This window comes from Sylvia atricapilla, chromosome 9 (assembly GCF_009819655.1).
Source record: "Sylvia atricapilla isolate bSylAtr1 chromosome 9, bSylAtr1.pri, whole genome shotgun sequence".
In the NCBI taxonomy this organism is placed as follows: domain Eukaryota; kingdom Metazoa; phylum Chordata; class Aves; order Passeriformes; family Sylviidae; genus Sylvia; species Sylvia atricapilla.
In genome coordinates, this window is record NC_089148.1 from 25,271,701 (window position 1) to 25,400,204 (window position 128,504).

General features: G+C 46.4%; 3 protein-coding genes across 3 annotated transcripts; all 3 read right to left on the bottom strand.

Moving 5' to 3' along the window:
• Positions 1-33,170: 33,170 nt before the first annotated feature.
• On the bottom strand, positions 33,171-58,688 carry LEPR (leptin receptor). The gene is made up of 18 exons (XM_066325571.1): positions 58,649-58,688; positions 56,334-56,627; positions 54,960-55,077; positions 50,012-50,217; positions 47,372-47,517; positions 46,273-46,417; positions 43,811-44,107; positions 43,293-43,407; positions 40,888-41,087; positions 39,289-39,440; positions 38,894-39,053; positions 38,735-38,817; positions 38,059-38,275; positions 37,201-37,383; positions 36,603-36,698; positions 36,111-36,213; positions 35,401-35,476; positions 33,171-34,420 (listed from the first exon to the last, which is right to left on the bottom strand). Exons 1-18 carry the CDS (start codon positions 58,686-58,688, stop codon positions 33,659-33,661), a joined length of 3,393 nt encoding a protein of 1,130 aa, XP_066181668.1. The 3' UTR covers positions 33,171-33,658.
• A 17,513-nt stretch (positions 58,689-76,201) lies between these two features.
• On the bottom strand, positions 76,202-81,549 carry LEPROT (leptin receptor overlapping transcript). Its single transcript, XM_066325344.1, has 4 exons — positions 81,497-81,549; positions 81,220-81,295; positions 80,202-80,388; positions 76,202-78,919 (listed from the first exon to the last, which is right to left on the bottom strand). The coding sequence occupies exons 1-4, from the start codon at positions 81,510-81,512 to the stop codon at positions 78,803-78,805; spliced, it is 396 nt and encodes a 131-aa protein (XP_066181441.1). The 5' UTR covers positions 81,513-81,549; the 3' UTR covers positions 76,202-78,802.
• Positions 81,550-82,874: 1,325 nt separating this feature from the next.
• Positions 82,875-118,846, bottom strand: DNAJC6 (DnaJ heat shock protein family (Hsp40) member C6). The gene is made up of 19 exons (XM_066325345.1): positions 118,649-118,846; positions 107,564-107,714; positions 106,472-106,521; positions 105,345-105,493; positions 100,884-101,006; positions 98,452-98,585; positions 96,972-97,166; positions 95,768-95,885; positions 95,045-95,124; positions 94,680-94,873; positions 94,505-94,585; positions 93,448-93,903; positions 91,821-91,973; positions 90,983-91,051; positions 89,768-89,902; positions 87,693-87,941; positions 87,022-87,167; positions 85,861-86,037; positions 82,875-84,844 (listed from the first exon to the last, which is right to left on the bottom strand). The coding sequence occupies exons 1-19, from the start codon at positions 118,827-118,829 to the stop codon at positions 84,743-84,745; spliced, it is 2,943 nt and encodes a 980-aa protein (XP_066181442.1). The 5' UTR covers positions 118,830-118,846; the 3' UTR covers positions 82,875-84,742.
• Positions 118,847-128,504: the final 9,658 nt, after the last annotated feature.

Consider the following 128,504-nt stretch of genomic DNA (forward strand, 5'->3'; position numbering starts at 1 on the left):
ATGAGGATAACACACAATTCTCCAGGCAGAACTATCCCAGGAGATGAGAACTCCACAAATCCAGAACTAAATACTGCAACAAAATTATTTCCTCCATGAAATTATCCAGGCACAACTATCCCACAAGTCCAGCACTCAATTCTGCAAACAAAGGATTTCCTCCATGAGGATAAACCACACTCGATTCTCCAGCCAGAATTATCCCAAGAGAATAGAATTCCACAAGTCCAGGACTCAATTCTACAAGCAAATTATTTCCTCCACGAGGATAAAGCCCAATTCTCCAGCCAGAACTACCCCAGGAGAATCCCACAACTCCAGAACTCAATTCTGCAAACAAATTATCTCCACCTTAAGGTCAAACCACACTCGATTCTTCAGCCAGAATTATCCCAAGAGAAGAGAATTCCACAGCTCCAGGACTAAATTCTACAAGGAAACTATTTCCTCCACGAGGATAAAGCCCAATTCTCCAGCCAGAACTACCCCAGGAGAATTCCACAACTCCAGAATTAAATTCTGCAAGCAAATTATTTCCTCCACGAGGGTAAAACACAATTCTCCAGCCAGAACTACCCCAGGGTCATTGAGTCCACGGAGCTGTGCAAAACTTGGGATAAGAGTGGGAAACAACGTTTATTTATTTATTGGAGAGTGTTCCAGGATACTCAAACTATTAATTTCAGCTTTTTCCTGCACATTCCGAGTGATTTCTCATTTTTTTGGGAGCCTGTTGTGGTTTTACACTTGTTAAATTTTATTTATTAACTGAGAGATAGGACTTTGGGAGAAAAAGGTAAAATAGGTACAACTTCAAAGTAAAAAATAGATAGATTTTATTAATATATATTAAAGAAAAAGAGAAAAAAAAAATGAGACATTCTGAGACACCTTTTTCACTTTCCCCCTTCTTTCTAACTGTTTGTTTTTTTATTTACTACAGAGAGAAAACGATGATTTTCAGCCAGTTATTATGATTTAAACAGGATTTTACATTCTCTTGGGAGAGGAGCCTTTTTAGGGTTATGGAGAACATGTTACAAGAAAAAGGTTTGGTGGCTTTCAAGGCCACAGATCTAGAACTTTTCTCTTTTTCTTCAATATATATTAATAAAATCTACCTGTTTTTACTTTGAAGTTGTACCTGTTTTACCTTTTTCTCCCAAAGTCCTACCTCCCAGTTAATAAATAAAATTGAACAAACGTAAAACCACAGCAGAGCCCGAGGACAAACCAGCCAATGGAGGCTTCAGGCAATCATTCCAAACAGAGACATTTCCCCAGGGAATGGGAGCTGCAGTTTAATTATTAGGGAACGATGAGGATTATTAGGGAATGATGAGGATTATTAGGGAATTATGAGGATTATTAGGCTAATAGTGAAATAAAAAAAAAAATGCATCATCACAGTAGGTGTTGAGCTGTTGAGACACTGAGATTGACACATTGAAAAGGTGGGATCCAGAGGAAATATTCCATAAATCCCAGCAATATTCCCTGCTCCCTGCCCACACTACACTGCAAAAAAAACTTGGATAAAACTCCTCCAAACTTTTCCCAGGGGTTGTTACTAATTTTTTAATGTGCTGCTCTAACTTTCTGCTCCTTATCAAAAACTCCTCCGCGATTATCCACCCGCAATCAAAGCCAAAGCAGTTTATAGTTACCAAAGAAGATAAAATCAACCTTTTATTTTTTTTTAGCTCGTTTTCACAAGGTGAAAAAAAGGAAAAGAAAAATGAGGAAAAATGGACTTTCAGCAGGAACTCACCTCATCTGCAGTCACTGTCATGACACTTCTGCTTTTCTTCATTATTGAGATTCAAGTAGAGCCCAGGATAAAAAACTTCTGGGAAACAGAGTTCCTTCAGAGGGGTAACCTGAAAGGAAGAAAAAAAATTATATATATTTTATTATATTATTATATATAATATATTTTTATTTATGAACACAGATAAATTATGTAATTATATAATTATATTTAAATATATAATAATTAGGTATATAAATATATAAATTACATGTAATTGCATACTGCTTATATATAAAAATTCCATGTAGATGTGTGAATATGCATGCATTATTAACATATAATTATAGATAATAAATTATATAATTAGGCATATAAATATAAAATGAATTATCTATAATTAGATGTAAATTCTATGTTTCTATATTATAACATATCAAAATTATTATGTTATATATTAATAATGTAACGAATATTCATTGCAAAAATATATTAATGATATATATTAATATTATATATATTATAAAATAGATATATTATACCATATATTAATAATATATTAATAATAGACTGCATTAATAATATTAACACTATATAATATATTATTATTATCTATTAAATAATTATATGCTAATTAAGATTATTATATAAATGATATTGATGGTCATCAAGGCCAGGAAAAGACTTTTAGGACCACGAATTTCAACCTCCATATTCTCCACTAAACCTCAATCCACACATTCTTTGGGGAAAAAAAAAAACAAAAAATGAGAGTTTAAGAATATTTCCCAAATTTTGCTGAACTCCAGCAGGAAATGGGATGTAGAGGGATGGACAGGAAGATAATTCCTGTGCAAATCTCACCCTTCCCACACCACAAGTTCATAAATATTGATTAACTTGGCCCAGTTAATTTAAGCAGAACACGGATAATGATCAAATCCAGCTTTTGCTCTGTGGGAATTGCAGTTCTGAGGCCTGAAGAAAATCCAACAGTCCCTTTAGCCATGATGAAATTCCCATTAAAATCTGACTCGTTCTTTCCTGTGCCTTCCCAGGAAAACCTCACCCCTGGGATGAACATTTAAAGGGGAGAATAAACCACAGGGAACCATTCCCAAGAGGTTTCCTGGGAATTTTATCCTTCAGGAACATTTTCTCATTGATGCCGATTTTTATTACATGCAGAAAGTTGCTCTCCAGCATCCAAAGAATCAAATTCTCCAAAATTCTCCAAAATTCTCCAAAATTCTCCAAAGAAAGTCTCTGTATCCCAAAGGATTGGTTGGATCTGGGATCAGGGAATGCTGAACAGCAGCAAAGCTTTGCATTTGTTAATAAATTGTGAAGAAAAACCAGTTCTGCAGTCGGATCTGATCCATTTTCCTGGCATTTATCTCACATGGAATATCAATTTTCTTTTTTCCACCAAGCTTCTACCTGAAGGTTTTTGTGTTCCATGACCTTGTGTTTGAAAACTGGTGGGAAAACACTGCAGCAATTCCAGAGGGATCCATCTAGGGTATGAATTAAAGGGTTCCCAACCAGCAGCTGCCAGGGAGGATGAAATCCCATGGATAAAATCCCACGGATTCCCTGCTTTTCCTACACTGGGTATAAGAAATTGCTGCACAGCTCGTGCAGTGGGGAATCCCCTACTGACAGAAATTCCTCAAACTCATCCTCATGTCCAAGTTTGGGAAGGTTTGGAATGTGAGAGCCCCATTCCATCCCGTGTTTTCCCACACCTTTGGGGTTCTCCAGGGGCAGGATGGAAGCTCCAGGGGGATGTGAGGAGCAGATTGATCCCACCACCCCTAAAGATCTCCCACAAAACACAGCCAAGGCTGGCTCAGAATCCCATTTGCCCATTCCCTGGATGAAGAGCAGTTTTGGGAAGCAGAGCTGTTTATCCTTTCAGCCTCCAAATCCAGTTCCTCCCACTTTTCACGGAGGCAGGCCACAAATACAGAGTGAAAAACCAAAATAAATCCCAGTGAAATTCCAAAATTCCGACACCAGCACATCCTGCAGGCCCACACCTGCTTCTTCCTCCCCTCCAGCACATTCCTGGAGCAGGATTTTTCCTCTCAACAAAATGCTGATCCTGAAAATGCTCGAGATAACCGCCAGGCACCTGAATTGTGAATTATTGGAGAAGCTTTTCTAAGGGATGAAGGAGGTTGTCTGATCCCAAAGGGAATTGCATCATTTATGAGCTGCAATTCAAACTGGATTCTCTTTAAAATCCATGAGAACTTCACAGGGAGAGGCACCAACTCAGACAGGGTGACAGCCACCAAAAAAAAAGTGACAATCTCAGGTCTGGCTCTCCCAGGAGGAACAGATGGGCTCCTGCTGCACATAAAACCATGGAATGCTTTGGGTTGGAAGGGAGATTTAAACTCATCCCAGCCCTGCCACGGCAGGGACACCTCCCACTGTCCCAGGGTGATCCAACCTGCCCTGGGACAATTCCAGGGATCCAGGGGCAAGGAGGGAAAGGCTGGAACACTTCCAGAGTCACTCCAACACCTCCCTGGACAACTTATTCCAATGCCTCACCGCCCTTCCAGGGAAAATTCGGTTTTCAATATCCACCCTGACCCTCCTGTGGGGCCGTTCCCTCTCCTCCTGTCCCTGTTCCCTGGGATAAGACCCCAAATCCCCCCGGCTGTCCCCTCCTGGTGAAAGGTCCCCCCTGAGCTTCTTTTGTCCAGGCTCAGCCCCTTTCCAGCTCCCTCAGCTGCTCCAACCCTCCTTGGACACATCCCTAAGAATTTCCCCCTTTTTTATTATTTATTTGCTGAGGAAAACAGGGAATTTTTTTTTGTTTTGTTCTTTCCTGTGACCTTTTCCCGTTCCTTGTGAGCAGCGACAGCTCAAGTGCTCTGCTCTGGCAGCTCTGAGAATTTCCCTCCTCCTCAGAAAACCCAAGCTGTTCTCACTGCCAGCAAAAGCTGAGAAGATTTCACAGCGTTCTGCAAAATACAAGCAAAAGCATCTATGAGCACCAAGGGCTGGAACTTGGGGAAGGAAGCTCAGAAAAGAGGAATTTCATGGAATCATGGAATGGTTTGGGTTGGAAGGACCCTTAATGACGCTGTTTCACACCACAACGACACAAATTCTGAGATTCAGAAGGCTGAAGACTCTTTTATATTTGGGATTTGTCTTCCTTTTATATTATTTCACACAGAACAATTTGATTGGTGACACAAAGACAAACCTCTTCACTCACACTGGTCAGAGCAGAAGGACATCAAGAAGAAAAGGAAATGAATAACAAAGTTACAGTTACAAAACCACTTTTCTTGTCTACAGAAAATTCTTTGGGAAAAGAATTTCAGAAAACCAAAAACCATCTCAGGCACTGAACCAGGGCTACACCTTAAAGCTCATCCAGCTCTAACTCCTGCCATGGGATAACTTTTTCTCTCCCAGGAGGCTTCAAGTTCCATCCAGCCTGCCCTTGGAGACTTCCAGGGATCCAGGAGCAGCCACGGCTTCTCTGGGAATTCCATCCCAGCTTCTCCCCACCCTCACAGGGAGGAATTCCTTCCCAATATCCCATTCACCCCAACCCTCTGGAAGCCATTCCCCCTCTCCTGTCCCTCCATCCCTTGTCCAAAGTCTGTCTCCATCTTTCCTGCAGCTCCTTCAGGCCCTACAAGGCCACAGCGAGGTCATCCCAAAGCTTCTCCTCTCCAGGGGAACATTCCCAGCTCTCCCAGCCTTTCCTCCCATCCCTTGGATCATCCTGGAGATGGAGGATAAAATCCCATGGACGCACAAGGTGAATCTGATTTTCCTACCCAGTGGTTAAAAGCAGCTGCCTGGCTCAATCCATGGGAAATCCACTATTCCCTAAATTCCTAAAGCACATCTTCATTCCTAAATTCATCTTCCAATTCCTAAACCACATCTTCATTCCTAAATTCATCTTCAAATTCCTAAACCACACCTTCATTCTTAATGCATCTTCAAACTCCTAAACCACACCTTCATTCCTAAATTCATCTTCAGACTCCTAAAGCACATCTTCATTCCTAAATGCATCTTCCAATTCCCAAACCCCATCTGCATGTGCAGCTTTGGGATTTCCAGCCCCTGGGCTCCTTCCAAGAGCTCCACATCCCTCCTCTGCTGGGTTCCATGAGCTGGATTTGCCCTTGGAGCTGTCACAGCCTTTATTTCCTACCACTGCTGTTCTTATCTGAAATAGCTTTGTTAATTGTGACCGCCAGTATCAACCAGCTGGAGAAGGGATTTTCCCACTTTGGCCTCTCCCAAGGCTCTGGAGAAGGAATTTTCCCAGTCTGGGCTCTCCCAAGGTTTTAGAGCAGGAATTTTCCCAGTCTGAGCTCTCCCAAGGCTCTGGAGAAGGAATTTTCCCAGTCTGGGCTCTCCCAAGGTTTTAGAGCAGGAATTTTCCCAGTCTGGGCTCTCCCAAGGTTTTAGAGCAGGAATTTTCCCAGTCTGGGTTCTCCCAAGGTTTTAGAGCAGGAATTTTCCCCCTCTGGGCTCTCCCAAGGCTCTGGAGAAGGAATTTTCCCAGTCTGGGCTCTCCCAAGGTTTTAGAGCAGGAATTTTCCCCCTCTGGGCTCTCCCAAGGCTGCCCTGAGCTTTGTCCTAATTGCCAAGTTGAGTTTAAAACCCGAATTTGCTGGTTTAAGCCATCAGGCATCGGGATAAACTCAAAATTTATCTCCAAGGATAAATCCAACCGATTTTCCTACCAGTAAAAAACCAAAATATTCAAGGCAGGATGATCTTTGTAGTTGCTGGAGAAATTCCAACCAAGTTGAAACAAAACCCCCTCCCTTTAAAAAATTAATTATTATTAAAATTGTGCTTCAACTTTAATTAGGATTTCCTTCCCAGGATATCAGCCAGGTTTAAAAGGATTGCAAGGACTCTTCATCCTCCGGGGTCAATCCAAGCATTGAAGCTGGGAATTCCTCAGTCAGTTTGTCCCAGAAATTCCAGGAATTCTTGGATTTCCAGCAGAGGACATGACCAGGTTGTTCTTTCTCTTCATTTCTTTCAGCTATAATTTTAAAAAAAACCCTAAAATTCCGTATTTTGCTGTCCTTAGGCCTGAAGTGCTCTGTGGAATTCTCAGGAAACACAAAATTCAAATTTTGCCAATTTTTTATGGGGAGAAATTTTCACAAATTTTCACGGATTTCTTCCCCTGGAATTTTTCACCGGCACTGTTTTTATAGGAAATTTCCAGACAAACATTCACAGCTTGAGCAGAAAAAAGAAAAAAAAAATTCCATTTTCCTGATTATGTCAGGGATTTTTAATCTCGTCTCTGTCGAAAAAGCTCATCCCCTATTGTGCAAAAATGAAGCGAAATTAAAAATCAGCTCTGACAGCTCCAAAGGATTCAGCTCAAGTGTTCCCCACATCAGGATTTCCAAGGTAATTACAGGGGAAAATGAGACTATTAAAAGATGCAATTTCTCTCCTTCTTGTTCCTTGAGCAAATTATTGGTTGAGCCTCCCACTCCTCAGAGCAGCTGAGCAGCTCTCAGAAATCAGAATTATTATTATTATTATTATCATTATCATCATCATCATAATGATCATTATAATAATTATTTTTATCATTATTGTTTGCTATTATTTATTATCTTATTACTTTTTTATTTTTATTTTTATTTTTTCATTTTCATTTTTATCTTTATTTCTTCGATTTTTAGTTTAAAAAACCATTTCAAAATCCACCAAACCCCAGAAAATTCAGCCATGCAAATTTTCCCCCTATTGATTTTTTTAAGCTGATTTTTTTTTTTTTTTTTTAAATTAGACTTCGATGTTCCCCTCTGTGTTTTTATTGGGAAAGAAGCATCATCCTGCTGGATTTTCCAGAAAATGGGAATGCTGGGATTATTATGGGATAAACACTGGAGAAATGGGATTATTATGGGAGAAATCAGCCCTTGGCTCCTGTCCCTCATTTATTTCTTCCCTTCCTAAACTCTCCCACAGGTTGAGTTTTAGAACATTTCCTCCAAAAGAAAAGCTTGGGAAATCCTCAGATCTCCTTCCCCAAGAGTTTTTTCTGGGAAGAGCCAAAAAGGAAATTTTATTCCCTTTTTTTTTCCTGTTTAATTTTATTTTAGAGCCAAGCAGCAAAGGCACACAGTGACCCCAAGAACATCAGAGGCTCCAGAGAGACCACCCTCGTTCTCCAGAAGTCCTGGAAAACGGAGATATTCCAAACCTTGTCTCTTTTTCCTCTTGGAAAACCCACTGAGAATAAATAGTGGGGAAAGATGAAATCCAAAATTAGAGCGGCAATTTCAGGTTTTGGATTTTAAATCCACTTTTATTTTTTAGGTTTTTGTGGGGGTTTTCGGTGTTGTTTTTTTGTTTCATTTTTGGGGTTTTTTGGGGTTTTTTTTGGTTTTTTTGGGTTTTTTTTTTTTTTTTTTTTTTTTTTTTTTTTTTTGTGGTGGTGGTTTGGTTTGGTTTTTTAGGTGTTTTTTTTTCGAGGTGTTTTGTTTTGTTTTGTTTTGTTTTTTGGAGGTTTTCCAAGCTCAACCCTCCCTTGGGGACACCACAAAAACATCAGAATTCCATCACAGAATTCCAGGCAGAAACTTCCAAATCCTTGAACCCAAAATTCCACCTTTACAGAGCCAAAAATTGCCCCATAATCCCATTTTTAGGCCGTTAAATACACTTTTTGGAGGTTTTCCAAGCTCAAAACCCCTTGGGAACACCACAAGAACACCAGAATTCCATGAAGAACTTCCAGGCTGAATCTCTGAACCCCTCAAGCCCAAAATTCCACCTCTACAGAGCCAACAATTGCCCTAAAATCCACTTCTTTAGGCTTTCCAACCCCCCCATGGGGACACCACAAAAACATCAGAATTCCATTCACAGAATTCCAGGCGGAAAATTCAAGGTCCTTAAACTCAAAATTCCATTTTTGCAGAGCCAACAATTGCCCCAAGCCCACTTTTTCAGGCTTTTAAATCCACTTTTTTTTAGGAGAACCTTGGAGAACCAAGGTGAAGATGAGATCTGGAAGGAAGGGGCTTGGAGTGAGTTGGAAAAAAAATGAGTTTTAAGGTCTCCTAATAGAAATAATTCCAGGATTTACTCACAGAAAACGGGAGGTGACCAAGCCAAGAATGGGGAAAGGGATCTCCAGGATGGAGCATCCCGGGTTTCTGTCCAGGAGAATCCTCCTTTTCTCACATCCCACATCCCCAAACACAACCATGGACACCTCCAGGTCAATTATCCTGCTTTTCTGACCACGGCAACACATCAAAAACCCAAATGAAAAGGGGAAATTTGAGGATATTTTTCCCCAAGATAAATTGCTGCTGCTGTTTCAATCCTGTCCTCTGTGTTCTCTCCTTCCCAGGAGAAGGATTCTGGAGCACAGAAACTGCATTTTCCTCAATATCCATCCAAAACTGCAAAAGCAAAGCACAGGGAATATTAAACAAGACATGACAGAATCGTGGTCAACTCCAAATCTGATTTATCTCGGGTTTGTTTTCTTTTTTTTTTCCCATGTTAGCAATTTCCAGACTGAAATTTCTGTCTGCCCATCCAATAAATAAAAGGAAATTAAGATTAAAGAAAAAAAAAAAGCTTTTGGCATTCTGGAAATGCTCCCGTGTTTTCCACCAGCCACTTCCATATTTTATTTCAGGATATTTGAAGTGGCATCTTGGACAGCACTAATTTATAACAGGAGATTAAAGGGGGGGTGGAAAACCTGATTTAAAGGGACATTTCAGCTTTTCTTATTCCAGGATTTTCCCTCTGAGCCAAAGCAGATGTTCCTGTTCCCTTAGACTGTGGCTGTTTTCTTTCCTTCTGGATCTGATATTTTTGCTTCTTGGGCAAATATTTGCATTATTTTCAATGCCAGGCTGAATAATGAGCTTTTTTTTTTTTTTTTTTTTTTTTAATGAAAAAGTGATTTAGCTCATTCTGTGATTTTCTCCCGAATGAAGTGCTCTGAAGTGAGGTGAAAGTGGCAATTCCAGCATTTTCTCCCAACTTCTCTTGGTAATTTCTTCCCCAGTTATCAAAAACTCCTTTAATTACGTGGAGTGATCCTTGCACTGCCTCTTGCTGAACATTTTGGGGAAGTTTTTATCCAATTCCATCACTTCAAAGGCTGCAGTTAATGAGGAGAGCCCTGTTCAGTAACCCCTGCTCCCAAAATCCCAGCACTTCCCAGAAAGTCTCATTTCCCAGGGATCAGCTCCGTGTCAGGATCCTCGTGGGTGACACCATCAAACAAATTCTTTCCTCTTCTGGTCAAATTATTGCATGCTGAGGTGGAAGAGGGAATGGAAAAAGTGGAAAATCTGAAATTTTGGGATGTAGGAGAGCACCAGGGTGTTATGAGAGGAATTCCAACCTGGATCCATCCAGCCTCACCAGGAAAATCCTAATTCTGGGGAATGACAGCGACTGCAAATGGAAAAAGCTGCCAGAAGATGGAATTCCAAGAGATTTTGGGAAGGAATTCCTGGCTGGGAGGGTCTGGAATAGAATTCCCAGGGACATTGTGGCTGCCCCTGGATCCTTGGCAGTGTCCAAGGCCAGCTTGGAGCAGTTTGGGATAGTGAAGATTTGAGGATTTTAATTTCCTTTCCAACCCAAACCAGGCTGGAATTCTGGGATTTTGGAGGCTGAGGCCTTGAGGCATAAAGGGATCATTTCAGGATATTTTTCCACCCAAACTTGAGGCTACTTGGAAAGAACAACATCCCCACAACACCCAAATATTTTAATTTTGGGCAACCAGCGCTGCAAATATAAAAACACAACACAAAAATTCCCCAAGTCACGGGAACGACCCAACTCCTCCAGGGGTTTTCCCGTTTTATTCTTAGGATGTGTTTTCCTTGGACAAAAAAAAAAAAAATGCAGATTAAGAGGATGCACAACTCCCAAAAGCTGAAATCCCCACCCAGCCCCCTGAACTCCCACCAGGAGAGGAGTTCTGGGATTTTGCTGGAAAGCCAAAGGGCATTCTTGTATTCCTGGGGGAAAATCCAGCAGGATTTAATGATTTAAATTTTATTTAAATTTAATTTAAATCCAGTGGATGATTTGGGGAGAGTTTCCCCAACTTTTCCAGGATCATGAGCCGTGCAGAGAGACAAGAGGGATGGGATGAGCTGGTTTCCCTGCTCAGGGGTGGGAAGATCCTTGTCCATGCCTGTTCCAGAGGTTCCTGGGGATGGGCAGAGTGGTGAGCAGGGAAAGGGAAGCTCCAGTTCTCCCCCCGTGGGCTCCCAGATCCCTTCCCCCGGAGCTGAGTCACTCACATCATAAATTCCAACCTCACTTCCCAGTTACTATAACAACTTCATGGATTTCTGCTGGTTATTAATTACACTCAGCCCTAATCTGCTGCTCCAGGATCAGGCACTCCAGGAGAGCTTCCCTCCTCCCTTCTCCTTCTCACTTTTTCCTTTTCCCTCCTCCCTTTTCCCTTCTCCCTTCTCTCTTTTCCCTTCTCCCTTTTCTCTCCTTTTTCCTTTCTCTCTTCCCCCTTTTCCCTCTCCTTTCTCTTTTCTCTTCTCCCTTTTCCCTTCTCCTTTTCCCTCCTCCCTTCTCTCTTTTCCCTTCTCCCTTTTCCCTCCATTTTCCCTTCTCCCTTTTCTCTTCTACCTTCTCTCTTCTCTCTTTTCCCTTCTCCTTTTTCTCTCCTTTTTCCTTTCTCTCTTCTCCCTTTTCCCTCTCCTTTCTCTTTTCTCTTCTCCCTTTTCCCTTCTCTCTTTTCCCTTCTCCCTTTTCCCTCCATTTTCCCTTCTCCCTTTTCTCTTCTACCTTCTCTCTTCTCTCTTTTCCCTTCCCCCTTTTCTCTCCTTTTTCCTTTCTCTCTTCTCCCTTTTCCTTCTCCTTTCTCTTTTCTATTTTCCTTCTCCCTTTTCCTTCTCCCTTCTCCTTTTTCCCACCTCCCTTTTCCCTTCTCCCTTTCTCCCTTCTCCTTTTCCCTTCTCCCTTTTCCCTTCTCCCTTTCCCCTTTTCCCTGCTCCTTTCCAAAGGTTTCTCATTCCCAGCTCGCTCCCTCATTTGGGTGCTCCCCTCATGACCCTTCCAGGGAGATAAGGAAATGCTGATACTCCTCCCTTTGAAAACTCAGAATAGAAGGAAATGGGTTTTTCTTTCCCCCTCAAAACAAACAAGATGCCCAAAATAAAACTGTAGACTCTGTGCCCTCAGCTGTTTTTCTGCAGCAAACGTGGAGCAGGGAACAGCTTGGAATATAATCCACCCCAGCACGGAGGGAATGAGCCCTCTGGAAGCAGAGCTGGGAGGCAGAGCAAGGGAGCAGCTGGAATCTGATTTATTGGGGCTGAATGGCACATCCTCGGGGGCTGAACGGGAATCCTCTGCTGCTGGAAAAAGCAGGAAAAGGCAACAAACCCAGGCCAATCCCGAGCTGCTGGAGTGAGCACAGTGAGCCCCTTTTATCTTCCTTTGGATCAGCTTTGGAGCTGAAGGGACACCTCTACCCATGAGAACAGAGGGAATCCTTTCCTTTCCTTTCCTTTCCTTTCCTTTCCTTTCCTTTCCTTTCCTTTCCTTTCCTTTCCTTTCCTTTCCTTTCCTTTCCTTTCCTTTCCTTTCCTTTCCTTTCCTTTCCTTTCCTTTCCTTTCCTTTCCTTTCCTTTCCTTTCCTTTCCTTTCCTTTCCTTTCCTTTCCTTTTTCCTTTTCCTTTTCCTTTCCTTTCCTTTCCTTTCCTTTCCTTTCCTTTCCTTTCCTTTCCTTTCCTTTCCTTTCCTTTCCTTTCCTTTCCTTTCCTTTCCTTTCCTTTCCTTTCCTTTTCCTTCCCTTCCCTTCCCTTCCCTTCCCTTCCCTTCCCTTCCCTTCCCTTCCCTTCCCTTCCCTTCCCTTCCCTTCCCTTCCCTTCCCTTCCCTTCCCTTCCCTTCCCTTCCCTTCCCTTCCCTTCCCTTCCCTTCCCTTCCCTTCCCTTCCCTTCCCTTCCCTTCCCTTCCCTTCCCTTCCCTTCCCTTCCCTTCCCTTCCCTTCCCTTCCCTTCCCTTCCCTTCCCTTCCCTTCCCTTCCCTTCCCTTCCCCCTTTTCCCTTCTCCTTTCTCCTTCCCTTTTCCTTTCCTCTCCTCTGGAAAATGGAAAAGTTTCCTCAGCCTGGGACACCTCCCACCTGTCCCAGGCTGCTCCAAGCCCTGTCCAACCCGGCCTTGGGTATTTCCAGGGATTCAGGGGCAGCCTGAAGATTTTCTGGAAAACCTCAGCTTTACCCCCAGTGAGGAATATTTTTCCCCCCTCACCACATACATCCCTCCCACCTGAATTCCCTGGGCTTGGGAACAGCCTGTGCCTCCTCACAAATGACTGCAGGACTCTGATGGAAGTTTTGGCAGATTCCCAGCAAATTTACAAATGAAAATTCCAACATCACTTGATCCATTTATTTTTAGGAACGTGTCTCCTGCTCGCTGAAAGCAAAAGAATTAAAAAAAGTCCCACTCCAAATATCAGCCCAAAAATATGGAAACCTCTGGGTGCAAGGGAGAACCTGAACTTCCTGCAGCTGGAATGGCTCAGGAATGAATAATTCCTGGTTTTTTCCCCACTGAATTCCCCAGTCTTAGGGGTGGAATGCAGAACTGAACTCCTCTGTGGAGCCATCCAAACACAGGATCATTTTAACATGGAGAACACTCCTTTCCTCCTCCTCTGCAGGAAAAGGGAAGCCAAGCCCACAGAATTCCAACTGGGGAGAAAAAAAAAAAAAACCTCTCCAGATATTTTATGCTTTAAAAAAAAAAAAAGAAACAGCATGGAAATGATGATTTGATTCTATTTCCAACGTGAAAACCCGCGCTGCTTTAGTCACCGAGTCACAGATAAACACAGGGGGAACATTTCTGTGCTGCCTCCAATTTTTTTTTTTCCATCTCAAATGACAAATTTCCATGAATTTCATCCCTCTGATTAAAGGGCAGTTGTTACACACCTCCAAATACCCTTTAAAAACCCATCAGTGCAACCACAACTCCAAAAAACAGTATAAAATTAATGGAAGTGTGGCTGTGAACTCCAAACCAAAGCAGCTGCAGGATTCCCAGCACCAATCCAGGCTTGCTCCCAAGGGCACAATATCAATAATAAAAACCAAAATAGCTTTGGTTGCCTGCAAAGTTGAAGAAAATCTGATTTATCCCACCAAAAATGTAGGAACTGCTGCACTGGGAAGCAAATGGCCAGCACCAAATTGGTGTTGGATCCATGAGACAGCAGAGGATGGAGCAAAAAAAGGGAATAATTCAACAACTCTGAGGAGTAAAATGGGAAAAGGAATAGCCAAGAATGTTCCAACTTGATCATGCATTGAACTATGGGAAGGGAAAAGGGAATTTGGGGGGATTGGTTTCCATTCCATGAAAGGATTTAGGGAGATTTCTCCTGCTTGTTCCTGTTTTATAACCAAACAACCCCCAAAATTCTGCCTCAATTTCTCCAGCAAAATCCACACCAGGAACACCTCAGGTTGTGGGAAAAAAAAAATTCCAATATTTCATCCAGGAAAACTCACCAAAGCTTCTTAGAAGTCAGGAAGAGTCTGCTCAGAACTAAATCATTATTTTTTAATCATAAAGCTTCTCTGGTTTTCCATAAGTCTAAATAAATCCCTTCTCCTGTGCTTAGGCAATTCTCCCTGAATTTTCCTACACACTCCTGACTCGAGGAATTAACTACAATTATTTTACACGTCTTGCACTAAATATTTTTATGCTGAGAGTGGGTGATCAAAAAACAAGGAAAGAGAGAAAAAAAATGGATTTTTCTACTTCCTTTCAGTGCCTGTGATTGGATTTTTTTCCCCTTTTTTAAAAAGTTACTGGATTTCTGGGAATATGGCTCCAGGAGGAAATGAGGAATGAGGTGAAATAAATGTTTATTTTTATAGTTCTTCTGCCTGGCTTCATTTGAACACTGCCTTGTTCCTGCTTTTCTGGGAAAAAGGAATGGAAAACCTTCCATTTTTAATGGAATTGATTCATCAGTGACCCACAAGCAGCTGGGGGAAAAAAAAATAAAACCCACAATGTTCCCATGGCTCCTGCAGGAATAAGGAAAAAAGGAAAATCAGGGGCCCAAAACTGGAAATAACAGATCAAAGAATGGATGTAGAGACAGAGATTTCAGAGATTCATTAGGAAAGTGCAGGAAAAGGGGCCTGAAATAGGAATTTTGGGATGAATCCCAGAAAGGAAATGCAGAATTGAGAACTGAATGCAGAAGAGAGAAAGAAGAGAAAGAAAAAGCCACACAAAAACAACTGAGAAACGTTCCCTTCTCCCAGCCTGGGAAGAACCTGCGGGAAAAGGAATCCCAACAATTATTTGGGATGAATAACAACAGTCCTGGCAGGAGGAGACACTTCTCCTGGAGTTTGCCATGAGGAGCCTCCTTTGGAATTGTCTCAGACAAGAGCCTGCCATGGAATCCTTGGGATCAGCAGGATGGAACATCGGATCTGGAAGGCACTGCTGGAGAGAAGAGGCCTCTCTCCAGGGATCACCAGGGAAAAGATCCCTGCTCTCCTCTGAGGTGCCAAAAAATCCACACAGAGCTTCCATCGGGAGGAGCAGCACCTCTGGAAGGAGCAGTGCTGGGATTCCAAGCTCTCCAAGAATTTCCCACATCCTCTTCCGCCTTTCCTGCCTATCCCTCGTCACTGAGATCATGGAGAAGAGGGATGACAACCCAGAAAAAACTCCCTGCTCTCCTCTAAGTATCCCAAAAAATCCACACAAGAGTTTCCAGCGGGAAGAGCAGCACATCTGGAATATCCAAGCTCTCCAAGAATATCCCACATCCTGCTCTGCCTTTCCTGCCTGTCCCTCATCACTGAGATCACGGAGAGGCCTCTCTCCAAGGATCCTCTGGGACAAACTTCCAGCTTTTCCTGGGATCCCAAAAGATTCACACAGAGTTCTCCACCAGCAAGAGCAGCACTTTTGGAAGGAGCAGTGCTGGGAATCCAGACTCCCCAAAGAACATCCCCATCCTGCTCTGCTCCTGCCCAAGCTGGTGTTCCTGGGAGCTCAGCCATTCCCAGATGGAGCATGGACAATCCTGTGCTGCTCCAGTGACACTTGTCCAATGTTAAATAGGATGGTTTTTCCTTCTGGGCAGGAGTGGGTTTAGCCCCAGCACCACAGGCCCTGGGACATTCCTGATCAGTATTCCTGAGCACGCTGGGCATCCCAAAAATCTGTTTTTCCTTGAGCAGAATCCATCAAACACAGCAGCCTGGCCCTGAAGGTTTCCAAATGTCTCACGCTGATTTTCTCCTCAAGAGCTCTTGTGCTGCTGGATCATTTTCTGCTTCTCATTTGAGCTTCCAGAAACGGTGACTCCTGAGGATTCATCCTTTTGGATTCCTCTCTTCCCCCAGTTCCTGCTCCCACTATTTATAAGCTCCCTTGGAAGTGTCCCTGTTGCAAGGAGCTCCTCTCCAGATTTATCTCCCAAGAGCTCTGTGGGATTTTCTGTGCTGTTTATTCCAGTGGGATCCTGTCTGTGGCTTCCTCGAGCAATTGCTGAATTACAAAAGCGTGAATGGGACAAAAAAATCAATGGCAAGAATTTATTTTTCCATCTGAGCACAGCCCTAATCCTTCCCCAAAGCTCAGGAGGGATTTATCCCTCGGTGCCCATCCTGCAGGCAGCAAATATTCAACCCAGATCCATGGGACTGACTCAGGAGCTGAGCTTTGTTCAGCAACAACAAGGTTAGAAAAGGTTCTCTTCCATCAAGGGAAATCTCTCCCATTTTTTTTTTCTTTACATTTCAGATTTTAGGCATCAAAGCTGATTCCTGCACATCAGTGAGAAAACTCCAACAAGTCTCAGGTTCCTCCCAGGCTCCAGGCAGTGCCTTTATTGGCCTCAGCTCCCAGAAGAAACACAATTCCTTGGATGTGCCAGAGGCACCTGAGCTCACAGAGGAGCCCGGGCACAAACAAAACCGAAAATCTGCTGCTTCTTTACTCAAGCTCAGCTCCTTGTTTGCAGGTTCAGAAGCACTCAAATAAAAGCACAGCACCCAAAAGAACCCCGAGGAGCAAATCCTCTGGCAGCTCCTGTGTCAAAACCACCCAGGGATTGCTGTCCCTACAGCAGGTGGAGATTCCCTCTGGGTTTGGGAGAGCTCAGGTGAATTCTCTGGTTTATAAACCCCTCAGAGAACAGTTCATTTGTTGTTCCCTCTCTGCTGTGCTCCCCTGCCTCTCTGGAGTCTCCAAGGCTGGATTGTTTCCTTGGATTTATTTCAGCTGACCTCTCTTTCCCCTCTTCTCTCTTCCTACACCTTGGCTTGTAGCTCTCTGCCTGTTGTTCCACGAGCTCTGCCTTCAACAGTGAAAAACAAAAATAAAAATCATCCTTTCATTGCCAACAACCCCTGTCCTGATCCCTGCAGGCCGGGAAGGTTTGGCTGAGGAGAGAGCAGCACCTGGAGAAGGAGTTCGTGTGTTCCTTGTGCTGCCCAACACCTCCTGCACGCCAGGCAAAGCCCCTGCCAGGCCCAGCAGCTGCTCCCACCAAATCTGCTGCCAAAATCAGGTCAAACGTGAGGTATTATCCCACAGCAAATTAATTGGAGAGCAAAGGAGGCTGAGTTAACTCTTTGACAGCTCAGTGGGACGTTCTCAAGAGCTGCCTGCAAAGGAATATTCCAAATATTCCTCAAGAAAGGTCATGGCAGTGTGAATAGAGGCCGGCTCCTCCGCAGAACACAAAAATTCTCGGGGTTTTTTTCCTCCTGTCCCAGGACACTCCAAGAAATGAAAACATCAGTGCCCTCAACTGCTCCCACCTGGAGGATCCGGGGGCTTCTGCTGCTTTCCTGTCACCAGCAATTAATGCAACTGATCCACTGAAAGGTTGGGATTTCCTCACTCCTCCTGCAGCCCCACAGGACAATGGGAATGCCGCGACATTCCCTGGAAATGCCGAGGGGAAAATCCAGCCAGAGCAGCTTTTAATGGAAAAGTGGGCTTTCAAAAACCAAAGGGATTTTGCCCACTTGGCTCCAGCCTCCACAGTTTAAAGACCATAATTCAGCCAGTGAACACCACAATTTTTCTGGTGTTCAGCCCTCAGGGTACCAAGTTTTATAATTTTACCCCAAAATATGCAATTTTTTTTCCTCTAATTCTGGTCTATAAAATATCTCACTCTATGCACTATCTTTGCTCCATGCTGTCCCAATTCCCAATCTGTATTTTCGGCACCACCAAGATTGTCCTTAACTCCTCTCAGGCCCTGGATCTGCCTTGGTTCCACTTCATTCCCATCAGTAAAAATATCCACAACCGTCTTTGCTTGACTTCCAGAGAGGAGAGAAATCCAGGACAGAAAATGGATGGAGGAAAGGAAAAAAAAAACAAACCCACAATCCCCACACAAACCCCCACATGGACAGATAGAAAAGGGAGAAACAAAGACCAAAAAACAAAAAAAAAAAAGGAAGTGGGAATTTTCTGAGTTTTCCTCCCCTGAGTTATTGATGAACAAAGCATATCCTTAAGTGGCCAAACACGAGGAAAAGCCAAACCCAGGGTGCACAAAATGACATTTTTTTAAGCACCTGAATAAGCAGGGATTTAATCCAGCCTCATCCTCTAATCTGTTTTCTCATCACTGCCAGCAGTGCCAGATGCTGCAGCAGGAAGCGCAGGAATTCCACGGGAGGCAGACGTGGAACAATCTGCTCTCCCAGGAACTTCCCTCTTATCCCTCAGGCTGCTTTAAAACACAAAGGACCAACCATTTCACCTTTACTGTCCTCTAAAAATTCTCTTTTTGTCCTTTTGCAAAGTTTCTCAGGACTTCTGGGATGGCCAGGAATTATTTTGCCAAGTCTTGTGGCGAACGAGCCCCGGGGTCTAATTAGACACCTGATGAAAAATCCAGTTAAAAATTCAATTCAAAGGCTTGGGTTTTTCAATTTTCCCCCACAACCAGGAGAAAAGTTCTTCATTTACTGTCTCTGTACCATTCATCAAACTCTTTCTAAGATTCTACCCTGAGTAACGGGTATATCCTGGAATTATGTGGGATCTGAAGGGCTCAGAGATGACTGGAACACTCAGAGATGGAAGAGGAAGCACAGCCTGGCTTTTCCCTGCTTTAGCAGCAACAGGATGGTATCAATTTGTTCTTTTTTTTTTTTTTTTGGTAAAAGCAAGCTTGAAGCTGAGAGCTGTTTTCATAATTAAAGGAACTCAGCTGAAATCACCTACCCCAGCTCAAGCATCCCCTCTGCATCGCCTGAAACCAAAACACTGCAGCAGCAAAGGGCCCAAAGTGAAGCTGACAAATTATTTTCATTCCCTAAACTGAAGGAAAATGGAAAGAAAAAAAAAAAAAAAAAAAAAAAAAAAAAAAAAAAAAAAAACACAACCCCAGAGCATGAGAAATAACATCAGGTTAAAATCCTTTTCCTTCAAAGCAATATTTCAGACAAATATCCGCTCATCTGCTTGCAACAGGCATCAGGGTTAAGGGAGGTTTTTTCACCTCATTATTTGTCCCACATCTTTCCAATTTTTATTTTTTTCCTATCTGCCAAGGCTGTATTTATCCCACTGCCACAATTATCCAATTTTATCTGCTGAAGGAAGCACATAAAGATTGAAAACTGGGAAGCCAGGCACTTAATCTAAAGGAATAAAGGTGTTTCCCAGCACTGTTTTTGTCACTGTTTTTCCCAGATGTTTAAAATTTCCCACATTTCACCAGGGACAGCTCCACGTGCATCATTCCAAGGAAAAAGATGTTTGGGTGAAACAAACCATTCCAATTAAAACCTGCCATTTTTAGGCAGGATTTTCCAGCTCTGTCCCTGGCTATCCATTTCAAAGATGGAAATTCCAGGGATTTGACTGGAATGACTTTTTAAAGGAGCCTTGTGTTCCCAGAGACGATTACTCAGCTAATCTGGGCTAAGCTTCCTGATGGATAAATCAGGATTTGAATGCTGAATAAGGAGAGGTTTCCATGTGACGTGGGAAGAGCTGGGAAGTAAATACAGAAGTGGTGGAGAAAAAAACTGAACGTGTTTTTGGGAAAAACAGCCCAAAAAGGCTCGACATTGTCCCTTACTTCACCTTCACATGAAAGCATTGCACTAAAAATTCTTTCCTGGAATCTAAAATGTCCAAAGAGGAGAATATAGTAGGATCCAGCTGTACCTGGAGCACCTGAGCAGGCACAAGGAAACATTAAAATAGATGAGATGACAAGAGAAACAGAGAACCCCTATGAATAATCTGCCAAGAAAGGCACTTGTTGTGCTAACAAGCTTTTATTCCAGATGATTTATAGATCACAGATTTGTTCATAACCTTTTTAACCATCAGCTCCCTCTCTGCAGCTGATAATGAGACACACTACAAACGAGCATCTCTCTCACAGTGGCCTAAAAAAGTTCCCCTGTTCCACTGGATTTACGACCTGCAAATGCAATTTATTCAGCTCATTCACTGCTGCTTCCCATGGACACCAGGATTCCAGAGGGGGGGGGGGGGAAATTAAAAAAAAAAGGCGTTTTATGGATTCTGCTGGAAAGAGTCTCACACAGGAGAGATCTCTCAGGAATTCTCTCTTTAGTGGAGGATCTCTTGGGATGTCTTCTGTGGCAACAAAACAACCCCGTGCCCTCGTGGCTCCACGGCAGCCTCAGGGATCACAGCAGAATTGACTTATAACTCACTAACCCCCAAAAAAGCTCCTGTTTGTGGAGCCACACCAAGGGAACGGCTCCGGGCTCCTCTCCGAGCTCGTAACTCCCAGCGGGCTCGGACCCGGGGAAAGGAGGCTCGGGAAGAGAGAAGGGACCAAAGCACATGGCAGGGAAACGATGCAGAGGAAATGTCTCCGGCAGGGCTCATCCCGCGGGCTGCAGATCCCTGCCGAGGGTCTCGGGATGGGCTCGGGCTGTCCGGGAAGGGGGATCCGACAAGGGCAGCCCCATCCCAGGGCGCTGGGAAGCGGAAAATGCCGGGAATTGCGGAACGCCGGGCAGCCTCAGCGCGGCCAGCGGCCAGCGGAGCGATCCCGACACAAATCGGAGGCGGAAAGAACACAGGGAGAAACAGACGGGGAATAAACATGTACATAGAATATCCAGAAGGTGCAGACAGCGCAGAAATAAAGTAATTAAAAAAACAATTAAAGCGCATATCCGCTCTCTGGCAAACCGCAACCCTTGTTTGTTGGGTTCGGTTTTGTTGGTTTGTTTTTTGGGTTGGTTTTTTTTTCCCCTTTGAAGGCCATGTGATTCCCCACGACAAAACTTAACTGTGGCCACGCAAACAGCCCACGAGTGACTCGGTCCTCGGGCTCCACGGGCGCCGGGCACGGAGAAGGCAGCGGGACCCTGGCAGGTGCCCTCAGAGCCCCGCAGCCCCTCAGCCCCTCAGCCCCTCAGCCCCGCAGAGCCCCTCAGAGCCCCTCAGAGCCCCTCAGAGCCCCTCAGCCCCTCAGAGCCCCTCAGAGCCCCTCAGAGCCCCTCAGAGCCCCTCAGAGCCCCTCAGAGACCGCAGAGCCCCGCAGAGCCCTTAGAGCCCCTCAGAGCCCCTCAGAGCCCCGCAGAGCCCCGCACAGCCCCGCAGAGCCCTCAGAGCCCCGCAGAGCCCTCAGAGCCCCGCAGAGCCCTCAGAGCCCCGCAGAGCCCTCAGAGCCCCGCAGAGCCCGGCGCCGCCTCAGCCCCGGCCCCGGGCGGCGGCCGCGGCCCCTCAGCCGGGCAGCGCTCACCTTCGGCCCGGCGGCTCCGGGGACCACCGCAGCTTCTCCTCCGCTGCTCCTCCGCTGCTCCTCCGCTGTTCCTCCGCTTCTCCTCCGCTGTTCCTCCGCTTCCCCTCCGCTGCTCCCCCGCTGCTCCTGGGGCTCCCGCAGCCCTCAGCGCTCCATGGCCCCGGCGCCGGCGGCGGAGCGGCGGCCGCGCTTCCCCTCAGCGCTGCGGAGCGAGCGGGGCCGGCGCCGCGGGGAGCGCCTGGGGCTGGGCTCGGCTGCTCGCCCGCCTTCCCTCGGCTCCGCGCTCCTCCGCTCGCCTTCCTTCCCTCTCCTCGCCTGCCTCTGCCTCGCCGCCCCTTCCTTCGGCTCTCCCTCGCCGCCGGCTCCTCTCCTTCCCCCCGCTCCGGGCTCGGCTCCGTCCTCCGCCTTCCCTCCGCTCTCCCCTCAGCGTTCCGCCCGTCCCGCCCCGCTCCTCCGGCCCTCCCCCGCCGCAGCCCGGCCCCGGGTGCCCCCGGCCGGCTCCCAGCCGAGCCCGCTCCGGCCGCGGCTGTGCGGCGCGTCCCGCCCGAGGCCCGCCCGCACGGGCCGCAGTGACACCGCCGGCCCCACGGCGGGGCTGGCATGAGGGCAGCGCCCGGGGCCTCCCAGCACAAACCGCGCCGGCATGCCGCGCAACCCAACACAAATTCAGCGAGGTCGCTGCGAGGGGCAGGGCAGCAGCCGGCGGGGGTTTGGGAGCTGTCCCTAGGGAATGTCTCCTGGAGCAGAGGACGCTCCGCAGCCAGGTGCCAGAGGTACAAAGCACCGGGCAGGGCCGGGCCGGGCCGGGATGGCATTTTGGGGAGGAATTCTCCCGTGTGGGAGGTGAGGCCCTGGCAAACCAGAGCTGCTTGCCCCACAGATCCCATGTCCCATGTCCCGAGTCATGTCCCATGTCATGTCCCATTTCATGTCCCATGTCCCATGTCATGTCCCATGTCACATGTCCCATTTCATGGCCCATGTCCTGTGTCCCATGTCATGTCCCATGTCACATGTCCCATTTCATGGCCCATGTCCTGTGTCCCATTTCGTGTCCCATGTCATGTCCCATGTCCCATTTCATGTCCCATGTCCCATGTCCCATGTCCCATTTCATGTCCCATGTCCCATATCCCATGTCATGTCCCATGTCCCATTTCATGTCCCATGTCCCATGTCCCATGTCCCATTTCATGTCCCATGTCCCATGTCCCATGTCATGTCCCATTTTGTGTCCCATTTCATGTCCCATGTCCCATGTCCCATGTCATGTCCCATGTCCCATGTCACACCTGTCACACCACCCCGAACACCCAGCAGCCAGACAAACACCATTCTCTTAATGTGGCTTGTCACTTGTGTTTCATCCCAAACATGAGACCTTTGGCTGTTTGATGTCCTCATCAAAGGCCGGGTTTCTGGAGTAATAACATGAAGACTTGACTCATGTGGTGAAAGAGGAATTTGCTGGTCTTCGGGGCCGAAGAGCAGCATTTAAAAGGCTTAAAGAACCCACCCCAAATCCCAAAACCTCAGAGTCCAGCAGGGAAAAATAAAATCTATTCATTATCAGAGCTTCTGAAAGAAGAGTTAAACTGGTTATTTGGGGATGACACACAGCCCCTTGATTTTTTCCAGGGATTGATGACTGCAGCCTCTGAAGAGTGAACAGAAGGCTGCTGTGTTGGGATTCTTGCTCAAGTCCCATCCCGTGGCCCAAGATCCCACAGAGCCACAGGCCAGACCACAGCAGATCTTGATAAACCGCTCCTTATGCAATAAAAGAACAATATTGAATGGAAGTTTTGTGCCACGTAATTGTACAGAGGAGAAAAGATTGTCTGTCCAGCGCAGTAAAATTAAGAGTTAATAATTAATGGAGAGGTTTCTATGGCATACACGAGTTTCTTTTAAAATATAAAAATCATTATCAATCGAATTTCAACGTGCCAAGACCTTTTACAAAATTTGGGCTGCAGTGAGGAGAACCAAGGTGAATTTTCGTCCCTCTCTGCTGCCTTGGACAGAGATCACGTGTGAGGAATCTGATCCAGACTTTGGTGTGCAAAGGTGTTAAACTTGTTAAACTCTGTGAAACACCACAGAGAAATCCCTTCTGCAATCCTTCCCTGGATTCTAGGTGTAAACCCTGTGGTTTAGGCTCAGCCAATCTTAGGAATATTTAGGAGCTGTCTCTTCTGAACAGCACAAACGAGGCAGGATACAGAATTCCCAAATGGCTGAGAGAAACTCTGCCCTTCCAGACCACAAGGCCAGGGAAATTCAAATCCTCCTCCTGGTCATTCCCAGCCTTCAGGCAGCACATCCAAGCTTTTCAACTCCCTGGCAACAGGAGAGCTCAGCAGTGCTGATTCAGAGTCATGGATGCAATTCCAGAGGCTGGGAACAGCAGCAGGGCCTCACCCTGCTGGGAAGGACGGGGCTGTTGCTGTTTGCAGCTGGCAGCAGCAGCTCCCAGGGTCCCTCCTCTCTTCCCTGACATCCCTCTGGATGGGAGGGAGTGCTGAGAGCGGGAGGGTGAAATGAAGGAACTCCTCAGAGCTCCCGCTGCCATCGGATCACAGGCTCGAGTTACTCTTATCTCCCTCTGTGAGCCTGCCAAGCCGGCTCCAAGAAGTCTTTCCTGGCACTGAGATATTCCAGAGGCCCTGAGCACTCCTGATCCACACCAAAGGGAACCCTGAGAGCTGCAGCATTCCCTGCCCTGCTGCAGTCACCAAATGCCCCTCACAGGCACCAATTTTTCACCGTCAGGGAGCTCTGACTATCCCTCAGGTCTTCGTATCCATAAATCCAGCTGAGATCCTGCCAGCCTTGGGAAAAGGTCACTTCCCTTTGTCCTTCCCTCAGGTGGCTCTGAGCTCTCCAGCACGCAGCAGTCACACCCAGGAGCTCCGAGATCATGTCTGAGGTCATCCCTAAGGTCCTGTGATTCTGTGAAATCCTGGAGGGGTTTGGTTATCCAGCTCCTCTTCCTGGCTGAATCTCCCCAATTCCTGGGGCAGTCCTCAGGGAAGCTGCCCCCTCCCAAAAACAAGCTGCATTTTTCTGACAGCGCCAAAGAGGTGAAGGAATTCTCTGGGCAGTCAGGAACTGGACAGCTCCTCAGCAAGCGGCAGGGAGGCACCTCCTCTCTCTTCCCGAATTTTAACCTGGGATCCCGCTGCCTTCCACACAGGAATTCCCAGGATGATGCACAACGAGGCTGAGGCTGCTCGCTGAAGGGGAACATCCCTTTCTTCGTGTTCCTCCACTGGTAAGATCCCAAAAGCAGGCAGGGGATGAACATTTGTGGGTGAATCTTCCTGTTGTAGAGTTCTGGAGTGCCAGGACACAGGGAATGGCTTCCAGGGTCAGGGCTGGATGGGAGATTGGGAATTAGGAATTCCTGGCTGGGAGGGTGGGGAGAGCCTGGAATAGAATTCCCAGAGCAGCTGTGGCTGCCCCTGGATCCCTGGAAGTCTCCAAGGTCAGGTTGGACATTGGGGCTTGGAGCAGCCTGGGACAGTGGGAGGTGTCCCTGCCCATGGCAGAGTTTGGAATGAAATGGGTTTATGGTCCCTCCCAACCCAAACCATTCCATGATTTTTTGAAGGTCCAACACCATAGAGATGATGCACAGGGATCACTTCGGGCAGTAGCTCAGGATTTTTGAGATGCATTGTTCACACAGAGCTCCCATGGGTCCAGGTGATGCTTTTCCTCATTTCCCTGTGACTTGTGACCATTTCTGTCCCATTGTGGTGCGAGATTCCCACACTCCCAACCCTCCAGCCAAAAAGCTGCCTGGTGAGAGGAAGGATATTCCTGATATTCCTGAGCCCTTCCCTAGAGCTGGGCAGTGGAGGGATGGTCCAGCTTTGTTTCTGGAAAGTAAAACTATCTCAGGATCCAACCTGAGAATGTGGATCCTGTGAAAATTTGTTTTCTCTGCTAGGAAAAAAACCCACCAAAAATCAAAACTAAAGCAGTGTTTGTGGGAGAGAGGCTGGGGGAAAAGTCCAACTTCCTAAAATAAAACTGTTGCACTCATTTCATTTTTTTTTTTTCTCCTGAGGAGACTGAGAGGGAATAAAAAAAAATAAAATAAAACAAGCTGGCAGATGTCTGTGGCTGTGCTGAGTGCACTCAGATCCTTGGGTGATAAATGTGGCAGGAGAGCTGGAACAGAGCAGGATAAATGGATTCCGTGAGGTCCTGTCAGAGGATACATCTCCCATTAAAACAGGAAGGGAGCAGCAGGAAATGCTGGAATGAGAATGGTTGATCTAAACAGAAGGGGCTCCTGGTTCCTGTGGCCTCCAGCACGCCCAGGGCAACCTCAGAACCTCTCCACTGAGAACATTTTGGGGTATTTCACACCATTTTCTGGGTTTACTCTGAATTTGGTGCCCTCCCTCACCCCCAGGGTAGCCTCAGAACCTCCACTGAGAACATTTTGGGGTATTTCACACAATTTTCTGGGTTTACTCTGAATTTGGTGCCCTCTCCTCTCCAAAGTCCCTCTTTTCAGGGAGGATCAGGAGATTTCTTGGCACTGCCCACACCAAGCAAAGCCAGCCAAATCCTCTCCACAGGATTTTTTTTCCCTCTCTGTACCCTCAACTCAATAACCCCAAATGTCTTTGTCATCTTCCCTCCTCTTCCATAAAAATCTTGGTGGCAGGAAAAGGGATTCAGGTGAGAACTGAGGGGGGCAGTGGATTGTTGGGAGATCAGCAGGACATGATGGGAACAGGGAAACGAGAAAAATACCTCGGATACTGTAAGAGATCCGTGAATTAATTCATTAATTGGGCAGAATTAATGAATCTTTGTGCTCCCTTCTCTGTCCTTCCAGCTGAAGGAGCTGAAGAAGCTCATGGATATCAAATAAACAGGAATTAAATGGGATATAACAGATGCTGGGATCAGGAAATGGAATTTTCTCTCTCCATTTCATACCAGGAGTAGAACTGTTGGTTTTGATACCGAGAGGGAGAAGGGAAGAGATGCAGGGCAGACATTCCATCCTTCCTCTGCTTCCTGGGGCTTTATTAGGGATTGATTCGGAGCAGCAGCTGTGCAGTGAAGGATGTGCTTCCCACCCCTCCAAAAATCCCTCTGGGAGGCGTTGATGAGGCTTTTCACTCTCAGGAGCTGCCGTGGATGTCCAAATCCTGCATGGGAATGGATAAACCACCAATCCAGGCAGCTGCCTTCCCTAAAAAACACCAAGCAGCTTTCCTAGGAAAAGGGCAGGAGCTCATGGAGCCCCTGAAGGTTTTTATTCCTTTGGAAATGCTGGGCAGTTTTTAAAGGCAGACAATTCCCTGGAGCAATGCCAGGGCTGGAGTGGAACCCCTGGAATTTCTCATCCATAAAGCAGCAGGAAGGTGCAGGAGATGGGGAAGAGGGAAGGATTTGTCATAATCCCATGGATTTATGGAGGGCAATTCCATGGATGATTTCTCCCTCTAAAAAAGAGGAAATCTGGAAATAAACCTGGAAACTCAAATATTGGGGTCAAAGACAACAGCAAGGAGCATTGCAGCCCTTCCTGGGATGTGAGGCTGAGGTCTCACGTTCCCAATTCTCCCTGTAGCCTGGGCTTCAGGAGGGAGGATGGGCTTGAATCCTTGGCCATGGGCATCATCCCTGACAGAGCTGGGAAGTGCTGGATTCTCTGGAGAAAAAACCCATGGAACAGAGCAGAAAAAAATACCAGCAGGAAGGTGGATTAGAATTATTCTGTGCCTGCTTTGCAAAAGCTGGATGTTCCCACTGCCTCATCTTTCCTGGCAGCCCCAAAGGTGCCACCAAGGGATCAGGTGTTGGCTTTAGCAGGAGGGAGAGGGAAAAGGGGAATTTTCCAGGCAAGGAATTGAGAAAGGAAGAAGCTCCTGTCACTTTTCTCTTGTGCTGCAGCTTCCCTGGATCAACACAAGCTCCTCACTCCTCTTCCTCCCCCTCAGCAGCAGGCTGGCAGACACGGAGCTGACTCATCCCACCGAGTTCTTTGGGAGCATCCCAACCCCTGGGAGGGTCCAGGAGGAGCTGTGGGTCAGGCCTGAGAGGTGCTGAGAGGGAATATTCTCCTCTCTGAACCCACAGCTTGTCCCCAGCCCGATTTATCCAGCTGGAGGAGGATTTGTGTCTGGAAGTTGATGAATCCTGGGAATAAATAGCCACACGCAAGATTATTCATCCTGCAAAACAGCCAAGGCTGGAAGGTCCTTGGATTCGATGAAGGAAGCAGCTAAAATTTTGTCTAAATAAACACAGCTCATGAACAGATACAAGAAGTCCTGATTTTAAGCTCGAATTCCTCATGGAAAAACATCCTGGAATGGTTTGGGTTGGGAGGGATTGTCTCAGGGAATCCTCAGGGATTCTCCAGTCCCCTCTCCAAGGGCAGGGACACCTTCCACTATCCCAGCCTGCTCCAACCTGGCCTTGGACACTTCCAGGGACAGGAAATCTGTGCCAGGGCCTGCCCACCCTCACAGGGAGCATCTGGGAAGTGCCCAGGGAAGGGATTTTCCTCTCTGTAAAGAGCTCAGTTAATTAACAGCAGCTCCCTAAAACCACACCAAAGCAGTAGCCATAAAGATTTTAGCCTCTAATCCCGGGATTGGTTTTTTTTGGAGTGGGAAAAAGGATCTCGAATTGGCAGGAAAGGTTCCACTGCCTTTTTGCCTAAAAAAAAAAAAAAAAAAAAAAAAAAAAAAAAAAAAAAAAAAAAAAGAGCAGAGCGGATTTTTTAAACCAACAAGAAACCTTTCTGTGTTTTAACCTGGCAACCCTGGCTTGTGTTTCTGGGTGCTGTCACCACTGAAAGGGTCTGGGCAGGTGACACAAAGCAGGGAAATAATCTTCAGATCTCCCAAATTTCCATCTGTGCAGTTTTAAGCTCCCTCTTTCAGCCAGAGAGGCCACAGAGCTCCGAGGGGTTCAGAGCAATCTCTCCCAGCTCCAGACATGGAATTGGATTGGAATCCTCACAGGGATGAGGGCAGGGCTCCTACTTTAACATCTATTTTCACATCCAGCTGAAGGAAAAAACAGAGAAAAAGGCTCCCACAGTTATAAAATCAGAGATCCTGGAATCATTAACCTTGGAAAAGTCTTCTGAGACCATCAGCTCCAATTGTTTCCCAGCACTGCCCAGGCCAGCACTGCCCCGTGTCCCCCAGTGCCACATCCACAGGGATTTGCAATCCCTCCAGGGACGGGGACTCAGCTCTGTGCCAGGGCTGGAAAACCTTTTTCATGAAGAAATTTTCCATAAGATTCGAGCTGAACCTTCCCTGGGGTAACTTGAAGCCCTTTTCTCCTCCTCTCCCTGTTCCCTGGAGCAGATCCCAAATCCCCCCGGCTGTCCCCTCCTGGCAGGGAGTTGTGCGGAGCCACAAGGTCCCTCCTGAGCTCCTTTTCTCCTTCTGAGCCCCTTTCCAGCTCCCTCAGCCTCTCCTGGGGCTCCAGACCCTTCCCCAGCTCCCTCAGCCTCTCCTGGGGCTCCAGACCCTTCCCAACTGCATCTGCTGCTCCAGATCCTTCCCAGCTCCAAGACAAGCTGCAACCTAAACCAGTCTTTTTACTCTCAGAGCACATTCAAAATGCTGTCGAGTGAAAACAAAAAGAAACCCCAAATCCTTCACCTGAGCTGGAGGTGCTGGAGGAATCTCTCTGGACCCATCCCTGCTCCAGGCAGAAGCTGTTTCCAGGGTGTGTGGGATGGTTCAGGGGGCACAAACAGGGAGCAGGGCTGAGCCCAGCACTCTCCCTGCTGGTCCCTGTGCTGAGGAGGGACGTGGTCCTACCCCAGATGGAGCTTTCCTGATGAGCCAGGTAGAGTTTTCCTGATGATCCAACTGGAGTTCTCCAGGCCACCAGGCTGGAGTTCTCCTGATGATCCAGATGGAGATTTCCTGATGATCCAGCTGGAGTTTTCATGCCCATCCTGCTGAAGTTCTCCTGGTGATCCAGCTGGAGTTTTCCCGGTGATCCAGATGGAGTTCTGACCACCCAGCTGGAGTTCTCCTGGCTGCCCAGCTGGAGCAGAGGGATTCCAAGCTGTTCCTGCCAACAGCAGCCAGTCTCCGACGAGCTTCTGACATTAGGCAGGCACAAGATTAAACAATTCTTTCCCTGCCAGATCTTTAATCATCGTTGGAAGCTCGAGATGAGGCTCTGAGTGCTCCTCTGCAGCTTGAGCTGGGTCTCTTGCCCACCCGGGCTGGATTTGGGAGATCTGACAGGGAGCTGCTCCTTGGCTTTCTCATCCCATCCATTCAGGGAATTCTAAAATCCCACTCACAGAATTCGCAGAATTCTAAAATCCCACAATGGTTTGGATTTGGGTGGGGATTAAAGCCCATCTCATCCCACCCCAGCCTCGGGACACCTTCCACCAGCCCAGGTTTGCTCCTCCTTTGCCAAGTGCTGGATCCGTGTGGAAATTGCCTTGCTGGGAGAGCAGCACCGGCTGGGTGTGTGTTTGTCACCTGTCCCTAACTCTCCTCTCGATCTGAAGGTATAAACGGCTGCTTTCGAACGAATTTTCAAGGATGGGAAACGAGCTTCATTTCCATCCCAAAAGGGCCCATCCAGAACGATGGGGAAAGGGGAGAAAGGGGATCTGTGTGTGAAAAAGGTGATCAAAAGGCCAGAGGAGAGCCTTTAATTAGCTGTGACCTTTATCTCCCACAGCCCCCAGAACTGTCCTTTCCTCCACCCGGTGTTTCTCCATCCATCCCCTCGTCATTCCAGGAGCCGTCAGGGTTTGTAGTTTCCTGGAGAGAGTTCTCAGTGCCCGGCCCTGTTCTGCTGCTGCCAGCTCCTGCCAGGGCGTCATTAATTAACGAGAGGTCCCCACAGACAATTCCCATTTTGGTGTTTTTTGTTTTGTTTGGGATCATTAGCGAGCACAATGGCACCTGCCAAACCCGCCCTCTTTTCCCAGTGTGGCTTCCCAGTTTGGCTCTTCCTGAAAGGAATTTTTGGGGGTTTGGGGGTCATTTTGGTGTTGCTGGGGCTGTGTGCCAGCACTGCAGTGTCCTTGTCGACAGCAGGTGCTGAAATCCCGGTGTTTTATCAGGAAAAACCTGGATGCACACCCCCAAACAGATTTAATTCAAACATTGAATTAAAGGTTTAAATTAAATTTTGAAGTTGCTTTTCCAGCAGAGCAAAGATTGGAGGAATGGGATCCTTCCTGTTGCAGAAATTCCCACAAGAAACTTGCATTTTAATTCCCTTTTCTCCAACAGGGAACACAAAATCTGGAATATCCATGACAAAATCATGGCCTGGGTAAGGATTTGAGGGATGTATTTGATCCCTTCTGTGCTATTAAATCAGGGAATCATGGAATGGCCTGGACTGGAAGGAACCTTAAAGGTGATGGAGTTCCAAATCCCTGGCATGGGAAATCCTTGCTGCTTCAAACATCAATCCCAGATTAAAATTTTAAAACAAGGGGAATTTAACTGTAGCCGCAAGCGACATGGAAAAGGGAAAATGACACATTTGATTCATTTTCTTACATAAAAGAGCTGCACTCCTGAATGCTCCTCAAAATGAATCTGCAGGATCTTAATTTGTACCTTAGAAGCTGCACACGGCTCCTGCAGTTGCTTGTTTCAAACTGAAAAGTTTTCACCTTTCCTGGTGAGTGCGAGGCCACGGCCAAAAACATCCCATTTCTCTGCAAAGTGCCCAGCTTCCCTGGGAATTGGCTGGGGATTGTTTGTGGCACGGGAACGGTTCTGGAGATGCAGCAACATTTTCCCTGTGAAGGAAACAGAAAATGTGCTGGGTCACTCCTGCGGCTGCCCTTGGGCTGCTCCCAAATGCAATTCCAAAGGTTTTTGCTCCCTCCCCATTCCCAGGGGCAGGTTAAATCCTTTTGGATCTGCCAGAGGAGTGCAGGAGACCCCTCAGAGCGGAGCTGGAGGTGAAGAGCATCGCTCAAAACCCACTTTTTTGGGTTTCCTGGCATGACCCTGTTCCCTATTTTCTCCCTGTTCCTTGGCAGGGCTTTCCCAGCTCTCCTGCCAAGCACAAATTCCCTGCTCCAGACATTTTCAAGGACAGCTCTTGGAACAAAGCCCCTTCCAGCTCTCCCTGGGGTGACACCTGTGTCCCTGGCAGGGACAATTCTTCTGGAATGAGCGGGAAGTTCTTGTGGCTCCGACAAAAACCAATTCCCTCACCTTCCAAAATCCCCGGGCACTGCGCAATTCCATCTCCAGCTCGGCCAGGAATAAACCAAGGAGATTTTGCTCCGAACACAGCGATCCCTCGCGGCTCAGCTGGGGGGAACAACCTGACCTGAAGCCGAAGGGGGAAATGATGGAAAATAACTGGCCTTAGCTCCCGACTTTCCCCCTGGAGGCAGCTGCTGCCCGAGGAGCGGCCGGAGCCGGCAGATGGAGCATTCAGGATATGCAGATTTCGGTGGGAGCACGGGGAGGTGAGCAGAGGGATCGGGTGTCCCTTTTCCATCAGGAGGGAAAGGCCAGGCTCAGGAATTATTGATGGAGCTGTGGCCTGGCTTGGCTGTGGGTCAGGATTGCAGCATCCTCAGGAACTCTGGGATTACAGATGTGGACAGGAAGGGCTCAGGAAGGGACCCAATCCCTTGGTTCTGCACTGATCAAATCTCCTATTTTTGCTGGAGCAGCTCAGATTTGCTGTATTTCCTGCAGGGCTTTTGCAGAGGGGATCCATTGGTTTTCCTGCTCTGGCCATTAGGAAAATCATGGGATGGCAGCAGGAGGACGGGCTGGGAAAACCTGGGAATCTGCCAATGTCTATTGAGCAGAGACCTCCTGCACATCTCCTGGTTCCTGAATTTTCCAGGAAAACCTTCCCTGGTCCCTCAGCTGATCATTCCCATGGTTAAGCTCCCCCTGTTTGTGTGGAATTAGTGGGAAAGGACTGGGCAGGCTAAAATCAACATCAGCTTTTTATTTCCGGAGAAAGGTGACCTTCAAACACAACCAAATAAATTTTCTGGACACTTCCATGGAAGGCTCATTCCATTCTCCAGGGAAATGGGCTCTCCTGTCCCTTCCCAACAGCAGGAAGTGAATTCTAAATCCAGGATCCATCACAGCTTTAGGCTGGACTGCTACAGGAATCTCCAGTCACACTGACAAGTTTTGGCTCCTAACACAAAACAGGTTTTAATTCCTCACCCCACACAATATTTTGGAAACCAGAACATCAGATCTGTGTCACATCCAGCCTCAAAGAGCCCCATAAGAGCCAGGTCAGCAGTTTAACCAAAACCAGCAGTGGGATTTTGTGTTAAGCTGGGTTTAAATTCGCCCTTGCTTTGGTTTTTAACATCCGTTTTGCCCTTTTGGTTTTGTGTCTCTGAAGTTTGACAGAAATTTATTCTTTGGAATACACAATAAATTCATCCTCCTTCACTCCTCAAAATAGTTCTCTGGAAAGGCAGGTGTAGAAAAATATTTATGAACTATGAAATTAAAAAAAGAAAAACAGCTTTGGCTTGCAGAGAGGTGTGGGTTTGTTTTCCTGCTTCTCCCAGAAAATCCAGACCTGATTTACTCCCACCTGAGGCTTCCTGGCCGGGCTGCAGAGGCAAAGTGACTTCTCCAAGGCCAGACAGACAGGTTGGATCCCCCAAAATCAAAAATGCGGGTCCTTGGAACAAATTCCTGTCTTTTCTCCCATGGAATCTTAGGAAAGAGCTTGGGAAGAGATGTCAGTATAAAACTGCACCATTTGGAATCTTGTGTTCCACAAGAAAATGTGGATACTTTTACTTGAAATACATCATTTTATCCAATCAATGGAGACACAGGAATCTGGATTCTCTTCCTCTTCCTGCAGCCTTTCACTCCCTGATCCATTCCTTCCAACCACATCCAGGCTGACTCGATGTCCCAAATCATTCCCAGGGAAATGGCACATCCCAGCTTTTCTCCCACAGGAATATTCCAGGCCAGGGATCAGCTCTCTCACCCTGGGGCACTAAAACCACAACAAGCTGGATAAATCAAGAGAGAGAAAACTGGGGAATGCATCAACACCTGGAAAAACTTTAGGAATGTGGAATTTTGGGATGATTATGTCACTTTTTCTCCGTGACCTCCTGCCCTTTGGCTGTAGCCACCCGGAACTGTGGAACATAAGGAATGGTGGGATTAGGCTTGAGGCTGCTTTGGATAAACTCCTTGATATTTGTTGGGAGAACCCCTCTCTCCTTGAGGAGATCCGTGCTTTGGAGCTGACACATCCCCCTGGAGCTTTCTGGCAGGAAAACCTCTCCCTGTAAAACCTCCCTGTGTCCTTTTCCCAGGGCTGTTATCCCCAGGTAAAACCTGCCACCGCTGCTGGGAAAAGCTTCATCCAAAGGCTCTGAAAATCCCTCTGAGGAAACCAGGGACAGAGCCCTGCTGGGCTGGCAGCCAGGGAACACCAGCAATGCCCCATTCCCAACCTCCCAAGCACCACTGAAGGCTCCTAAACCTCTGGAATCTTCCCCTGGGAAGCAGCTGTCTGAGGAGCTCCTCGGGTGGGTTTTCCGCCGGCAGAGCCCGCTGGATCGGGAGTTGCTGATGATGGTGGCGTATCTGAGGTCACACTGAGCAGTGGTCTCTCCATCCTGGCAGCTCCTGGAGAAGCTGCTGCTCTGGAAGTGGCTGCTGGAGCAGGCAGAGTCACATTCTGAGTCCTGAGAGCTGCAATCAATTCCTAAAAAACCTCCCGACTCCTCTGGTTCCAAGGTTTTGGTGATGCTGATGTCTTCCAGCAGCATCTCTGCCTCCAGGAGAAGTGGCTCACACGACATGGGCTCGGGGTGTTTGGCAAAGAGATGCTCCTGAGTCTCAGGCTGGAAGAAAAAAGAGAGTTTTCAATGCTCATTTATCATGGAACAGCTTGATTTCACTCCCCAGGTTTTATGGATCACAGCATCCCACACCAAAGGTCATTCCCAGCAGCCTGGAGTTTTGCCACATCGACTTCACACATCGTTTTGTAAGAGTTTGTATTTGAAAACCCTCTATGACAAAACTTCCTCGACAGATTTAATCATTGATCCAGCAGCTGGAGGAACTTTCCCTGCTGGGATTGGATTATCCAGGTCAAATTCAGCCTTCTCGTAGGATTTTTGGAGCAGGTCCATGTCTGAACTGAGTGAAGCACCTCAGTTTGGGAGAAATGCAGGATTTACAACTCCCTAAGAAATGCACAGGGAAATGTTCCACCAGGATGAAACGACAGCAGCACCAAAGCTCCAAAGGAGAGCTCCCTTGTATTTCCTAATAAATCCAAACAGATAAACCAAGTTTTTTTTGTGGATTAACAAACCATGTTTTACAGCAGGGAAGCTGCCAAGATAATGAGGAAAATGCCAAAATCCTCAGAGTAGTGGGAAATTAGAGAAAATAGTAAAATTCTTTGGCTCTGCTCAGTCCAGGCTCGCTGTTGGTGACACTTGGGCCTTGAATTTGGGATTTTTCCCACACAAATCCATCACCTTCCCCCATCAAAATGAACATGGAGCTTTTAAACAACGAAAACAACTTTTTTTTTTCTCCTCATGCATGTGGTTTATCCCTGGTGGAGATGTTTGTATCCCTTCCCCTCTCCAAGGGCACCACAGCAAACACAGGCCAGGGGTGTTTTGGCAAAGGCCACCATCTGTCACCCATTCAGATATTTATCACATCCATAATAATCCAGAGGCCTGGGAAATGGGAAGCCCAGTATGGAGCCAGAGGGGAAAACGGGGCTGGATTTCCACTGGAGACAGAGCTGGAACAACAGCCCTGGGTGGGGAGGAGGCAGCAGCCCCAGGGAAATACAAACCTGCTGGAAATTAACTCCCTGTGCCCACGAGCAGTTCTTGGGGTTGGGAACATCCTCCCAGAGCAGCTTCTTCACCCTGGAAATGGCAGGGAAAACCTGGAGTTGGTGCTGTTCCCACAGGGGCTGCACTGTGCAGGGAAGGAATCTCTGCCATTTCATTTCTCCACTGATTATTATTTCACTGTGGCCATGAAATAATCGTCAGGGAGATGATAAATGGCCATGAAATTATCACTGGGGAGATGATTAAATCTCCCCAAATTTAATCCAAAACACCAAGAAGGGACATTCCAGGAGGCAGTTGGGGAAAATACAAAAGGTACAGTCTGTGCTGGATGGTCACAACCCACAGGGCTCAAAGGGGCTCCAGGAGAGCTGGAGAGGGATTTGGGACAAGGGATGGAGGGACAGGACACAGGGAATGGCTTTGAGCTGCAAAAGGGTGGATTTAGATGGGAAATTGGGAAGAAATTCCTGGCTGGGAGGGTGGGGAGACCCTGGAATAGAATTCCCAGAGAAGCTGTGACTGCCCCTGGGAGTGTCCAAGCCCAGTTTGGAGCACTCTGGGATGGTGGAAAGTGTCCCTGGGGTGGCCCTGGATGGGACTGAAGGTCCATCCCAAACCAGTTCAGGATTCTGTGACAGCAGCTGAGCAGGGTGGACAGTGCAGCTGCACCAGCTGGAATTTTGGATAAGAAAGAACCAAGTACCTTTGGTGTGAAACCAGCAACGCTCCCAGCAGCAAAACGGAGGTGGAAAAAACGATTGGCAGAACCACGTGGAGGCTGCCACTATTCCCAGCTGCAAATCCCCCTGGAAATAAAGGAGTTTTCAGCTATTAATGCAGCAAAATGATTTGTCTGGGAGCAAAGGGTTGGCAACAGGGAAATAACAAACAGTAGAAACAACAGCTTCGGTGGGGAAATAACCTTGAGCAACAGTTTTATTGCACATGGACAAACCTTTCCCTTGGGAATAAACAGACAAAAAGGAATTATTTTAAATAGGAGTTTATTCCCTCACTCAGCTCTGCCCACAGAGAGTTTTCAAATTAAAGCTGAATCTGTTCACTGTTTGTAGGTACATCACAGGGACTTTATTACCACTTTTTTTTTTTTTTTTCTTCAGATGAGACAGAGATTTTGCACTTAAAGATCACTTTCACTTCATAAAAAACCAGGGGAAAAGATCCCGTCAGTCACCTTTGGCAAACTGATCCGTGGTTCTGGCTTTGCCAACTCCTCCAGCAAACACAGGGTAGAGGCTGAACTGGTACTTCTCAATCAGGAGGAAGTGATCTGGAAAGGGGAAATCAGCCTTTGGAATCCAGTTTTCCACTTTTTAACCCATTCCCTCCACAGAGGCTCTGGGCACAGATCAGAGCTCAGAGCAGAGAGAGCAATAATGGACCCATCTTTTATAGATCTCCAAAATCTCCAAATTCAAATTATTAATCCAGCATTATTCTGTCATGGAATGAGCACCTCATGGAGCCACTGTGATAATTTCCAGGAATAAAGTCAAAATGCAAAGCAAATGCAGATAGTAATTTGAATAATTAGCTGGTGTGTTCAATATTCCAGAACTAATTTTATTGTATTTCCACAAAATGAACTTACTCCAGAGCTTAAAGTGATTATTAATGCAACAGGCAATCCTCTAATGAGCATCAAAATTTGGTTTATTGGTCAATAAAAATGATTAGTAACAGGGAAGGGGAAAAAAGGGCTCAGAGCTCAGAAATTCCACATTTTTCTGTTCCACATCAATTAAGAATTACTTTTTCAAGCCCACACTCACCATAAATAAAATATTTCCTGAGATTTGGAGGAACTTGCAGCCATTTCATCTTCTCCCCTTTGTTCAGGTTCCTCCACTCAATCACAAAGGATTTTAGCCCAGGGATTTGGGGGGAGAGACTCCAAACCACAACCACACAGGTGCTGTTCACCAGGTAAGCACTCAGGGATTGCACAGCATCCACTGGGAAAACAGGGAAAACACATCCTGGAAACTGCTCAGGTCTCACCACTTTATCACTTTAATTCTCTTTTGTATAATAAAAGCATCAGCAGAGATTTTTTTTTTTTTTTTTCTCTTCAAGGCACCAAAGTTTGGGTTACACTAAACCTGTTCCAAGCACTGAACAGGTCAAGTTTCTTACAGACATCAAATATCTCAATTCTCACCTGCAATTCCTTAATTATCCTTAAACCAAAAAAATTAAAAACTCCTGAATCCTCGAGATTAAATGAAGCAGAATGAAGCCAAATCCAGGAACTGCTGCTCAGGAAGTCTGAGGACTCTGGCAGCCTAAAGCACAACCACTTTTCATTTTGGAAACAACAAAACATTCCCCAGCAGGAATGTTGGGTGTTCCCAAATCAAAGGAGATGAGAGATCAGTTCTCCAGCAGGATTTCATTTCTCTTTGATTAATTAATTTATATTTTGTTAGTGAAGACAGCCCAGAGACAGACAACTCTTTTCCCAACCCAAAAATCATTAGGATTTTCATGATGGAAATCTCAGTTTTCCAGCAGCTCTCTTGGTGCTGAGTGTATCCCCATAAAACATTCCTTACTCCTACCAGTGGAATTTTATCCCAAAAAAAGCTTTCCCCATGAACACCACCAGGATTCCTGGCACGTGCTCTTACCTGTGCTCATTTGCTGGGATAGAGTTAAATTAGAATTAACTGCAGAAATTCCCACTGAATTCATGGCTAAGATGGTGATGGTGTGGGTTGGCTCAATCCATGGAAAAGTCCAGCTGGTGCCATGATCCACAAATTCCTCCCAGGAGGTGTTCCCTGGGGTCTGGTGCTTTATGATGTATCTGCTCACGTTGCACAACGAGTGATTCTCCATCAGGGGCTGCAGCAATTAATTAATGGGCATTAATTCCTCAATTCCCTCCCCACTCCCAGAGGAATGGTTGTTTGGGCAGCCCCAGTTTTAAGGAAACAGGACCCAATGAAGATATTCTGGCTCTCTTAAAAGGCTCCATTTCCCTCTCTGGGAGCTGACTCTGATTCCCTCTCTTCCCAGCAAAGGCAAGGACAAGGAAATCCAAACTTTCAGATTCCTACGGCAATTCCCTGCTTGACACATTTCTCAGGGTTCAAACCCCAGAGCAGCACGTGAGCAAACTGAGGAGCTTTTTCCTGTCCTGCATTAACATTTTAAGGCAAAACCATCCCCCATTTTATCCCAGACTTCCCACCAGGATTCATGCTCTAGGATGAGCCTCTCATGTGCCTGTCAGATTCTCCTTCTGACAATTCCACCTGGTTTTAGGATCAAAGGGAAAGCCCCAAATGCAGCTGCTCCCACCTTCCACAGGAGTGTGACATTCCTCTGTTTCCTTGCTGGATCCTCAGAAACGATTCTCCAAAATTCCGGGCCTCGGGAGGGAGCTGCAAAAGAACAATTTGGGCGGGACAGTCCCACCTGAGTGTGGCAAATCCCAGCCCTGGGGGTGGAATCACACACCTCTGATGTCCTGAACGAGGGTTTGGGCTGCTCTGCTCCAGTCACTCCAGTATCCAAACCCATCCAGCTCCCTGCAGCGCACCTGCACCACGTACTCCACGCAGAGCTGCTGCACTTCTATCACAGCCCAGCTGCCCGAGGGGTTTGGGGCTTCATAAAGCTGGGAGAGAAGAGGGAAAAATCAGAGTGAGAAAAAAGGGACGTTTAGGCAGCTCCTAAGAGTCGAAATTCCTGGAAATGAACCCAGGGAGGAAGTGGGATTATAAGGACTGTTTCTTTGTGGACGCTGCAAACGCTTGGTTTTCCCTGCGGGTAAGTTCCATAAGAAAGCATCTCCACTCTGCAGGGCAGCAGTGCAAAGATCCCTGCTCCAAGCGGGGAGGAACAGCCTGTACCTGCCATGGAGCCTCTTCCCTGTCCCCTGAATTCCAGCGGATCTGGAATGTCAGCTCCCTGTTGGCAAAGACAGGCTTGGTCCAGCTCACGTTCAGCAGCCCCTCGTTCCGGGTGAGTTCTGCTCCCACGTTGGAAGGGGGCAGAGGCTTCACTGGAAAATGGAAAAAAATATTTAAAAATTCCCTGCAATGTCTGCACTGACACTTCCCAATAAATCAAATCATGGATGGCTTTTCCTTGTCCTCAGGGTGGTGGGATTCCAAGGAAAGCAGGACTGGAAACCCAGAATCCACGGGAATGTTCCCATGTATTTCAATCCCATTTAAAGCATTTATTTTGATGCTGGCATTTCCTACCTGCCCTGGGATAAAGAGCAGAAGACAGAGCCTGGCAATAAATTTCGGGGTTTAGGTTGGACATTTGGGGGAATTTCTCCATGAAAAAGGTGGTCAGGCATTGGAAGAGCTGCCCAGAGCAGGGCTGGAGTCCCCATCCCTGCAGGGATTTAAAATCCGTGTGGATGTGGCACCTGGGGACATGGTCAGGGGTGGCCCTAGGCCTTTCCCAACCTTAGCAATTCCATGATTCCATGATTTTTATGGGGTCACCCCTGCAGAAAACAGCAGCTCCTGCAAAGGCAGGGGACAGACACTGTGCAGTGATTAATGGAAATGTTTTTATTTTATTAATTGGAAATTCCCCCCAGATCCAGCTTCTCCAGAACAGGAATCTCCCAAAACGTTTGTTCGTTGATCAAGCCAAATTGAAATAAACTTATTTTGGATAATCAGATGTGAATGAGGAGAAAACAACAACAAAAAATAATTTTTTTTTTTGGATGGTGCTGGGACAGGTTTGTTTTGCTTTGCTACAATACAGAGCACTCTGCATCTGGGAGAAACCATTCCATCCATTGTCACCACATAATAAATGTATTTTATATATATATATGTTTATGTATTTACGTATTTATTTCATATCTATGTAACTCGAATTTCTTTCATAATTATAGAACTGGAACTTCTTTCATGTAGCACCTCTGGGGTCCAGCTGCCTTGTTTGCTCTCACCCATGTTCACATTTGTTCCAAAATACCCCAATTATTTTATCCAAATGAACTCTCTGTCCCAGAGCAGATAAGAAGAGGTGATTTGCACGTTTTGGAGTTTTTAAAACACTCAGACACTGCTCCTGCCTCTTTTATCCAAATTTTTAAGTGCTCTATGTGTCACAAAACTTTGCACCAGCATGGAAGAGCAGGGGCAGCCCCCATAATTTTAAATGGATTTATAACTGTGTAAATAATACACTGTACTGGAGCATAAACTTAATTAATTGAACAATTAAATAACCAAAACCTTAAAAATTAGCTTCATTTTGCAATAGAACAGGGAATAAAGGGAATAACAGGCAGAAATGAATGTTTTAAATTAAACGTCCTGCTCCTGTATGCAAATGACATTTAATGCAATTTTTTTTAAGGTAACATCAAAACCCTTTTTTTTTTTTTTAATTTAAAACCTGTGGAAAAATTCTTTCCCTCCACCATTTAAAATCCAGGGGCACGAGGGAAGAGAGATTCATGGATCTTGACCTACCCACATCTATTGGAAGGACACAGACTGGGGAGGATTCCAGAGTTCCCAGGAAATGTTTAAACTCAATCCACAGGGTATAACCAGACCAAAGGAAAATGGGCTGGAATGTGCACTCGTAGGAATGATTCCTCTGCAAATGGCATTCCTTCACCTCAGAGCTTGGAGGTGGGCTTGGAAAGTCAGAACAGTAAATCTGGCTCCTTAAAAAGAGAAAAAAAAAAAAAAAAAAAAAAAAAAAAAAAAAAAAAAAAAAAAAAAAAACCAACAAAAAACACATTCAGTTGATCCATTGCAAGTGCAAATCTGGAGGGAATTAAAAGGAGTGGTGGTGCTGGAAACGTCCTGGGATTTTGAGGATTGTTTGGATTTTGAACCTGAACTGCACTGAATGGATAAAAAAAATAATTCAGTGTAACTCCTCAAAGCTTTGGCTCTGGCAAAAGCAGGAGAAACAACAAAAAGCAACAGGTACAGCAAGAGAAGGCAGCTCCAAATCCTCATCAGTTGTGGGATTTTAGGCATTGGCAATAAACACAGCGAGGAAAATCTGCCAGGAATTGACTCCAGTCAGGGATGATTTCCAAAATCCCAGCTGGCAGCCGGGGGGAAGCTGCCACAGAGACCCACTGAGGAGATGGAAATCCCATAAAAACATCAACTCTGGATTACAAAATCCCACGCCCAGCAATCACACCTGGCAAGAGAAGAGAGGAGCCCTGGATTCGGGACGAAATGGGACTGGGATCAGTTCCTGGGGTGGGAATTTTTCAGGGGCCAGGGAGGGTGCAAGTTACTCGGCTGAACCACCAGAGTCACACTCGGTTGAAATTTCCTCTTCCTGCCCCTCAGGATTAAAGCAGTGCCTGGTGCTCTGCAGGGTGGGATTGGAGCACTCCCAGCTCCCACAGGATGATCCCTTTGGAGCTGTTTTCTCCTGGCAGCTCTGCCTGAAACAGGTAGAAACAACCCAAGCAAAACAAAACCCCAGAGCGTCACACACCCAGCAGAGCAGCGCTTCACTCCAGCCCCAAAAGGCACCAGCAGCTGGGATTTTATTGCATTTTCTTCTTTCAGGTCTCACCCTGAACAAATAACCACAAAAATCAGAGCGAAAAAGGAGGATCAGCAGCGTCTGGGGAGGATTTGCAGGCAGTGGTAATGTCACTGTTTGATCTTGCAGGAACACGAACAGATCTCCACATCATCACCTCCTACCAGAAAATCACATTTTTAGCTAAGCCTGAACAGTGAGAAAGTTGGAATAAAAGCCACGATGAGCAGCATGGGGTTGATATCCCAGCTCCCTGCCCAGCAGTGCACTCATTATATTCATATTTGTGAAGGCAGGTTAAACAAAAGCTCTCTCAGCACTCAGCCAGGCATTAATCCTGCCCCAAAAGCCTCCACTGGAACTCTCCAGCATTCCAGTTATTCCTTCAGTCCACAAAAACCCTGGGAAATATTCACCTGGGCAGCAGGATCATCCAAAACTCCACCAGACAAGACAGGCTGGCTTTCCAAAGGGATTAAGCCCTCAGAGCTGATGGAAGCTGTTTGCCAAAATTTCTGCAGCTCCAGCCCAGCAGAGCAGTGAAATTGTGGATTTTTTTGCCTCAGGAAGAGTTGTCTGTCTGTCTGTCTGTCTGAGTGGTTCTAGGAAACTCTGAGGCTCAACACATCAGGGGTGAAATGGGATGAGCTTTGAGGTTCCTCCCAGTCCAAACTAAACTGGGAATTCTGGGATTTTTGGGATTCTGGGATTTTGGGATTCTGGGAATTGCTGCAGTCCAAGCTGCTGCCCTCACAGAGCAATATTCCCTTCACGAGCTAAGGTTTGGTTCTCAAAGCAAGATTTTTTTTTTCCCACCGTGGAGTGAGTTTGTTTCATCTTTTATTTTTACCTGTACATAATAAAAAATGTATACAGAATTATAGAAAAGTCCAGGACTGAGTGGAGACCTCTGACCATCTCAGAGCAGTTAAATTCAGACGTGGTGGAGCCATCAGGATCTGAGAGGCTCCAGGAACAGGGATTCCACAGCTCCCCCAGGCCAGACATTCCCACTGGGAATGAGCTTTTCCCTTATTTCCTTACAACTTGTAGATAGGAGCAACTGCGATAATTTTTTAACTGATCCAAGAAATCTTCTTGAAGAGAATTTGCTCCCAAACAGGTTGAAAAATGCTGAAAAACCTTATAAAAAAAAAGATCTGTTACATACTGAGTATATAATCTCTGGTTCCCTTCCTGCACACAGAATAAAGAATATGTTAATTTTATAATTACTATTTTTTATTTTATTTTATATATCTATAATGATTTATCCAGGATCCTTTGACTCAAGAATATTTTGAGCAATGCTTTGCCAACATAAAAAAAAAAAAAAAAGAGAGAATTAAAATACCTGTAATATTTTAGCTGCAAACTCCCCAGGAGCAAGGTGGTTGGGTTTGCAGACCATCTGCAAGTCATTTTGGTCAAGTACCCATCAGTCTCACAGGAGATATTAAAATCCATGTCTAATTAAAAGAGGTGGAAAGCTGAATTAATGAGACACAATGGTTGCTACAAAAAAAAAACAACAACAACAACAAAAAAAAACCAACAAAAAAACCAACAAAAAAACCACCAAAAAACACCAACCAAAAAACCCCCAAAAAACCCAAAAAACCAAAACCAACCACAACAACAACAAAAAAAAAAAACCCACAAAACAACAACAACAACAAAAACCCAAGAAAAATACAAAAACACCAAAACAAAAACCCAAAAAACCTCCCCAAAAATCCTAAAAAAAAAAAAAAAAAAACAAACCAGAAAAAACCCCCAAACGAAGGCAATAAAGGAATTTTCAATGGAAACATTCCACCCTTCCTAGGAAGACACCCCAAAAGGAGAATGGCAGATCCTCTGGACTCTTACCTACAACGTAGAATTCAGCATATCTGTGGTGACATTCCCTACTTTGGTGACAACAGTACAAAGCGTTATAGAAGAAACTTCCCCTAGGCTGGGTTGCTTTCAAGTTGAAAAGAGTGACTTTGCTGACACGGTTGTTCACAAGGGAATATTGGTTGGCTGGGATTTCCTCTGCTAAATTCAGCCACCAAACCACCTCCCGGGCCTCTACAGCCTGTGTTTGGTTTTTGTAGATGCACAGGAAGGAAATGTTGGAGCCAGCACTGATCAGGGTCTTGGGAGGGAAGTACAGGACTTGAGCTGCATAAAAAGGGGGAAAAAAAAATCTATTGAGATTTGAAGCTGAAAAAAAAAAAAAAAAAGGCATTTGTCAATAAATTATGATTATTATCATCTAGTTGTATTGCTAACTTTCCTACTTAATCACTAGGAACAAGAGCAGAAATGAGCCTTGGACTGTCTCCCTCCACACCTGAAGTTTCTAAATTCTGATTTAAATAATCTTTATTATCCTTAGGCTACACAAAAGGAAAAAGGAGGAGGAAAAATCCATTGAGATTTGAAGCTGAACCAAAAAACATAAAAGCATTTGTCAATAAAAAATTACCACTAGTACTAATACTATTATCATCATTATTATTATTATTAATCATCCAGTTTAGTTTCTAACTTTTCTACTCCTTAATTCCTGTGAACAATTACAGCAGCAGAAATGAGCCTTGGACTGTCTCCCTCCACACCTGAAGTTTCTAAATTCTCATTTAAATAATCTTTCACATTCCCCAGGCTGCACAAAAGGAAAAAGAGGTGAAAAAAATCCATTGAGACTAGAAATTGGACCAGAAAAACATAAAAGTATTTGTCAATAGAAAAAAGGAGTTGTTGTTATTATTATTATTATTATTATTATTATTATTATTATTATTATTATTTTGTCAATAGAAAATAGTAAATAGTTATTATTATTAATTGTTACTATATTTTTTTCTATTGACAAATGCTTTTATGGTTTTCTGTTCAATTTCTGCTGATTTCTGCTCCTGTAGCTGTTCACAAGAATTTAGAAGCAGGAAAGTTAGAAGCAAAACTGGATGATTAATAATGATAATAATAATAATAATAATAGTAGCAGCAGAAGTAATTTTTTATTGACAAATACTTTTATGGTCCAGTCCAGGCTCCAAGACACGGAATTTTCCAAGGATTTACAGAAGTCTTAAGTCAGCCCCTCAGGGGTTCAGAGAAGATACAGGTGGAGCTGGAATGGAGCTGTTTGCAAAAAAAACCCCCAAAACCTGCATCAAATCCTTTAAAGACCAGGTTTGCTTCCCCCACTGAGGACCCAGGCAGAGATTTCTTAGGATTTCCCCCAAATTTCCCTTTCTCAGGCAAAAAAGCAGATTGAGGATCTGTTGTTTGAGGTTTTGCTAGGAAGAAAAACTCTTTCTCTAAGGTTTAGTTCTTTCTTTGGTGCAGATGCCCATAAAAAAGCCCAGGCAAAGAGTACAGAGAATTCCTGTGGAATATTCCCAGGGAATTCTCAGAAGAGCATGGAAAAAACACAATAAAATAATCACAAAGTCAGTTTTGCACAGGGCTCAGCATTCCAAACCAGGCTGGACTGTAGAAAAAGTACATTTGGGTTTGCTCTGGGCCTTCAGTTCAGCTACAAAAGTAAAAATCAGAAGTGACAGAAAGCATCAGGAGAAAAATCCTGAATGGAGGAGAGGTTCAGCTCTGCCAGCTGGAGCTGGAACTGGAAAAGCTCTGAGGAAAAGAGCTTTTGGTGGGTCTGAACAGGTGCTGCTGAGGGAGTGTGTGACAGCCACGGAGGTGTGCTCTCCAGAATTCCTGATTCCCTGGCACGGGGAAGGAGCTGAGCCTCAGGCAAAGGCAGGCAGGAAAAAGCTTCCCCAGGATTCTTCAATCCCAACTCCAATCCCAAATCCACAAAACCAACTGGGAAAATCTGTGGTGATCCATTCCCTACACCTCCAGCAGGGGCTTCCAGATGGGGGAAAAGTTTCAGTTTAGACATTTCAGGGACTTTAGCTGGAAAGTTCTGTGGGTTTCTCATTGCAATGGGCTCAGCACCAGGGCGTGGATTGGGCTCTGAGAGTGGAACTCAAAACCTCTTGGTGATCTTATTGGCTGCAAGCCAGGTTATCCCTCCTAAAATATCCAGTATTTAGGAGAGAGCACAAAAGGCAGCGAGGGCTTTTTGGGGTGCCTCAGACATCTGTGAGTGGTTGATCATTTGTTTTCTCTAACGTTTGATATTTTTCCTTATTAAACCTTTTGATTTACAGAACACCTCTGAGGAGCAGTCTCACTGGAATTAATTATTGCCATTTCTCTGGAAAGGCTGGACCCTCAGGGATTGGTACATGAGCACGTGGCTCATTACACTCTGACCATTCAATATCAAAAATCAGCTTTATCCCCAGGTCCCGTCAGTGTCCTACCTCCCAGAGTGAGGTTGTAGGGTGAGCTCCAGTCACTCCAGAAGCCTGGACCATGGAGATTCCTGCTCCTCACTTGCACTGAGGATGGAGAGTCCAGCAGGGCATTGTCCATGGCCACTGAGCTCTCCAGAGCAACCTGAAGCAGCTGTGGGATCATCCAAATCCATTATTGGTGTAAAATGAAACAGGAAAAGAGACAGAGGGAACATAAATAAATTGTATGGAGTCAGAATTTCTTCAATTCCCTTTTGTGCCTTCTCTTTACACTCAGTTTTTTGGGAGTGCTGAGTAAATCAGTTTGCTCCTTAAGAGACAGGAGATAGACAAGGATTTTTCTGTGGGTTTAGGTAGCAAGGTGGGTTAAAAAAATCTTTCTTTTTTAAATTGACTGTCAATTTGAGAGTGGTCCAAGTTGTGTAACTGTGGGGAATGAGTTGTTTCATTTCTCTTTACACTCAGATTTTGGGAGTGCTGAGTAAATCAGTTTGCTCCTTAAGAGACAGGAGATAGACAAGGATTTTCTGTGGGTTTAGGTAGCCAGTTGGGTAAAAAAAAATCTTTCTTTTTTAAATTTACTGTCAGTTTAAAACTGGTGGAAGTTGTGTAACTCTGTGGGAAATGAGTTGTTTCGTTATGGGCTGCTAATTAACAGCTGCTTGTTATTCCAGAGCCACTTGCGTGGTAGGAACAAAAAAAAAAAAAACCCTATTTATACTAAAACTTATAAATATTAAACATAGATGTTCTAGAACGTGTAGAATCCTGAAAGAAAATGAGTTTGGACTTCACAGAATCGGGATTTCACCCAAGGAGAAAAACAGGAGTTTGTTTGTGAGAGCCAGCAGGAGATAGGGCTTCTCTCAGTGTGGACAGATGTGAAATCCAGTTTTTCCAGGAAAAAGGAGTGTGCTAAGCCCAGCTTTTCCAGGGAAAAGCAGGTGCTAAGCCCCAGTTTTCCCAGGAAAAAGCCCAGCTTTTCCAGGAAAAAAGGAGTGTGCTCAGGCCAGCTCCAGCAGAGCAGCCACAGCCTCGGTGCAAGGACAATGAGGGTGGTGGGAATGGTGGGATTTGGGAATCCCCCAGCCTGGCGTGGCCTCACCTGGCTGTCCCCGTGTCCTGGAGGAGCAGAGACCCTCACTTGGTGCTGCAGAGGGAAGGGCAGCAGGGCAGGGCTGGACCAGCAGAGCTTCACCTGGCCCCTCTCAGCCAGCTCCAGGCGCAGCTTCACGGGGGCTTCAGGCCTCACTGCACACAAATTAACCAAGAGTTAACCCCAAACCCACTGCCCCAGCCCCTGCTGTGTTTTACTGAGTCACAACTCAGCCCTTAAACTCAGCTCTCTGAAACTCAGCTCAGTTTTTCAGAGCTGCTCCAGTGCATGGCAGTGATGTTGGGTTAGATCCCTGCAAAAGTCACCCTGGTGCTGTTACAGAGATCAAGAAATGCTGTTTGACCTCCCATTTCCCTCAAATCTGCAGGAATTTCTTCCCTTTGGCCATAGCTTTTGCCAAGCCCTGGTTTGCCTGCCCTGCTGGGAAAAGGGAATGAGGAAGAGAGGGAGGGGAATGCTGAGATTAATTAATTTGCTCATTACGAGGATTTTCTAGACATTCCCATCCTTCCACAGGGATTTTGGCTGTGAAAAGAGGTCTCCAGAAGAGTTATGTGAGGGCAAAGTGAAAATGGAGAGTTTGGATATTCCCATGAGGAATGGATGGGAAATCCTTGGGATTCCATTCCTGGGACAATGACAAGGAGTCAAATTTTACGTGGCACTGAGACCTTGGCTGGCCTTTTCCTCATCCACAGCCACATTTTCCCCGTGGAAGAGTAAAACCCTGCTCCAAACCACTGCAGGCTGAAGCTGAAGGGAAAACATTCCCAAAAATCCTGGGCCGTGGGCAAATGTTCCCTTCAAATTCCATCTGCACTGGTGTCCAGCTCTCCAAGTGTCCCATTTAAATGCATTCCTGGGATGTCACTCAGTTATATCAAATATCTCTATTTGTTTTCAGCATAAATCCACCACACTATGTACATTTTATTTCATTTTTTATCTCAAATATCTCTATTTATTTTCAGTATAAATCTGTCACACCAAGTCAGATTTTATTTAATTTCTCCTTCTAGATCATCTCAAAGCAATTAACTTCATGAAGGCCAGCAGGGAGTCATTGGGGAGGAGGCAAACAAAAGTCAGTGCCTTTTCCATCACATTTCCCTGAATCAGACCCCACAGATAATGATGGCTCTGATGCCACCTGCTCCACAATCAGCAAATAAAATCCACGTGGCACCAGCACTCAAGAGTTTTTACATTCAAAATAGTTTTAATTGAGCTAAATCTTGGCAGAACATATATTAATATTGTGCATTTAAAAAAAAAAAAAACATGCCTCGCTAAGCACAGCTAACTCTTTGTGTCATTTTTAAATACTGGCAGACTCCAGGCTGAATTTTTAATTTCTTCCCTCAGCATCATTTCAAACCAGCAGGATGAAAAATGCCACCTCTCATCTTCCAAACAAGCCCACCCAGAGATTTTAACTGGTTCTGTTTGCAGAGCACGTCAGTTAGGAGGTAGTTTATAAAATTCCAAAAGTTTAAAGTTAATAAGATGTTCATAAAACTTTAAATTTTTTTCCCCCTGCAGCTGACAGCTCCTGCCTCCGTGAAATTCTGCCCAAATCTGCAATAACTAGGCACATTGGATAGCAACACATATCAAATTCATCCTGTCAGGAGAGTTTGAGCTTGATCAAACACACAGGAATGTTCTCCAGCTTGGGGTTGCATGGGTGAGGAAGAAAACATCAGGATCAGAGAGCTGCCTGGGGAAAACGGGTGGGATCCTTTGCTAAGCAACTTTGGAAACAGCTTTTTAATTTTAATTTAAGTCCTCAGCAACGAGCTCCACCACTGGGCCAGCCTTGTGCACAGAGAGGCCCTGGTTAGAAAGGGAAAAAAAATGAGAAATAACCGATTTATTGAGTGCTTGGGCTCTGCTCAGTGTGGTTTGCACTGGAGCCCAGACAGGGATTAGGGAGCTTTTCCTGCCCTGTCTGTGCCCCCTTTTCCCAGCAGAGCCACCCTGATGTTTTCCATGGACACAGGGCTCAGGCACACTCACCTGCAGCAGGGCATTCCCACACCCAGGCAAATGATTCTATTTAGGAAAAAAATAAAATTGATTTACTTCTGCATATATAAGGAAGCCAAGGTAAAATCTTCCATGCCCTTCTCATCAGCATTGCCTCAGTGCCAGGACAGGGACACTGGCTGGGCTTTAGAAATGTTTCTCAAAGCTTGTAGCTGTCTCCAGCCAAATTATTCCTCCTTCATCGTTGTAGGCTTAAGAAGGAGCACAGAGGAGCTCAAAGGCTTTTTGGGGTGTCTAAGCCAGGTGTCAGAGGCTACACATGGGGGCTTTTGTTCTTTCATTTCTTTTTGTTCTTTTGTTTCTGCCTCCTTTGTTATTTTCTCTTTTTCATGGAAACCTTTTGCTTTACAAAACACACCCAAGGAGTCTCTGGGAGGTTTCAGGTGAACCCTCAGGCTTGACACAAGGGAGGTCATAAAACATTTCTTGAGAACTGGATTTCCTGATAACTGGGTTTCCTGATAACTGGGTTTCCTGATAACTGGGTTTCCTGCTGACTCCCAGAGGTTGGAGGTGAACCCTGATAAACCTTCACGGGGCTCGTGGCTCTGTGGCCACGTGTGAGGCCGTGTCACTCACCTACGTCCATGGGCTGCAGGGCCATCAGGGGGGACCCCAGGGCTGTGGCACCTGCCACCACCTCCAGCCACAGCAGGTAGGTGTGGTTGAGGCTGGGGGAGGCCACCAGGCACTCACAGGTGAGCTGGTCCCCGCAGTGACACGGAGCCACCCTCACTGTCCCCTGCAGGGAGCTCGTGGATGCAGCTCCCAGGGACGGCTCTGATCTGCAGCGGGGATGAATCAAAAACAAATAAAAAAACAAACCAAGAAAGAAAACAATTCAGTATTTTGGGATTTTTTTCTGTATCTCAGTAGGTTTGTGATGCTGTTTTACAAGGACACAGACTCTGAGATTCAGAAGGCTGAAAATGGCTCCTTTATTTCTGGGATGTGTCTCCCTTTTATACCATTTCACACAGAGCAATTCGATTGGTGACACAAAGACAAACCTCTTCATTGCCATTGGTCTGAGCAGAGGGACATCAAGAAATCCCTCCTGGGGAAAGGAATGAATAACAAAGTTACAGTTACAAAAACATTCCTCCTGATGACAGAAAATCCCCTGGGAGAAGAATTTCAGAAAACCAAAACACCTCAGGCACGGAACCAGGGCTACAGGTTTGGCCATCTAGATATGGTTTATTGACCAAAAAATTGAATTAATCAATGAGAAAAAAATAATAATTGTCACCAATGGCTTTAACCTTGCTGCTTTTCCCTCTCTCAGTGGTTTTCATTTCCATTTCAATTCCATTGAAGCATTCCCAGATCTTTTTGAGGCACGCAGGGTTGTTTTACCTTCCCGTGGCAGCTCCCTGCCATCCCCAAAGAGATGAATTTCTAATTCCCATTTGTGAAACACTGAAATAATACCAAAACAATTGAATGTTCCCTCCAGCTCCTGCTACAATTGAGCATCACAGGGAATATTATAATCATGGAATGGTTTGGATTGGGAGAGGCCTTAAATCCCATCCCATTCCACCCCTGCCATGGACTTCTTCCACTTGTCCCAGGTTGCTCCAAGCTCCATCCTTGGACATTTCCAGGGATCCAGGTCAGCCACAGCTCCTCTGGAAAATCCATTCCATGACCTCCCCACCCTCTCAGGGAACAATTCCTTCCCAACATCCCACCTAAATCCTTTGGAAATCCCAAAGGATTCCTCGTTCTCATCTCTACTCTTCAGGCTCTTCCAGAAACCCACATTTGTGGAATTCTGCATGTATCCAGTGGCTAAATTCCCCAAAGTTGGGAATTTAAAAGTGCAAATAATCTGTGGCCAAATTTCTCCCAGCAGCAAAGCCAAGACAAACTCTGACAGTTCAAACCCCTCGGATCCTTTCCTGCTTTTCACGTTTCATCCTTACCCAAAAAAAAAAAAAATAAAAAAAAATAAAAAAAAAAGCTCCTGTTTGGAATTGTTCTGAAGTGATTTTGGAATCATTTCTGCCCAGTAAGGGTTTTGTTTCACTAATTCAGAGAAAGCAATGGAAATTCATGGAATAAGAGCCCATTCTGTGCATTTTTCCAATGTTTTATAGCTGGCATGAGTCACTGGAACACTCGGATCCAGGGAGGGCAGAGATCTCTGCAGTGGAGGAGATTTGCTGCTTCATTTTCTGGGTTTAGAATTGCATTTGTTATCTGCTCCATTTATCTGAGAGCAGAGCACAGGGAAGTGGCCATGATTCACCAATTCCATTTCCATCTCCTGCCCTCCTTAGAGAGGAAAAAGGTCTAAAAAAAATATCTGAGAATTATGGAGGGTGAGAAGAGCTCAGGTTGGGACTGAAACCACTCCTGGCTCATTCTAGCCCCTCTCCCCTCATCCCTCACTGATCTTTCTGCACCTTGGGATGCTCTGAGGCTGGAAAAACGTGGAATTTCAGCAGCACTGCCCTCCCAGCTCCTGTTCTCTGCAGGAACAACCCCAGGCAGGTCCATCTCAAGGTATGGTTCACATTTATTAATGCTCCAGACAGTCAGTCCTGACATTCCTAAAGTAATTCTCACCAGGACTCGCAGACTTTAGGACACAGGAATGATGCTGATGGAATCTGGCAGACACAGAGCTCTGAAATTACTTGGAATAATTTTGTTTTTCTAGATGTGGCTCCGCTGTTTTCTCCTGAATTTCCTTTCAAAGACTTTGCAGAATTTTCTTTGAAGCTTCCCTGCCTTCTCCTGTTGCTCACAGATTTTTTTTGCTCTCCAAAAGCCACAAGAAATCCATGAAAAATGTAGGTTTATTTCTTCAAACCATGTCTTTGATCTGATCTATCTGGAAAGTGGTTACCACCACACCAGCCTCTCATCATTCCTAATAATTATTTCAGTTTTTAACCATCCAAGTGAACTTGTCTGCACCAAAAAAAAAAAAAAAAAAAAAAAAAAAGCAGTGTAAAGGGAGAAAAATGCTAAATACTTCCTCTCCTGACTTATTAGCCCTCACAAGCTGAGGAGAGGTCAGTGGCTCCACCACCCAAATCCTGTCACAGGGTTTTCTTTTAACACCTTGGAAAACCTCAGAAAAAAAAATAAAATTAGGAGGTCCTAAATGTTTTATATTTATATTCAGCCTCCTTCAGAAGGTGATGCTCCTCCTGCTAAATTCATCTGTGGCCCCCTGGAGAACTTGGAGACTTTCAATTAGATGCTGCAAAATGTCCTGGCTGGATTTCAATCCTGTTCTTGCAATTGAAAAGGGAAAAAACTAAAAAAAAAACAAACCCAACAAACTTCTTTCAGGAAGAATTTCCTGAATTTTCAGGAAAGGTCCATCCCAACCAGGTGGTTGTGAAATAGGGTCACCACTGTCAACTCTGCTGTCACATTTTATTTATTATTCCTATATCCTCTCCAAGCACTGCCTTTATTGGGAATGGGTGGAGCAAAGCTGTCTGGGGGCTCCAGGATTTTTCCATAAATATTTTTTCCAATGGTTTTGATCGATGGTAGCTCTAGAAAAAAATCCTTATTTGCAGAAGCTGCCTCGTTAAACTGCAGCAGATCTGAGGGCTGCTGAGCTCATCAATCTCTAATGAGAGGTTGATTTTCTCTGGCTGGAGAAGCTCAATGCACAACTGGTGCACTTGAGGCAAATTGCATGATTTATCCTTTAAAAAAAAATGGGAATTTAGTCCCAGAACTGGAAGAGAGGCCCCCAGGTATTTCAGGTAAGTTAAAATATGTGTGCAGTCTCACGAGCTGAAAGGGCAGATGATAATCAGTGCTCAAAATGAAACTGGGGACATTCACCAAGAGGATCCCTGAGGCCAAAGACTCCAGCTGATGGAGTTAACCCTGGGCTTTCCAGCATTCCTGGAAAGATCTTGGGTAGACAATTAACCCATTGTCTAATGAAGCTTTGGAAGAACCTTTTCTTTTCTATCCTTTTGGAATAACCTTTTCTCTCCCAAAGCCCCATCCTCTCCCTCAGCTGAGCCTCTCACCCAGCACTGCCATGGGCAGAACAGAACATTCCTATTCCTGATATTTCCAAGCAGGATGGAAATATTTCCATGTGGATGTGACAAATAAGAGGAGACTTCTCTAATGCTGGAAAAAAAAACCCCAAAAACCCCTATAAGAGACCCAAGCTTTGCTGTTGTAGATCCTCCTGTGCCATTATCTTTGTGCACTGCCCTGTATGTGAGAATCCTGGCTGGATCTCCAGACTCCCAGGGAGAAACACATGCCAGGAATGCATATTTTTAAAGCTGGGAATGTTTTCAAGGTATTTTGGCTCAGGAATAAAATGTTAAGGTAGCAGAGAGCCAACAGGGAAAGCTGTCACCTTCCCAAAGACTGAAATGCTTGTGCTTGCTGTTCCCCCAGAACACTAAGAGGAAAATATCAATGTGGAATGTGGGGAGGGAAATGAGTTCTCCAAGGTTTTGCTCTGTTCCTCATCTTTGCAGCAAAGAGGAATCAAACAGCTCTGGTGAGTGCACAGGGCCTGCTCTCCTGAATTGCACGGCACTCACTGAATTCCCTCCCTAGCACAAGGCACCTCTTCAGCCCAGCTGGGGCTCCAACCTGGTGGCATCCCAAAAAAATTTCCAGTCGAGAGATTTCTGCACTGGGATCACTGGCAAAGCTTTTCCCGTGCAGCTGAGCCTGGATGGAGCAGAGCAAAGGCAGAGCTGCTTCCCCCACAAACACCCATGGAATGGTATTTCAGGAATCAGAGTCATGAGGAACACTGGAAATGGGAACCCACCTCACCAAAATGGGATTAAAATATTGTGTCAGCTAAACCACCATATTTATTCCTAAATAATACACTTGGTTTCTGCTCTGATTGCAGGGATGGTTTGTGCCAAATGATCTCTGGCTCTTCAGGAACTCCTTTCCCTATAAATTCAGCTCATTTGACTATTTCAGTTTCTCCTGTTCCCTAAGGAAAGGAAGTCTGGCTGTTCATACCAATCCTTCAAACCTATCAATAATCCAGAAAAAACCCAGGTCATTTTATAACCAATGTATACAAGGCCTGCCCATGCCACAGGCAGGATGATTCCATCTCTCAGGGAATCTTCCAGGGAATATTCACCACAGTGCCAATGAGGTGAGAGCAGCATTTGCCATCCTGTCACACGTTAAGTACCACAGTGGCTTCAGGAGAGACAATATTATGGTCAAAAACAAATAAAAAGCAGAACCAAGACTTTAAAATTAAGAAATTCTAACAACAAAGATACTTTAAGAAGCCAATGCTGATTTCATGAAAATATTTTAAGAAACATTGTAAGGACAGAGAAGGAGAACTCTCCATTCCAACCATTTTCATTTAAAAACCCACAAATTTTCCATATCATCCAGGATTACTTTTAGACAGGACCAAGTAAAACCTGCAAAGCTAAAGCTCCCACCATGCTGGAAGCAGAAATGTTGATGTTTTAGCAAATGAAATGATGAAATGCTTTCAGTTTTTCCAGACAGATTTAACAGGAGTGCTTACCTGGAGTATAAAAGGTTCACCTTCAGGTCAGCTCTCAGCTCCAGCTTCAAAAGGTGCAGGTTACAAACCAACAGGTCCAGCTTGCCTCTAACCCAACATTCCATGTTCCAGCTCCAATCTGGGTAAAAGAGAAGGATCCCACATTTCTGGACTGCATCACAACAAAATAAAATACCTGCACAGAACTCACTGACAAAGAGAGGACAGATATTCCTGAAAGTGAGGCTGCACCACAGATGGGAAAATATTGATGAATAATCTGAGTTGGGCACCTTCAACCCTTCCAAGGCTCACAATCCATGATTAAAGGAGGAATGTTTTTTACCTGGATTTAGGGACAAGGCTGCAGGGTGAAGAAAAATGAAGCTACTGGTGGTGGCTGTGTCCTGGGAAGTGGCACAGCCTCAGCTGGGGATTTGTGAAATGCAACTCTACCTACTGAGGTCAAGGAGATTCCTGGCAGGAGGATGCCAGCTCCATGTTCCTCAGAGACAGAGGAGGAAAAAAAACACCTTGGGAAAAGAAATAATCCTAATCCATGTAGAGATATTTACTGCACATTTATTATTTAAAGCCTCACCGTTCATGTAGAAATGGTGCCATGTGCTCTCCATCCCCTCTGCCTGCTGATGGAGTTTAAAGCCCACATCCACCCAAAATATTTAAAATATTCCTCACTGTGTCTAAACTCCTTTGAAGATCTGGGTTCATGTCCTCTTATGCAGTGCTCCATATTTTATTCACAATTCCCCTGGAAGGACAGACACAATTTTTTTTCCCCCTTTTGAAATTGTGCTGTACAATTCTTCCATCTTCCACTACACTCTGAGGAAGGATTTTGCCACATTGAGGAAGGATTTTACCACATTAAGGAAGGATTGTACCACACTAAGGAAGGATTTTACCACATGGAGAAAGGATTTTATCACATGGAGAAAGGATTTTACCACATGAAGAAAGGATTTTACCACACGGAGAAAGGATTTTACCACACTGAGAAAGAATTTTACCACACTGAGAAAATATTTCACCTCTCTGAGGAAGGATTTTGCCGCACAGAGAAAGGGTTTTGCCACATGGAGGAAGCATTTTACACATTGAGGAAGGATTTTGCCACACTGAGGAAGGGTTTTACCACACTGAGGAAGGATTTTACCACACTGAGAAAATATTTTGCCTCTCTGAGGAAGGATTTTGCCACCCTGAGGAAGGATTTTATCACATTGAGAAAGAATTTTATCGCAGTGTTGCCTGCCCAGGATAAAAGTGAATCCCCATTTATCTTCTTTCCTCCCAAACAACAACAACAAAAAAAAAACCCTGTAAATATTTTTGGAAGAATTAACTCCTTGTGCCCTTGAGTGCTAAACCCACCTATTTGCTGAGGAGCAGAGAGATTTATTTCTGAAGGAATAAACTTCCTTGCCTGCATGCTTGCTCTGTACAGAGAACAATCAATGTTGTTGGCACTCCAAAGGCAACACAGAAAATTTTCTTCCCTCATTAAAGGCTTGATTTTGGATGCTCCAAGTTCTCTCCTCAAGCCAGACCAGCTCCCAGCTGAGAAAGGGCTCAAAAAAGTCTCATTCAGCAGCACACAGGGCAGAGTGAAATTCCTGGGAGGGACTGGGTGGACCATGCAATGGGCAGCTGCCATCCAAAGGAAGTCTGCAGATATAAAGGGAAAAGGGAAAATAAAAGGGAAATTCTTATTTTTTAACAATTCAAAGGGAGGGGTTGATGTGATACAGAATTGCATTCATTAGGTGAAAAATCAGGTTGTTTGCAGGGGTTGTTCCCTGAGGTAAAGGCAAAATTAATAAAAACATCCCCTCTAGGTAAAGACAGAATTATTAAAAACAACCTCTCTGAATTCTGTCCCAGCCTTTTGCCTCAACCCCACTGCACCTGAACTTCTGTATTCTCAATCTCTTGGAAAAAGTCAAGGCCAAGGTTGTAGGCAAAGCATCTCTTTGGGATAAATTGGCTTTTATTAACCAAAAAATGCAGTGATTCCTAAACTGGGTCTGAGTCTCATCTCCCCATGCAGTGCTAGAGCAGAATCCCCTCCAGCTCTTTTCCAAACAGCTCCATTTCAATAAAACTATAATCCTGTTGTAAATATAAAACACAGTCCCACAGTAACTCTTAAATAAAAAAGGACAATTGCTCTGGGTGCAACTGCACAACCCCAGGGCATTCTCTGGGAAGTGAAAGGCAGGAAAATGTCTTTTTTTTTTTTCCCATCAGACTTAAAATAAGCCTCCTCTGAGCACGTTTGTTGATGTCATGGATTGAATTGTGCTTGGGAGCAGGGAACAACTTTCTGTAAAACATTCTGTGGGTTTCAAGATTAAAGCTCTGCTTGCAGCAAGGCACAGGGGCATTGGTGCACTTTGCATTTTGCTCAGGAAGGGCAGAAATTTTGAGCAGGTCGTTAAGCAGGAATTAATTGATGCTCTATGCCTTGCAACAGCCAAAATGAGAAATATCTCTGGCACTGCTTGATTAATAGAAATTCATCATTCTCTGGCACAGAGAGTGAGTTAAATAATACCAAAATATGAAATGACAGCTCTGGGAGAAAAAAAAAAAAAGCTGTTACAAACAGAAGATGCAGAGTGTTGCTGTGCAGAGGGCTTTGCTTTCTCTGCACACAGAGTTTGTGGTGCCAGACTCCTGCAGGGCTCTGCTGTTCCCTCCTTTCCCCCTGAGCAGAGGGTTGTGCCTCTGTAAATCCCAGCTTCATTAGGCCTCCAGCAGGAGGAGTGGAGCAAACCAACTCCCTTTAAATCTGTGATTAAAAAAGGGACAAAAAAGTGACACAGAGCAGGGCAGAGAACCAGCACTGTCCCCAGCTCACCTCTTTTCCTAAGGAACTTCCCCCTCTGTATCACAGATCACCTCAGGGGATTCATTCAACCTCATGAAGTCAAAAAATGTGCTCAGCCCCTCCCTTCAGAACGGGAAAAAATGAAATGAAAGTGACCCAGAGGAAGGGCTGAGCTGCAGTTCTGTCCCCAGAGCAGCGGTGTGGTTGGGGGAGCAGGGCCATCAGATGGTGACAACCTGCTCGGAAATCCCAGGAGACCTCCCTGGAGCAGCCAGGGTTTTCCAAACTCAAGCCACTCAATGTGTTCAGATCACAAAAGGTACTTAAAAGAATTCCAACAAGGCAATACTTGATACTGAGTGGATCAAAGTACATATGGAGCAACATAAAAAGGTGTTCATGTATATAAAAGGTACCTAAATCTAACGATTTATTCATCTTTTTGTAAAACATTTTGTAAAGACGGCACAAATTTTCACAAAAAAAACTCCACTGGATTTACAGGGTTTGATTTCTCAGTCAAAACCCCTTTAAATAGTCTTTTTTTTAATTAAAAAAAAAAATAAAAAAAGAAAGGCAAATACCAGCTGTCCTTGCAGAGCAGGTGCCAATATTGTCAGAGGCATTTCCCAGTTTATTACTGCAGCATTTGCAGTGAGCTGAGCACCCTTTGGCAGCATCCTCCAGGAGCAGAGGATTTTTCCTTCCATTTTAAGGCAACAAAACAAACTCCTCACCGGTTTTTTTATCTCGTCAGAGTGTTTATTTGGATGTGTCCTGACTCCACACATATTTTTTACTCCTGGTCTGAAAAACTCAGACTTGGTTTTTTGGGGGATATTTTTCAGTGACTCACCCATCAGCACAAACGCGGTCGGGACGATTTGCCAACACATCTTGTTTTGTAGAGCTGACCTGAGAAACACACAGAAAAAAAAAATTAATGGAGGGTTTATAATGATCAGTCTGATCATATAAAGTTTCATTTGATGCTCACACCTTCGTGAGCAGCAGCACAGAAAAGCAAAATGGTTTGGAAAAGGACTGAAAAATCATCTCACTGCAGAGCTCTGGGATGTGGAGAGACACTTCTGTCTGCACCAGGAAAGGAAGGAGAGGCCAGAAAGAGGAAAAAAATCAGATTTTTCCAAGTGCAACATCCACAGGAGCCCTCACTCATTTCAACAGCCAAGATTTCACTAAACTTCACAGCAACATTTCATTATTGCTCCTTCACTTCAGATACTCTGCTCTTTTTTATTTTCATCCAAGAGTTCCATAAATCCTGCTAAAATCTGAATTTTTTTTTTAATGCTTAAAGCTCCACAGAGGAGGGTTTGGCTGCTGCTGTAGTCAGGAACTGAGGGCTCAGTAAAACCCACAGCTCAAGGGTGAGAAATTGGAGTTAGGGAATCCCTCCAAAGGCTTCCAGTCCTGAAATATCTCTGAGGACAATTTCCTTGAGAACTGCCCTGCAGCCAAAGGAGGCCCTGCCAAGGTTGTGTAATGCCCTGGCCTTGAACTTTGGGGCTGTATGTCCTGCAAAATGTACTGATTTCTATATTCCATATCCTGGAAAAACTATCCTTTATATATTTTATATATATATATACACACATATATAAATCTTATTTTATTATATATAATTTAAAATCTAAATTAATATTTTCTATATTTTGTTTTATATCGTTATAAACGTTTAATCCATTTATTTATATATTCCCTATCCTGGAAAATCTCTTCTTTTTATATATATATATATTTTATATATATATATATATGTGTGTGTATATATACAATCTCATTATATTATATATTATTTAAATTATTTTTATTATATATTTATAAATGTATAAACATATAATCCATTTGTTTATATATTCCATATCCCGGAATATCTATTAATTTTATATATATATAAAAATTCTTAATACGTTATATATTATATATTATTTAAATTATTGTTTTATTATATATTTATAAATTTATCTAAAGATAAACTATTTCTTTATATACTCCATATCCTGGAAAATCTATTATTTACAGATATATATATATATATTCCTATTTTATTATATCTGCAGGATCTGTCAATCCCATCCACTTTTCTCCCCATCCTGCAGGTGCTTTTCCAGCTCCATTTTCAGCAATTAAAGAGGGAATTTTGGATTTTCCCGGCCCTTTTCAGGGACAATTTTGCTCTCAGCACCACCTTACCTGTTCTTTTTCCATTGGTTTATTCCTATTACATGGCCAGAAGGATTATGGCGCTATCAGGGTCATTTCACAAAGATACAGGCAGGAATTCTTTCCAAAGAACTGAAATTAGTTAGATTTTTTTCCCTAATTTCAGAAGTAAAAAGTACCTTTTAAAAGAGTTTCTTTGACAAAAATGTGCATTATTCACACTATTGAATGGTTTAATGAGAAAAACCACCACGTTCCTCTTTTAGAGGTGCAATAAAAATCCATCCTTCAACCACTTCCCTGCAGGAAACTGGTGGAGATCACTTCCAAGAAAACTGGACATCCATTTCCAAAATTTATAAACTTCTCCAGAGGTCCTGCCTCTTAGAGTTTCCCCCACGAAATACCCATTTACCCTGAGAAGAAAACAACCACAGAACCTCACAGGAAGGAAAATTAACATTTATATGTGGTTTAATGAAGATAAAGGCTTTTTAATTTCCTGATGGAAGTGAAGGAAAAAAAAATAAATTAAGGGAGAATTTCTCCCTGGAAAGGGTGGTCAGGGTTGGAAGGGGCTGCCCAGGAGGTTTGGAGTCCCCATCCTTGGAGGTGTCCAAGGAATTCCTGGAGGTGACACTCAGAGCTCTGGGCTGGGGACAAGGTTGGACATGATGGTCTTGAAGGGTTTTTTCCAACCTTCATGATTTTGAGGATTCTGACATAAAAATTACTAGACAGAGCAATCAGACATTCTGATGCCAGCACAAATTTAAATTTTTTGGCACAACCACTCTTCAGCTTGGAATGTCCTGTCACATCACCCAGGCTGGTTTTACAGAGGTGTTTTTGTGGGGTTTTTTTCCAATCCCAGCTCCACCAACATTCCTGACCAAACCCAGGGCTGTCCATGACCAAAAAGCTGCATGGCCACAGAATCAGCTCCTTTGCTGTTCAAAGTTCAGCTTTCCTCGTGGAAACTTGGCAGAACTGGGTAAAAAAGAAAGATGTACAGATAAATCCCAGGGCAGGAAAAATGAACTGCTGGGGCAGACAGGATTCCCCAGAATCTTTTCCAGTGAGGACAGTGAACTTGCCAGGATTCCTCACTTTGCTGGAAGAAAGAATACAACTTTTACAGGAAGATTTCCAGGGAACAGGAAGTTAAATAAAGAGAATTGTTAAAACTTGTAAGTGCTGTCCTGGAGAGAATAAATTAACACAAATTGGTTTATTTTGTGGCTGGGGAAGTGTCCATACAAAATGAAGGAATTGAACAAATATGTCTTAAATTATTCTGGAACCACTGACTTTGCTGCTGCCGTGTACAAGAAATCTTCTGATTTCTTATGTAACTCCTATATTCCTCTCCAAACCCACCACAGAATCACTGAACAGCTCAGCGAGAGTTGGGATTGAAACAGGCAAGAAGGAGAGCAATGAAATAAGATCATTTTTATTTACAGGACAGGTGAGGAATCATAGAATTCCCCGAGTTATCAGCATGGGAAACCGGTTCAGCACAACCTGAAATGAGCAAGACCCACAAACACCTGCTCTGGGCATGGAAAACCATATAAACCACCCCTGGCTTTTGCAAGCGCTGCACTACAGCTGGTTTTGAATATTAAAAAATCTCTAGAAAGCACAAAAATATTTTAGTAATAACATCTGTGCTCAGCATCTTCTGTGCCAAGGGCTTTCCATTCCTGTTGGTCTGAGCGTGGAATTCCATTCACCACTGCGAGTATACCAAAAATCATCCTTAAATAAAGAGTGCCGAGCAAGTGGCACACACAAAATAGAAATGAGTATCACCCACACGGGATGATTTTACTGATATTAAAGTGTTAATAAAGGCAAGCCAAGCTGGGCAGAAGCACGGCAACAAATCCGACCTTAAACCTGCTGGTGGAGCCTCTGCCCAAAGGCTCGACAGCAAAAACGTCCCGAACTCCTCAGGGAACTTTCTCCACACGGTGGAATTTCTCCTGTTTGTAGTGAAAACATCCTCATTCATGCTGTGGATCTGTCCCTTCCTTACGCGCAGATTCTTCCTTAAGTGCGATTCTTCGGCACTTAAAGGTTATATCCACGTTATGGGCGCGCTTGGAAGTTAAGTGTTCATTATAAACTCCATTTATACACGCCTCAGGAACTTCCCCAAGTTCTCTCCCATCACAGCTCCAGCAGCATCGGGGGCTCACAGCCGGGATTTATTCACCGAGATTTATTTTTCTTTCGCTGCTGACACTGAATCTCAGGGAATATAAGGAGGGAAATCGGGAACGCCGAAACTGCGAGCGGGATGTGGAACGGGATGCGGGTTATGCTCAGGGAGATGGGTCAGGAACTGAAGGAGGAGGGAAAAAGCGGATAAAAAAGGGGGATAAAAAGTAAATTCACCAACCTGCCTCTCGTTGTTCTGGGGTTCCGAGTGGCGGCTGAAGAGACGCTGTCACGGTGTTGCTCCGATGGCGAGCCCCGGACGGGCGATCCCCGGCCCGGCTCCGCTCCGCCCGGGTCCCTCCGCCCCCGGCCCGGCTCTCCTCGGCTTTCCTCGGCTCTCCTCTGCTTTCCTCGGCTCTCCTCTGCTTTCCTCGGCTCCCCTCAGCTTTCCTGGCTCCCCTCAGCTTTCCTGGTTCCCCTCAGCTTTCCTGGTTCCCCTCAGCTCCTCAGGCTCTCCTCTGCTTTTCCCGGTTCTCCTCTGCTTTCCTCGGCTCTCCTCTGCTTTCCTCGGCTCCCCTCAGCTTTCCTCGGCTCTCCTCAGCTTTCCTGGTTCCCCTCAGCTCCTCAGGCTCTCCTCTGCTTTCCCCGGTTCTCCTCAGCTTTCCTCGGCTCTCCTCAGCTCCCCCGGTTCTCTCAGCTCCCCCCGTTCTCCTCTGCTTTCCCCTGTTTCCCCTCAGCTCCCCCGGTTCTCTCAGTTCCCCGGTTCTCTCAGTTCCCCGGTTCCCTCAGCTCTCCCCGGTTCTCTCAGCTCCCCCGGTTCCCCTCAGCTCCCCCGGTTCTCTCAGTTCCCCGGTTCTCTCAGTTTCCCCGGTTCTCCTCTGCTTTCCCCTGTTTCCCCTCAGCTCCCCCGGTTCCCTCAGCTCCCCCGGTTCCCTCAGTTCCCCCGGTTCTCCTCTGCTTTCCCCTGTTTCCCCTCAGCTCCCCCGGTTCCCTCAGCTCCCCCGGTTCCCTCAGTTCCCCCGGTTCTCTCAGTTCCCCCGGTTCCCCTCCCGCCGCCCCGCCCCGGCCCCGCGCCCCGCCCGCCCCGGCCCCGCTCCCGGGATAGCGGGGAAGGGGCTGAGGACGGTCTGGAATACCGGGACCCTGCCATGGGATAGCGGGGAAGGGGCTGGGGAGGGTCTGGAATACCGGGACCCTGCCACGGGGTAGCGGGGAAGGGGCTGAAATACCGGGATCCTGCCATGGGATAGCGGGGAAGGGGCTGAAATACCGGGACCCTGCCATGGGATAGCGGGGAAGGGGCTGAAATACCGGGACCCTGCCATGGGATAGCGGGGAAGGGGCTGGGGAGGGTCTGGAATACCGGGACCCTGCCATGGGATAGCGGGGAAGGGGCTGAAATACCGGGACCCTGCCACGGGATAGCGGGGAAGGGGCTGAAATACCGGGACCCTGCCATGGGATAGCGGGGAAGGGGCTGGGGAGGGTCTGGAATACCGGGACCCTGCCATGGGATAGCGGGGAAGGGGCTGGGGAAGGTTTGAAACACTGGGACCTCCACATGGGATAGCCGGGAAGGGTCTGAAACAGCGGGATTCTGACATGGGATAGAGGGAAAGGGGCTGAAACAGCGGGATCTTCACAAGGGATAGCGGGAAAGGGGCCGGGAAGGGTTTGAAACATCGGCATTCTCACATGGAATAGCGGGGAAGGGGCTGGAGCAGCAGGATCCTCGCACGGGATAGCGGGGAAGGAGCTGAAAAAGGTTTGGAATACTGGGAGCCTGCCATGGGATAGGGGGAATGGAGCTGGGAAGGGTTTGAATCCCCGGGATCCTCACATGGGCTAGAGGGAACGGAGCTGGGGAAGGGTCTGGAGCCCCAGGAGAGGCTGAGGGAGCTGGAAAGGGGCTCAGAAGGAGAAAAGGAGGCTCAGGGGGAACCTTGTGGCTCTGCACAACTCCCTGCCAGGAGGGGACAGCGGGGGGGATTTGGAATCTGCTCCCCACGCTCCATCAGAATCTCCCTTTCGGCATAGAAACACCGATGTCGACCAGGAGCAGGAAAGTAAAATCCCCACAGACACGGCAGCAGGGAGAGCCTTGGAGGAGCTGAAGCCCATCTTGTTCCACCCTTGCCACTTTCTGCCAGACCAGCTTGTCCCAGCCTCATCCAACCTGGCCTCGTACCTCTTAATGACCTTAATTAATTCAAATATCTCAAGACCCGGTCGTGCCGTCATTCACGTATCCATTATCTGCTGGCTCTAATTTAAGAGCAGTTGATATCAATTACCTTTTACTCCACAAGTAATGGATTAAATCACATTTTTGACCCTTCTGCACTTCAGCACTTGAGGAGCTGACAGATGTAAATCAATACCATGTGTTTAACAGGAACTTGCAAATAAAAAAAAACACCACCCAAAAATTATTTAAAGGAATTTCAAGCAAGGACTAAACCCTGCTAGGAAGGATAGACCTTTAATTTTGCTCGTGCTCATCCTTTTGTAAAAGGCAGCAAAAATTCACAACCAGTGAACCAGAGACTGGAAAGTGCCAGCCAGGCCCAGCTGAGGGGTTTATACAATGGTTTGTCTTTTCAGCAATATTATTTTAAAGGAAATGCAAACCCACTATCTCTGCTCCATGAGGTATGAAGACAAATATTTTTGTTTCTCTATTGCAAGCTCTTCTCAAGAAACCAGACTGGAACTATCTTTTGGGTGATGCAAACACTTTTCCCATGAGCAAACTGCTTGGCTTTAATTTATTTATTGACTTTCTGTAATTCACAATCCATTTCCTCAAAGCAGCATCAGCCAATTTCGCTCCTTTTTAAAATAACCCTCTCGTCATTGACAAATTCTATTTTTAAAATAATTCCTGATTCCAATATGGCAGTTTGGGAAATCTGACTAAATGCAGCTCGTGTCTGAGGTTAGGAAGCCACAGAAGCTTTCCTATCCCAGCCTTTCACAGCATAAGCAAAAGCTGTCAAAAGCTGCCACTAGCAAATCCTTTTTATTTACAATATCTTGAGACAAACATTTGCCAGAGTTTTCCTTCACTTTCCCATGTGCCACTGCTGTTCAGCCAACCAGGAAAAAAAATCCCCCAGCAAAGCCTCCACCAGTGCATATTTATTTATTTTTGAAGGCTTTTTTTCCCACTCCCATAAGACCTAAACTAAAATTTCCTTGAGCTTAATCCTCTTGAGGCAGACAGAAGACAGGCAATTCCTCCTTTCAGAGTCCTTTGACGTGTGTTATTGTTTCATACTGATCATCCTTTGTGTAAACTTCAATTCCAGTTTATTCTATTTATTTTTTTTTCTTTCTTTCTTTATAGATCAGCTTTCCTGGTGTTCTCCTAAAGCTGATGTGGCTCTGCACAAATCCCTGCCAGGATTGGGGAGCTGGAACAGGGACAGGATGAGACAGGAGGCTCAGGGTGGACAGCAGCAGGAATTTCTCCATGGAAAGGTTGGTCAGGAACTGCCCAGGGAGGTTTGGATCCCCATCCCTGGAGGAGTCCAAGGAATTCCTGGAGGTGGCACTCAGGGGTCTGGGGACAGGGTGGGTCAGAACTCACTGACCTTGGAGGGCTTTTCCAACTCAATCCCAACTCAATCCTGGGATTCTGCTACTTTATGGACATCTCGTTGCTCCAGTATTTTCATCCCTGTCCCGTTGTTTCTCTTCATGTCATCTTTCTCTTCATACCCAGTTTCTAGTTTGTCAGTGCCACTCTGACTCCAGGATTTTCAGTTTCTCCGTGCTCTATTCACTAGGATATGAAAATCCAGGATGTTCTCCAGCCTCAGCTCAGCCCCTGCTCAGGGCCCCCCCTTTTTGTGGAATTAAAACAACTTTTGGAGAGGCTTTTATTATAAATACAAACAAGGAAATGTTTTGTTTTTTGTTGGTTCTTTTTCTCTCAGCCTCCACGTTTCACCTCAGATTTTCTCCCTCAAAGCATTACAAAAATAACAAGGGGCCAGAAACCTTTCAACAAGTTTCGTGTTGAAAAAACAACAAAATACCATAAAATACCAAGCCCCAAGTGGTTTTGCAAAGCACATGAGAAGATTTCAGTGACCTGTGTGCATGTTCTGAATCCAAGTGTGAGCAAGAAACACAGAACTGTTCTCCAGCAGAACAAAACTTCAGCCTTGAGGGTTTATTTATTTTAAAAATGTGACATTAAAGCAATTCCTTCCACCAATTATGCTGGATACAGTCACCGAGGCTCTGCGTGGCAGACTATAATAATTCCCTGATCTCTTACAAATAAAAAAAATTCCTAATCCCCTGCTCAGCTTTCCTGAGTCAATAATCTCCTGCCTGGTTTTACATCCATATGGATTATCTGAGGAGGGAGGATCAGAGATGCCAGGCTGGGGTTGGGTTGGAAAGAATCTTAAATTTCATCCCATCCCACCACGGGCAGGGACACCTCCCACTGTCCCAGGCTGCTCCAAACCTGGCTTTGGACAATTCCAGGGATTTCAAATCTGGGAATTCCACTCCAGGCTTTCCCCACCCTCCCAGCCTGGAATGCCTTCCCAATATCCATCCAAACCTACTTTCTTTCCATGTGAACTCATTTCCTCTTTTCCTGTCCCTCCATCCCTTGTCCGAAAGTTTTCACCTTTTCAGCAAAGAACACCAGGAGTTTACACCTGCAAGCACAGGGAAGTTTCCAAAATGAGAAATATGAGCCCAAACCCCATAAACCCCTGGATATTCACAAGATTTGACTCTTCATTTCTGTAATTTTTTAATTACTTGATGATCAAATCCCGGTTTGAGAGGCAGAACTGACAGCAGGCCGGGAGGGGCAGAGCCACAGCAGCTGCCCATGGGGAGGGAAGGAGCAAAAAAGGGAGGGAAAAAGGGCACCAAACCCCCAAGGGAAGTTCAGCTGAACCAGATGAATAGATGCTATCTCAGAAAATACTCTTTATTTTTTAATAGTTAAATTCTGTTAGAAACAAACTTTTGAGGAAGACACCAGGGAATGATCTACAACTAATTCCCCAGAAGGAATTTCCATCCCTTTTTAAGCCTTTACACACTTGCACAAGAGGTCCCAGGTAATTAGTGCTGTCATATTCTTAATTATTTAAAATAATTAAACTAATTTTTAACTCTTTGTTTTATTTTTCATTCTTTATTTTATTTTTTATTCTATTTTAAAAAAATCTTTATTTTTTAATAGTTAAGCTCTGTTAGGAATAAGCTTTTGAGGGAGACACCAGGGAATGATCTACAACTAATTCCCCAGAAGGAATTTCCATCCCTTTTAAAGCCTTCACAAGTATGAGAGGTCCCAGGTAATTAGTGCTGTCATATTCTTAATTTTTTAAATAATTAAACTGATTTTTTACTCTTTATTTTTTATTCTTTATCTTATTTTTTATTTTTTTTTTTAAATCTTTATTTTTTAATAGTTAAGCTCTGTTAGCAATAAACTTTTTGAGGGAGACACCAGGGAATGATCTACAACAAACTCCCCAGAAGGAATTTCCATCCCTTTTAAAGCCTTCACCAGCACCAGAGGTGGCAGGTAATTAGTGCTGTCATATTCTTTAATAATTAAGCTATTTTATTTTTTTATTCTTTATTTTAATTTTTATTCTTTATTTTTTAATCTCTATTTTATTTTTTATTCTTTATTTTTTTAAAGCTGTTTAGGAATAAACTTTTTGAGGGAGGCAGCAGGGAATGATCTACAACAAACTCCCCAGAAGGAATTTCCATCCCTTTTAAAGCCTTCACAAGTATGAGAGGTCCCAGGTAATTAGTGCTGTCATGTTCTTAATTATTTAAAATAATTAAACTAATTTTTAACTCTTTTATTTTTTATTCTTTATTTTATTTTTTATTCTTTTTTAAAAAAATCTTTATTTTTTAATAGTTTAACTCTGTCAGCAATAAACTTTTTGAGGGAGGCAGCAGGGAATGATCTATAACAAACTCCCCAGAAGGAATTTCCATCCCGTTTTAAGCCTTCACCAGCACCAGAGGTCCCAGGTAATTAGTGCTGTCACCATCAGTGCAGCTAATTTCCCAAGTGTCATTTGGCAAGAAGAGGATGCTGAGTGCATTCAAGGGGGAAATTGCAGCCAAAAAAACCCCAAATACTCAATAGTTCAGGCTCAAATTGTTACCTGCATTAATTAGCTGGGGTTTGGGGGGATTCTTGGGGCTTTGGAGTGGTTTTTTTGGTATTTAAGTGGGTTTTTAGTGTTTCACCCTGGTGGCTGAGGTTTCCTTTCGCTGCCTTTTTTTTCCCACTTTAATGGCAACATAGAAATGAAGAGAAAAATCTGATTTTTCAAACAGAAGGAGGGTCACTGAATACTTCAAGTTCAAATTGTTACCTGAATTAATTAACTGATTTTTTTTGGTTTTGTTTTGTTTGTTGCTCTTGTTGGTTTTGGGTTTTGTGTTGTTTTGGGGGGGTTTTTTTGGGAGGGGTTTTTTTGGTTTGAGGATTTTTTTTTGGTAGGGTTTTTTTTTTTGTTATTTTTTGTTTGGTGTGGGGGAGTTTTTTGGTGGATTTTTTTGGGTTTTGTTTTGGTTTTTTGGGGTTTTTTTGGTTTTGTTTTGTTGTTTCGGGGTTTTTTTGGGGTTTGTTTTGTTTATTTGGGTTTTTTTTTGGTTTGGGGGGGGCAGTTTTTGGTTTGGGTTTTTTGGTAGATTTTTAATGTTTCACCTCAGTGGCTGAAGTTTATCCTCATGTCATGACAGGGAATTCCTTCCCCACCCTTTCACCCCACTTCGAGCAAAAAAAAAGTAATTTAAAAAAGTGGCTCTAGAAGCAGCAGGCTGTGCGGTTTAACTTTCATTTCTGACAGGCTGGATGGGTTTGATATCGATATTAAATATGTCTATTTAATGGGCTTTGAAACAAACCCACTGTTACTATAGTAACATTCACATCAGAGGTTGTGCTCACGCCGCCTCTGAGGCACAGAAAACCAATCTGCTCTGCTCACCTTCCTGCTCCACGCTGGTATTTTACATGGCAAAACCTGTTTTCTAATAAATAATTCCCTTTTTTGGTTTGTTTGTTTCCTGGGTGTTTTCCTGAGGATGGATTCGAGGTGGTTGGCTCAGCACAGACTAAGCCCCTGTGTGTGTGGGAACAGCACTCCTGGTGCCAGGGAGAGCGAGGATTGGATAAAAAAGAAACTGCAGCCTGGGGAAATCCAGCCCTGGAATTGTCCAAGGATTCTTGGAGCAACCTGGGATACCGAGAGGTGTCCCTGCCATGGGAGTGAAATGGGTTTTAGGGTCCTTTCCAAGCCAAACTACTCCAGGACTCCACAATTCCATCAAATCAGATGAATTTTGGTTTTTTTCCTCCTTCACGAGGTTTTCCTGGTCCAACTCTGCTTTCACTCAACAGCACCAGAATATTTACACAGCAAAAGGTGTGGAAATGTCCTCTAACCACCCAGGGTTCTCAATTCCCCTAAAAAGACTTTTTGTGAGGTTGTTATCTTCTTTTCTGTTAGAGCCAGGATTTAATACTCAAGAGATGGTTTTTTGTGTTCGGACTCAGATGTTTATTAATTCTTATCTATGTCACAGCCTCACAAGCTGTGAGTTCTAACTGACAGAGTACAAAATGGCTCTGTCTCCATCTCTCTACAAGGCCTTTTAAGCACAAACTGTGCAATTAAGAAATGACACCTCAATTGTTTTTACTTTTAACCCAATAACCAACCACCCCTGGCCCACAATGGGGATTTTTCTACCCAATTACAAAACCCCACCCAGACCCATGGAGGAGAAGGTGAAAAAGAAGGACTCGGCCTCTCCCTAAATCCTCCAATTTGCTTTTTATCTGTATTACTGTATTCTAAACCCTTAAACTCTGAGTTTCCCACCCTGTGCTGTCACACACTTCTATTTAACCCCACACCCACAGTCCCAGGGCTGTCACTCAATTTTGGAGCCTTTTCCACGGCCTCAGGTCAGTGCAGTGTTTGCTGGGGGTCAGTGCCTGTGAGCACAGAAAGGATGGAATTCCCAGTGCCCAGGGCTCCAAATAACTTTTTAGTTGTGCATGTCCCAGACAGGAATTAGCAGCTGGAAAATGAAGAGGATAATGGGAAGAGTGAAGGAAACTTGGAGCCATCACCTCTCCAACAGCTTGACTTGATTTTCCTTCTATTTTCCTTCCTGATGTGCATCATTTTAAAATCAAATTTTACTGCAAACCTGCAGGGATGGGACTGTGGAACAACCCAAACACTGGCCATGTAAAGCCAGCTTTGCTGCTGTCACAACCAGGAAAAAAAAAAAAAAAAAAAAAAAAAAAAAAAAAAAAAAAAAAAAAAAAAAAACCAGGATTTACTTCAGATTCCAAAAGCTTGTTTGGTCTGTTATCCCCACAATCCCTGCCAGGATGACACACTCAGCTCCACCTCGGCCAGGAGAAGAGTAAACACCACGACTTTGTTCCCTCAGGGAGGTGCTGCTGGGGATCTATTTCCAGCAGCTCTTCAGCAAAACCTGGCACCAATCTGGGTTCTCAAGTGGGATCTCACAGCAGAGGCCAGGAATTCACAGCATGGAGCTGGCAGGGAGAGAAATGCTGCAGAAAATGAGAAGGTGTTTCAGATAAATGCCTTCATTTCAAAAAAAATTTTAAAAAATTAAAATTCTAGGCTTTAAATGTTTCTAAATCTAAGTCCAAAAAAATTCAGTTTGTGATAGTCACAGAGTCAGGAAAAAAATATCAGATGGGTGGTTTAATCCAAATTGAGGCAGCTCTTGTGGTTTTGGCTGTTGAAAGAGGATTTTACTTCAATGTTTATATCTCAGTGATGAGTTTCATCCAACATGAAACAGAAACCCCATCTACTCATGCCCACAATAAATGAAAATCATGGAAAAGTTGGAAGGGGGCCTTAAAATTCTTAAAAACACGCCACCATTTTTTCCTTAGAGCAAGAGAAGTTTGACAACTGCTACAAGGATCCTCCTCCACCTTGTCTCATCATCCCAAAAGGGAAAAAAAACCATTCCTAAATAAAGAGACAGCCTCACACATCTTTCATGCCAAAAGGGAGAAAAACATTCCTAAATAAGGAACAATATCACACATTTCTCATCCCAAAAGGGGAAAAATCTTTTTCCTAAATAAAGAGACAACCTCACACATCTTTCATGGCTCTTTTCAGCCTGCATTATTCTCAAAAATCTGATTATTTCACCTAAACATCAAGGGAACTGCTGGAGTAGTGTTCAGTTTTTAGCTCCTACTAAGCCCAGGTTTGGGCACTAATTTTGGGGTAAATCCTTGGAAGAATTGGGGTTCAGTGTCCAAAATCTGGCAGCATTTCATCCCTGATCAGTTGGAATGGTTGGATCCATCTGCTGAGACCTTGATTTTCTGTTTATTTTCCTAGCTAATAATAAGTGAGAAGGAATTGCATGAGGGGGGAAAAAAATAAAAACAAAAAAAACCAAGAGGGATATTGAATGTGTGGTGGGAAAACAGGAAAAAACTGGGCTGGGAAAGGAAGATCTGGGAAGAGGCAAGAACAAGAAGCAGATGGATCCTTCTGGGGTGGGAATGATGTGTCCAGATAGAGCTGGCACGGAGGATGTGTGAGGGAAAGGATGATCCTGGAATTCTGACAGCAGGGAAAGGGTCAAGGACACAGAGCCCCACCAAAAAGAAAAAAAAAAAAAAAAAAAAAAAAAAAAAAAAGGGTGGGAAAGATAAAAAAAGAAAAGAAATCTCTGTGAGAGGGACTGGCAGGGATGCTGTGCCCTCAGATTTATGCAATGGTGGGAACACTCAGATGGTGGAGTCTGAAGTTGTTGCCTCTTTATTTGGCAGGAAAATAAAGTGGAGCAGCACTGCTTGGGACAACCATTCCTGATTTTTGACAGAAAAATGGAAGCAGCACTGCCTGGGACAGAAATGCCTAATTTTTAGCAGAAAAGCAGCACTGTCTGGGACAACAATTCTCAATTTTTAGCAGAAAAATGGAGCAGCACTACCTGGGACAACAATTCCTGCTTTTTGACAGAAAAATGGGAGCAGCACTGCCTGGGACAGCTATTCCCAGTTTTTCTGGCAATAAAATGGAAGCAGCACTGTCTGGGACAATTCCTGATTTTTGACAGAAAAATGGGAGCAACACTGCCTGGGACAACAATTCCCAGTTTTTTTGGCAATAAAATGGGAGCAGCACTACCTGAGACAGCCATTCAGCAAAAATCTCCCCCCAAAAAAGCAGAATTCCAAGGAAATCAGGAATTCCAGCCCTTCCACAGCCAGAGCTACTCAGACCACAGCAGGCAAGCCCAGAACATTCAAACACACAACACACTCCAGTCTCCACTCACATCCCAGGCCCTGAACCATTTAAAAATGTCATTTTTGGGCTTTCAGAGCATCTCCAAACTCTCCCTTATTGATCAGGAAATTGTGGCAAAAGGTCTTCCCTCGAAGGCTGTCAAACACAGCGCTGATTTGATTATTCAGTGCAGACAGGTTCTCCCTGCAGAAAGGTCACATTTATTTATTTAATGCAGAGTGATTCCATCCTGCATCTGGCTGCAGGATTATCTGAGCACCCCTGAATCATCACCACTCCAATTTCCCATGTGCATGGGTTAATAAGGGATCAAACTGACTATTAAACTTGATTAATAACGTTCATTTCCACAGGTTTCATTTGGGGGCAGCACTGAAGTTTAAACGGGACACAACCAGCCTAAATCCTGCTGCCAACACTCAGACTCCAAATAAAAATACAGCCCGAAGGAATGACCTATTACTGCCATTTAAAAGTTAGCTACTATTAATTTAATGAGATTACTGGAAGTGCTACAGGAAATCAGGTGTTGACTGACCCTCAGAATGAATTTACCTCGTTACCTGCCCATTACAGAGCAGAAAATACAATTATTGCAGCAGCTTGGAGCACCTCACACAGAGCTGAGGAGTTGTGGGCAATGAAAACACTTCAGTGTCAGACGAGGAGGTGGCAGAAAATGGGGTTTGCCCTTTGGTTGCCTCCAAATTCTGCAAAGAATCCAAAAGTTTGGGATCTGTTTGGCAATGATCCCCTCAAATTGGCTTTATTTCTGCTTTAATTATTGCCATCACTAAAGGAAAAGGGAGCAGTGCTGTCACTCACTGTGACTTCCATCACTTGTCAGAAGCATCACTGCATCAACAACAAGATGAGACTAAAATTAAGTTAATTGGGCCATTTTTCACACCAAAGGCCACGTTTTAAAAATACCTCACAGCCCACAGAGCATCTCAAAACGTCACCCAGTAAAACAAACACATTTCTCTTCAAAAATTACCAACACTGACGAGGGGTTTATGTCTCATAAGGATTCTTCTGACTTGAAAAACCTTCCAAATATGAGAAAGCAACCCCTGTAAAAGAGCAGAGAAACAGAAATAACCTGTGATGATCTTCAGGGCTCCAAAGGGGAGGTGAATAATCCCAACCCTAATTGAGGAAATTGGCTGAATCCAAGTTAACTTCCCACATTCCTCACTTCTCAGACTCCCAGACAAAGGCTGGCCATTTGGAAATTGTTCCTGATGACTGGCTGGCTATTAAGAGATCCACGAAAACCGATTTCTTTTCTGCTGCAGATTTTAATTAAGCAGCAAAATATTTGTTAGGAATGCAACCTTTAAAGGAATGGGATGAAAACTCAGCACTCTCTGGACTGGCTAAGTTATATTCATTTGTATAATCTGATGGAAGAGATAAAATTTATTTCTGAATCTGATGGAAAAGATAAATTTTATTTCTGAATGCAGGAGAAATATCCTGTATTTCTTAATCTGTTAAAAAGAAAGAGCAGAGTTTTCTTTCATCTCCCCACTCACATTAAAGGGGTCACCAACCCAGCTGGATCAGGGTTTGTTTTTTATTTTACTTAAAATCAGGATTTTAAGGTAATCAAAGGGCAAACCCCATTTTCTGCCACCTCCTCGTCTGACACTGAAGTGTTTTCATTGCCCACAACCCCTCAGCTCTGTGTGAGGTGCTCCAAGCTGCTGCAATAATTGTATTTTCTGCTCTGTAATGGGCAGGTAACGAGGTAAATTCATTCTGAGGGTCAGTCAACACCTGATTTCCTGTAATTCCTGAAAAATTTCAGTAATTTTTCCTCCCTCCTTGATGCCAAATTCCATCAACTTCCTAAGGGAGAATTTGATCAGCAGCCAGCCAGTGACAACTACTGCAGCTTTTGTTCCTGGGTGCTGTAAAGGATTGTTGCTGTTTTTCGGGTTTTTTCCCCTTTAAAGATGGAAAACTGGAAACAAAGGCTCCTGTTATACCGGGAAATCACAACCCCAGATCAAACAGTCCTCACAAAGGGTGAGCAAAACATACAAATGTCACCCTCAATCCTCCAATTCCAAGTCTTCTTATCAAAGGCACTTTAAATACCCTTTTTAACTTGTCCCCAAATCCTCAAAAAACCTAAAACCACCCAAGCAGCACCTGCCATTTCTTCACAAGGACTAAGAAAAGGAAAGCAGCAGTCAGGGCATTGGAAGATGAAGCTCCAAGCAGTGATAAATCAAAATTCAGAGACATTTATAACCTGAAATGAACCTACCAGAGGCACCAACACTGCTGTCTGCCCCTCAGCATTATTCTCCTTTTTTAAGGGTTTCAAATCACAGAAAACTCCAGCCTGAATATGATTGCTGCTTTGGTTTGTTGGTTTTTTTTTTTTTTTTTCTTTAACTCCACAACAGTGAGCAATTCATTCCCTCAGCATTCCCCGAGAAAAGATGCAATTAAAAACCCTGTAACAATGTGACACAGGCAGTTCCCACCAGGGAATTTCCACCAGAGTCTGGCTGTGGGCAGGCAAAGAGCTACAGAAATATCGGGATTCAGATGCCAACTCCTGGGCTGAGCTGAAATTCCTCTTGCAATCATTTCACAGAAATCTTCCCTGAATGCTAAAAAACTGCAAAAGGAAAGCTCATTATCACACGTTGTGTGCATTTATTATTATTTTGTGTGTTTATGACTAATATTAGGAGTCATTTTGCACAGTTGTGTTCACTACATCGAAATTACTCTATTCAATAAAGCCATGGGTTGAGTCTCACTTTGGAAAACAATCCTCTACCTGCTCCCTGTGAATTTTCTGAGGGAAAAAAGGGATTTTTTTATAATCCTGCCCAGCAGGAGCTGCCTCAGAGGTGGCCAGAGGGAATTCCAAGTGTGGAATCTCCTGCACAGGCAGACAAGGGCTGGGACAGGAAACAAGGAGCAACCAGTTCACAAGAAAAAATTAATATCCAGAATATTTGTTCTGGAGATTCATTTTAGAACTATTATAGAACTATTCCATAATCCATTAAAAAAAAAAAAAAAAAAAGTCCTGGTCAAGGGGAATAAACACCTGTAACCCAATTTTAATATAACCCAGAAACAGCTGAACCAAACCCCAAAACAAAGGGCAAAAGCCCTTCCATCCAGTCAGATTCTCCCAAGCCTTGTACTCAAGGCACTGCTGGGAAAAGAAAGCTCCAGCTTTTCCAAACAGACACCACAAACTCCTCCTGCTGACGGTGGGGGATTCAATAATTCCATTTTCCATTTAATTCAATAATTCTGGGGAGATCAGAATTCCCCACTTTAATATTTTTATCACTTGAACAGCAGCAGAAGTGATCTGCAAGAGAAGGAGAGCTCTGCTGCCCTCTGCATCCCTGCCCTGCTGGCAGAGAATGGATTTTACTCCACACTCCTTGGGGAAAAAAAAGGGATGTGGAAAAGCTCCAGCACTACACCTTACATCCCATCTTTTTTTATGGAATGCTTTTAAAAACCTCCCAGGTTCATCACCTCATCATCAGAAGTGATGATCCTTTACCTTTCCATCACATTCTGCAGGAATTCCACCTCCATGGCTCCTGGAATTGTCCACTGCAGCATTCCAGGAAAGCAGCCCTTGGTCACGTTTTACTTTCCTCCTCACACCTCTCTGGTTGTCACCTCCCGAAATTTAAGACAGACAAATCTTGGAAGCATCAGGTATGTTTATTAGACAACTCCAAAAGTCAGCTTTAGTAGGCAGAAAGGCAGAATATATTCACATGTCCATGTTTGAATACTTCATGATCTCAAGGATATGGCCAGCACAGGAGATAAAAACAGTTCTACAAAAGGTACAAAAGCTGCACTGAATTCATTCCCCCAAGGACAGGAAACAGGGTTAGTGGACAAGGAAGCTTTGGAAAAACGCAGCCAAGGATTTCCAGCTGGCTCTGGAACACTGACCTCACCAAAATCAGAGTTGTGTGGAAGTTAAGGCACTTTGGATACACAGAATTCACCTCCACACGGGAAAAACCCTTCCAGAGAAACCACAGGAAATTCCCACTGCAGGGATGGGACACAATTCCCAGCACACACCAGCAGAGCTCAGTGGCAATGAAGCTCTGGAGTTAAACAAAAAAAAAAAAAAAAAAAAACCACTGAAATATTATTTTTCACCGTATTTGATAACAAATAAATCTGTTGATAACAAAATAAATTTGATAAATTTGCTTTACAGAGGTTCAGGGAGATCTCCACGATTTGAAACATTTAAATGTAAAGTCCATGTGAAAACTGCATGACATTCACATTAGGCATTAGTGCACGTAGTTACTCCCACACAAGAATAATAATAAAAATAAAAATAATAGTAAAAAAAAGCATTGACCTTCTCCACTCAACACCCACAGGGTACTCACCAACCACAGCCCAAAGGGGATACAGTACAACGGAAAAAAAATTGGCAAAAAAAAAAAAAGGCAATTTAAACCAGCATTTTCTGGTCCTCTTGGTCCCTTTAGATTGTCCTTGTTCACTGCTCCTGTCTCACACCACAGCAGAGCCCACCAAGAGTGACTTCTTTTAAGGAAAAATTCAATCTCAGCTGCTTTTCCTCCCCAAAACTCCATCAGTAACTGAGTAGTTCTGTAGATTTCTACTGCAGCCTTTGGCACAGAAATGGAGTCAAAGCTTTCCAGAATCCAAGAGGAGTTCAACGGAATTGTTAGCAGTGGAATTAAGAATTTATCATCAGGCACTGACTGGGTTTGATTTCACTGTTTTGCTTCGTTACTGAGTGAAAAATGCCACTGGATAGAGAGAAAAAGGCTTCTTCTTTAAAATCAAAGCAGGATTTCAACATGGAAACAATGTTTAATCTGAAAAATTTGGTTTATCACTAAAACCAGGGATTTCCCCAGTTCCAACAGATCTCATCAAAAGCAGGAAGAAAAAGACACTCGGATAATTTGTTATTCCCAGGATTTTTAAATAACTTTATCCTGCTGTGCTTTGGATGAAGCATTAACATCCAGGAAAAAAAAATATGTTAATGTCCTTTTAATGTTATTTCCTCTTTTAGCAGGAGACAACCTGGAAACCCTTCAACATAAAATACAGCAGCAAAACTATTCCTCCTCCAACAGCTGAAATTTCCATTGAAAACATGGAATTAACCTCCCTCAAACTTCATTTTTCACTCCTGCTCGGGCCATAACTCATGAATGGGCACCAAAAGATTATTTCTGTCCCCATCTCAGAGTGCTCATGGAATTAATCCATGACCAGACCCCTCCATTCTCACAAAACTAAAGTAATAAAGTGAGATTTGCTGAAGTGCAATCATTTAAATGCTTACTAGGATAATGCTGTTTAAAAATAAGAGTGTTTTAATGTAATAGCAACCTTCTGAAGAAGTGTGTTTTTAAAAATAAGGAGGAAACAAATCTTACCCAGCAGAACACTCGGTTCCTTGCAATTCACACCCATAAAAAAACAGAGTGGAACACGAAATTAGGACTTTTTAAGTGTCCTGAGGGTAGTTTCTCCTTTTGTGAACCTTCATAGAAGTCATGTCAGCTTTAAGATGCATTAAAATATTATTATTCCCCAAATGTAGCCACGGTCTTTGAACTGAATAGGGCCAGAAAATATCTTTGTGGGGAGAAAATTACCTTTAAACAAACCTAAATGGAAGAGTTTTTAACCAGGGCTGTTATTTTCTTTTGCTTTCATTAGGGAGTAAGAGCTCACCTCACTTCCATTTGGCTTTATATCATTAAGAAAAAAAAAAATCACCATTTTTCTCGAATTCCAATCAATGAGGTGTAAATGAAATACTGACTCATCCTAATCAAAGCAGAGAGATTGATCAAGCTGAACAATCCCAATTAGGATAATCTTTGTATCATCCTTTGATGAGATGGTTAAAAACCCAACAGGAATAGTGACCAATGGCTCAATGGCACTGCAACTGAACCAAAAATTAATGCAAACACAATGAGAAATGGGTAAAACTGCTCATGTTCTGTAAACTTCTTCAAGGATAAATCCAGAATAATTCCAGATTTTAGTGACCACTTCAAGCCAACCATCAGCAAGGTCCCTCTGGCTGAAGAAGTGCATTTTTTTTTTTTAAAAAAAAAGGCAAATTATGAAGTGATAACATAAAGCCACGTGGATTTTATAACACACCACACACATCATAATATCTGTACAAACACACAGAACAAGGAGGATGGAGGGAAAAAAAAATAAAAAAAGAGCAGTAAAATATTCCAAATTCCCAGCACCACAAGGAGCTCCTACCACTGCTCCCAGCTAAAGTCATCTCCTCTGCCAAACACGAGGAAAAAGCCTAAAATAGTCAGGAAAATGACTGCATTGCCAGCCAGCACCAGGCCACAGGCTCCCCACTTGATCTGAAATGCAAGAAATGGAACAGTCAGAGCACTTCTTCTTGGAAGAGAAGCTCAGGGCATCATTTCCAAGCATTAGATCAGCTAAAATTACTAAAAAAAAAAATCAAAATACTACAGAAAGATGCTACAAGCAGAGAAGGCAAACAATAAATAATTCAATTTGTGTGACTAATTATTATGCAATTAGCAGCCACTGGCAGCACTAAGAAACACTTCAGCCAAGCTACTGCTAGGATTTAGAAGGAAATGATGACTTGCCTTGCAAATCATTAAAACACACCTAAATCAGAGAGAAATCTGGTGAAATCAGTGCCCCCCTTTCACTGCCATGCAACAAAAATCAAAAGATCTCCTATTCAATAAGTAAAGAAATTAAATTAAATAAGTTAAATACATAAAGCATGGAAAAACCTGTATTTAAAAGTAAACAGGGAGGGGTTTTTTTGAGTTTTTTTTAATGAGATGCACAAGTTATTTATTTAAACAAGCAACATTTTCTCTTAAAATACACGACTGAGAGTTCCCTCTCGTGGTTGTTCTGCTGCTGCCAGGCTACAACTCCAAAATAAAAAATATCAGGGGAATTGGGCATTACAAATGAACTCAGAGCAAGCACAGAAAATTGAAATGATTGAAAGTGAAGGGGAAAAGCAAGAGGACTCAGTAAAACATCTCTGGGTTATGGGACAGGGGGAAGTTTGTTGCCTTTCAGACAGATGTGACCAAAATCCCACCACTGCAGAGCAGCTCAAAAGGCAAAGAGGAAAGAAAAGGACTTGGGCAGAGTTCCCTCAGGGTTTAAGGGGCCAAAGCTTGGGAAATGCTTTGAGGCATTTGAGGCAAGGACAGTTCTGGGAGTTTGGCCTTTTATCTTTTTTTATCTTTTAACTCCTACCACTCCCCAAGTTTGCAGCACCCTCGATGGAGCACGCAGAGATCTCAAGAGAAAAATCAGGAAGCTGGAGCAAGAATTGATGCAAAGAGTCATGAGACAGAGAGGCATGAGGTGGAGGAGGAGAAAATTATCTTGTGTTGGACCAAAACAAGGCTGGAGGAGGGGGGAAAAAAACCCAACTTAAAACTTTTCAGTCACGTGAATTCTTTTTTTTTTGTTTTTGTTTTTTTTTTGGTTTTTTTTTGTTTTTCCAGCTCAAAAAGGCAAACTTCAGCGGATTCTTTTCACCTGGAGACAGCACAACAACGACAGGAAAGTCAGGAATCAAAGATGACAACCCAGCAAAAAGTGGAGTCTGGAGAGTTAACAAAACCAGCGAGGACTTACTGCTTCCACCCGTGCCAGGATGATTGGGAACCCAAAGGCTGAGACAACAATTCCTGTGGTGAAGAAATAGGCCAGCTCCCTGCAGGCACTGCTGGCTGCATCACTGTCATCACCCACCCTCCTGGCAATGAAGTGGGGAATGGGGCAGATGAAGTAAAATATCAACACAAACAGGGGCCAGTACACGCTGGGCAGGGGGAGAGAAAAAAAAATATACATCATTAGTTAAAACAGATATTTCCACCAGAAAGTTGGTGCAATACTCCTAAGCCTACTGGGTTTTTTTTGGCTTGAAAAGTGGATTATTAATCAGAAATTATAAACAATCCGAATAAATCAGAAATTCCACCCCAAAATAGGACAATTCCACCTGGTTTTCCCCGTGCTAACAGAGCAGCATCCACCCTCTCACACGAGCAAAGTGTTGATTTTATTTTGCTTTTACCCACCCTCTCACACGAGCAATGTGTTGATTTTTATTTTACTTTTGCGTCCAGTTTCGAATCCTTTTGCTGATTCAGCTCTGAGCACAGAGGGAGCAGAGGAGCAGCTTTCCCAAACTCCAGGCACACCCTGACATCTCATCTCTGTGTCAGAGCTCTCCCCAGCCTCCTGTGGATATTTTTAAAGCGTTTACAGCCACAGATTCACGGAATTAAACAATAATTTGGGCTGGAAGGGAACTCAAGAGCTCGTCCAGTTCCAGCCCCTGCCATGGGTGGGGACATCCCACATGGAAACGACTGGTCAGAGAAACAGGAAATTAAGGAAAACTCTTGGGTGAGATTGAAAACACTTCAGCAAGGCGGCCCAGCTCTTCCTGAGGCAGCACGGAGCCGCACGAAGCCTTTTGGCTTTAATGGAAATGCAAATACAGCCTAATGAAGTGATGTTTAATCACAAAGTGCCACGAGCCTGGAAGCAGGGCGGAGCCGAACAGCTCCATTAAATGAGAGAAACGCCGTAATTAATGGATTTTAAAGAGGAGAGGCTTTGGGAAGGGCGCCGGCCCGCTCACCCGTAGTACTCCAGGGCGCAGCCCAGCATGAGGAAGGTCAGCCCGATGGCTCCGCTGAAGGACAGGGCCACGAGAGCTGCAACGGCACAGGGCGGGCTGTGAGGCGGGCATCCCTCCCGGGCCAGCGGCAACCGCCTCACCGGGGGCCGGGCATCCCTCAGCGAAGGCCGGGTACCGCCTCCCCCGGTGCCGGACGTCCCTCCCCGCCATTCCCGGCCGCCCGCCCCGCACTGAGGCGCTGCCGGCGCCGCGCTCCCTCACGGGCAGCTCCCGGTACCTTTGACGCCCGCCATGTCCGGGCTCCGCTGGCACCGCGCGACTTCCGCCCTCTGGCCCCGCCCCTTTCCCGCGTCACGTGACCGAGCCTTTAAAAGGGCGGGGCGATGCGTTTATTCCCGCCACGCCCACCTCGCGACAGGGGGCGGGGCGTCCTGAGGGGACGGGCCCGGGGTGGGGTTTTATTCACGCAACCCTCGCGTGTAAACGCGTTTGTTTTAATGTATAATCCCATAGTGAGGGTAATAAATATATAATGAGGGTAATAAATGTATATGCGTGCGCATTAAATTCATATATGTGCGTAAGAAGCGTGTGTTTTGCGCGCAGCCGCGATTTGAATCCATAATCACCGCTTTAAAAAGCCCCCGCCCCTCAGGCGCTGCCCTTTCGTGGCTTCTCCTGGAAACCGCTGGTTTCACCCCAAAAATTGGACCCTTTTGCCTCACGCGGGGTCTCCTCGGGGCCTGCATCATCCGTCCTTCTGCTAATCCACACTAAGAAAGCACAGCTTTTTTTTAAAGCCGTGTTTTTCAAGCTTTGGATTTTTTGAGATGACACTTCGGAGCTCCCGTTTTTGACCCAAGTGACGCCTTTTTTTGCCCCAATAGTGGCCTTTCTGCCCAAGAACAGCCTTATTCATTCAGCGATATGCCCGCCAAAAACACCTTTTGGACGCAATAACAGCATTTTTTGTCCCAAGAAAAGCCTTTTAGAGGGAGATTTTGCGCAACTTTTTCAATAACCCTCCCCATGGAGCTTTTCTTCAGCTACCCCCCTTCCTCAGCTTTTCTCTTTATATGTTCCCTGATCTATATTTTATCCCCATTTTTCATTATTTTAAATGACTTGGAGCCAGAAGGCTTGTTCAAACAGGCTTCATCCACTAAATGCTTTCCAAAGAAAATGGGAAAAATTTGGGTTTGCTGACTAGTTTGGCTGCGAGTCTCCAAAGGCAGTAGCCTAAGAACAGCAATGCCGAGTTGTTCCCAAATAATTTGGGAAAAGCACCTGGAATTCCAACCTGGGGATAGTGACACCTCGTGATCTTGAACGTCGTGGCCCCAAGCACAAAAGATAACCTGAATATGTTGATTTTGAGCTTTTTAATGTATATACAAATGTTTTAGACCGGTCACAATTTCATCGAGTATGTACCGTATTTACAAAAATTACAATAATTTAGTCAAACAGTAAACCTGAACATTGATAACCTCTGTCACTACCAGATATGACAAGAATGGGTTTGGTTTGGGGTTTTGGTTTTTTTTTTTAGTTAACTATTTGGATATACATACATCCTAATACTTTCATGCATGCATAAAAACATTAGGGATGGAAGTAATCAAAGCTTGAGGGGGTTGGGTTGTTTTTTGGTGGGGTTTTTTGGTAAAGTTTAATGGTGGATTTGTATTTTGTCAATGGATGAGAATTATGTGCCGTGACAAACTCGATACAAAGCTAATGAGGTTTTCATCATTAAAAAAAGTACGTTATAGTAATGAGATCCTTTTTTTTTTATTATATAGGCATAGGTCACAATATCTACAAATGTGAATGAGAAACAATAAACCAACAAATCACAGGAACATGATTCACATTCCAGTTATCTCTTTAAATAAGACAAGCACATACTGGATCAAAACATTAATAAATAACATCCAGTTTGTTACTATTATCTTAAGGTCTTTTATATAAAAGGAGACCTATGTGTTGGTTTCACATTTTCAGTTAATGGCAGTAAATAATGGACCAGTACAACAAAAGGATGAGTTTTATACAGATAGCCATGTACTTTGACACACTGTCTTTGCAGTAATAGCTTTGCCACTTGAAAATGTAAGTGCAACAAGTAGTGGATTGTCTTGGAAAACCACCAGCCTTTGAGACTCACATCCGATGGCAACCTGTTCCTGAGGCAGTAAATACACATTTTATTTCCTGCCCAGCTTCTCAATATCCCTCAAATACGGGTAGGTGTTGGTAAATAAACTGCTAGCTTGAGTTACTCTACAAAAGAATGCCAGAATTTGGGGTGAAGTTTGAATTTCAGCTCGCTTCTGAACTAGGAAAGCCGCTTCAGCTTCAGCAGCAGAGAGATTTCCTTGGGATGTTATTGCTTTGGTCCAATATAAACTTTTGAGATAATCAATTTGCACTGGAGTGACCTCAGAAATCAGACCTGGTCTGTGGATGTCTGTGTGACAGCTCGTGTACACCATGATCTGAAAAATGAAGTTGCAACAGGTTTCAGCCTGCCAAGAGCCTTGGCCAAGTGCTCTGGAGCTGATAAAGGCATAAAGGTGATACAAGTGGGCTGGAAAAAGTTCTGAATCCTCAGGAGGGCAAGTGTTACCTAGAAACAGGGAAGTTTCTAAACCTTTCCAGCAGAATTTGAAGCTGTTGGTATTTCTTTGATGGTTTCAAGCTGCTGATGGGAACCATGGGAAGTGCAGCACTGGCTCATTCCCCGCTCGGACAGGGTGGATTCAACCTTCCCCTCCCCAAAACTGCTGCTTAACCAACCAACAAGGGGCTGTTGAACCAAGGGCTCGTTGCAAAGCCCTCGCTGAGGAATTCTGCACGTTTCTCTGCGGGGCTGGGAGGTGAAGCACGGCATTAATGCAAAAGCAGCGAGCAGCTGCCACACTGACCCAGCCCAGGATTCAGCTTTGGCTCCTTTCAGCCAGACTACACTAGATGAGCAATTAAGCAGCAAATGGTGACTGTTAGGAGCGTGCCTAAACCACAGCTGAGCACTTCAATTGGATCATTCCATCCAAACCCAGAGGAAAAAAAAACAAAAGGTACATCGAAGTTTGAGCCTCACCAGCAGTTGTTGAACACAACTGAAGCATTGCCATATCACATCTCACCAAATAAATAAATAAATAAATAAAAAGTAGGAAATTCACCAGCTACACTTTGTTGGAGACAGACCAATTCCATCTTTTCCCAGTATGTGTTCTCTCTTGTCCCACTGGAATCCAAAATAAAATAGAAAAGTTACCAGAAACTGCAACGCTGTGGCTCTGGTAGGGTGAGCCAGGTGGCCAGAGTTCCTCTGAGCTCAGGATTCTGGAGACAACTCTTAGGAAACCTTTCTCATGTTCTTCGTGATAAGTATTAGGCTCTTAGTTTTCTGAAACTTCTGAATTTCCAGCCGGATTTTGGTTGATCTGTGACATTTGTGACAAGAGACTATATAAGCACTAGCACGGGTCTGGAGTGGAGGCTGAGAAAGTACCTAATACAAGGGTTTTTGTCCTTGGTTTTCAAATTCTGACCAGGCATCGTTTAGCTCCATAAATATCATCTTTGCATATTGTTCATAGGGCTGTCCAGTAGCCTGGAAGAAAAACAGAGAGAAAAGAGGAATATCAGAGCTCCCAAACACAACCACAACAGCTGGCACCTGAGCAGATTCCCAAGCAGTTCCATGAATATTCATTTTTTTCCTTGACAAAAATAAGCTACTCTGGAGGGCTGCTGTCCTTAAGAATTTCTTGGCTTTGCTGCTTCTCAGAGCTGAAACCCCCCCGGAGTGGGATAAAGCACTGTCCCATGGGCATAATAAATGTAACCTTCCAAATAATAAGCCACAAGCTGGGCAATCAAACAAGCTGATGGTTCCACTGTAGGAGTTGGATTTGGATCTCCTTTAGCAGGAGCTCTTGCCCAGCAGCAGAACGGCTGAGAGTCAAAGTGAGGGTGACAAAAGCTCTGAATTTCTGCTGCTTGAAGCAGCAGGTTCCAGGCACAGTCTTGGGGCTGGGAGTGGTTTCACAAAACTCTTGACTGGTTTGGGAGAGACCTTAAAGACTAAATGGTTCCACAGGCAGGGACACCTTCCACTATCCCAGGTTGCTCCAACCTGGCCTTGAACACTTCCAGGTGTTGCCTTGACCTTTTTCAGCCTTCTGATGTTTGCATTTTTGTAGTGGAGTTTCTCACAGACTTTCATGCAAACAAAAGTGATGTTTTAGAAAATGTTCTTCTTGTTTTCACATTCCTCTCCGGAGGAAGGACAATTGATGGACTTCTAGTTTGACCAGTGTGGTTGGAGAGGTGTCAACCTCATTGCCCAGTCCCTGGTCATTGTCCAAAATCTGTATAAATCGAGGTCAAAATAACAAACCCCTCTTTCTTGCCCTGGCGACTCACTGCCTGCGTGTCCTTCATTTCACGTCCTCTACCGACATCCAGGGATGAGTGTAGAGTTCCTAACTTCCAGAAACCAGCAAAAATCTTGAGCTCCCACTTTCTACAGAGCAGTTTGCAGCAATCAACCCAGCGATCCCATCCAGCACTCTCTATAATCAGAGCTGATGGCTTCCCCCCGAGGTGGAGGCAGCCCAGCCTTACCTTGTCGGGGTGAACGACGAGCACAGCCCGCCTGTACACCTTCTTCACCTGCTCTGGAGTAACCAGGTCTGCCATACTCACAGGCTTCCACTTGGTCTCCCCTGCCCACAGCACCGTGTGCATGGTGGACAGCAGTGCCCTGATGTTCCTCTCCTTCCCTTCGATCCACTCCAGCACCTGCAGAAAACCTCCATTATTGCCTCACGTCAGACGTTTCACCTGGACAAAGTTTCTTCATTTGAATAGCTGTGACCCCGGGGAGCATCTTGAATTTCTTTCCATGCTTTAGAAAACCTAACTGTCTAATTGTCATTAATTTTTATATCGCGGCTTGAAAGTTAAGACAGACTTTGAGCAACATCCCTGCTGAAAACACCGACATAGTAATGCTTGATGGAATAGTCCAAAGACAAATTAGGTGTTCAGCTGTCTGGTTGTTTAGCAAGGTTAATTGCACACCTAAACTAAGCTCAGCTAAGCTAAAATGTAAATGTGAAAACCAAAGCATAAATAGATTCTACAGTTCCGGGCTGAGCTGCCCAATGAAATAAAAATGCATCAGAGCAAAGAGAATTATATTGGGAAGGCCAAATCAGCGGGGAGCTTCAGTGACTCGACAGCTTTTGTGGGGATAAAAATGGGAGCTGGGAAAACTCCTGCCCACTCCATGGCCTGACCTCTGCCCAGCTGTTGTGGCTGATGGTGGTGTTCAGGGTGGTTGCTGTCACTTCCCAAAACCTTTCCACAAGGCTAAGACCAAGAAATTTTGAGGGGATGGTTCTGTTTTTTAGAACTCTGCTTGGCTTCTGCTGCAGCTTTTCCTCTGAGTCCTCTCTCCTGCAATTCCAATTTGTAGTCTCATATTTCACACACAGAGCAGGACAGACTGAACTCCCTTTCATAAGGGATCCGCAGTTTGGCAATTTATTGAGGAGAGATGAGAGAATTCCAAAGCGGGCAGGATTAATGAGGCAGAGGATTAGTTCAATTAGCTGTGCCTGTTAATCAGGGCTGGAGTGCTGTGGAAGAGCAGCAGCCCAGACAGTGACATTGAGCGAGCCATTGTTGATGTGGTCTGGTTGGGGACAGAAATGTCACCTTGGAGTTTTAAATCTGTTGAGGACATTGAATGACTGGGACATCACCAAGAATTTTGCTTACTTTTAGTTTCTCAGGGTCCATCTCCTTTGCCATTTCTTCTTTTCTCATCTCAGCTATTGTTTTGGGGCCCTTCTTGTCCTTGTGAGCGTTAAACCCTTGACCAGATAATAAATCTTCAAAATCTGCAGACACTTTTGGCTTGGAATCTTGAAAACAGAGATTTGAAACCATTATCACCACATGGATGCATTTAAACACTGGTCTTCTCATAAGATACATCCTTTGGTTAATCACATTAACAATCTCCCAGTGCTAATGAACGTACAGGTTCTCATGAAAAAACCTCTCATGAAAGAACCTGTTTCTCACAAAATGTTACTCAATGCTACTTTTAAGCTGTTATTATTATTATTATAGAATCCCAGAATGGTTTGTGTTGGAAGAGATCTTAAAGTTTATCCACTTCCAGTCCCCTGCCATGGGCAGGGACACCTCCCATCTCCCCAGGTTGCTCCAAGCCCCGTCCAACCTGGCCTTGGACACTTCCAGGATAATTTTGGAAGCTCATTTGGAATACAGGACTCCCTAAATAGCACAGTTTACCATCTAGGACAGCATAAAGCCCCACACAATCACCGTGCCTGTCTTGCTTAGCCCTACCCCACAAACCAAAGGGACATCAGGGATGGGTGGGGACCAACCCTCCGGATACCGAATCCCAAGGCTCTTACCGACATTAGCGGCTCCTTTCCCCCTGTCCCCCTGCGGCCCCGCGGCCGAGAAGCTGACGTTGTAGTTGGGTTTGTTCTGGGGGGAGGCGTGGGGCACGCTGGGCTGAGCTTTGGGCTGTGTCCCCTGCCAGCCGTAGCCCGTGCCCTGCTGCCACCCGCTGCCACCCACCGGCGGCTTCTGCGGCGACGGCGGGAAGCCCCCGCCCATGCCCGTGGGCGTGGTGGGCTTGCTGGCGAACGAGGGGCCACCTGTGGACAGCGACGGCAGGGATTTAACTGGGGGAGTTAAAACAGGGCACTGAGCCGACCAAAACCCCCCCGGGTTCTGCGCCAGGCTCCGCCACGAGGTTTTTGCCGCATCGCTTTTTGCCCCGAGGGCGCTCTGTGAGGTGTTTGTAGAGCTGAGCTTTGGGGGTTTGGGGAATTGGAGGGGCTTGGGGGGGACAGGGAAAGCTGGATGTAGCTGAGCTTTAAGGGTTTGGGGAATTGGAGGTGGCTGAAGGAAATGAGGAAAGCTGGATGTAGCTGAGCTTTGAGGGTTGGAGGAATTGGAGGTGGCTCAGGGTAACACAGAAAGCTGGATGTAGCTGAGCTTTAAGGGTTTGGGGAATTGGAGGTGGCTCAAAGAACAGGGAAACTGGATGTAGCTGAGCTTTGAGGGTTTGGGAAATTGGAGGTGGCCTGGGGGGACAGGGAAACTGGAGGTAGCTGAGCTTTGAGGGTTGGAGGAACTGGAGGTGGCTCAGGGAAACAAGGAAACCTGGATGTATCTAACAAGGAGCCACCGCTCTCTGTGGATGATGCCAACACAGAATGATGGTTAAAGTTGGAGGGACCTTCGAGCTCACCCAGTTCAATCCCACTTTCCCCCGTCCAGCCTGGCCTTGAGCTCTCCCAGGGATGAGGAAGCTCTCTGGGCAGCCTGTGGCAGTGCCAACACCAAGCTGGTGTTGTTGAAATAGTGTCTCCTCACTCTGTGCTGGTTAAAACCATCCACAGAGATGTGTCCCAGCACCTCATTGCTTTAGGGGATGCTCCTCTGGTTCTGGTCGTGTTTGTGGGAGGTACCCAGTGTCAATGTTTTATTATTTCACTCTGACATCCACACTCAACTCCCAGCTCGGAAATGTGTCATGGAAACTGGATGAAGTGCTGTCGAGTTAGTCACGACCAACAAAAATGTGCTTAAATATCCTGGGGATGCCAAGCCATTTGTTTTTAAACCCCACCACTCTCCTACAGAATGCGTGTTTTAAAAGCACCTCGGTGGCTCTGACACGGGCCTTGGCAGCGGTTTTGTTTTGCTCCTGCAGAGCAGCCCGAAATCCAGCAGAGGGAACTGGGAAACCGAATTCCAGCCCCACGCTGGGACTGACGCAAAGGGGAAAACAAACATCACACCAAACCACAAGGGCTCGCAAAGAGCCGAGGGCAGCAACAAAGGCAAGAAAAATCTATTTGCCACACTCCGACAATGCTGGGCTTGAGGGAAAGCTCCGATAATTTCTCAGAACTGCCTTTTAAACATTGGAATTGAACGTTTGCTGGTTGTTTTATGACATAAAACAAGGGAGAAAGGCTTTTCTAAGCAGTCAAGCTTTTTAGCTGGATGCAAATACCCCACCTTTAGATAACACCGCAAATTAGAGGCAGATCAATTCCACAGCTCTTCTGACAAAGCAGGAAAATGAGTCAAGTGTGGAAGGAAGCAATTCCTCAAGAACCCCAGCAGCTTTGCAGAGCCAAATTCTCCTCCCAGGCCTGTGGCAGCACTTGAACACAGAGCATCCTCAGCCAGAGCGTGTGGGGACTTATCAGAGGTTGTGCTTTGCAATCCATGGAGCCTGCTGAGCTCCCTGAACCTTGCCAGCACTTTTTTTTTTTTTTGACCAGGGATCAGGAAAAGCACGGATTTGTGAGAGTTTACAGGGAATCAGACAGAAGGGAAAGCCTGGCAGCAGCATTGACATGCAGGTGGGGTGAGAGGCCCCCCACACACCAGGCTGCTCAGCTTATTCATCTAAAGCAATGCTGGTAAATTGATTATTTTCCTTCTTTTAATGAGGCATGCAGACCTGCTAAACTGGCTCCAAGGCTTCCCAGATCAGCAAATGGATCCAGTGTTTGGGGTTTAGCCTGATGAGTGGGAGTGCTGTGGAGGGATCCTGTAGGACTGGTGGCAGCAGACTTACTTCCCATTCCTAGACCACCTTAAAAAGAAAAAAAAATATATATACACATAAGAAAAAAAGAACATTTCTCCTCCTGTTTGATACGAGTGCAGCTCTTCCCCGGTGCTCAGCCACATATTAGAAGACTGCTGTTAAAATTGAGTGTACCATTGTCAGGTTCCTCAGCAGCCTCAGACTTGTTGCACTCCCACTCCCAATTAGCAACAGCAGCAGGAATGTTCCCAGACTGTCTGCACTGCCAGAGGAATTGTGACACACGGGTATATTTTAAGAACTGGAAACCTTCAGGAAGCAACTTCAGGAGGCCGTACACACTCTTTCCCAAGATTAGAAGGAATCATGCAATCATTTAGTGGCATGCTGGGAATGCACAGCACCTCCCAGGTGCTTCCCGTGGCTCTACATGGAATGAAACAACCTGTGGACACTCTCCCCTCACCTGTGCTGCTCTGAGCTCTTGAGGAAACAAACCCAGATTTATTTTTATTTTTCCTTTTTAATATGGAAATCCCTAGAGGGAACTGTTCTTTGCAGTCACTGTCAGCATTTTGTCTTTGTTTTTAAGAGCTCCTTAAAGTTTTGGGGTTTTGGGTTTTATTTTTTCTGATGCCTTGGGAAGGCTGAGCTGGAACAGAGACTGCACAGAGCTGGAGAATAAAGTAGGGATTTATTAAAAGGCCTTTAGGATCCACCCTGAGCAGGACAAGAGCCTGGCCACAGCTACACCCAAGGTGGACACAAAATGGGCACAAAATGGACACAAAATGGGCACAAAATGGACGCTCAGTCACTTGGTCTCACATTTTTATAAGTTTTTGGTCTGTTTGCCTATTGGGGTTTAATCATCCAATTGCAGCTTCAGATTATGGAGTCCCGTCCTTGTCCCTCCCTCCAGCCCACCCTTGTTTGTGCTTTGGGGCTGAAAGTTGTCCTTGGTGTGCAGCAGGAGAAGGATTTGTTTTGTGTCCCTGCTGTGTGCAGAGCTGAGTGACACTGACTGTGAGCTCAGAGCTGCACCCCTGGGCACCACAGAACATGAAAATATAGCAAATCTAAAACTGAAGGCATCATAAGCACCCTGAATTTTATGACACATACCTGCTTTATTGGGCCAGTCCCAACCACTGGAAACATCTGGTTGGATGGAAACCGTCGGAGTGCTCGAGGCTGAAGAGAAGGATTGGAATGATTGATATCAGTATCTCAAAGCAGTCCAGCAAAACCAGCATGGCCCAGTGCCCACCAGGAGCCACTGGGACTCTACAGAGTCTAAGAACCTCATGTGGGAGATGGCCCTGCCATGGATCAGGGTGATCTTTAAGGTCCCTTCCAATTTTCCAGGGAGATACTCCCAAGGAGCACGTGTTAGATGATCAGGCACAAACAAATCCTTGGCTGAATGTGTTTCAGACCGGGTTACACACCAAATTTTGGGGGTGAGAAGGAGGAAATTAGGGAACTTTCAAACAAAGAGGAGAAAATTCCTTCTCTTCAGTCAGATTCAGCTGTGAATTTGGCTAGGGTTAGTACTGGAGCTAAAGAAAGTTGATGCCTGCAGCTAGCATCACCAAAGGATGTGTGTTTTCTCTAAATATGGCTGTGTTTAGTGCAATTAATTGTAGTTTGCTTCAAAGGAGACCTCATAACCACAGGAACACGTGGGCAGACATTCCTCATGGCCTCTTTTTTTTTATTTTTATAAATAGCCTATTAATTAACTCTAAGACCTGAGCAAAACTCAGCTCATCCTACCACACTTCAGATGCTGAATATACTTCAAGTCCAGAGACCAAAAGCTCTTTCCTGTTTCGTGGGGTTTCTGTGGTTTAGAGTCGTTTTATGGCAAGCATCAGTTTGTACTTAATGGCTCCATTTCTACTTCAAAGCAACATTTTACATTTATTTAAACACCCTGGAAGAGCCTCCCCTTTCTCACCCATGTGAAAGGGATCGCTGTGCACAGTTGGTGAAGGGCTTCTTGTGGCTTGAAGGAAAGGATCCCCAGGGACAGCTGAGGAGCCAAGGAAGGAACCCAGGAGGTCTGGACCTGTTTGCTTGGGGCTGCTTCCAAACGGATCAAAGGCAGCGGCTGCGAAAACACATTTGAGAAAATGAAATTATTAACTTGCACCAGGAATGTGCTTCAGGGTAAGGAGGGTGATGCTGTGGGGAGAGGAGCTGTGATGCCTGCAGGTAGCCTGACACTGTGGGGGAGCATCAATATCCCAAATTCTGGGCACCTAAAGAGCCCCCATAACTTGGTCATGGCAAAAAACTGACCCCATCTCTGGTCTCCTAAGGGAGGGCGAATTTAGAGCCAGGCAAAGGGAGTGTTAAAGTATTCCAGGATCTTCTGATGGAGTTTTAACTGTCAGTGGAGAGTGGAAGACAGTCTGGAGCTTGGAGTTACTGCCCTGGTGCAATTCCTGCCATTCCTGCTTCCTCTCAAGATGATTTCAGGCTGGTAAAGGTTATCCATGCTGGGGATAAAAGAGCTTGTAGAAACAGCTTTAGAAAACAATGGATCTCTTTCCTACATCACTTGTTACAAAAATCCAGTTCTTCTCCAACTCCATTTTTGATCAGTTTGTGCAGTTTTCTCTCTTTTATGTAAAACCCCAACAAATTCAACCACAGGAGAATTCAACAAATTCAATTCACAGGAGAAGAAACTCCTGTGAAGTCACTCAGATGCTTGTCAACAAGTTCAAGGTCAAAAGCATCCTGAAAGGCACAACCCCTTGCAGCTCTGCACTGTGGTAATGATGCTACTCATTACTTATATTACTCAATCACTACTCTTCACTCATTTCCCAAGTTCTTATCCTTGTTTTCCTGGCTTGGGACAACTGAGCTGTGTGGTTCTGGCTCTGCAGAGCTCATAAATCCCTAAATCTTTTCCTGCTCTGTTGCTGCACCTCTTGTGTGTGTGTCTGCAAAACCTCCTCTGGGTGAGAGCTCTCAGATTAGCCCACAACAGCCACAGCAAGAGAAACCTTCTCCAGGTACAAGTGACCAATTTCTCCCACTGAAACTTGGATTCTTCTCTCTCTTTGCACTTGCTCTGCTTTATCCTTCAAAAGATCCCTCTCCCTAATATCTATCCAACCAGCCCCTGCAGCCTGGTCTTGGAAGAAACAGAAATTCTCGATTTCCTAGTCCAGGATCACTCTCACAGCTCCAAACCCCCTTTAGTTAAAAGAGAAATTCAACTCATAGTGCTGGAGGTCCTACCCAAACCCCCAGAGGATTTTTTTTTAAACCCTAGAGGATTTTTTTTAAACTCATAACCTCCTCCTGCGCACTATGGGACATGGAATGAGAGCAAAACTGAGGATTTCCAGTGGCTGTGGCGTTTTCCTGTGGAATCTCCTGTGCTTTATCCCATCTGGAGGTGTGAGGAGCCTCCAAACCCCAAAGTGCTTTGGTGAGGATGCACCAACCTAGAGCAGAGGGGCTGGTTGGGATCCCCTCACATGAAAGAGGGGATCCCCCAAGAGCAGAACCCCCAGAGGGCCCCTCCAAGCCCCAAATCCCCCCTCTGTGGGCAAAGCCACCATTACCTTCTCCTACCCTGGGCGACGGTGACGCCGAAGCCGCGGAGCGCCGCGGGGTGGACTGCACGGATCCAGGTGTCCCCACCTGGAAAACCTCCTCTGCAGCAGCTCCCCCGGGGCTCTGGGAGGTGCTGCCGACCCCAAACAAATCATTCAGCAGGTCAGAGTTAGAAGGGGCAGCGCTGGGCTGCGAGGGAAAGCTCTTGCTCATGGGGCTGCCATCCAGGCCCAGCAGGTCCACGTCTTCAGGAGGAGGTGCTGATGATGATGCTGCTGCTGGAGCTGGAGGTTCTTGCTGCTTTTTGCTGTGTTTGGGTGTCCCGTGGGGCTTGTCACCGCTGGCGTTGCTGTGCTGACTGGAAAGGGACAAGAGTTCGTCATCTGACTGTTCGCTTTCCTCATGCACCAACGCTGCTCGATCCTCTGAGGTGGGGTGAGAGCTACTTTTGTCAGATTTCTGATCTAAATGATGATTGAAAATAAAATTAGGCAGCTGTTAGTTCGGTCATCGCCAAAGGTCCCGTTAAGATAAAAAAAAATCAGCTTACAAGCAGAACAGAGAAAAGCACAGCAGCATTTTGGCTAAAATATTTTTTTTTCTTTTCTAAAATAAAAGATGGCAAATTTCTTCCCCAGAAGGGTTTTGCAGCCCTGGCACAGCTGGGGTCCCCATCCCCATGGAGGATGTGGCACTAGGGGACATTGTCAGTGTGGCCTTGGCAGTGCTGGGGAATGGTTGGACTCGACCTTAAAGGTCTTTTCCAACCTAAATGATCCCATGATTCCTTTGGCAAGATTCACCTAAATTTTCTCATCAAGGCTGATTTATGTCAAGTTTTAGCACGAAGGAGGCCTGGGGTGAAGGTTGACCCCAGAACTGGTCCCACAGAGCTCAGTTTGAAGAGGATGTTGTAGGACAGGAATCCCCACTCCATTGCAACAGCTCTGGGGTCTGATCTCAAAAGTGGGATCGCTCAGCCTCACTCCATGCTCCAGGCAGGGGAACAGGAGCTCTTTGTGTTCTTTGAGGCAGATTTGACTCCCAAGACCAAGCCTTGCCTACCTTGCCAGCTGAGGGAGGAGAAGAACGCGCTCTGCCCAACGTTCCTGATGTTGTCCTGGGGGGAATCCGTGGCACCTCTGCCTGCAGCACAGAGCAGGGGACAGGTGGGGTTAAACGACACCCCAGCTCAGCAGGAAGGAATCATGGAGAGGGAATCAATCCCTGCAGCCCTTACCTGCCAGAGCAAGAGTGTCCTGGTGCTCCTGGTGGGAGGAGAAGAGGATGGAGGGGTTGATGTCTTTTGTGGTGAAGTTCTCCCAGGGGGGAGTTAATTCAGTCTGTCTGTCTGCAGACTGTATTTCTATGTCCAGTATAACATGAAAGAGCTGAGGGTATTTGTCTGGAGAGTCACAGGCATCCAGCTCAGGCCTAAAGGGGACAAGAGTGGTCCAGTTGAAAAGGGAAGAATATTTCTGGAAAGCTATAAAAAGGCTTTCAGTGTGTTCAGGCTTTTCATATTTCATCTGTGACTGTTCTGCCTCAGCCTTCGTCAGGCTTTTATGCATCGGGTTTGATTAATGTTCAGCTTCAAACACTCACTTGGTGAATTTGAGAGTGGTTGTTCCCAGGGCAATGAATCCAGTGTGAAATTGAATTTGAAATATTTGTGTGTTGGTCATCTGAAAAGGGAAAAAAAAAAAAAAAAGCAGAGAGAACCAGACTGAACAAGGGCTTAAATACAGGAGTTAGTTAATTCTACCCTTAGTTAAATCTTAACTGCTGCATAACTGAATGCATTCTGCTTGTTCTACAGGAAATATTTCCTTTTCTGTATTTCCAAATATTTCCAATATTTCCATCTGCCTTCAACCCTGCTGCTGCAGCCTCTGTACAGCAGAGAGCCTTCAGGAACAGGCCTTCTTTCCCTGCTTCTCTTTATTCCTGGGATCTGCTTATCAGTTTGGCAATGAAATGAAGCTGTTCCCACTGAATACATTGGTTTTTGTGTCCCAAAAAAATACAAAACAATTTCACTCGGAGTCGAGGCCTCAGGGAAACGTCATCTACACAGCAAAAGGCACCAATGATGAGCAGAAAGGAGGAAAATATTCACTCTGCAACTTGAATATTCAAGTTTCAAATCTATCCTCAGGGAAACGTCATCTACACAGCAAAAGGCACCAATAATGAGCGGAGAGGAGGAAAATATTCACTCTGCAACTTGAATATTCGAGCTTCAAATCTATCCTCAGGCGAATGATGGAGATTCCACGTTTATCCAGCTCTTAGCTGCCCACAAGAGAAGTGAAACCTGCTCCTAACCTTGGCTTGGAGGCGTCCCCCGATGGTGGATCTCATGTGGTAGACAGAGACAACAACATCTCCATGGACAGTGGCTCCCAGGGGGATCAGGACTTTGCCCTCCTGCACGCGGTATTCTCTTGGAGGGGAAGAGGAGGAAAAGGAGAAGGGTTAAGTTCCCTTCTGCCACGTGTCCCACCTCCTTCAGGCCCAGCGAGGAGGAGCATTCAGTGTTCTGCTTGGTTAGAGCAAAATTATTCCACAGAGGGAAACAACAGAGCACTGGATGGTCTCTAGGAAGGTATCTCACTTCCTGCCAGCCTCAGATCCTGGTGTCTGTGCAGTTATCCCACTCCTGATACCCTCAGACCCCAATGTGGTGCAGTTATCCCATTCCTGATCACCTCAGACCCTGCTGTGTGTGCAGTTATCCCACTCCTGATCACCTCAGACCCTGCTGTGTGTGCAGTTATCCCACTCCTGATCACCTCAGACCCCAATGTGGTGCAGTTATCCCATTCCTGATCACCTCAGACCCTGCTGTGTGTGCAGTTATCCCACTCCTGATCACCTCAGACCCTGCTGTGTGTGCAGTTATCCCACTCCTGATCACCTCAGACCCTGCTGTGTGTGCAGTTATCCCACTCCTGATCACCTCAGACCCCAATGTGGTGCAGTTATCCCATTCCTGATCACCTCAGACCCTGCTGTGTGTGCAGTTATCCCACTCCTGATCACCTCAGACCCCAATGTGGTGCAGTTATCCCACTCCTGATCACCTCAGATCCTGGTGTGTGTGCAGTTATCCCACTCCTGATCACCTCAGACCCTGCTGTGTGTGCAGTTATCCCACTCCTGATCACCTCAGATCCTGGTGTGTGTGCAGTTATCCCACTCCTGATCACCTCAGACCCCAATGTGGTGCAGTTATCCCACTCCTGATCACCTCAGACCCCAATGTGGTGCAGTTATCCCACTCCTGATCACCTCAGACCCTGCTGTGTGTGCAGTTATCCCACTCCTGATCACCTCAGACCCCAATGTGGTGCAGTTACCCCACTCCTGCCCACCTCGCTCTCCCTCTGGCCATTTATTTCCACCCCAAGCACCAACCCCCAGTGAATATCTCCACTCCCCAGCAGCCAGGCCATGCCTACGGCTCAGACATCCCACAGCAGAGCGCAGGAGGCTGCTGTAGGGGAGGCAGGGGCTTGCAGGGACTCACTTCATCCTCTCGTACTCCTGGGAGGTGGTGAGGATGCGCGTCTCCCCGCTCAGGATGTCGCAGAAGGGCCGGCAGCCGTTGCGCTGCTTGTTGAAGCAGGGGACGGGGCTGAGGGTCACTGACTTGATGGTGAGTGGTTTGCAGTGGGGGATGACGGGTTTGTCTGCTATTAGGTCACAAATGTACCCGATGTACCTGCAGGCAGAGGAAACCAGGTATGGAACCTCCGTTTCTTTCATTTCACATGCAAAATCTGCCTCAAAATCACGTGGCAGTGCCATTCCTGCAGAGACCCAGGACTGTGCTCCAGCATCCCTACAGCTGGCCCAGGATGTGCCCCTCCAGCTCTGTGTCTGTAGGGATACAGCAGGAACTGGCCCAGGATGTGCCCCTCCAGCTCTGTTTCTGTAAGAGTGCATCTGGGACAGGAGAGGGATTCACCCAGGCTCTGTTAACCACAGGTTCAACATGCCAGGGTTCTGTTGGAAGGACTTTAAGCAGTCATCTAATCCCACCCTCTGAAATCAGTAGACATCTCAAATTATGGAATAATTCGTGTTGGAAGATCTGAAGGTCACCTGCTGTCTGCTCAGAGCAGGAGCAGCTTCACAGCTCTGTCTCTGAACTTGATTTTGTGCTGGGGGTGATACTGACGCCTTAAGTTAACACCTATTATTAGTAGATATTTAGAATAGAGACTCGACAAGGAAAAGGCCTTGTCCAGCCTCTAAAGGGGGGGACTGATGCCTTCAGCTTTATCTTTCATATTTTCAGGTTCTGTGGTGCCCAGGGGTGAGCTCTGAGCTCACAGTCAGTGTCACTCAGCTCTGCACACAGCAGGGACACAAAACAAATCCTTCTCCTGCTGCACACCAAGGACAACTTTCAGCCCCAAAGCACAAACAAGGGTGGGCTGGAGGGAGGGACAAGAAGGATGGGACCTCACAGCCTGGAGCTGGAATGGGACAATTCAACCCCAAGGTGCAAATGGACCAAAACTTAGAAAAATGTAGGATCTCATGACTGGTCAGCCATTTTGTGCCCATTTTGAGACCATTTTGTGCCCATTTTGTGCCCATTCTGGGTCCATTTTGTGCCCATTTTGGGTCCATTTTGTGCCCATTTTGGGTCAATTTTATGTCCATTTTGGGTCCACCTTGGGTGTGGCCCTGGCCAGGCTCTTGTCCTGCCCAAGGTGGATCCTGGAGGCCTTTTAATAAATCTCTCCTTTATTCTCCAGCTCTGCCCAGTCTCTGTTCCAGCTCAGCCTTCCCAAGGCATCAATACCCCACAGAGGAGCTCCAAGGAAAGAAATCCCACAGCTTCTCTGGACCAGCTCTTCCAGCACCTGCTCCCCAGTGATTTCTGAGGAGCACTGTGGGATGTGGACACCTGTCTGAGGCACAGCACACCTGCCAGGTCTTTGGGCAGCTCTGAGCACAAGGAATGGAGCTCACAGCGCTGAGCCAGGGTACTGTACCTCCTGTGAGATGGCCACAGCACAATTCCAGGTCTCTTTATGTTCAGCAGCTGCACAGCAGGGCCAGGATGAGAGAAGAGGTGACAGAAACAGAACATTGCACTGACCAGAACTGCTGAGGCTGCACGGCCGTCCTGCCAAGGGAAAGGGCAGAGAGGAAAAACTGTGAGCATCAGAAAGATCCCTCGAATTTCCGCTCTCCACTCCTCCTGACATCACAAAATACAGTTTATCCAGAAAGACTAGGATGGAAACCACAAGATGATGGGGAAATTTGAATTCTGTGCCATTTGTTCAACACCCAGGACTTCAGTGAAGAAGAAAAACTAAGATAAAATCCAGGCAGCAGCCAAAGCTGAGGGTGGTTGGGAAGCCCACAAGAACATTTTGGCTGCAAATGTTGGTGTTTTGTGGCTGCTCCCCAGGTGTAATTTTAGAATTATTTCAAACACAGGCCTGGAAGTGACCACAGAGGTCAGAGTGCACCCGTCCTACAGCTGCAGGCAGCCCTCTCATGCAAATTTATCCTGCAAAAGGATAAACAAACAAACAAAAAAATCCAGCCCCGGGCTGCCTCACCCAAACACCTCCACAGCTCTGAGCTTACACATTGCTCCTGATGGGGTTTTTTTAAGGTGATTATGGGGGAAAGTTTGCTGAGTCATACTGATAGATCAAAAATACAGGAAGAGCAGGAGAAAATCAATGTATTCCCAGTGCCCTGCGTTCCTGATAGACACCTTCCACCATCCCAAGTTGCTCCAAATCCCTTTGAACACTTCCAGGCATGGGCAATCCACAACTGAAGGCCTCACCACTCTTGCTCCTTGCAATTTGGTGTTTTTTGGGGTTTTTTTTTTCAGGCACCTTTTATGCATTTCAGCCACTTTCTGTAGGATTTTCTGTGCTGGAGCTGCTCCAGACCCCAAGAACCTGCTGACATGAACAGGCTGTTTGCTTTTTACCAAGCTGAGCCCCTGCCAGTTGTTTCTGACAACATCCCTCAGGTCCATATAAACTAGAGTGGGTTTATATATATATATATATATATCTCCATTGCTCAAAAGACAGGAAAGGAATTGGATTTTTGAGCTGGATTTCCAGGATTAGAGGCATCAAGTGCATCCTTCTCTCTGTTTGAAGGGAATTTACGTCCTGGAGCCTCTGGCTGTGCTGTGCAAGGCAGAAATGCCAGCCTCACATGGGAGCTGTGTGCAGTTTGGGCTCAGTCATTTCCTCCATTCCTCCCAGGTTCTGCTGATCAGGGCTGACAGCCTCCTGGTTTAATTTGGGCTCCAGGAGCAAAGCAGAGCTCTGCTTTTGGGCAGTGCTGTCAGCGTGAAAGGTTGGATGGAGTAAATGAGGAGCGATCCAGGATCACAGCAGCCTCACACAGCCCAGCATGGCCAGTGCTGGATAATCCCTGGGGGCTTTCCCACAGAGCAGAGGAGCTCCTTCAGCCAGGCCTGACCGCTCCTGATGGCCAGAGACTTCAACAATCTCCATTTCACAGCTGGACAGGATCCCCAGCTCTGTTTTCTGCCCAATTTCCAGCCCCCTTCAGTCTAAAGGCTGCATTTTCTCCTGTGACCACTCAGATTAAAATGCAAATCACAGAACCACAGAATGGTCTGTGTTGGGAGGAGCCTCAAAGGCCACCCGGTGCCACCCTCTGCCATGGACAGGGACATCTCCCACTGTCCCAGGCTGCTCCAAGCCCCATCCAACCTGGCCTTGGACACGTCCAGGGATCCAGGGGCAGCCACAGCTGCTCTGGGCAAGGCACAGCAAGCTGACAACTCTTGGCTGAAATTCAAACCTTTCTCCCAGAGAATGAGTTGGACCTCTCTTGCTTTGCATTGCTGCTTCTCCCTCAGTGATTCTCTTGCAGCTGAGCTTTGGGTGATGATGATGTCCCTTCCTCTGGGTCAATCCCACCCCACCCCTCCTCTCCCAGGAATTGGCCCTGTTCTCACATGTGTTTGACCAGCTGAAGCCACAATGTGCTCCAGCCAAACTGCCTTCAGCTGTTCTTATCAGAACCCTCTAGAATTCCTCGAAGCTACTAAGACATAAATTGTTCCAAAATAAGAAAGAAGAAACAAACATACTGGAAAGACAAAAATTCCAAGACAGCAAGAACTAAATAAAAGAGGGCCATGAAACACTAGACTGTAACAATCACATTTCCTAAAAAGCACATACCAAACACGTGAACAGAATGGAAGCGCCGACCGAGTAATGCATCATCACCTGAACAATAGTTTTAAAATGTACAAATACAAACAATAACCAGCTTCCACTTAATCATATTAATGAATTATCCAAAAGCCCTAAGCTCCCACATTTCATACACAGACTCCAGACACTCCACGAGCAGCGTGACCTGAGACCCCTGAGCCCCTGGGCTGGCTGCTGTGGGCTGCACTCACCATGCAGTGGATGACACAGACGTTTTTGGGGTTCTGCTGCAGCCAGTTGTGCATGTTCTTGCAGACAGCGTAGAGGTTGTGCAGGCTGGGCGCCTGCCGGACGGGCCAGCTGCACTCAGACACCTGCAGGGACAGCAGAGCCACAGGGGACAGCTTTGTGGGGGCATGTCCTGGGGGGCAGTGTGTAACCAGGAATGTTTGTTCTGTTTGCCATCTGCTCAAACTGTTTGGGGCAGGGTTCTTTATCCCTTCCAGGACCCATCACTCATCACTCTGGGGATATCTGCTGTTAAACCAGCTGGGGCAGGGTTCTTTATCCCTTCCAGGACCCATCACTCTGGAGATATCTGCTGTTAAACCAGCTGGGGCAGGGTTCTTTATCCCTTCCAGGACCCATCCTCCCCCAGGGATATCTGCTGTTCAGGGGCCATCCAGGCTCAGTGCAGGGCGGAGCCAATCCCATCATCCCCCGGGGAGAGGCCCCGCCCAAGGGGAGGAGCCCAGCATTCCCCCTGGATCACCCTGGGGTTCAGAGCCCAGCACAGCCTCTGCACGGGATTCCCAGAGGAGAGCAGCCCCAGCTCAGCACCGCTGGGCCTTCTCCAGGGTCATCTGTGCTCCAGCAGAGCCACGGCTGGCGCTGCAGGAGGTTTGTTTGGGTGACACCAACAGGGCTCAGGGCTTATAGGATTTATAGGATTTATAGGCAGGGTTTATAGGATTTTTTTTGGTTGGGGTTTTTTGGTTTTTTTTTGTTTGTTTGTGGGGTTTTTTGTACTATTACATTTGCATTTTTAACATTCCCAGTAAAGAACTGTTATTCCTATTCCCATATCTCTGCCTGAAAGCCCTTTAATTGCAAAATTATAATAATTTAGAAGTTGAGGGTTTCCATTCTCCATTCCAAGGGAAGCTCTGCCTTTCCCTGGCAGACACCTGTCCTTCTAAACCAAGACAGAACATTAAACAAGCCCTGCTCTACAAATTCTCCCTGCCAAGAAATCTCCTTGTCCTTCCCAACCCTGAGCTGTGTGCTGGGAGCCTACTCCAGCCCTCCTCGTGTGTAACTCCACGCTGTGCCTCCCGTGACTTATGAGGAGGCAGACAAAAATAACCTTTCTCAATGAAATAACATCAGGCTGACGTGTTGTTCCTGACTGCACATCTTTCAACATTTCCATTTCACATCAGATTATCTGGAGGGGCTCTTTCAGAAGGCTCCAGCCTCGCCTTGGTTTCCAAAGCCTTTTGTACAACGTGTCCCTAAAAACTGCTCTGATTCGCGCAGGGCACTGAGCATCTGTTGTTCTGAATCCTTCCGTGGCACAGGATTTCCAAGCCCTGTAGTGACAGATATTAAACTGATGAAAGGGAAAGTTCTGTTCAAAGAAATGAAAAAAAAAGTAATAATAATCCTATCTGAGTAAGTATGTTAATGTATGAGCCAGGGAAATGAATAGCTCCTTAGAGCTGAAACCCCACCAATCCTAAAGTGTGTCTGCTTCCTGTTCCTCAGTGTGCTGGTTCTGAGTCAGTCCTTGCAGTCCCCAGCAGCACATCAAACAGCCCTCGACAGACATCTCCTTTTCATCTGCTGCTAATTGAAATGTCTTCTTTTAAAAAGGCATTTCTGGCCAGAAGAAACTTAGAGGAGGAATGCCCCAAGGCTTGTCCTCAGCTGAAGGATTGGTTCTCTCTCTCTCTCAGCTGATATTTGGGAATGGGGAAGGGAGGAGATGATTTGCCCAGATGTTCTGAAACAGCCACATGATCCCCAGAACTGTTTCATCTCTCAGAGGAAGGAAATGCTCCAGGTTTTATAAAACTTGAGGTTCTGTCTGACACCTGCACGATATTTTGGAGCAGAAACAGACACCCAGATCCCAGCCAGAGCCCTGCCAGGCTGTGCAGGATCCCAAAGGCTCCCGTGGGATCCAGGCCAAGCTGGCAAATCCAAGTTTTGTCCCACAGCAAATGAGATATTAGTCCGATTGCTTTTTAGATCTGTGAAAGTTCTGGTCTCCACAATCTCCTGCTGTGAGCAAATGTGGGTTTGTGTTGTAGAACAAATCCAACAGTGCTCCAGGTTTAGAGAGCAAGGAGTGACCATTCCCTTCTCCACCTTCTCCTGCCTCCGGAGTTTGAGTCATTCCTTCCATTGTACATCCCTGATTTTCCCTGTTAGAATTCCTACAGTGACCCTTCCACTGACAATCCTGTGAGCAGACCTCCCTGCCAAGCATCTGGAAAAGCCATTATCACTTCTCTAGTAAATAATACACATTTCCCACCAGTCCATAATTACATATTTACGTTGCCTCTAATTACACATCTGCCTGATGGTTGGCAATTAGGAAATTAAATGTGTGCTGGGTGTTTTTATCAAACAGAACCTCGCCAGCACTCGGCACAGACAACCTTAGGGAAAAGCAACTGGAATGCTCCAGCTCTGGGAATAAGCACTCAGCACTTGTTTGATTTGAGCAGCAGGGCAGCAACTGCCAGGAATGTGACCCATGGGGGGCTTTGAAGTTTGGGTTTGTTTAATGTTAGATTGGAGTTCTGTGTTTTGAAACTGCTCTCAGGCTGATGAGAGCTTCTCTTCTCTTCTCTTCTCTTCTCTTCTCTTCTCTTCTCTTCTCTTCTCTTCTCTTCTCTTCTCTTCTCTTCTCTTCTCTCTTCTCTTCTCTTCTCTTCTCTTCTCTTCTCTTCTCTTCTCTTCTCTTCTCTTCTCTTCTCTTCTCTTCTCTTCTCTTCTCTTCTCTTCTCTTCTCTTCTCTTCTCTTCTCTTCTCTTCTCTTCTCTTCTCTCCCCTCTCCTCCAGCCTGCTCCCAGCTCTATCCTTGGGCACTCCCAGGTTTGGGCAGCCACAGCTTTTCTGGAAAAGCTTTCCCAGTGCCTCAGCACCCTCCCAGTGCCCTCTCCTGCTGGGCAGACTGGGGCTTGCTGACCCACCCAGCCACACCTTGGCAGCAGGACAGGGCTTCATCTCCCTCCTGTGCCACAGCACGGTGACCTTCTTTGGTCTCAGGAGCAGAAAGTTCTAAAGAAAGCAGGAACTGAAAATCTTTTCCTGTCAAAGAACGAGTGTGGATCTCAGTGCAGCTCAGCTGACCTCCTCATCCCAGCAGAAAGCTCGCTGGGATTTCACCTCCTTGAGAACCCTTTAGTGGTTTTTTGCAAGGTATATGAAGCTCAGCCTGGTGATTATTTCATGTTTTGTTTGGTTCACAATTCTTTCTCATGAAGACCACTTGGAGTCAGGACTTCCCAGCCCATAAACTGAAAACATAATATTTTATTAAGAGATAATTTTAGTTTCTCCCTGTGTGAGCCAAGGCAATACTGAGTTGTCCTTTGAGAGTGATGTTAAAAGTCACTTGTTGAGGTGTTGGATAGGGTGGGAGATAACTCCAGGGATTCAGGAATTATGAATTTCTGATTAGAATAGATCTTTAACGCTGGGCTTTCAGAAGGAGATATTTTTTTCTCAGCAATACATCTTTAATGCTGGCCTTTCAGAAGGAGATAATTTTTTCTCCACCCACAAACAGCGTCAGCGATGCACCAAAATCAATCAGGACTGAAAGTTCAGAGCTCTTAATATCTCTTAATTAGTCTTCCCTGTTCATTTGCTCCCATTTGAAGTCTGGTTACTGATGGCCACCGAGAAATTTGCTTCAAGTGTCAGTGAGTGGTTTCTGGTGATCACAATTACTGAAGATAAATTCAGCTACACCTCAAATTAAAACTAAATTAGGCTTAGATTAGATTCATTTACCCTGACTGAAGGTTAAGCCTGGCAGCTGCTGGTGCCTTTTGGGTTGAAGGCACCAAAAAGTTAGAAATTAAAAAAAAAAAAAAAAAACCCACAACACCAAAACACAGCACTCTCTTGTGGGAGAGGGAAAGCACGGGAAGTTTTCAGAAAGATTAAATCTAATCTTGTATTTCAGCAGCAGCATTTCAGGGAGATTTTCCTCTAAAAGCCATTAATGAAGCAGAGCCTCAGAGTGTGCTCTGGTTTTAGAGAGGGAAACTGGGCCAGGCAGTGCAGGTGGCTTTTTAAAGCCACCAGAGCCAAAAATGCCCCTCAGATCCCATTTCCATCCCGTGATTTGCCTGCTTGATTAAAGCCCAACTGCGAGGAAACCATCTCCCTTCTCCTATTGATAATTTATCCCAAAGGCTTCTCATTTTATTCCTTTCCTGTAGCAGTTCCAGCACTCTGCAGGAGCAGCTGTAAAACTCTGTTTTATCCTTTATTTCTCTGCAGCCCAGGCTCCACTCCGTGCAACGCTCCTCACGTGAACCTCCTCCTCATCCCTGAATTTCCATCCAGCTAAAACTCCCAGCAGCTTCAAAACACCTCTGGCTCCTTAATCCCCTGAAACTCTGGATCCAAGGGGAGCTGCTGCCCCATTCCCTCAGGGAATTTTGCCCCCCGTGGAAGGCACTCACCCTGTTGTGGAACTTGGCACTGCGATAATATTTGGGTGACAAGTTGAAGACGGTGTAGTGGTCGGGGTGCCTGGAGTCCAGGAACGTCCTGACATCCTCGATGTGGTTCCTGAATCCCAGCTCCACGCCTTCAGCAGGAAAGGACATCACTGGCAAAGGCAGGGAGAGGCCAGGAGTGAGTGGGGTGGGGTAGGAAAGAATCCCCCTCACACCCTCAGCTGGTGTTTCCCAACAGGGGAAGAGTTCCAGTTTCCCTCTAGACATTTTAGGAAGTTTACCTGGAAACTTCCAGCCCCTTCGGATAATAATGGGCTCAGGGCCAAGAGATAAGCACCTGTTGGACCTTATCACTGTTCCTCAATCCCTGTATCTCCCTCTCTTGGCTGCAAGCCAGGTTGTCCCTCCTGAAACATTCCGTGTTTAGGAAGGAGCAAAAAAGGAAGTAAAGGCTTTTTGGGGTTGTCTCAGCAAGGTGTCAGAGGTTTTCTCAGGCACCTGTGCATAGTTTATCATTTGTTTTCTGTAACCTTTGTTATTTTTCCTTATTAAACCTTTTGATTTACAAAACACCTCCGAGGGGCAGTTTCACTGGAATTAATTATTGCCACTTCTCTGGAAAGGCTGGACCCTCAGGGATTGGTACATGAGCACGTGGCTTGTTAGACACTGGCCACGAGTTACTCGGTGTCAGGGGGGTTATGGAATTCTGGGGTTTGGGATCGTGGTGGTTTGTGTCGTTTGGTAAAGGTGGAAACTTCAGTCTCACTGATGAAAGACCATTTTGTGGGCAGTAAACCGACTGGAAGTCACAGGTTTTCTCTCTTCCTGTTGTTAGTGAGAGAGTGAATCCTTTGTGGGGAGGGAGGAGTATTTTGAAGGGCTTCGTTTGGATTCTCATTCTTCTTTAAGTGTGTGTTAATAAACCCATCTTTATACCTTTTCTGTTTGAGCCTGCTTTGCTTTTCTCCTAATCCTGCTTTGCTGTTCTCCTAATCCTACCTCACAGCAGAGGAGAAGTGAAGGATTCTGGCAGACACTCAGACCACTGCATCAACTCTGAGAAACAGAAACTGGCAAACCACTACCTGAATATTACAGGTGGTGTTTCTCCACGGAGCAGAGCTCACCTATGATCCTTGAGGTAATGTAGGAAATATCCAGCTCTCCCTTGGTGTAACTAAGAGACAAAGCAGGAGACAGATTTTAGGCCCTTCAGCAGCACATTTAGGAGTGTTTGCTCAGAAAAATCTACTTATCACGCAAGGAAAAATCATCTTAAAATGAACTCTTAAGATGCAGACAGTGACCCAGCCTCCCCCTCTCCACATGCAATTAACTGGATGCAAAACCTGCAAGAAACTCCCTTTTCCCTTTTGTCATTAATTTTTAGTGCCAGTTTCCAGGAGAAATCTCCAGCAGTTTGCACTTTGCAGATCCCTCAAACCTTTTGAGATCTTGCATTAAATTTCCTTAATTTCTTGTAGCCCCCTATCCCTTGGAGCTGGGCACAGGGGACAACACCAGGAGAGTCCCCAGAGCAAAGTCACCTCAGCCTTTCTCCCATTCCAAGGTGGATTTAGGGCTGGGAACATCAGCCAATAGAACCATCTCATTCCAGCTCCCCATTCCATATAGAAAAGCATGAAAGCTTCATTTCCCACCTTTCCAAAAAACAAAAAAGAGGTTTGGGAGCATTAAATCCCCTCTGAATTCCCTTCCAGTGGCACCACAAGAGCCTGGCACTACAATGGGGAAAAAAAAAATAGTCCCTTTTTGTGTTTGTGTCCCAAATTCCCCATTTCTAGATGGTTTTATCTGCGTGTTGCAGCCTTCTTCCTCCCCACAAAGTCTTTTTTTGGGGAAAAAAGGGGGATTTTAACTTGTTTTATCCCCTAAGATAAGGGTGGAGGCTGTCTGCTCAGGAGCGGCCCTTTTAAAGCGAAGAGAGGCATCAACACTAATAACAAAAGAAATATTCAAGTGGTGGTTCACTAGAAAGATCCCACAGGGAACCCTCCAGGAACTGCTCCGTTTTCACTGGCATTTTCCAGATTCCAGGGTGCTCACCGTGAAGCTGCCTTGAGGCCAAACCCCAGGTCTGAGACAGAACCAAAGGAATCAGGTGGGATTTTCCCCTCCCTCCTGCATCCCTGGGAGCTGTGCTCAGCAGCACCAGCGCTCAGCAGCTCCTGGTTTTCCCTGCTTCAGGCGCACCCTACCTGGCAACAGACTGCATGACCTTGGAGGAGGTGTCCTTCAGGGTGTCCTTCAGGTTGTCCTTCAGGTTGCTGAAGAGCCTCCCTGCTCCTCCTTTCACCATGTCCAGCAGGCCTCCCCCGTAGCTGGACTCCATGTCTGGTGACGAGGCGCCTTCAGCACAACAAAAACCAAAGCCAACGAAGTCACTGGGCTGGAACAAAACCCCCAAATCCTCTGCTCTGCCCTCACCAAACACGTTCCCGTGAGCTGCTGCGGGTCAGGCGTTGAGGAGAAGTGGGTTTCCTCCTCAAAGCCGTGGTTTTCCAGGGATGAGGGATGGCTCTTTCCTGCCAGCTGGGCTCAGAGCTCAGCACAGTGAGGACAACATGAGATCTAAACTGGGGGTTGGAACTGGGGGATGTGAACATCAGCCAGGTGTGCCCAGGTGTGCCCAGGTGTGCCCAGGTGTGCCCAGGTGTGCCCAGGTGGGCCAAGAGGCCCATGGCACCTGGGCTGTGGCAGGAATTGTGTGGCAGCAGGAGCAGGGAAGGGATTGTCCCCCTGTGCTGGGCTCTGGTGAGGCCACACCTCGAGAGCTGTGTCCAGTCCTCAGGACAAGAAGGACGTGGAGGGGCTGGAGCATATAGATATATAAATATAAATATATTTATATATATTTCTATATCCAACCTCTATTTCCCTGGTGCAGCTTGAGGCTGTGTCCTCTCTGCCTGGGGAAAGAGCCCAGCTGGGCACAGGCACCTTCCAGGAGGTTCTAGAGAGTGATGAGGAAATCCCAAATACAGCCCCAGGCTGCTGCACCTCCTCACCAAAGTGAACTATGTCAGGTGGGGACATTCCTGCCACGGTGTGCCCTCAGCAGTGAGATTTTGGCTGGAGCTCACAGCACCAGCCTGGTGTTGAGCAGGATGGGAGCTGGAGAGTGTGGGAAGCTTAATTAAAAAGCACTGAAGTGCTAATTGTACAGAGAGTCAGGGGAAGGGTGTGCAGAGATACTTCTCTTCCCAAGGCAGAGGGAGCTTTTGGAAGAGCAGAGTGCTCCAGGGGAGCTCAGAGGGATGTGCTCAGTGCAGCTGAGGGCAGCAAAACCATCAATGTCTGCACCAGAGCCAGCCCAGGAAACTCATTCCTACCCAGGGAAAGGGAAAAAACAAACAAAACCCACAAATGTGGAAGGGAAAAGCTCCCTCCTGCTGTCCCCTGCAGTGCCACCAGCGGTGTTGGTGCTCCTTCCCAAAACCCAAAGGCATTTCCACCCACCCTGCTTTAACCCCGGAGGCGGCAATGGCTGCGAGGAGCAGGTGTGTCACCTGCTGTCACCTCAGCCCCTGCAGCCAGAGGGTCACACACCCTGCCACCAGCTGAGGGAGGTGCTGGAAGCACCCAAGAATTCCGAATTTGGGAATTTTTTTCCCCTTCCCCAAAAAGCTGCACGGTTGGAGGTTTGGTCTGCCCTGGGGAGGTCCCTGAGCAGCTCCCCCCAGACAAAGCCACAAAACCCTGCCAAGAACAGGGTCTGGATTGCAGCTCCCCAGAGAGCCCAGGGGAAAGCAGCTGACATTTCAAAGGCATTTAAGGCTCTGTCAGTCGGAATATTTACGCTGATGAAGCAACTCTGAGCCTCAGACAGAGAGGGGAGGTGAAAGGAAGATGCTTGAAAAGAAAAAAAAATCGAGGCTGGGCAGAGAAGTGCTGCCTTTTCCCAGGTTACTCAGCAGGAGTGAACAGATCCTTTTTTTTCTTTTTTTTTTTTTTTTTTTTGGCTGGAAAGGGCAGGCAAAAAGCAGACATGAAGCCATAGGGAAGGAAGCAGGTTTCCTTCAGTCTGCCCAGATTTTGTGTAAAAGAATCTTCAGTGTCAAATGAGGGTGGGTTTTTTGGTTTAGGTTTTTTGGGGTTTTTTTTGTGGGGTTTTATTTGTTTGGGGTTTTTTGGGGGGTGGGGTTTTTTTTGTTTTTTTGTTTTGTTTTGTTTTGTTTTCTCAGATTTTTGTTTTGTTTTGCGTAGGGGTCTGCTGCCCGTGTTTTTGTCAGGGGTCGAACGAAGAAGGATCTAAATTATTCCCTGTTCTTCATCATGGAATCACAGAATGGTTTGGGATCTCAAAAACCATCTCATTCCAGCTCCCCATTCCATATAGAAAAGCATTAAAGCTTTATTTCCCACCTTTCCAAAAAACAAAAAAAGAGGTTTGGGTGCATTAAATCCCCTCTGAATTCCCTTCCAGTGGCACCACAAGAGCCTGGCACTACAATGGGGAAAAAAACTCCAGTTCCTTCTTGTGTTTGTGTCCCAAATTCCCCATTTCTAGATGGTTTTTTCTGCTTGTTGCAGCCTTCTTCCTTCCCACAAAGTCTTTTTTTGGGGGGGAGAAAAAAGGGGATTTTAACTTGTTTTATCCCCTAAGATAAGGGTGGAGGCTGTCTGCTCAGGAGCGGCCCTTTTAAAATTCCCTGCACTGAAAGGAGCCGAGCTGTTGTTGTGGCTTCACCAACAAAGCCTGGATTGTTTTGAAGGAACACTCAGCAAAATAATAGAAAAAAAACAAAATCAACAAAAAGAAAAGCTGTTTTTTGTGCCTCTCCCCCCCAGCAGCAGAGCTCACGTTCCTCCCACACCCAGCGAAGCCTCATGTGGGACGTGTTTTCCCACCAGGCTCCAGCCCAGGAAAACCAGGCTGCTCCAGCTCCAGGATCATCACCACACGGCTGGGCTGGAAGTGCTGCAGGGCAGGAGGAGCAGCCCTGGAGCAGAAATTCCTGCCACACAGGGGTCGGAGCATCCTTTGAAGGGTTTCTGCTGGATGGACGGAGGGCTGTCGGGTGCAGACCTGGCCAGGCAGAGCAGGAAATGTGATTTCTGGGAGGTTTTAGCCCTACAAAAGGGTCATCACGCTCTGAGGGTTGCCAGCAGCCTCTGAGAAATGGCTTATGAAAAATCAGCAAAGTGGCATAATTGGAGGGGTTTGGAAACGGCAAAAAGGTTTTAATTAAAGAGAAAATAACAAACTATACAGAACAAAGAATAAAAGCTGTGCACGGTGCAGGGAGGTCCCTTGCACCTGCTAAGACACCCCAAAAATAGGGAATCTCTGAGCTCTTTCTCAAGTATTCAATGATCCAGGAGGAATTTTTGGCTTGTTCCCTAATAAAAACCAGCTCAATTTCTAGAGGAGCAGCTCAAGGATCCAACAGGTGCCTTTGTCCTGGCACTGGGGCAATTCTGGTGAGGAAAACATGGACTTTTCTGGTTCCTCTTCCTTAAAAAGTTCCAGGGGTGAAGCTTAAAAAGCTCTTTCCCACTGTGGGGACACCTATTAAAGTGTGGGGTGAAGGATCCACACCCCTGGGTGCCCTCAGCGCCCCCAGCTCCTGCTGTTGCCCAGGTTCCATCTTGCAGAGGGGAATTTTAACCTTCCCTGTCCATGGGAAGGGTGGCAGGAGCTCCTGAGATCAAATCTCCTGTGCCCCAGTGATAACCTGCAGTGGAGAGAGGTGGAGGCTTCACCCCCGGCTGGAGGTGGGCTTTAAAACCCCTCCCAGCCCAAATCACCTCTGCTTCTCCTGATGTTTTAAGGAATAAAATCACATCCTGGATGGAGGTGGGCTTTAAAACCCCTCCCAGCCCAAATCACCTCTGCTTCTCCTGATGTTTTAAGGAATAAAATCACATCCTGGATGGAGGTGGGCTTTAAAACCCCTCCCAGCCCAAATCACCTCTGCTTCTCCTGATGTTTTAAGGAATAAAATCACATCCTGGATGGAGGTGGGCTTTAAAACCCCTCCCAGCCCAAATCACCTCTGGCTCTCTGGTCCTAATGATGTTTTAAGGAATAAAATCCCCTCCTGAAAGCCCAAGGTCCCTTCCAGCACACACCTGTCACCTGCAGAGCTCAGCTTTACCTCCTTTAAGCCAAGACTAAATCCTGGCTGCTGTTCTGGGCACTGGGAGCAGACAAAGCCCAAGGGTCAGAATTAACAGCAGCCTTTTAGCAGATGGTTTGGGAGAGAAATCCCAAAAGAAATCCCAAAGTCGCCACCAGCAGAGGTGACTAAAGCAGGGCTAAAGGCACTCACGGGGAAAACCTGCAGAAATTCCCTGGGCAGCTCCTCAGACCCACACAGAGCCTAAACACTGAGTGGTTTTTTACCTCCTTTTTTGCTCCCAGTCCCGTCTGTCCCCTCCTCCTCCTCCTCCTCCTCCTCCTCCTCCTCCACTGTCCCAGATTCCTGGTGGAGTGAGGTTCCCTACGAGGCCCAGCACAGATGCCTTAAAGTGTTATTCCTTAAAAAATAAGCGTGGAAACCCGTGCAGAGCAGAGCTGCAGGAGCACAGCAGCAGCAGGAGCTCTGATCGTTTGATAAAACCAGAGCTGAGACCCCTCCAAGGTTTCCCTCATCCTGACACCTTCCACTATCCCAGGCTGCTCCAAACCCCATCCTGGGACACTTCCAGGGATCCACAGCTTCTATTCCGAGGCCTCCCCACCCTCCCAGCCAGGAATTCCTTCCCAATATCCCAGCTAAGCTTTCCCTCTGGGATATTCCAGATATTCCCCCTTCTCCTGTCGCTCCAGGCCCTCACCCAAAGGACAAAGCCGGAATATTTCTCTCCTAAGCAGACAACCATGAGGCACAGAAGCATCCTCAGCATCAAGATACCTTCAATAAGTTATTCAACTGAGCAGGGAGTTGAATATATATATAATTTTTTTTGCCTGGATGGGATGGAAAATGCCTCAAAATGTGGGAAGGTTTAGGTTGGATATTGGGAAAATTTCTCCCCCAAAAGTGTTGGGGACATCCCTGGAAGGATTTGAAGATGTGGCACTTGGGGGACACGAGGAATGCCTGGACTGGATGGTCTCAGAGGGCTTTTCCAGCCTGAGAAATTCCATAATTCTCTGCTTCTGTTGGGCAGCAGAAGGTCCCTGACCTCCTGTGGGAAGCCCCTGGCAGCAAATTTTGGGATAGAGCAGCTCAAGAACCTCTTTTTGTGCTTTGCTGGGATAAAATTCCAGAACTAATATTGCATGAGCCCCTTTTTATCCAAAGATTGAGGCTGCTGAGATGAAAACTTCATGGAAAGCTGAAGAATTAAGGTAGCTCTGCTTTTGCCTGAGAAATGGAAACTGAGGAGTGCAGCTTGCACCAAAAAAACGTGGAGGATTTCCACAAGAAGGGGGTTTTACTCTGGGTTTTTTAGCAGAATAGTAATGCTGAGAGGGGAGGGAGGGGAATTACCACCCAATACCAGCCAGATTTGTTTAATTTGTTCAAAATTTCCCCTCTTGAAACTCGTCTTGCAGCGAGCAGGACACAGACACCGAGCCACCAGCTTGGTGAAATCCCTCTTTGAAGCTGCTCCACATTTGCTCTGCTTCTCCTCCCTGTCAAAACAACTAAAAAAAAAATAGAAAAAAAAAAAAAAAAAAAAAGACAAGACTCCTGCCAGCACCGAATCGTTCAAGTGTCCAAAACCACACCAAGCAAACAAAGGAGTCATTAAACCCAACCTCCCCTGTTTGAAAACCAACACAAGGCCACTTTGTCAGGCCAGGCTTTTGTCCCCCTGCCAGTGACACGGAGATGTCTCTCTTCTGACTCAGTGAGGAGGGGTCACCAGAGCACAGGACGTGGTGCCTGCAAGTGGGAAACAGCCCGAGGAATCTCGGTTTCACCACTGGCAGCTCCTTCCAGACGCTTTTGCCTCGTGGTTGCTCCTCCTGAGGAAGCACAGGGCACGAGCAAGTCTGAGCCTCAGCTATTGAAAAGCTTTTTTCTGTCTTACCGAGATTATAAACACCAAAAACAGCACAGAGAGGGTGGGTCGTTCTTTCCTTCCTTTTCATAACAACAATCTTTGCTGTTGCTCTTGCATCCTATTTCCTAGAACCTCTTCTTTCAGTGCTCAGCCAGCTGCTAAGAGAGCAGAATTGAACGGCACAGCAAAACCCAAATAAATCGGCTCCTTCACTGCCTGGTTCTCATCCTGGGAGCACTTGCAGCCACTCAAAAAGGAAGAAACAGAAGGAGCTCTGAGCAGCTGCTCTTCTTGGAAGCTGGGTTTTGAACTCGAGGGGTTTTGTGGCCTGTGAGGTTCAGCTCAGGTCTCTCTGAACCTCCCTCCATCAATTCCCAAACCTCATTTATCCATTCCCAAACTTCTCTCCATCCATTCCCCAATCTCCCTCCATCAATTCCCAAACCTCCCTCCATCCATTCCCAAACCTCCCTTTATCTATTCCCAAACTTCCCTCCATCCATTCCCAAACCTCCATCCCAAATCCAGGCTATCTGCAGGAGGAACTGGCCGTTGACAGGAGCTGGAGTTTTGTGATCCTGTTCCATTCCACAGAATTCCACAAATCTCCCATCCCTGTGCTTGGGATGGTCCCAGAGGAGACCCTGGAGCTGCTCCAGAGCTGGGGGTGCTCACCTGGAGAGGAGCAGCTCCAGGGAGAGCTCCGAGCCCCTGGCAGGGCCTGAAGGGGCTCCAGGAGAGCTGCAGAGGGACTGGGGACAAGGGCTGGAGGGACAGGACACAGGGAATGGCTTCCCAGAGGGCAGGGCTGGATGGGATTTTGGGCAGGAATTGTTCCCTGGGATGGTGGGGAGGCCCTGGAATAGAATTCCCAGATTTTCTGTGGCTGCCCCTGGATCCCTGGCAGTGCCCAGGCCAGGCTGGATCACCCTGGGATACTGGGAGGTGTCCCTGGGACAGTGGAATTGTCCCTGCCATGGCAGGGGTGGCACTGGAGGGGATTTAAGGTCCTTCCCACCCCAACCATTCCAGGATTCTCTCCAGGATCCAGAGAGCCCCTTGCAGCCCCTCTGTGCCAACTCCCTGCCATCCACGAGGATTTTTTTGCCTTCCAACAACAACCCTGAGCTTCTGCCTCCTGCCTTTTGCTTCTTTTCCCTTTTCACACTGAGCAGCACCAGTCAAAAAAACCCGAAAAATATTAAGCCAATAATCAGAAGCACTTGGGAGTTGGAACCAAGCTGCAACCACCGATTATTCCCCTTTGCAAGAAGGTGTTTATGAGGCTGCAAATCTGCATGAAGAGAGGATGCTTGAAGATCTAATACTTTGCATTAGTTTAAGGAAATTAATAGAAAAAAACCAGACAGGAGCCCAGCTCCTCAGCTCCTGGGAGCTGGTGACAGCCAGCACAGCCCCGTTAGTGAAACCAGCAGCAGCTCGCCCCAGAATCTGCCTTCAGCACAAATCCTCACCCTGCCAACACCTGGGACTGCTCACTGAGAGACCCCCACTCCGACATTCCTGCGCCCAGAAGAAATCCAACACCAGGGGTGAAGAGGAGGAAGGTTGGATTGTTCAGCCCTTTAGAGCCCAACATTTCGGTGGGAATGGTCTTTCTCTGCACCCAGAGGTGTGGAGCAGGGCAGTGCCTGTCCCAGCCCCTCCTCCCAGGCATGGGGACAATTTTGGGCCCCTCAGGACAAGGACATTGAGGGGCTGGAGCATGTCCAGGGAAGGGAAAAGGGCTGGGAGAGGGTTTGGAGCAGCTCAGGGAGCTGGGGAAGGATCTGGAGCCCCAGGAGGGGCTGAGGGAGCTGGAAAGGGGCTCAGAAGGAGAAAAGGAGCTCAGGGGGGACCTTGTGGCTCTGCACAACTCCCTGCCAGGAGGGGACAGCCAGGGGGATTTGGGATCTGCTCCCAGGGAACAGGGACAGGAGGAGAGGGAAGGGCCCCAAGCCCACAGGAGGGGGTTAGATTGGATATTTGGGGAATTTTTCTTCCCAGAAAGGATTTCCCAGCCCTGTCACTGCTGCCTGGGGCAGTGCTGAGTCCCCATCCCTGGAGGGATTTCAAATCCCTGTGGATGTGGCACTGGGGGACACGGGGCAGTGCTGGGCATGGGCTCAGTGACCTGAGAGAACTTTTCCAGGGTTAAAGATTCCATGATTCCCTGTTCCCACTCTGTTCACCCTGCCAGACAGACAAACCAGAGCCCCAGTGTCCCCCATCACTGGTGACACTGGGTGTCCATCCAGACTGTTCCCTCCTCTCCTGCCAACAGCAGCTGCTCTTCCCCACAGGAAACCAGCATTTAAAATCGGGAAAGTAAAAAGAAGGAAGGGCATTACAAGCTTGGCACCTCAAGGATTTCACCTTCAGGGCCTGACATGGAATTTCCCAGACAAGAAATTCCCCTGTCCCACCAGAAAACCCAGCAGCACATCCTTTTCCCTGAGATGGATTTTACCCCACCCTCCTCCTTCCCGAGGAATTCAGATCTCTTTTCCCAACTGAATTATTCTTCTCAACCACTGCTCACCTTGGGAGTTTCAACTTTGGCATCATTGGGAAGAGTCTAAAATATTTGTAATATTAATATTTTCTCAGTTAAAAAACAAACAAACTCAAAACACCAACATGCACAGGAGGTGGGTGGTGGTTTTTTCCCTTGCTCCTATTAAGCCAAAATCCCAACCACCCTATTTTCTTGTCTGTGTCTTACACTGCTCCCTAATCCTTGTCCCAAATTATCCATCTGCAGCCTGGAAGATAAATCATGTCCCCCCAATCCAGGAGCAGCTTCAATTACCAAATCGCTCGGAATCACGAGCACACCTGAGGGGTGGATTTGGTTCTTTAAGCTGCTGTAATTTCACAGTTGGCAAAGAAAAATGGCTTTGCAGTGAGCTGGGAGAAATTAGGAATTTATCAGCCCGAAGTGTTCAGATGAACAGGGGAGATACAAATGCGGAGTCCAGGTTTGGAACAGAGCATCACACTCGACACAGAAAATTTTCTTTAAAAATTTTGTTTTGGAACAAGCACCAAACAGTCCTTATTAAATAAAGAGGTTATTAAAAAAATGTATATCCTACAAATAGAATTCAAGGACCACGTTAAGACCTGTGGTGCTTTTTGCTGCTCAAGTGCCAGGTGCGTTGCTCAGAGCACCTGTAAAATTGAGAAAACTGAAAACTGAACTGAAAGGAGAAAACTCTGGCTCAGACAGATCCCTTAAAAACCAGCTCCCAAATCCCAGAGCCAGCCCTTGATGCAGCCCATGTGTTTGGGAAGAACATCCTGGCACCTGGTAGAGGCCATTAATACAATTTAATGCTCTGGGCTAAAATCAGAGTAGCTGCAGAGTGGAAATGGCTGAATATTGCAGAAAACCTGTAAATAAAGGCATTGTCTGCCTGTCCGCCAGCAGTTTGGGGCTTGTTTTATTTTGCTCAGCACAACCAGATTGAGCTGCATTGAAATGACAGCCCGGGACGAGGCTGGAGAGGAGCCCCACACCTGCCTGGGTGTCACCACCACGTCCCACTGCACCTCTGCCTCTGCTCCCTGCCCTTGCAGGAGATTCATCTGGATAAATGGCCCTGATGATAGAGATTACCCTGCCTGCAGCATCTCACCCTCCCAGCAGCTGTAAGGGCCCAAATGGCTCTAACACAGCAGCCCACTGTGAGTAAGGAGCTGCTGGCACAGCCTGTGATTACGAGCAATTGCAGCTGAGATGTTGTGGCAGCAAATTCGGAGACGTTTCTGAAGTTTGGGAGTTAAAAATAAAGAAAAACAAAGAGAAAGTTATAGAAAAGCAAACACCAGCCCGAAAGGAGAAGAAGGAAGCAAGGTCCAAAAGGAAGCGAATTCAGCTGGCAAAGGGGAAGAGGAAAACGTGGCTGAAGGTGTTTGAGGAGGTTGGACAGGGCTGGAGCAGCCTGGGACACTGGGAGATGAAAAAGTGTAGATTTGGGTGGGAGATTGGGCAGGAATTGTTCCCTGGGAGGGTGGGGAGGCCCTGAATAGAGTCCCAGGAAAGCTGTGGCTGTCCCTGGATCCCTGGCAGTGTCCAGGTTGGAGCAGCCTGGGACAGTGAGAGATGTCCCTGCCCATGGCACTGGATGAGTTTTAAGGTCCCACCAACCCAAACCGTGCCAGGATTTTATGGCTCTTGTCACATCAGAGAAAATGGGGGAAAAAAAAAAAAAAAAAAAAAAAAAAAAAAAAAAAAAAAAAAAAAAAAAAAAAACACCAAAAAAAACAAATCAAGGCTAAGGCTCTCCCTGCCCAAGCACAGCCATGGCTCATTAGGGTTGGTTTTTTTCCCTCAGAAAGAGGTTACCAGGTTATAAAGAAGGCGCTTGTGGAGTGCCCCTGGCCCAGCCTTTCATGGAACAGTGCAGGTGTTTGCAGTGGGAATTACAGTGTGGGCCAAGGAGGAAAGGGTTCACACTGAAAGAGGGGAGATTTAGGTCAGATTTACAGATGGAATTGTTCCCTGTGAGGGTGGGCAGGCCCTGGCACAGGTGCCCAGAGGAGCTGTGGCTGCCCCTGGATCCCTGGCAGTGTCCAAGGCCAGGGCTTGGAGCAACCTGGGATAGTGGAAGGTGTCCCTGCCATGGCAGAGGCTTGGAATGGGATGAGATTTAAGATCCTTTCCAACCCAAACCGATCCAGGGTTCTGTGATTCCATGCTGCTGTGATGGGTGGACACAAACCTGGTCCCTCCCAAACCCCCAGGGTGTTTCCCTGCCCCACAAGTTCCCTGCAAAGGCTGTGGATGCTCCTGGAGATGGGCACAGGTAAGGAACCAGAACCAGAGGGATTCCCTCCAAAGCGTGGCCACTCTCCATTCCTGGTTATCCAGGCAAATTTGAACCTTTCGAGGTGAAGAGCTCTCTATCCCATTACCAGCCATAAAGACCATCTGCTCCTTTACTCCCTGATTAAAAAAAAAAAAAAAAATTGTGCACTCAGCGCATCATCCCCCAGAATTAATCCAACTCACTTTGATGAGTGCCTTTTAGAGGAGGGGCCGAGAGGAGGGGAAAAAATATTAAAAAAACGACAAAAAACCCTCCGGACAATGCTGAGAATTCAGACCCCAGAGCGGGGCGAATTCACATCCCATTTCCCTCCCGCTTGGAGCGCGGGGGGGGGCAGCGGCTGGAGAAGGAGCCAACACACCGAAGGTTCTGCGGCGCTGCCTCCTTGTCCCTGCCAGGACAAAGGGCCGCCGATTGTCCCCTCGGTGATCCCCCGAGCCCCCAGCCCGCGTGTCCCCCGAGCCCCCGAGGCCATCGCGGGCGTACCTGAGCTGTCCATGGTGCTGCCGTCGGCTCGGGGCTGCGGCTGCTGCTGCTGCTGCTGGCGCCCGGGGCTCCGCGGCGGCCCCGCGCCCGCCCCGCCGCGCTCAGCGCCGCTGTCCACCAGCTGCAGGGATTCATAGCCGTCACCGCACGCCTTTTTCCGGTAGCTGCCCAGCAGGCTCATGGGCGAGCCGGGAAAGGGCGAGCGGCTCTGGGCCGCGGGGAGCAAGGAGGGAGGGATGGAGGGATGGAGGGATGGAGGGATGGAGGGATGGAGGGATGGAGGGAGGGGAGGGCACGGCGAGCTCTCCGGCCGCCCCGAGGGGAGGGGAAGGGCGGGCCCGCAGCGTGGCCGCCCCCCCGCAGCCGCCGGAAGCGGGCGGGGAGGACGCGGAGCCCGGCTGGAACGGCGGATGGGATGGGAATGGGATGGGATTGATGGGATGGGATGGGATAATGGGATGGGATGGGATGGGATGGGATGGGATGGGATGGGATGGGATGGGATGGGATGGGATGGGATGGGATGGGATGGGATGGGATGGGATAATGGGGTGGGATGGGAATGGGATGGGATGGGATGGGATTGATGGGATGGGATGGAATGGGATGGATGGGATGGGATTGATGGGATGGGATGAGATGGGATTGATGGGATGGGGATGGGATGGGATTGATGGGATGGGATGGGATGGGATAATGGGGTGGGATGGGATGGGATAATGGGGTGGGATGGGATGGGATGATGGGATAATGGGGTGGGATGGGATGGGATGGGATGGGATTGATGGGATGGGATGGGATGGGATAATGGGGTGGGATGGGATGGGATAATGGGGTGGGATGGGATGGGATGATGGGATAATGGGGTGGGATGGGATGGGATGGGATTGATGGGATGGGATGGGATAATGGGGTGGGATAGGATTGATGGGATGGGATGGGATTGATGGGATAATGGGGTGGGATGGGATGGGATGGGATGGGATTGATGGGATGGGATGGATGCATGGATGGAGGGATACATGGATGAAGGGATGGAGGGATACATGGATGGATGGATGGAGGAATGGATGGATGATGGATGGAGGAGCGGGCCAAGCAGCTCCACGCTCCCCCAGCACCAGCTGCTGCGAGCCATGTGCTGCCTCCACCCCCTTTCCCTCTCCAGGCTGCTATCCCTGCCTTCTCCCTCCCATCCCACCACCCCAGGGCTGGCTGTGTGGCCCTGGAGAGGTCCTGGCAGCGGTGGCTGACACCCAGATCTCTGTGCCTTCCCCCAGGTCACTGCACTCGGGGCTGGCACAGCCCGCCCTGCAGCCTGCAGGAGGAGGGGGGGCACAGCCCTGCTGCACCGAGCCCCCCAAATCCTCAGGAGCATCCCTGGGCAAACCCACCCAGAGGGATCCCAGCACCCCGATCCTGCTGGGACCCAGCCTTGTGCCACCGCTGCCCCTGGCTCCCAGCAGTGCCACCGGCTGCTAAAGCCATTTTTGTTGTTGTGACCCATCTAATTTCAGCTGTTCCCATGAAAACAGGCTCTGGACCGAGGCAGAGGGTGGCCCTGAAGGAGTGATGATGAGCTGTGCCTTGCTCAGATGCCATTTTCAGCCGGGGCTGGTTGGCTGTAATTTCATTTCCCACAGAACCAAGGGATGCTCCAAAGGAAATGAGTGCCATTAAACCCTTCTAAGTGGATTTCTTTGTGATTTAAGGAAAACTGAAGGCAGAAGGAAGCCCCAGCCAGCAGATGTGAGCATGCCTTTGGTCTCACGCAGAAAGGAAAGTTCTCTGCTCAGAAAGAAAGAGCCTGGCTTTGTTTCTAAAGCAATGACATCCGTGAGGCCAGGCTGGACAGGCCCTGGAGCCACTCGGGATGGGGGAAGGTTTTCCTGCCTGCCACTGGGTGAATTTGGAGTTCCCGAATAACTCTGGGATTCTCTGACTCCCAGAATTTGGTGTAGCAGCACCCAAGCCTTGAAATAGCCCTGAAATGTCCTGCTGGACGCTCAGGGGCAGCAGACATCTGGTGCGGCCATACCTTGCCATGTGCTGCTGTTTATGTAACCCCTGCCATGGCACCGAGCACACAAAGGTACATCTGTCACCCAGAATTTCCCCAGGAAAAAAAACCAAAAAAACAACAAAAAACAAAACAAAACAAATCAAAAAACCCCCACAAAAAACCCCAAACAAACAAAAAAACCAACCAACCAAAAAAAAAAAAAAACTCAACAAAACAACCCAAAAAACCCCCCAAAAAATCCACACTCCCCCCAAAAAAAAACCAAAAAAAGAAAAAGAAAATCCAAACAAAACCGCACCCCAGCAGATTTTAACAAGCAGCAAAACCAAATAAGAAGTGACCCAACAAAAAGCAGGAAGCAAGAACAGCTTGAACTCGAGGTTGGGGTTGAGTTTTCCATCCATACTTTGCTCTGTGTGGAGCAATTCATGGATTGTGACACTGGCCAGCAGGGATGGGCCCCTCCCTCTTGGCCCCCCATAAGTTAATAAAATTTAAAAGTAAACCCATTTTCTGAGCTCTTTTGTGTGTTCTGAGCGACCTGGGCTAGTGGGAGGTGTCTCTGCCCGTGGCAGAGAGTTGGGATGAGATGGGTTTTGGCTTTTCCAACCCAAGCCATTCCAGGATTCCGTGATCTTTACTAGGAATCACATCTGCCAGCCTCTCCTGGTCAGCCTAGGATAAAACTATTTATCTCTGGGATGAAAACGGGGAAATTGTGGGGGTGGAAGTGAATTTTCCTTTGTTTTGCTCGCTCAGGTGAAGCCCAAACACCTCAGAGCAGGTGGAGGAGGCACACGGAGGCTCTGTGACATCTCCAGGAGTGCTCAAACCCTCCTGCTCTGACCCTGCAGAGCCTAAAACCCATCACCTGTGGTGTCCACCCTGCTGCAGAGGCTCAGCTTGGACAAAATTCTGTATCCTCAACCCAGCAGCCGCTCCCTCACTGCAGGGCAGCCAAGGTCTGTCTGCCTCAGCCTTTTCTTGGGGGGGGCGAAAAAAAACCCAAATTGCTCCTCCTTGTTGAATCTGTTTTTATTTCCTTTCCTTGGCCCAGCTTTTGGGGGATTCACAGAGGAATCACCACCACAGCCTGAAGCTCCAGGCTGGAGAATGGGGGTTCTGCAAAGCACAAAAGGACAGAGCAGCCACTCCAGGGCCTCCTGTGGCAGAAGGAGGAGGAGGAAACGACCTCCAAGGCCCAGCCTTGCGTGTACAAACACAAGGAGATGGAATTAGGGAATCCCATGGGCTTCAGGTGGAGCTGCACTCCTCCACTTTAGCAGAAAAGAACATATAAAATAATATTCCTCTCCCTTCTCCCTGTGAGCCGGGCTAAAGCAGGGCCACGTGGTTCCTCTGGGGATTTATTTTGGAGAATTACAGTGTGAAAAACACTACAACAACAACAACAACAACAACAACAACAACAAAAAACAAACCAAAAAAAAACCAACCAACCAAAATCCAATAACTTTGATTTTCATGAGTTTCAAAACTGAAAAGGAAGAGGTGGGGCTGAGGCCCTGAGGAATATTCATTTCCTGAGCAGTGGCTGAGGTTTGAGGTGCCCTGGCTGAGGGGAGAGGCTGGCAGGGCCCCCGAGGGCAGGGGAGGTGTTAAGGACATCCTAAGGAGGATTTTGTGTTGCTCAAGCCTCAAGAGATACAAACCCTCCCCGTTCCTGACCTTGGAAAAAATTGATTTGCCAACCTCTGGCTGTTTTTCTCTGTCTGGGTTTCTGCCTCTCCTGGGTAAAGTCTCTCTTTGTAGCTGTAATCAAGCCCCAACTGTCCTGAGGTGCAATTCCATTTTCTGCACCTCTCCTGCCATCAGCCGAGCAGCTCAGGTGAAATGTTACACCTTGAATTCTTCAGGAGCACAATTAAACTGGAGAGCGTGGTTAGAGGTGCAGATAGAGCTCGAAAATTAATTTAATACCTGGAGCTATGCATTTAAAACTGCCCACACCAAACATTTGTTCTGAATTCCCTCCCCTGGGAATGCTGAACTCCTCCCTGCACAAAGGGGAGTTGTGGCCTCTCGGGGTGGGTTTTTTCACCCGAGATTTAGGTGGTTTAAAGTCTTTTAAAAAGCTTCTTTTAAAAGCCTTTTAAAAGCTTCGAGTTGTGTTGGTATAAAAGAGCAGAGTTTTCAAGGTCTGTTTTTAGGTTTCTTGTGTTGTTTATTATTTGGTATTTCAAAATTTTCTTTGCTTCTAGATGAGGTCTGGACAGCAGCTGGGACACGAGGTGACTGACTTTTCGAGGGGATGTTCTCTAACATTTATACAGATAACTACGTGTTGGTTATTTATTATTTTGTATCAATGCCCAGTGCCTACACTAAAAGTGACACCTCTACTTTGACCCAATCCACTCTAACTACTTTGTGCCATCACCACCCCAAAAGATGGAGGATGAGGAAGAAGGAGAAGTACATGAGGTACCACCCAAATTCCACCATCTTGTCCCCATTTACCTCTATTCTATAAATTCTAAAACTACTGAATTTTGTATCGTCTACTGTGCTAAACTACTATTTTCACATCTTGGTAGTTTGTAATTCCTTTTGCAATGTTGGAAGCTTTTCTCATGGATTAAAATCAAACCCGGTGTTTTCCTGGGCTCTGTGCCAAGGTCTCTGAGCCCCTGGACCGGCTCCACACCCCCCTGTCCAGGGCTCAAATTCCCTTCCTCGGGTCCCAGGCCATCCAAGGGGATGTCCTGGACTCCAACAGTGGCCAAGCCCAGCCACAAAATCTGGGGATGGTGGAGTGGTTTGTGTTGGGAGGGAGCTCAGAGTTCATCTCCCAGGGCAGGGACACCTCCCGGCAGTGACCTGCAGCCCTGGGATCACCTTTCCTGCCTCTCGTTCATTCCTTGGAACATTCACTGCAGGAGCAGCCAGCGCCCAGCGCCGCTCTGGGAATGTGGCAGCAAATAAAACACCCCAGGATTTCTTCAGAGGCAGGAATTCCACCTCAAAGCACCTTCCCGACCTGTGCTGGGATAAACGAGTGAGGTTTGGGCTGGAGGCAGGGATGGCCGTGTGGCTCCTGGATGGGGGAATGTCCCTGGAACACGGAGCTGTCACAGCCCGCCCCTGAGCGGCGGCTCCTCGGGCTGTACATTCCCAATGTGGGATTTGGGATGCTCCGGGGGAAAAACTGGGATGGTTTGTGGGGATTCGGCTGGAGAGAGGGGCAGCAAATGATCCAACCCCCCTCGGGAACTTCCAAACTGCCTCTGCCTCATTCATCCCTAACAAAAAGCAAAGAGGGTTCTGAGTTGGTTTGGGCTGGGTTTAAGTTTAAGTTAAGTTAAACCCGACTTCACCTTTAGCAGAGGAAGCCTTGAGCTGCAGTGAAGCCCGGCCCAGCCCTCAGAGCTGGAGTGTTCCCTCGGAGGATGGACACTTGGGATGTGACACAGGCTGTGACAAATACCCAGCTCTCCAAACCTTTCTTCCCCGTCCTCTCCTCCCTGAGAGAGCGCACCCGTTAACTGCGCTGCTGCCTCAGCACAGCTTTTATTCCTTGCCTTTCAGTCTTGTTAAAAAGCTGCCGGGGATGATCCACAGTTTACTCAGAACAGCCCAGGACTCGGGTTTTTGGAGTTTTCGAGGATGTGCCTGGCTCCTGAGCAATGCTGAGCTGCGGAGCTGCCTGCCAAGGGCTGTTGTAGCTGCTAAAAATGTCCATGCTTCACAAAGGAAGAGGAGAAAGGGATGGGAAGTGGATCCATGAGAGGCCATTAAATAGGAAATGCTGGCTCAGGAAGTCCCCAGCCTGCAAAAGGTTGGAAAATCAGAGGCTGCACAGCCATTCACCTTCAGGTATTTCGGTAAAAATCCGATATTTTGTGGCTTGACTGCTGTTTATTCATTCATTTCCCGTTCACTGTGAGGCAAGTGGTTAAATCCTGAGGAAAATCTGGGCACTGGGTGCTGTCTGCACTGGAAAATAGCTGGTGGGGAAAACAGGGAGGAAAATTATACAACCAAATGTCGTCGTGGGGTTGCATCAGCTGCAGCTGCTGAGCTCAGGGTCAGGCTCCAGCAGCAGAGACCTCGATGGAGATGCTCAGGTTGGGGCTCTCAGGTAGCTCTGACCAAGGGAAATCAGCTTTCCCATGAAATTCCATGATTTCCAGAGGGAAATCACAGCTGGGGGCTGCCATCCCTTCACTTTGGGGTGGATGGGGGTGAAGGGGGAATGCTGTATCCTCACTGGGATGGGTTATCCTGGGTGGATATGAGTGAGAGGCCCGGGGCAGGAAGATCCAGAGGGGTCTGGCAGCACAGGAAACTTGCCCAGAAACAAACACAACCCCATTCATGTGGTTCTGCCTTCTGCCAGGATTCAGGTTTTCACCCCAAACTCACAGAGGGTGAAAATGATATTACTGAAACTTTGTCGCTCTGGCTGATATAAAATATTTCTCAATTGTATTTTTTGTCTGGGTTTCTGGTGGTTTGTCTGTCCTGCATCAGCCCTGAGTGAGGCAGTTTGGGTTCAGGTCTATAAATGATCATCATTTCCAAAGGGTTCCTCCAACACACCCCACAGGGCTGCTCGTGCCCCTCCCAGGTTTGATCCACGTGGAGCTCTGAGGTCTGGGATGTTGTTCCAGGGACAGACGCCCAGTTTGTGTGGGAGCAGATTTCAGCTGGGACAGATTGTCCAGAGCAGCTGTGCCTGCCTCTGCATCCCTGGAAGTGCCCAAGACCAAGCTGGAGCACCCTGGGACAGTGGGAGGGGTGGCACTGGATGGGCTTTACGCCCTTCCAGCCCAAACCATTCCAGAATTCCGTGGCTTGGGATGAAAATTTGCAGCCAGCAGCTTGGGGCATCCTTGGGGACATCCCACAAGGAAGGGTCAGGCTGGGGTCATCCCTCACCCTTCCCCTGGTGGCCTTTTCCACCAGGACAGGTCACAACGCCCCTGGGAATGCTCTCCTGGGATGCCTCCAAGACACAAATCCATGGAAAACTCCACGGAAAACGCCGTGGACACAGAGCTGGAGAGTGCTGACTCAGCTCTGAACCACATGGCTCTGAAATAATTTCCCAGCCTGGCAGCTCTGTGGGGATTAAAACCCTTCCCAAAGCTGGCAGGGTGGGAATGGGAGGGAGAGCCTGGTGCACCCCACCCTTCACAGGCGCCAGGGAAACCTCTGCTGGCCGACAGAAAACTGCTCTTCCTGCAAAGTTCTCCCTGAAATCTCTCACTTGGAAAAGGAATTCAAACGGTTTTTAGGATCTTTTCCCCTTTTTTCTTCCAATCATGGCCTGGGGGAGGGAATAAATTCAGATTTTCCTGCATGGCAGAAAAATCCCATTTCAGAGGATTTGGAGGCAATCCTGCCCCTGGTCTCAGTCTCCCTCTCTGATTCTGCCCTGCACTCTCAATTTCTCCATCTCTCCCTTTCCCAGCCTTAATTCAGGGATCTAAATGATTCCCATCTTTATTATTTCTGGCTGCTGAAGACAAGGAGGTATTCAAGAGAAAGAAATCCATATGTTGTTTGTGTCCATCAACAAGGCCTCATCCGCTTTGGGGACTGTAAGAGCTCATAAAATACTGTTTCCAGTTAAGCATAACAATATTTAAAATAGTAATAAAACACTAAACCTCTTGTAAAAATTAACTTCATAGAAATATTAGTGGGAACCATTCATTATTTAGAATTTCATATAAATAATGAACTCCTATTTGTGGCATTTTAATTGGAGACTTTCCCACGGCTGCTTTATGCACCCCTGAAGAAGCATCAGTAATCCAATTTTTATGGGAATTACAGCACCTCTGCCTGCTACATCCACAGAACTCTGGGATTTCCAGGCCTTGTTCCCAAAAATCCGGGAGCTGTGGGATCTCGTGGGCAGCTCTAGAGGTTTCCAGCATCTCCTGATCTCTGGAGCATCCCTGGAGCTCTGGCAGGGCTGGATTTATGGCTGGACTCGATGGTCTCAGGGGCCTTTTCCCACCTGGATGATGTTGGGATTCTGGGACAGCAGCAGCCACCCCTTTGAATTGGGATGTTTGCTATGGGTGAGCTGCACCTTTTGCCAAATCCGTCTTGTGCTGACCATCCCAATCCCCTTCCCGAGGGGAATTCCAGCCTCCTGAGCAGAGCTGGGCCTGTGCTGAACCACAACCACATGGGGCTGAGCCCAAACATCCCAGTCCCCATCCCAAAACCTCTGAGTACCAACCTCTGCACCCTACAATCTTCTGACAATCCTAATCCCCTTCCCAAGGGGAATTCCAGCCCATTGAGCAGAGCTGGTGATGTGTTAAACCACAACCACATGGAGCAGAGCCCCAATCCTCATCCCAAATCCTGCGTGGCATCTCTGGGTACCAACCTCTCCATCCTACACTCTTGTGATGACAATCCAATCCCCTTCCCAAGGGGAATTCCAGCCCCCTGAGCAGAGCTGAGTATGTGCTGCAACACAACCCCACAGGGCTGAGCCCCAATTCCCATCCCAAAACCTCTGGGTACCAACCTCTCCACCCTACAGTCTTCTGCTGACAATCCAATCCCCTTCCCAAGGAGAATTCCAACCCATTGAGCAGAGCTGAGCGTGTGCTAAACCCCATGGAGCAGAGCCCCAATTCCCATCCCAAATCCTGTGTGACATCTCTGGGTACCAACCTCTCCATCCTACACTCTTGTGATGACAATCCAATCCCCTTCCCAAGGGGAATTCCAGCCCATTGAGCAGAGCTGGTGATGTGCTAAACCCCATGGAGCAGAGTCCCAATTCCCATCCCAAATCCTGTGTGACATCTCTGGGTACCAACCTCTCCATCCTACAATCTTCTGACAATCCAAATCCCCTTCCCAAGGGGAATTCCAGCCCCCTGAGAAGAGCTGATGATGTGTTAAACCACAACCCCACAGGGCTGAGCCCCAATTCCCATCCCAAAACCTCTGGGCACCAACCTCTCCACCCTACACTCCTGTGCTGACCATCCTAATTCCCCAAGGGGAGTTCCAGCCCCTGAGCAGAGCTGGGCACGTGCTTAACCACAACCCCAACAGCACAATCCCCATCCCAAATCCTGCGTGGCAACCTCCCCACCCCACAATCCATCCCCTCCCTTCCCCAGGCACCCCCAGCACCTTTTCCCCATCCAACACGAGAGATTTGAGCGCATCCTGCCCCAAAAATGCCCCGGGAGGCGCCGGGATTAGGCTGCGGCAGGGATTACTGGGGTCAGCAATTCCACATCGGCTCAAGGACAAACCCGGTGCCTCCTTAAGGGCTGCGGCTTCTCCAAAAATGCTGCATCCCTCTGCCCGGAGCGTTCCCGGGATGGAAAACCAGGCGGCTGTGGCACGGCTGGCTAAATTTAGAGGCACCGGTGTTTTGCCGTCACGCCGGCGGAATCGCTCCGGACGCTGCTTTGACGGGATTTATTTTAATTTTGGGGGTTTTTTTTGCCTCTCTCTCTCCCTTCAGGGAAGGGTATGACTAAGAGAAATCCACGGCTGGAGGAGGGAGCAGAAGATGGAGGCCCTGGTCCAGCTGCGGAGGGAGAATAAAAGTCGAGGAGTTCGCAGACCTCAGGGGTTGCCTAAAACATTCCTCACCCTCCTCCTCCTCTTCCTCCCTCTCCTCCTTCCTCCTCCTCTCCCTGCTAACACAGGCACGACCACAGCAGCCAGACGGGAATTAGGGGCTGTTTTCCAAGCCTGGGGATGCCGAGGAGGGGATCAACACCTACCTGGAGCCGTGGGGAGCTCCGGCAGCTCCGTCCCCTCCCGGAGCGCCCGCCCGGAGCTGCCTCAGCAGCGCCCGCACCGAGGCGGCGACGT

Coding starts and splice junctions, on each gene's coding strand:
- LEPR (XM_066325571.1), bottom strand. CDS start 58,688: ATGTGTTGGCAAATCGTCCCGACCGCGTTTGTGCTGATGG. Junction 56,628..58,648: donor GACCGCGTTTGTGCTGATGG/GTGAGTCACTGA, acceptor TTATATCTGCAG/ACTTCCTTTGGATGGCAGCT. Junction 55,078..56,333: donor CTCTGCTCCTCAGCAAATAG/GTGGGTTTAGCA, acceptor TCTTTTACCCAG/ATTGGAGCTGGAACATGGAA.
- LEPROT (XM_066325344.1), bottom strand. Junction 80,389..81,219: donor TGCGCCCTGGAGTACTACGG/GTGAGCGGGCCG, acceptor CCCCCTGCCCAG/CGTGTACTGGCCCCTGTTTG. Junction 78,920..80,201: donor TCCTGGCACGGGTGGAAGCA/GTAAGTCCTCGC, acceptor CTTGCATTTCAG/ATCAAGTGGGGAGCCTGTGG.
- DNAJC6 (XM_066325345.1), bottom strand. CDS start 118,829: ATGAGCCTGCTGGGCAGCTACCGGAAAAAGGCGTGCGGTGACGGCTAT. Junction 107,715..118,648: donor CAGCACCATGGACAGCTCAG/GTACGCCCGCGA, acceptor GTTGTGCTGAAG/GCGCCTCGTCACCAGACATG. Junction 84,845..85,860: donor TCGTCGTTCACCCCGACAAG/GTAAGGCTGGGC, acceptor TTTTTCTTCCAG/GCTACTGGACAGCCCTATGA.